Source organism: Hemitrygon akajei, chromosome 12 (assembly GCF_048418815.1).
Source record: "Hemitrygon akajei chromosome 12, sHemAka1.3, whole genome shotgun sequence".
NCBI lineage: Eukaryota > Metazoa > Chordata > Chondrichthyes > Myliobatiformes > Dasyatidae > Hemitrygon > Hemitrygon akajei.
In genome coordinates, this window is record NC_133135.1 from 78216472 (window position 1) to 78360650 (window position 144179).

The 144179-nt window shown below is 43.2% G+C and overlaps 1 protein-coding gene across 1 annotated transcript; it reads left to right on the forward strand.

Moving 5' to 3' along the window:
- Nucleotides 1–37743: 37743 nt before the first annotated feature.
- LOC140737242 (flavin-containing monooxygenase 5-like) lies at nucleotides 37744–103634 on the forward strand. The gene is made up of 9 exons (XM_073063557.1): nucleotides 37744–39334; nucleotides 74671–74808; nucleotides 77536–77724; nucleotides 80116–80281; nucleotides 82318–82460; nucleotides 92370–92557; nucleotides 97104–97456; nucleotides 98349–98421; nucleotides 101613–103634. Exons 1-9 carry the CDS (start codon nucleotides 39026–39028, stop codon nucleotides 101959–101961), a joined length of 1908 nt encoding a protein of 635 aa, XP_072919658.1. The 5' UTR covers nucleotides 37744–39025; the 3' UTR covers nucleotides 101962–103634.
- The last annotated feature ends 40545 nt before the right edge of the window (nucleotides 103635–144179 follow it).

Below are 144179 nucleotides of genomic sequence, written 5' to 3' on the forward strand. Positions count from 1 at the left end.
AGGAGCAACATCTCATATTCCATCTGGGTAGCCTCCCACCCGATGGCATAAACTTTGACTTGACTAACTTCCGGTAATTTTCCCCCATCCCCTTCCACCTTCTTACATTCTGCACTCTGGTTCCCCTCTTACCTCTTCTCTGCACCTCACTTGCCTGTCACCTTCCTGGTGCCTCATCTCCTTCCGTTTCTCCCATAGTCCACTCTCCCTCCCTATCAGATTCCTTCTTCTTCAGCTCCCACCCATTCCACCTATCATCTCCCAGCTTCTCACTTCATTCCCTCCCCTCTCCCCCACCCACCTGGCCTCACCTTCTTGCTTTTACACCTTCCTCACCCCAAGTTTCTAATTCTGGCTTCTTCTCCCTTCCACTCCAGTCCTGCCAAAGGGTCTCGACCTGAATCGTCAACTGTCTTTTCTTATACTCAGGCCATTGTGCCAAAAACTCTGTCAGCCAGTGACACCACTTCCAAGGAATTATGGATCTGTATTCCAGATCCCTCTGTTCTACCACACTCCAGTGCCTTACCGCTCACTATATAAATCCTACCCTAGTCTGTCTTCCTAAAGTGCAACACCTCGTAATTGTCTGCATTAAATTCTGTCTGACATTTTTAGCTCACTTTTTCCAGCTGGTCCGAATCCTGCTGCAAGCTTTGATAGCCTTCCTTGCTGTCCACTATGCCCCCATTCTTGATGTTTTCCTCAAATTTGCTGATGTTTACCGCATTTTAATATGACAAACTACAATGGACCTAGCACTAATTCCTGTGGTACACCACTAGTCACAGGCCCAAAGTCAGAGTGGCAACTGTCTACCACCACTCTCTGGCTTCTCACACAAAGCCCGAGTTGAACCCAGTTTACAACTTCGTCCTGAATGCCAAGTGACTGAGCCCTCTGGACCAGCCTCCCATGCAGGACTTAGTCAAAAGAGTACAAGGAGACAGCTGTGATGTCATGAAGAAGGCCAAGCAACAAGTTAAATAGAAAATGTGCCACAGAAAGCAGGAAGAGAACAACAAATTAATAACCTTTTTAAACATTTTACAAAGTTCTAAATCAAAACTTGAACTTAGAGGAATGATTAAGTTGCAAGCTAAAATACCATAATTAAACAATTTTTAAAATTACGATTTTAAAAAATGCTTGACATTTTGAAATATTTCTCTGAAGGATTTATAAAATACATTCATTGAACTAGTACTTTGGGGAAACAAATATTGTTATTTATGGCTTTGAATGCCATTTAAAAAACTCTGATCTCACAATACAAGGTATAACATTTTAGATATTTTACAACCACACTAGTTTGTAAATATGATTATGTCACATCAGAGGTAGTAATCTTGAGAAAAAGCAATGAGTCACTGAAAACAGCTTTGGGTTTTCACTAATAGAATGTATTTACACAGATATCCTGGCTTTACTCTGAGTTGATAATATTGCTGTGGTTATACATTGCAAATTCCATGATAATACATGTAGATCTTGGACAGGGTTGGAATTGTCCATTATGTGCCATGTCGTATGACATGGGTGGGTGATCATGGTCTTTCCAGGACCATGATTGTTCTTGGCAAATTTTTCTACAGAAGTGGTTTGGCATTGCCTTCTTCTGGGCAGTGTCTTTACAAGACAAGTGAAGCCAGCGATTATCAATAGTCTTCAGAGATTGTCTACCAAAATATTGTATCAGGCTCTCACTTAGACTTTCCAAGAATAAGAACTCATATCCAGCTAGTGCCTCTAATACAGGGAAATGTTTTAAGGTAGCATGCAGCAATATAATGAGACAAATTCTGACACAATATCTGGGAAGTAGATTCTATGTAGCGTAACTAAACGTTTGGTAGAAGAAATAGGTTTCATTCACTGGAGGGACCTAAATTAACTTTAGCAACACACGCACATTGAGTTCTTTTTTTTATCCTTTTCTTTCTTTAATTGGGTTCTTTCGAGTTTCTTGCTTTGTGGCTACCTGTGAACAAGCACATCTCAAGGCTGTATAATATATACATTCTCTGATAACAGAAAAGAGCTTTGACCGGTGGCCAATCCAGACACTGGAAGTTTAGAGAGGAAGGGTCGTCAATCAGGTCCACTGCCCGAAGATGAAAGGCAGCAGCGGGTCAATCCAGTGAAAAAGAGCTTTGACCAACGAGCAATCGGTGACTGGGATTAATTAGCAAGAGCAAATTAAAGGTAGGCAGCAGCAGGCACAGTGGCCATTGTCACAGCAGCTGTCATCGGAGTGAACATAGTCAGAGAGGTGATCCTGAAGCTTCAGTCCTTCTGCAAAGTGAGGCTTCAATCAGAGAAAGCGAAGGAAGGAAAAGCTCAATTTTTTTTGTTCTCTTCTTCATATCTGTTCAGCTAGGACAGTAGTGACAACAGGCAGGGTAGTGGAATGCTCCTCTTATGGGATATAGGAAGGCAGGAAGACCTCCACTGTCCCTGATGACTACAACTGCGAGAAGTGCATCCAGCTACAGATTCTGACAAACAGCGTTAAGGAGTTGGAGCTGCAACTGGATGAACTCCAGGTCATTCGGGAGGCTGAGCGGTTGATAGATAGGACACAGTCAGGTAGTTACAGCCAAGATGCAGGAAACTAGGTGACAGTCAAGAAGGGAAAAAGGGTTAAGGAGTCAGTGCAGAGTACCCCTGTGGCCATCCCCCACATCAACAGGTATATCACTTTGGAAACTGTCGGGGTGGGGAGGGGGAGATGACCTAACAGAGGACAATCACAGTGGTCAACTCTCTGGCACTGAGACTGTCTCTGTGACTCAGAAGGGAAGTGGGGGGGAAATAAAGAGGCACGCTGTGGTGATAGGGATTCATTAGTCAGGGGAACGAATAGGAAGTTCTGTGGATGAGAACAAGATTCGCAGATGGTATGTTGCCTCCTGGGTGCCAGGGTCCGGGATATCTTGGATCGAGTCCTCAGCATTCTTAAATGGGAGGGTGACAGCCAGAAGTTGTAGTCCACGTAGATACCAATGACATGGGTAGGACAAGTGATGGGGTTCTGCATAGAGAGGTCAGGGAGTTAGAAACATAGAAAACCTGCAGCACAATACAAGCCCTTCAGCCCACAATGCTGTGCCGAACATGTATTTACTTAGAAATTACCTCGGGTTACCCATAGCCCTCTATTTTTCTAAGCTCCATGTACCTATCCAGGAGTCTCTTAAAAGACCCTATCGTACCCGCCTCCACCACCATCACCGGCAGCCCATTCCACGCACTCACCACTCTCTGCGTAAAAAATTTACCCCTGACATCTCCTCTGTACCTACTTCCAAGCACCTTAAAACTGTGCCCTCTCATGTTAGCCATATACACGAGTTGGCATGCTAAGTAAAGGGCAGGACATCCAGAGTTGTGATCTCAGGATTACTACCCATGTCACTTGCTGGTGAGGCCGGAACGAGGAAGATTATACAGCTTAAGACGTGGCTAAGGAGCTGGTGTTGGAGGGAGGGCATAAGATTTTCAGATCATTGGGCTCTCTTCCAGGGAAGTTGGGACATGTACAGAAGGGACAGCTTGCACCTGAACTGGAGGGGAGACTAATTTCCTGGCACGAATGTTTGTTTGTGCCGCAGGGTGGGGTTTAAACTGGAGTTGCAGGGGAATGGAAAGCAGAATGGCAGAACAGTTGGTGGAGAGATTGTGGAGGTAGATGTTGGTAAGACCTCGGACAAAATGAGGAATCAAAAAGGTGAGCATTGTACAACTAGTGTCCTGAGCTGCGTAGATTTCAGTGCAGGAAGTATCGTAGGAAAGGTGGATAATAGTGCTGAAGATGAGGTAGCTGGTTTACAAACAGTGGCAAAGTGTAGTGAGAACAGACCGTTGATAGGGCAAAACTGCAGTCAACAGGATGAGATGCGACATGAAAGGCGGACATGATGTTGTAGGCATCATGGAATCATGGCTGAAAGAAGATTATAGCTGGGAGCTTAACGTCCAAGGATACATATTGTATCGAAAGGACAGGCAGGAAGGCAAAGGAGGCGGTTTTGCTCTGTTGGTTAAAAATAATATCAAATCATTAGAAAGAGGTGACATAGGGCTGAAAGATATTGAATCATTGTGGAAGGAGCTAAGGGACTGCAAGGGTAAAAAGACCCTGATGGGAGTTGTATACAGATCGCCAAATAGTAATAAGGATATGGCCTACAAATTACGATGGGAGATAGAAAATGCATTCAAAAGGGCAGTGTCACAATAGTCATGGGGATCCATATGCAGGTAAATTGGGAATATCAAGTTGGTAATGGATTCCAGGAGGAACTCTGCCCGACCTGCTGAATTCATCCAGCTTTTTTGTACCTCTTGATTTGACCGCAGCATCTGCAGTTCACTTTGCGTTTACTAATCTGGGTTGGAAGTTGTGCAATGAACCAGAATTGATTGGCAAACTTAAGGTAAAAGAACCTTTTGGGGAAAGTGATCATAATATGATCGAATTCTCCCTGAAATATGAGAAGGAGAAGCTAAAGTCAGATGCATCAGTATTATCAGTATTACAGTAGAGTAAAGGGAATCACAGAGGCATGAGAGAGGAGTTGACCAGAATTGATTGGAAAAGAACACTGGCAGGGATGATGGCAGAGCAGCAATGGCTGGAATTTCTGAAAACAATTTGGAAGACACAGGATATAAACATCCCAGAAGGAAGAAGGATTCTAAAGGAAAGATGACACAACCCTGGCTAACAAAAGAAGTCAAAGCCAACCTAAAAGCCAATGAGAGGGCATATAATAGAGCAAAAATTAGTGGGAAGTTAGAGGATTGGGAAGTTCTTAAAAACCAACAGAAGGCAACTAAAAAAGTCATTAAGAAGTTAAAGATGGAATAAGAAAGTAAAAGTAAGCTAGCCAATAACTTTAAAGAAGATACCAGAAGCTTTTTCAGATACATAGAGTGTAAAAGAGAGGCAAGAGTGGATATCGGACTGATGGAAAACAATGCTGGAGGGGTAGTAATGGGGGACAACAAAATAGTGGATGAACCGAATAAGTATTTTGCATTAGTCTTCACTGTGGAAGACACTAGCAGTATGGTTTAGGTTCCAGGTGTCAGGGGTCAGGAAGCGTAAGAAGTTACCATTACTATAGAGAAGGTTCTTGGGAAACTGAAAAGTCTGAAGGTAGGTAAGTCACCTGGACCAGATAGTGCACATCCTAGAGTTCTGAAAGGGGTGGCTGAAGAGATCATAGAGGCATTAGTAATGATCTTTTAAAGATCAGTAGTTTCTGAAATGGTTCCAGAAGACTGGAAAATTGCAAATGTCACACTACTCTTCAAGAAGGGAGAAAGGCAGATGAAAGGAAACTAGGCCAGTTAGTCTGACCTCAGTGGTTGAGAAGATGTTGGAGTCGATTATTAAGAATGTGGTCTCAGGGTACTTGGAGACACTTGATAAAATAGTCTGTAAAAAAAATAGGCTGTAGTCAGCATGATTTCCTCAAGCGAAAATCTTGCCTGACAAATCTGTTGGAATTCTTTGAAGAAATAAAAAGCAGGACGGAAGAGAATCGGTTGATGTTGTGTACTTGGATTTTCAGAAGGCCTTTGACAAGGTGCCACACATGAGGCTGCCTAATAAGCTACGAGCCCATGGTTTTCCAGGGAAGATTCTAGCATGTATAGAGCAGTGGCTGAACGGCAGGAGACAAAGAGCGAGAATAAAGGGAGCCTTTTCCAGCTGACTGCCGGTGACGAGCAGTGTTCCACAGGGGTCTGTGTTGAAACCAATTCTTTTTACACTATATGTCAATGATTTCGATGACAGAATTGATGGCTTTGTAGCTAGGTTTGCAGAAGATATGAAGATAGGTGGAGGGGCAGGTAGTTTTGAGGACATAAAGAGACTACAGAAGGACTTCGACAGATTAGGAGAATGGGTAAAGAAGTGGCAAATAGAATACAGTGTCAGGAAGTGAATGCTCATGCACTTTGGTAGAAGAAATAAAAGGGCTGACTATTTTCTAAATGGAGAGAAAATATAGAAAACTGAGGTGCAAGAGGTCTTGGGATTCCTTGTGCAAGATTCCCTAAAGGTTAATTTGCAGGTTGAGTCTCTGATAAGGAAGGCAAATGTGATATTAGCATTCATTTTAAGAGAATTAGAATATAAAAGCAAGGATGTAATGTTGAGGCTTTATAAAGCACTGGTGAGGCCTCACTTGGAGTATTGTGAGCAGTCTTGGGCCACTCTTCTTAGAAAGGATGTGCTGAAACTGGAGAGAGTTCGAAGGAGGTTCACAAAAATTATTCCAGAATTGAACAGCTTGTCATAGGAAGAGTGTTTGATGGCTCTGGGTCTGTATTCACTAGAATTCAGAAGAATGAGGGGTGACCTCATTGAAACCTATCAAATGGTGAAAGGCCTTGATAGAGTGGATGTGAAGAGGATGTTTCCTATGGTGGGAGAGTCTGAGACCAGAGGGCACAACCTCAGAATAGAGGAGTGTCCTTTTAGAATGGAGATGAGGAGAAATTTCTTTAGCCAAAGAGTAGAGACACTGAGGAATTCTTTGCCATAGGCAGCTGTGGAGGCTGAGTCTTTATGTATATTTAAGGCAGAGGTTGATAGATTCTTAATTGGTCAGGGCATGAAGGGATACAGGGAGAAGGCAGGAGATTGGGGTTGAGAGGAAAATTTGATCAGTCATGATTAAATAGTGGAACAGACTTGATGGGCCAAATGCCCTCACGCTTCTCCTATATCTTATGGCTTTCTGCTCTAAATGAATCTTGAATCTTGAAAATACTGGTGCAACTCACCAGGTCAGGCAGCATCTATGGAAATGAATAAACAGTTGACATTTTGGGCCAAGGCCCTTCCTCAGGAGTCCTCAGCACTTAGGATTTCCAGCTTCTGTAGACTTCCCCTTGTTTTTAAATTGTTGTTAAATGCTGTAGACCTTCCCTTGTTAGGTTACCTCAACATTCTTGTGGGCTTGAGTCCCAGCAGCTTTTAACAACTTCAGAAATGAATTTAAATAAACTTAATTTAATAAAAATGTAAAAAGTAACAAAACATTCAATCTTTCATCTGAACTGAGTTGGTGGCATTTTCACTTCACTCACAGGGTTGCCGGTTCAAATTTCACAAGATGCGGCCCTTTTGCAGCTGCTGGAGTTGTCGCCTGACAGGTCCAGTGATCACGTCCAATCCTGACTTTTGGGGACTGCCAATGTGGAGCTTGTATTATTTCCCTGTGACAGCTTTGGTTTCCACTGGTGGCTCTGGTGTGCTCCCAAAGGCTTGCAGACCACAGGGTTAATTGGCCACTGTAATTTGCCCCTAATGCACAGAATCTGCAGCAAGTTCATGGGAATGTGGGGAAGTAACACGGGATTAGTGTAGGATTAATTGAAATAAATACAGATTCGTTGTGGTGAAGGGTCTGTTTCTGAGCTGTACGGTTCAGTGAAAATGTGAACATGTAAGTCCCATTCCCCATCCCCTTTTCCCTCACTCACCTTAAATCCTTGCCTGCCCATTACCACCCGCTGGTGCTTCCCCACCCCCCCTGCTTTTTTTCTATGGTCTTCTGTCCACTTCCATCCGACTCCTCCTTCTCCAGTCCTGTATCTCTTTAACCAAACAACTTCCCAGCTCTTTACTTCATCCCTACCCCTCCCAGTTTCCCCTATCACCTTGTGTTTCTCTCTCTCCTCCCCCTACATTTCAAATCTGCTACTCAGCTTTTCCCTCCAGTCCTGCGGAAGGGTTTCGGGCTGAAACATCAACTGCACTTTTCTCCATAGATGCTGCCTGGCCTGCTGAGTTCCTCCAGCATTTTGTGTGTATTGGTCCGACCCTCTCACTTGTTTCTATCCTCTGTCTTAATATTTTTCTCAGTCAGAATACCTCCCTGTGCACTCTTAATTCACATGAGCTTTGTCCCAAGCACATAACTTAAATATATAGTCATCATGTTTTGCAGTAGAACATGTTTCTTACTGTCAACACGAGTGAATCTGCAGATGCTGGAAATAAATAAAAACACAAAATGCTGGCAGAACTCAGCAGGCCAGACAGCATCTATGAGAGGAGACAGTGACGACGTTTCGGGCCGAAACCCTTCATCAGGAGGTTTCTTACTGTTATCCGTTCTCAGCTCCGCTCAGATTCTATAAGTCATGTATACACTAGGGACAATTTATGATGTTATCAGCCAGGAACACCAGAGCAAATGAAGTACTGAATTTACGTAGATCCAGAAAGGGCAGCAGAGAAACGGACAGGGAAAGAATGTGGTCAGATGTGCTTCAGAAAATAGAAGAATGGGAGATCAGGGAGGAGGAATTGCTGGTAAAGAAAGAAAGAAAGAACAAGTCTAAAAAAAGTCCGAACTTATTATCAATAAAACTTGAAGGCTATAGGGCAGGGGTTCCCAACCTGGGGCCTTCTGACCTCTTGCTTAATGACATAAACAAGGTTGCAAGCTCCTCCTGTAGAGAAAGGCTGGGCAGGTTAAAGGCCCAAGTTACATGAAAAGGTTGTGCAGGGTAGGATATTATTCCTTGGATCATAAGAGATTGTGGGGCAACGTTATAGAAATGGTTAAAAATTATGCACAGAGTCATTTTCCATGGGTTGAAACCTTACACCCTTAAAGCTAGAGGGCTTATGTTTATGGTGAGAGGGGAAAGATTTAGAAGGACCTTTTTTGTCTGTACAACTACATATCAGAAAATAAAGGCAGGCACTCAGAGGTGAAGTTAACTTGTATATTCACTTTGCAGAGAGAGCAACAAATCAATGCGCATGGGTAAGATATCAGTCAATAATTAGTGCTAAGGGAGTCATTCCATTAAAAGATATAGATCTGTTTGTTACACTTCCTCCCCCTTTAGATCTATATGTAACAATTTCCCTTTTACAGACCATGTTCAAATAAATATGCTTTCACAATAACAGTGTTGATCTGATTTTTTTTTAAAATAACAGTCCATAACTAAAATTCTCTATACGAAAGAGTCAGTCTTTTGGGTGGCGCTCTGTTTCTTTCAGGATAGTGCATCTGGACCTGTGGAGCGGCATCAGGTGTCAAAGGCAACATTCTCAGTTGTTGGTGTCACATCACTATCTGTGATGTGGTCATCACTGAGAGGCAAGTCTAGTGGCTGTAATGTGTCCATCTTGTTGGATGCAGTCGACTCGGGTGTGTTCTTCGACGGAGCATCCAGTAGCTGGTCCACATGACATCTCCATGTATGATCTCCAACATCCATTGTGTACATCAGTGATCCGGTTCTTAAAGCTATCCTACTGGGTGTCCACTTGTCTTCTTTGTAGTTACACACTAGGACTTCCTGTCCAATCTCGAAGCTCCTTGCTGATTCTCTTGGCAACTGGCTGAACTGCATATTCTGCACTTCCCTCCGTAGATCTGGTTTCAGGAGGTCTATGCAAGATCTCAGATTCCTGCTTATGAACAATATTGCAGATGTTTGATGTCGTCGCATGAAGAGTTTTGATAGACAAAAATAAGTTGTAGAGAAATGTCCTCCTTGTCCATACCTTTAATGGACTTCTAGAAGGTTTGAACAAACCTTTCAGCTAATCCATTTGTTGCTGGGTGGTGAGGAGCTGACTTGAAATGTTTGGTGCCATTTTTCTTCATGATTAGTCTGAACTTTTCTGTCGTGTATTGTGGTCCGTTGTCACTCATAATTTGTTCAGTTAAGCCATTTCTGGAGAAGATAGTCCTCAGAGCAGAAATAGTCTTTTCTGATATGGTTGACTTCTTTGGCATGACCTCCAGCCACTTCGAATGAGTATCCACAGCAATCAGAAACATGGACTCAATGAATGGCCCAGCAAAGTCAATATGTACATTTTGCCATGGTGATGACAGTCACTCCTGCGGGTGTAACGGTGCCTGTTGGAGTGCATTTTTAAATTTGTGGCATCCCAACTGGCTTTTTGGCCAAGTCTTCAATCTGTCTGTCTATTCCTGACCACCGCACATTGCTCTAGGCAAGACCCTTCATCTTGACTGTACCCAAGTGTCCTTCATGCAGGCTCTCTAACGTTCTGGTGCAGTTTAGAGGGAACCACGACACGAGATCCACACATCTTTGACATGCAGATAATTGGTCTCATCTCACTGAGTACTCTGGAAACGTAGGATTACCATGAGCTGGCCATTCTTGCGTGGTGATGTCATAGACTTTTGACAATGTAGGGTCATTCCTTGTTTCTCTTTGTCTTTCAGAATTTGTTATCAGCAGCTAGTCCACCATTGCTGTGTGGAACACCTCTGCTGGGTCAACAGTGGAAGATATGCCAAGCTTTCAGTATTGCTGTGTTGTTTGGTACCCTTGAACTCTATGTCATAAGAGTGGACTTCAAGGAATAGTGCAACCAGGTAGCAGACATCATTGGGATTCCCCTTCTGGGATTGAAAATGACACAAGCGGCTGGTGGTCTGTCACTAGAGTAAACTTTTGTCTGTAGTGAAACTTCTTTGCTCACCATACTAGACTAAGGGCCTCACGGTTGATCTATGCATACTTGCATTCTATGCTTGTATGTGATCTTGAAGCAAGTGCAATGGGACATTTAGATCCATCTCTCACAGTATGTGACAAAAAGGTAGCAGTGCCATAAGGGGGCGCATTGCACGCCAGTCTGATGGGCAGAGATGGGTCATAATAGGTGACCAGTTCATCTGATGTCATTAGTCTCTTTGTTACCATGAATGCTCTTTCACATCTTTTTGATCTCTCCCACTTTGCTCCTGTCTGCAACAGGGCATTCAATGGGTGCAGCACTGTAGCAAGATTTGGGAGAAGCCTGTGGTCGCAATTTACAAGACCGACGTATGACCCAAGTTGTCACACAGTTTCCAGTTTGGGTGCTTCAGTCTTCTCTTGTGACATTTGTAGGCCATGCTTGAAAAATGACATGTCCACAATATGAGGTTTCATTCTTGAAAAGCTCACATTTGTCTCTCTTTGCACACAGACCACACTCACTCAGCCTGGTAAGCACTTTACCAAGGTTCAGGAGGTGCTCGTCATCATTCTTGCCAATCATATTAATGTCCTCAAGAGATATCTTGTTCCTGGGATACCTTGGAGCTCTTGGTCCATTGCTCTTGGCTAAAATGCTGGAGATGATTTGACGCCCAAGATGAGATGATTATACTGGAACAGACCCTTCTGAGTGTTGATTGTGAGGCACTTCCTGCTTGGCTCCTCTGTCTCTATTTGCAGCTAGGCTTGTGACATCGACCTTTGAAAACCTCTCCCTGCCTACCAAATGCCTTCAATTTGTGGCAGGGGGTATTTTACAGGGCACAGCACAGGGCTGATGCTTTCTTTGAAGTGCCTGCATATGTGAACAGCTTCGACCTTCACTTTCTTGATCACCAGGACAATTGGCATGGACCAATCGCCCCACTCAACCTTGGAGAGACTGCAAGCTGCCTCCAATCTGAAGTTCAGCATCCACTTTAGGAACTAATGCGCAAGACCATGGGCGCACTTTGTGGAATCTCGGCATTGCCGCCTCATCCTGTTCAGTTCTGGCCTTTATGCCTTTACATTTACCATTCCCCTTCTCAAACACCCACTCATTAGCATTAAGCAGCTGTGACAGTCTCTGGTTAGTGCTACCATTTGGGTTGCAGTTGCCTGTTGATGACACATTGAGAGCTTTGATTGTGTACCTGTCTAGTTGGATTTTTCTCAACCACTCACATCCAAAAAGTGCTGGCCCTCCACTTCTCAACACATAAAGCTCTAAATGCAGTGTTTTGCCTCCACATGTCATACTCACTTTCAGTTTGCCTTTGGGAGGCACATTTATGCCCGTGTAGGTCTTTCGCATGTAGGTCTTTTCTAATGGAAGCTTAAAAACAGTCTGTTGTAATCAGCCTCTGAAATTACAGAGGAAGCTGACCCTGTCTCCGGCTCCATTTTCAGTTTTACACCAGACACATTATTGTCATCCATATGATTTCGTGATCTGCTACAGTAATGCTATGCAATTCTAGGCATGACAGCTCACCTTTGTCAGAGTCTCTATTGTCTGATTCAGTTTCACGTTCAGTCACTTTATGCATTTGTTTGGTTTTGTGTTTGAAACTTTTCAGTGTGGTTTTTCTCTTTCGTTGTGCTTTTTGTCAGACTTGTACACTCTCTCTATGTGGCTTTGTCTGCGATACTTTCTGCAAACTTTTTCTTTGAACAACAGTCATTTACATAATGGAGAATCTACCACATCAATAACAGTTTTGGCCCTTTGCACCATTCAGGAAATTTTGTGCATTTCACATTCCAAATTCTTTAATTCTGATACATTCATTGCTGCTGTCTCAATTGATATTGCAATTGTCAATGCCCATTCCAAGGTTAGGTCTCTTTCTGACAGTGCTTTGACTATACAGGCCTGCCCCTTAATTCATCAGAAAGCCAATCTCCGAAGTCAGAGTACTGAGAAAATTAGCACATTAGAAAATTCTGCCATGTACAGTATTCAGAAATGCTTTCATCCTTTGACTGTTTCCTTTTGTGAAACCTAACTCTCTCAGCTATTATTAGCAGTTTTGTGCTCAAGTGATTTTGTAAAATTTCAACAATTTCATCAAACATCTTGCTTGCTGGCTTTCCAGGTTGTTACTAGGTTGAATAAGAGATTATACTAAGCTAAGAAGTGTAGAGGCTTTCTTCACCTTATCCACACCATCAACATTACAATATAGTTCAACCCTCTAGTGCATTTGGTGATATTCGCTGACATTCAGGTTCGTACTCGTCGCCAATTTGTTGTGACTGTATCACTACGTATCAAAATAAAATTAAGGCATGCAGTAGGAGGTGGTTAACTTTTATATTTACCTTGCAGAGAGAGCAACAAATCAAAGCACATGGATGTCAGTCAATAATTAGTGCTAAGGCGGGTTATTGTGCTAAAAGAAGTAGATCTGTACACTACAGACCTGAAGGGGAACATTGTCTTCACATAAAGTGTGAAGAATACATGAAACAAGCTGCCAGTGAAAGTGGTTGAGGCAGATACAGTAACAAGATTTTTAAAAACATATGGGCAGGTATACTGATAAGAGAGCTGGGGGTGGGGTATGAGCTAAATACAGGTGTCCCCCCCGCCTTTAGAAAGGTAGAGCGTTCCTATGAAACCTTTCTTAAGCCGAAATGGCGTAAAGCAAAGAACCATTAATTTATATGGGAAAAATTTTCGTAAAAGCGAAAATCCGCTTTGTAATGTGAAAACAGGTTACCAATGTAGGTCTTTTGTAAAAGTGAAGTGGCGTAAAGTGAACATTTGTAAAGCGGGGACAACTGTATAGGCTAATGGAATTGGCTTAAATGGTCATCTTTGTTGGTATGGACCAGCTGGGCCAAGCAGCCTACTTCCATGTTGAACTACTCTATAACCATTTAGGTTCTGCAGTGTAAAAGATTACACAAATTGAGGTTAGCCCGCGGACAAAATTTTAAATGTAAATTGGAAGAGAAACTGTTTTCATGTAAAAATCAACAAAAATAACCGTATCAGGCAGTAGCTCAATACAAATGATGAGCAGATTGGAAAGCGGGCTGGGTAGCATTTGGAAAGGTCAGTCTTTTCCTTTTATTTCAAAAGCAGATAATTAATTCAACAAGAAGAAGGGAAGTTGAATCAGGTGACAGAATTATTGCACAGCATCAGCACAATCCCATTTCATTCTCTCCACGTCCCTATGAACTCCACCCACTGATTCAGCCTCACACACACACACACACACACCAGAGAATATACCTGTAATGTATTGTGTGAGTATTCGTAGGTCAGAGTGCATATGGGGGTAAGAAAAATGGAAGTCTGTTGAATAAACGGTTGTTCAATCTACAGCGGTGTCCGAGTCACATCAATACTACATGGTGTCAGAAGAAATCGTGGAAAAAAAGGAAGAGAAGACACGTAGAAGATGTCACAGTTACAGCCACCGTCAAGTTTAAGCCTACAAGGTAATCTTGCTGAGAACTGGAAAATACGGATCCAGCAGTTTGAGCTGTTTTACACCGCTAGCGGCGTAGCTGAAAAGACGGAGAAAGTGCAATGTGCTACGTTTCTGCAGTGGTGGGGGGCAGAGGCGATAAGGTTTGCAACACGTTTGTCTTCCAAGATGATGAGCAAGATAAAATTGAAATGTTGAAGAAAAAGTTTCAAGATTACTGCGAACCGAGAAAAAACCTACCGTACATCCGACACATTTTTCACAAGGGCTCAAGGACCAACAGAGACCATAGATGCCTATGTAACAGATTTGAAGAACAAGGAAAAAGACTGAGTTTGGAAAACTGCATGATTCTTTAATACGTGACAGGATTGTATGCGGCATACGAGATGATCAAGTGGGAGGCAGGCTATTGAGAGAGGCGGATCTTACATTAGAGAAGGCAATTAATGTTTGCCGTGCCAGCGAGATCACGTCAAGTCAAGTTAAAGTACTCAATGAAGAGATTGAAGTGCACAAAATAAATACTGAAAACTGACAAGAGTCGGACAAAACCAGCTCCATAGGATGACCGAAAGGAAGTTAACTGCAACAGATGTGGTTATAAACATGGATACAGAAAATGTCCAGCCTTTGGTCAGACATGCAAGTTATGCCAGAAAAGAAATCACTTTTCAAAGATGTGCAATTCGCAGGAGCACGCAAGGAAAATGCATGCTGTGGAACAGAGTGAGGGCAACAGTGACATGTTCATTGGCACAGTTGAGGTGGAACAGGAGGTATGCATAAAGAATATTGACAATGCAGAGATGGAGAATGAAGATGATTGGACTCAAGATCTGATAATAAACAGGAGGAATGTGACATTTAAGCTTGACACTGGGGCAAAGTGCAATGTAATGTCAGCAGAAACATTCAACTCACTGGACATCAGGAAGACAGAAAATTCACCTGCAAGCTTGTTGCATATTTAGGCCACATGATGGCGCCATTGGGAAAGAAAGCACTCACCTGTGTGTACAAAGGACAAAAACACAAGATAGAGTTTGAGATAATACAGCAACATGTTCCAGCAATACTGGGCAAAGCAACATGCACAAAGCTAGGCCTCTTGCATTTGTTCAGAGCCCTGGTGAGACCACACCTGCAGTATTGTGTACAGTTTTGGTCTCCAGGGTTAAGGAAGGACATCCTGGCTGTAGAGGAAGTGCAGCGTAGATTCACGAGGTTAATTCCTGGGATGTCTGGACTGTCTTACGCAGAGAGGTTAGAGAGACTGGGCTTGTACACGCTGGAATTAAGGAGATTGAGAGGGGATCTGATTGAAACATATAAGATTATTAAGGGATTGGACAAGATAGAGGCAGGAAATATGTTCCAGATGCTGGGAGAGTCCAGTACCAGAGGGCATGGTTTGAGAATAAGGGGTAGGTCATTTAGGACAGAGTTAAGGAAAAACTTCTTCTCCCAGAGAGTTGTGGGGGTCTGGAATGCACTACCTTGGAAGGTAGTGGAGACCAATTCTCTGGATGCTTTCAAGAAGGAGCTAGATAGGTATCTTATGGATAGGGGAATCAAGGGATATGGGGACAAGGCAGGAACCGGGTATTGATAGTAGATGATCAGCCATGATCTCAAAATGGCGGTGCAGGCTCGAAGGGCCGAATGGTCTACTTCTGCACCTATTGTCTATTGTCTATTGTCTATTGGTGAAGCGAATCTATGGTGTTGAGAAAGAAAATTACATTCTCAAAGACTTTGCTGACTTGTTTTCTGGATTAGGATGTTTACCAGGGAAACACCATATCCAGATTGATCCAACTGTTGCACCAGTCGTACATGCTCCGAGAAAGATTCCAGTAGCTCTCAGGGATCGAGTAGTGGACGAGCTACACAGAATGGAACAGATGAGAGTCATAACGAGACAAATAGAACCGACTGACTGGGTGAATAGTATAGTGACAGTGGTCACAGAAAAAAATGATGAGGATTTGCATGGATCCACAAGATCTCAACCAAGCCATCAAAAGAGAGCACTATCCGCTGCTCACGGTTGAAGAGGTTGTCTCCCGCATGCCTAATGCGAAACACTTTTCAGTATTGGATGCAAATCAAGGTTTCTGGCAGATCAAGCTGGATGAAGAAAGTTCCAAATTATGCACTTTCAACACACCCATAGGGAGATATCGTTTCCTGCGTCTACCCTTTAGGATTCCTTCTGCATCAGAGGTATTCCAGAGGTCCGTGGCACAAACGGTTGAAGGCCTGGACGGAGTGGTCAATATCATTGATGATTTGCTGATATGGGGTGACACAATTGAGGAACATGATCAGAGATTGAGGAAGCTTCTGGAGAGAGCACGTGAGTACAACCTAATCTGAACAAAAGTAAATGTAGGATCAGAACTACAGAGATCAAATACATAGGTTATGTACTCAGCGCTGATGGGCTAAAACCAGATAATGAAAAGGTCAGGGCTGTGGTACAGCTACCACCACCTGAAGACAAGCAAGGACTTTTGAGGTTCATGGGCATGATACAGTATCTTGCCAAGTTCATTCCCAACTTATCAGAGGTCAGTGCTCCACTTCGAAAGCTACTAGAGAGCAACACTGAATGGCATTGGGAAGACGAACAAAAGAAAAGTTTTGACACATTGAAGCAGTTGGTTACCAATGCACCAGCACTCAAGTTCTATGATGTCAATAAACTGGTGACAATGTCTGTGGATGCCAGTTCGGAGGGAATAGGAGCTGTTATACTGCAGGATGGGAGGCCTGTGGCGTATGGATCACGAGCACTCACAGACTGTCAACGCCGATATGCTCAAATCGAGAAGGAATTACTTGCCATAGTTTATGGGTGTGAGAAGTTCCACCAATATGTGAATGGCAAAGAAATCCAGGTTGAAAGTGATCACAAACCACTTGAGAGCATCTTCAAAAAGCCACTTCATCAAGCTCCTATGAGGCTGCAAAGGATGCTTCTCAGGCTACAAAGGTACACTCTCACAGTTACCTATAAGCCAGGAAAAGAACTGCACATCGCTGATGCTTTGAGCCGTGCTTACCTCAAAGAGCAAAAGGAAGAGTTGCTAGGAAGAGAGCTGGAGGTCAACTGGGTTACACCTCAGCTACCCATCTCTGAGGAGAAGTTAAACATGTTCAGGAAAGCGACTGCGGATGATCCTGAAATGCAAATGCTAAAAAACAGTACAATGAATGGATGGCCAACAGAGAGAAAAGATGTTCCAAAGGAAATGCAGAAATACTGGACATTTAAAATAAAGAGGAAATCAGCTATGCATCAGGACTAATGTTCAAAACGGCAAAACTCATCGTACCAAACCAAATGAATTGGGAAATGCTCAACAGAATTCATGAGTCACCCCTGGGGATAGTGAAATGTAAAGAAAGAGCAAGGGACATTCTGTATTGGCCGGGTATGTCAACTCAGATAGAGGACATTGTGTCTCAGTGTGCTGTTTGTAATGAAAACAAAAACAGCAATCCAAGAGAGCCTCTGCTTCCCCACCCACTACCAGGAAAACCATGGGAGAAGCTTGGCACAGATCTCTTTCAATGGTGCAGAATATCTGCTTTGTGTGGTCTACTATTCAAAATATCCGGAGATCACCAAGTTAAGTGACATGTCCAGTCAAGGTGTCATTACCGCAATGAAGTTGACATTCGCAAGACTTGGTATTCCAGATATTGTCATTAGTGACAATGGTCCACAATATGCCAGTGGTTAGTTTAGAGGGTTCTCAGAAAGCTGGGAATTTCAACATGTTACTTCCCATCCTGGGCACGCTCAGTGTAATGGACAAGCAGAGAGAACTGTACAAACTGTGAAGAACATGCTCAAGAAGGCACAAAGCAGCAACGGTGACCCGTACATTGCTCTGCTTGAATACCGCAACACACCGATTGAGGGTGTGGGGTTCTCTCCTGCACAGCTGTTGATGGGATGTCGTCTGAAGTCCAAGCTGCCAACAGCCACAACTCTACTGACTCCTGAAAGTAATGCTCAAGGTCATGACAAGCAAATAAAGCAAAAGAGCTACTATAACAGACATACAAGACAGTTGCCAGATCTGCATACAGGTGAAAATGTCAGAATACAGAGAGGGGACACTTGGCAACCAGCTGTGGTTGTGAACAGACATCAGCAACCAAGATCCTTCATAGTTTGCACGCCAGATGGAAGAGTCTACAGGAGGAACATGAAGCATCTACAGAAGACAGGCGAGAGGGAGTTTCCACGTACAGATGCACAGGACATTTCCACAGATACAGACATGGAAACAAACGACACCAAGAGTGATGCAGACCGCAAAGACGCAGAGGTCACTCAAGAGACTGACACTGATGAAGGACAAGCATAGTCACAGTTGTGTTACACACGGTCTGGGAGACAAGTCAAACTTCCAGCTGGATACAGAGACTAGTTCACACAGTCTCACACAGTTTGAGGCAAAGTCACACATGCTATAAGTTCCAAGGTGTGAAATAAAAGGTTTATTAGTTTATGTTAGTAAAAGAAAATACACTGCTGTTAGTATTGTAAGATACAATGTCGAATACAGTATAGACAATAGACAATAGACAATAGGTGCAGAAGTAGACCATTCGGCCCTTCGAGCCTGCACCACCATTTTGAGATCATGGCTGATCATCTACTATCAATACCCGGTTCCTGCCTTGTCCCCATATCCCTTGATTCCCCTATCCGTAAGATACCTATCTAGCTCCTTCTTGAAAGCTAATTAAAAGTTATTTTTTTTTTAGTTTATGTTATGTCTATTGCAATGTAAGAAAGGCATTGGTTTGGTAATTCAGTGTTGTAAAAAATATCTTGAGAAGGAGGATGTAATGTATTGTGTGGATTGTGTGAGTATTCGTAGGTCAGAGTGCGTATGATGTTAAGACGGGGGGAGGGAAGGAATAAGAAAAATGGAAGTCCGTTGAATAAGCGTCGTGGTTCAGTCTACAGCGGTGTCCGAGTCACATCAATACCACAATTGGGGGTTGCTCCATGACAGCGGGAAGATGTACAAGTAAACACACACAGCGCTCAGGCACAGATCGTACCCGACCGGAACTTTACACACTGCACCAGTGTTATTGAGACTGGCTGGCAGCCGAGGTTGTGAACTGTGACTGAACGGGTGAGTAAGGCCGCCACACAGAATGATAATTTTAAACGCAAACAACACGCAAAATTTTGGAGGAACTCAGCAGGCCAGGAACATCTATGGAAAAAAGTTTTGGCCCGTCAGTATTCCTCTAGCATTTTGAGTGCGTTGCTCGGATTTGTGGTTAAAACAAACTTGTTGCTCGAGTGCGACCGCCGACAACACGGGCATGACAGCACAGGGGAGGAGCAGTTTTGTAAGGCTTTCTCTTTGCGTTTAGACGCAAAAATACCTGTCAGCACTACAAAAGGTCTACTTTGATCTACTTCGCGAAAAACATTTTAATCAATATAATCCTGAGCACGTAAGTGAACGGAATGTTCTGCCAACACAAACACTTCCGGAATAATTTGTTCACTGCAGTGACCTGACCCACACTGAGTTTGTGATGCAATCTGGTAACTTCCGCTACCGGGATACAGTAAGTCATATGAACAAGTTTGTAAATACTTTCCCCCTTAATCAAGTATGAGAATAGAAAGCCAGCAGGGCTTATTCGCTAATTACTACAGTTGTTCCCTGCGTATGCTTCGACTATCATTTTAGTCTGATCTTTTAAAAAAAAGTTAGAGTTGTTAAATAATTGTAAATCTGAATATTATTAGGTAAGCATCTTTCAGAATTACTTAACAATTCACAGAAACAAATATAGTACACTATTATACCATTTTCAGAAAAAAACACAATTAAGTTCTGTACTTTTCAGTTAGATCCATATATGTCAGTAAAATCCCCGATTACAAGAGAAAGGTCTGGGATAAAACTGCCTAATTGGGCATTAGTTGATGGAGAAATGTTGGTCAGGATGTGAAATGAACCCATGGACCATGCTCCATCCTTGGTCTGGGATCTGAAATTTAACGGTTGTCGAGTATGACCAACACAGCCAAACTTCCACTTCTGGGATAAAGTACAACTTCTGTGAAAAAGTGTGCAAATACTTCTGGCATATTCAGATCACAACATGCTTGTTCACCTCGTTCATTTCCAAATTGCAAACTCCAAATGGAGTGCAGATCCCTCAGTCACTCGTAACACCTCAGACAACTGGCTATCTCTGAAGGGATTTATTCAATGAATGTTAAATATTAGAATACAAGATTAGAGTTGTCTGAACAGTTAAAATGTGAATAATACGCTAGGTGTGTTTCATTCAAGGCACTTGAGCTCTTTCAAAGTGTAGTGAATAACATAATTAGTTACAGTTCGTTTGAAACGATTGGATGCGAAACAATCTCGATTGTTATTTGGCTTGGCAACAGAAGCCGAGCTGAACTCCTCGTTGGACTTCTGACTAATAGAGAATTAGATAAACAGCACAGAGCGCCACCAGTACAGGCAAGAATTTCAGCAGGATTGGCCAAGAGGCATTTTGCTGACTACTAGGAACCACGCGTGTTTTAGTGGGCTTGATGGTGCGGTGCCACTGTGTCAAGATGGTTTCCTGGGCTTTTGGCCATTTTCCAGGTCCCATCAATCGAAACTGGAAAGGTGTGCAGGGGCCAAGGAAAACTTGAAATGCCAGCTGTGGATCAGTGAGGAGGAGGTGCCTGATGTTGGGTTTTACACCAATCAGCTCAGCTATCTCATCCATGTATGGTATGAAATCAACTTGAATGGTGTGCCTTTGGGAGCTGACATACCTTTTGCATGGAAAGAGAAACAGAAGGGAATTTATTTATTTAGAGATCAGTACGGTAACCGGCCCTTCCAGCCCAATGACCCCGCACCACACAATTAACCAGAGGAAACCAGAGTCCTCGGAGGAAACCCACATGGTCAAAGGAAGAACACAGAAACTCCTTATAGGCAGTGGCAGGAATTGAACCTGGGTCACTGGTGCTACTTGCAATAGACCTAGAACACCATGTTAGGGATCTGGAGCAGCAGCCCTTGGGCTTGTACAGGAGAGTGCGGAGATAATCGATCGGAGTGACAGGGAAGTAGTCACCCCGAAGTTGCAGGAGGCGAGTAGCTGGGTGACTGTCAGGAGAAATGGAAAAGTGAATAGGCAGTCAGCGCAGGGCACCCCTGTGGCCGTTCCCCTCAATGATAAGTATATTGTTTTGGATATTGTCGTGGGGATGACCTCCCAGGGAAATGCCACAGAGATTGGATTACTGGCACTGAGCATGGGTCCGTGCTGCAGAAGGGAATGAGGGAGAAGAGGGGAGCGGTAGTGATAGGGGTCACAATAGTCATGGGAACAGACATGAGATTCTATGGACATGAATGGTACACCAAATGGTATGACGCCTCCCAGGTGCCGGGGTCAGGGACGTCTCAGATCACGTCCACAGCATTTTGGAGAGGGAGGGGGAGCAGCCAGGTGTCTTGGTACATATTGGTACCAATGACATAGGAAGGAGAAGCAATGAGGTCCTGAAAAGAGAATTTAGAAAACTAGGTAGAAAGCCGAGAAGCAGGACCTCCTGGGTTGTAATTTCTAGATTGCTGACTCAGCCACGCACCAGTGAGGGTAGAAACAGGATAATTTGGCAAATTACTGCATGGCTGAGAAGCTGGTGCAGGGGGCAGGGTTTCAGGTTCTTGGATCATTGGATCTCTTCTGGGGGAGCTCTGACCTGTTCAAAAGTGACGGGTTGCACCTGAACCTGAGGGGAACCGATATTCTCGCGGGCAGGTTTGTTAGAGTTGTTTGGGAGGGATTAGACTAACCTGGCAGGAGGTGGGAACCAGAGTGAAGGGATTCGGGATAGAACAAATGATAATAAAGCAGTCAGTCAGGAAGGGCAGGTGGATGATAAGTCATAAGGGTGTGTATCAGTGTATTAGGGATGCAGAATCAACAAAAGCAGCAAATACAGTTTTCAAAGTGTTATTAGAAATATGGTGGATGATCTTGTTACACTTTTACAGATTGTCAAGTATGATGTTCTAGCCATCACTGAATCATGGCTGAAGGATGGTTGTAGTTGAGAGCTGAATGTCCAAGGTTACACATTATATCGGAGGGATAGGAAGGTAGGCAGAGGGGGTGGTGTGGCTCTACTGGTAAAGAATGGCATCAAATCAGTAGAAAGATGTGACATAGGATCGGAAGATGTTGAATCCTTGTGGGATGAGTTCATTAACTTCAAGGGTAAAAGGTCCCTGATGGCAGTTATTTTTAGGCCTCCCAACAGTAGCTGGGATGTGGACCACAGATTACAACGGGAGAAAGAAAAGGTGTGTCAAAAGGGCAATGTTATGATAGCCATGGGAGATTTCAAAATGCAGGTCGATTGGGAAAATAAGGTTGAAAATGGATCTTTAGAGAGTGAGCTTGTTGAATGCCTATGAGATGGCTTTTTAGAGCAGTTTGTTATTGAGGCCATTAGAGAATCAGCTATACTGGATCAGGTGTTATATAATGAACCGGTGGTGATTAGAGAGCTTAAGGTAAAAGAACCATTAGGAGGCAGTGATCACAATATGATTGAGTTCAGCTTGAAATTTGATGGCGAGAATGTAAAGTCTGACGTAGCAAAATTTCAGTGGAGTAAAGGAAATTACAGTGGTATGAGAGAGAAGCTGGCAAAGTAGATTGGAAGTAGCTGCTACAGGGATGTCAGCAGAGCAGCAATGGTGTGAGTTTCTGTGAAAAGTGAGGAAGGTGCAGGACATGTGTATTCCAAAAGTGAAGAAATACTCAAATGGCGAAGTAGTACAACTGTGGCCGACAAGGGAAGTCAAAGCTAATGTAAAAGCAAAAGAGAGGGCATACAACAAAGCAAAAATTAGTGGGAAGATAGAGGATTGGGAAGCTTTTAAACCCCTATAGAGAGCAGCTATAAGAATCATTAGGAAGATAAAGTTGAAATATGAAAGCAAGCTAACAAACAGTATCAAAGTGGATAGTGAAGCTTTTTCAAGTATGTAAAAAAAACTACAAGAGCTGGGAGTGGATGTAGGTCCACTAGAAAATGAGGCCAGAGAAATCATAACAGGGGCCAAGGAGATGACAGATGAACTAAATGAGTATTTTACATCAGTCTTCACTGTGGAAGACACTAGCTGGTGCCAGATGTTGAAGGGTATGAGGGAAGAGAAGAGAGTGCAGTTACTATTACAAGGGAGAAGGTACTCAAAAAGCTGAAAGACCTAAGGGTACATAAGTTACCCAGACTAGATGATCTGCACCCTAGGGTTCTGAAAGAGGTAGCGGTAGAGATTATGGAGACATTAGAATTGATCTTTCAAAAAAAAAATCATTGTGCTCTGGCATGGTGCCAGAGGACTGGAAAATTGCAAATGTCACTCCACTCTAAAGGAGCAAGGCAGCAGAAAGGAAATTATAGACCAGTTAGCATGACCTTGGTGGTTGGGAAGATGTTGGTGTCAGTTGTAAAGGATGAGGTTATGGAATACTTGGTGACACAGGACAAGATAGGAAAAGCCAGCCTGGTTTCCTAAGGAAATATCTTGCCTGATGAATCTGTTGGAATTCTTTGAAGAGATTACAAGTAGGATAGATGAAGGGATGCAGTAGATGTTGTATATTTGGTCTTTCATAAAGCCTTTGACAAGGTGCCATACATGAGGCTGCTAACCAAGTTAGGAGACCATGGTATGACAGGAAAGTTTCTTTCTTTCTTTCTTTTTTCAATCTTTTTATTGATTTTTTAAAAAGTGTGTATACAAACAGGAGGAGAATATCTGGTATCTATGTCAATAGCAGTACATACAGAAGTTAAAATAAACAATATCAGAATCACACAGTGTTGATCTACAAAGTATGAATTTGATATAGAATGTATAACTCCTCTTATCAATTTATGAAGAAAGGAAGGACTATTAGAAATTTTTGTATAAAAGAAAAGAGAAGGAAAAAAACCCACTATTCTAAACAGAAAAAAGGACTGGGCAGTCCATCCCGAGAGAAAAATCAAGAGGAGAGAGACTCTGATCAAATCCAAGTTTCTGAAAAAATAGCTGGAAGAGAATCAGTACAAAAATCAGATCATATGAAAATATTAAATAAAAGATCGCCAGATTTCTTCAAATTTAAAGAATGTATCCAATGTCCGACTTATTTTCTCTAGACTTAAACAGGACATGATAGAGGAAAGCCAATAAAAGGCAGTAGGAGGGTTAGGGTCCTTCCATTTAAGTAAAATGGCTTTCCTAGCCAATAAGTTTGAAAAGGCTATGATCCACTGAGCGGAAGCAGGAATATATCCTGCTTCCGATGGAATAATCCCAAAAACAGCTGTAAATAAGTTTGGTTGTAAATCCAGATCCAGCATTTTAGATAAGGTTTTAAAAACATCTTTCCAAAAATTCTCCAACTTTATGCAAGACCAAAACATACGAGTTAAAGTGGCCACCTGAGTATTACATCTATCACAAATAGGATCTCAATTTTAAATCAGGCTTTTTAAATTTGGAAAACCAAAGGTATAATAACTTTTTTGGATTTGTTTATAGGGGATTGTTTAATGTCTTTTACTCAGCTAGCGGATAAATTTGATTTATCCAATGTACAGTTTTTTAGATATTTACAAATTAGGAATTTTTTTTTTACGTACTTTGCTTCCAAATTATCTCTCTGCTTATCCGTCTAATATAATAGATATCCTCTTCCAGGTTAAACCACTCCAAAAAGGATCAATAGCTACAATTTATAAATGGTTATTGAATTTACGAATGTTATCTAATGATAAAATTAAAGTTGTCTGGGAATTGGAATTTCAAGAGTTACCTTCAGATAATCAATGGAGTAAAATTTTTCATCCGGTAAGTACTGCATCTATTTGTGCCCATCAATCCTTGATACAGTTCAGGGTAGTGCATTGGGTACATATGTCAAAGGATAAATTAACCCATATTTTTCCCAATATTAATGCCATTTGTGATAGATGTAATACTCAGGTGGACGGGAAAGTTACTGGTATGGTTAGAGCATTGGCTGATTGGTGGGAGGCAGCAAGTGGGAATAAAAGGATGCTTTACTGGTTGGTTACCAGTGACTAGTGGTGTTCCGCAGAGGTTGGTGTTGGGACCACTTCTTTCTATGTTATATATCAATGATTTAGATGATGTCATAGATGGCTTTGTTGCCTTATCTGCAGATGATACAAACATTGGTGGAGGGGCAGGTAGTGTTGAGGAAACAGGTAGGCTGCAGAAGGACTTAGACAGATTAGGAGAATGGGCAAGAAAGTGGCAAATGAAATACAATGTTGGAAAATGCATGGTCATGTGCTTTAGTAGTAGAAGTAAATGTGGGAACTATTTTCTAAATGGGGAGAAAGTCCAAAAATCTGAGATGCAGAGGGACTTGGGAGACCTTGTGCAGAACACCCTAAAGGTTAACTTGCAGGTCGAGTCAGTGGTGAGGAAGGTAACTGCAGTGTTAGCATTCATTTCAAGAGGTCGAGAATACAAGAGCAGGGATGTGATGTTGAGGCTTTATAAGGCACTGGTGAGGCCTCACCTTGAGTATTGTGAACAGTTTTGGTCTCGTAAGAAAAGATATGCTGGCATTGGAGAGGATTCAGAGGAGGTTCACAAAGATGATTCTGGAATGAAAGGGTTATTGTACGAGGGATGCTTGATAGCTCTGGGTCTGTAGTTCTGGAATTTAGAAGGATGAGGGAGATCTCATGGATACTTTTCAAATGTTGAAATGCCTGGACAGTGTAGATGTGGAAAGGATGTTTCCCATGGCGGGGGAGTCTTGGACAAGAGGGCACAGCCTCAGGAGAGAGGGGCATCCATTTAAAACAGATGTGGAGAAATTTCTTTAGCTAAAGGGTGGTGAATTTGTGGAATTTATTACCACAGGCAGCTGTGGAGCCTCGGTCGTTGGGTGTATTTAAGGCAGAACTTGATGGGTTCTGGATTGAACAGGACATCAAAGGTTACGGGGAGAAGGCGGAGGAGGGAGAGAAAAGGATTAGCCTTGATTGAATGGTGGAGCAAATTCAATGTGCCAAATGGCCTAATTCTGCTCCTATATCTTATGGTCTAATATATTGCAGATGTTTATAGCCAGAAAAACAGAAAAGTACTGAAAATCGTCAACAATTTAAGCATCAACTGTGGAGAGAAACTTGATTACTGTTAGCAACTGATAAAAGGTGTTGGTGTTGGCCCCAACACCAACTGTACTTCTTCCTATAGATACTGCCTGGCCTGCTGCATTCCACCAGCATTTTGTGTGTGTTGCTTGAATTTTCAGCATCTGCAGATTTCCTCATGTTTTCATCAGAACTTCTTTAGTTCTTATGAAAGGTCACTGATCTGAAGGAAGACACCTTGGTTAGCATGGACAAGTTGGGCCAAATGGTGTGTGTGTGTGTGTGTGTGTGTGTGTGTGTGTGTGTGTGTGTGTGTGTGTGTGTGTGTGTGTGTGTGTGTGTGTGTGTGTGTGTGTGTGTGTATTATATAGAGGAGCTTCCATTAGTCTTGATAGACCATTGATTTGCACCTTGGAAAGTTGCCTGGTTGGCTTGGAAAACTAAGGGTTTATTAAGATTTTCCGATTTATTTTGGGACAACTGTTTTATGTCTTTTGAGCAATTATCTAATAAATATAATTTGCCTAGATTTCATTTTTTTAGATACTTACAGGTTAGGCATTTTTTAAGTATGGTACTTCCTACGTTTCCAAATTTTGTGTTTTCAGATATTTTGGAGAGTTTGTTTGAATTAAACCCTTCTCAAAAAGGGCTTATATCAAAACTTTATAATATAATTATGAAGATACGTTCAGTGCCCTTTGATAAGACCAAAAATGATTGGGAAAGAGAGCTCAATCTTATTATTCCTATTGAGAATTGGGATAGAATTCTTCAATTAGTTAATACATCATCTATATGTGCCAAACATTCATTAATACAATTCAAGGTTGTACATAGGGCCCATATGTCCAAGGATAAATTAGCTCATTTTTATTCTTATATAAACCCTATTTGTGACAGATGTCAATTAGAAATCGCGTCTTTAACTCATATGTTTTGGTCATGTCCACTTTTGAAAAAATATTGGAAAGATATTTTTGATATTATCTCTGCGGTACTGAACATCGATTTACAACCCCATCCTATTACCGCAATTTTTGGTTTACCGATGATGGACTCACTCCATTTATCTCCTTCCGCCTGTCGAATGATTGCTTTTCTCACTTTGATGGCTAGAAGATCTATTTTGTTGAATTGGAAGGAAATTAATCCTCCCACGGTATTTCATTGGCTTTCTCAAACTATGTTATGTCTAAATTTAGAAAAAATTAGAAGTGCTGTATTTGATACTTCTATTAAATTTGCAAAGATATGGAGACCATTTATTCAATATTTTCATATGATGTAATATGGCCCTGTGCCAAGCCTATTTGTTTTTTCAGCTTTAATCGTATGTATGTTGAGAGGATCGGAGTTGACGACATTGATGTTTATGTATTCTTGTGAGATACTATAAACAGCCCTTTTTTTTCTCTTTTTTTTAGTTTTTTTTTTCTTTTTTTGCTTCCTTTTTTTCCCTTAGATACTAGATTAGTAGGTTAGTCAACTTTGCATATTTTTTTTTCTTTTTTTATATTATATATTATGAAATATCTAGATTTACCTTGTTCATATATATATACTATATGGTTCATGTTTCGGGAAAACTTACTTATACTGTATTCATTGCTTATGTATTCCTTCATGTGTAATGGGAATTTGTATGTTTGTAATCCCTTTATTAATATATTAATTGTATTTTGTTCATAATATTATTAATACTAATAAAAAGATTGAAAAAGGAAAGTTGCCTGGGCAAAGTTGTTCATTTTAATGGAAGACCGGCAGTTGCCCAAGCTGCAAGTCTCCCCTCTCCACGCCACTGATGTTGTCCAAGGGAAGGGCATTAGGACCCATACAGCTTGGTACCGGTGTTGTCGCAGAGCAATGTGTGGTTAAGTGCCTTGCTCAAGGACGCAACATGCAGCCTCAGCTAAGGCTCGAACTAGCGACCTTCAGATCACTAGACGAATGCCTTAACCACTTGGCCACATGCCCACACACACACACACACACACACACACACACACATACATATATATGTATATATACACACACATGCACACATACATGCACACATACACACACACATACATATATGTGCGCGTGTGTTGTGATGGAAATGAGAAAGGTTCTTTGAGTCTCAAGGCAAGAGCTCTGGACACACAGTTTTAACAATAAGGAGTTTACTTACAAGGGGAGAAAAAGCTTGGGAACAACACAAGCAGCTACAGTATTCGTACAAACGCGCTTAGAATAGAGGAGCGTGGGAAAAGTCGGGTCTGCAGTACAATACACGGGAAAACGGTGTGGGAACGGAGTACAGGTACACATACAAGCAGGGGAAAAGTAACTACAATACTTGCCCCCCCTTTGGCTATGGGCAAGCACGGTTCTTTGCTAAAGGGACAACAATAAACGCTCCCACAACCCTATTCAATGCACACCTTACCTGGAGTGAAGCAGGGTGGTCCCTCGAGGATGGCAAAAGAGACCGAGCCAAGCACATGTAGCACCCTTTATTGGTCAGGGGGCCAACGGTTTGGTGCTAGACAGGTTAATCCAATTAACAATGAATCCAAACAGCCTTTTGGTTTAATCTGTACTTGCGTAACATTTCTTTTATATAATATTAAGTTCAATTTTAAACATGGATGTTAATAAAATTAATATAATATCTTGGAATTGGAATGGTGTCAATCACCCCATTAAGCATAAAAAGATTTTTAATAACTTAAAAACACTTAATGCAGATATTATTTTTGCGCAAGAAAATCATATACGAAAACAGGATGAGGACAGGTTTTTCCGATTTTGGAAAGGCCCTCTGTTCCACTTGCTGTCTAATTGTAAGATCAGAGGTTTTTCTATATTTCTTAGCCCCAAAATCCCTTTTGTACACTTTAATACTACTACCGATTCGATTGGAAGATATTTAATTGTTACTGGTTTATTATGTGAGCAAAAGGTAGCTCTGGTGTGTGTATACGCACCTAATGTAGATAATTCTGATTTTTTTAAGAAACTTTTTTCTGAGTTACCGAATCTGAACTTTATTATGTTATAATTATATTATATAATATATATAATATATAATATATATTATAATATATTATATTATATATATTATATTATATATATTATATATTATATATATAATATATATATAATATATTATATATATATTATATATAATATATATATATATATAATATATTATATATAATATATAATATTATAATATATTATATATATTATATATATAATATAATATAACTATATTATAACATTATCAACCCATAAGTTGATCATGGGTGGTGACTTTAATTATTGTTTAAATCCGGCGATTGACAGGTCATCAACCAATCCATCGCTTCCTAAAAAAAAGCGGCAGCTTGTATTAACTCTTTTTTATTAGAATATGGCCCGGTCGATATTTGGAGATATAAACACCCCAATGATAAAGATATCTCTTTTTTCTCACACATTCATCATAAGTATTCTCGAATTGATTACTTTTTTTTAGATACACGTCTGTTAAACTCCGTTGTTGAATGTGTGTATGACATCATTGTGCTCTCAAATCATGCGCCTTTAAAGTTAAACCTTAAGCTTTCGGATAGATTTTTGAAAATGTCACAGTGGAGACTGAATCCTGTATTGTTACAGGATTCAGTTTTTGTTAATTTTATTAAGGAGCAAATTTCTATATTTTTTGAATTTAATACAACTGAAGGAATGTCAAATCTGGTTATATGGGACACATTGAAATCTTTTCTTAGTGGACAGATAACCTCATATTCAGCAGCTTTGAGAAAGAAAACTAAAGCGGAATTGTCAGTGCTTATTAATAAAATTAAACAGATAGATAAAGCGTATTCAGTTAAACCTACTGAGGACCTTTATAAAGAAAGGGTCGAACTTCAATCACAGTATGATTTGCTTCTGACCTTTCCCATTGAACAGCAAATTTTTAAATCTAAAAGTTTATTTTTTATACATGGGGAAAAATCTGCTAAGCTTTTGGCGGGTCAGTTAAAGGCTGGGATGGTCAGAAGACAGATCTTAAAAATTCGTTGACCAGATAGAACAGAAACTTTAGATCCTTATGAAATTAATAATATATTTATGGACTTCTAATCTTTATAACTCTGAATTCTCTGATAGCACTATTATTATGAATAGATTTTTGCAAAGGTTAAACATACCTCAAATTTCGATTCAAGATGTTGATATGTTAGATGCACCTATTAAACAAGAGGAGATAGCCAAGGCTATATCCTCTATGCAATTAGGTAAAGCTCTGGGACATGATGGTTATATGGTAGAATTTTACAAGACTTTTCATGAAATGCTTATACCACATCTTCATCAAACGTTTACCGATTCTACATCCTCTGGGAACCTTCCTAAAACTTTTTATGAGGCACTAATTTCATTGATTCCAAAAAAAGGAAAAGACCCACTGGAATGTGTATCCTACAGACCTATTTCTTTATTGAATGTAGATTTTAAAATCCTTTCTAAGATCCTAGCAAATAGGCTTGAGAATATCATACCTAATGTTATCTCAAATGATCGAACAGGATTTATCAAAAATAGGTACTCATATTTTAATATTTGAAGATTGTTAAATATTATTTATTCCCCCTCAGCCAAAGAATCTGAATGTATTGTATTTGGATGTTGAGAAAGCCTTTGATAGGGTGGAGTGGCCTTATCTATTTCAGGTTTTGAAGAGGTTTAATTTTGGTCCGGGATTTATTTCCTGGATTAAATTGATTTATCAGGCCCCGGTAGCTGCGGTTATAACTAATAATCAAAAGTCTCCTTATTTTAGATTATATAGAGGTACCCATCAGGGTTGTCCCCTTAGTCCTTTATTATTTAATTTGGCTTTAGAACCACTTGCTATTGCTCTTAGGGATTCTAATTCTGTGCAGGGGATAAGAGAGGGGATAAATTACATAAGGTTTCGTTACACGCGAATGATTTATTAGTTTACATTTCAAATCCTAGGAAATCTATTCCTTTTATGTTATCTATATTTACAGAATTTGGTATTTTTTCTGGATATAAACTTAATTTACATAAAAGTGAATTATTTCCTATTAATAATTATTCTGATTATTATGATCAAATACCTTTTAATATTGCCCAAAACCATTTCACTTATCTTGGTATCAAAATTACTAAAAATTTTAAAGACCTATATAGGTATAGTTTCTCCCCTTTAGTTGAATATACTCAGCAGACACTTTCTAAATGGTCGCCTATGTCGATGTCATTGATAGGTCGAATAAATGCTATAAAAATGGTTATTCTACCGAAATTTTTATATATATTTCAAGCAGTTCCCTCTTTTGTTCCAAAAACATTTTTTCATAAAATAGATTCTCTGATTTTGTCTTATGTTTGGAATAATAAAAGCTCTAGAGTGAATAAACTTTTATCGCAAAAACCAAAAAAAGATGGAGGACTGGTCTTACCAAACTTTAGATTTTATTATTGGGCAATTAGTATTTGTTATATTACTTATTGGATTTATGATATAGATGACCAAGATCACCCTTCATGGTTACAGTTGGAGGAAAATTCAGTAATGGGGTTTTCATTAGCTTCTTTATTAGGAGCTCCCCTTCCATTTTCACTCTCCGGAATAGGTAGACAAGCTCTGAACCGTATTGTTAAACATACTTTAAAAATTTGGTTTCAGTTTCGTAGATTTTTTGAATTAAATGATTTTCTACTTTCTAGTAATATTTATTCTAATTTCTTTTTTAAACCATCAACTTTAGATAAGGCTTTTTAACATGGAAAATTAAGGGAATAAAAACTTTTTTAGATTTGTTTTTACAGGACTGTTTAATGTCCTTTTCGCAGTAAATGGATAAATATGACATCTCTAATACACATTTTTTCAGATACTTACAGGTTAGGGATTTTTTACGTGATTTTTTTTACCGAATTACCCCTTGGCCTGCTCTTTAAATTTGGCTTATGCTATTTTTCAGCTTAAACCTTTTCAAAAATGATTAATAGCTATCATTTATAAACAGTTAATGAGTGCTCGCATGACGCCTAATGATAGGGTTCAATGCATCTGGGAAATAGAACTTCAACATTCACTTTCAGATAATCAATGGAGTAAAATTTATTATCTAGTCAATATTTCATCTATCTGTGCATACCATACTTTAATTCAGTTTAAGATAGTACACAGGGCCTATATGTCCAAAGATAAATTGGCACATATTTTTCCTAATATAAACCCTATTTGTGACAGATGTAACACAGAAGTGGCTACTCTAACTCATATGTTTTGGTCATGTGTAAACTTAAATAATTTTTGGAGGGATGTGTTTGGAATATTATCTAAAGTTTTAGATGTGGATGTTCAACCCAATTCACTTACAGCAATTTTTGGGATTATTCCAGAGGAAGCAAGCAAAGGGTCTGCTTCCACTCAACATGTGATAGCCTTTTCAACTTTACTGGCTAGGAGAGCTATCTTGCTATACTGGAAAGATTCTAAGCTGCCTACTGTTTTAATTGGATCTCCTCCGTTATGTCATGTCTAAGCTTGGAGAAAATTAGAAGCCAGACATTTGATACATCTTTTACTTCTGGTGACCCTTTATTCATTATTTTCACATGATTTAATTTATTTTTATTTATTTATTTTTCTTTATTCTCTGGGGAAAATCCTTATCCGTGAAGGTTCGGAGATGACTGGAAGGATGTTTTTTCTCTTTCTCTTTTTTCTAATTTTATCCTCAATTGGACTGCTCAATCTTTCTTTTCCTTTTTTTTTTGTTTTAGTTTAGTTAGTGGTGTTTTTCTTTCCTTTATCAAATAAAATTTCCAATCTTTTTTTATGATTGTTAAGAGTTGTAGTTTTTTTCGACTATATTGTATATATAACAGCGTAACATTTTACCTATCTGATTTTGACAATATATACTTTGTTTTTTTATTGCTGTTTATATGTTTTTTGTATTATCTGTTTGCTAAACTTCTCCTCTGATTTGTATATTCTTTATTGGAAAATCAATAAAAAGATTGAAAAATGAAATGACAGGTTGGAAGTGTGCTCACTGCGGAGCCTGCACCAGCATTCCCTGGGTCTACTCAGTGGCTGTGGGATAACTCTGAGGGTGGGGACTCGAGTGGAGGTCAAATTGTAGGAAGGGAAATACCAATTCCTGAAGCACCCACCCCATCGGGGATCAAGGGAAGAGACGTTGTGTAGTGGGGAGGAGAGTGGTGGGGGACTGCCAGCAGAGCCCCCCCAAACAGATATACCAAAACCAGCAGGAGCAAACAGTCTGTAAACAATTCATCCGATGTCATCCAGCAGGATCGGCGTGAGTAGCAGCGCATCATCGGCGTGTGCTGGGGTTCAGAAGCAGATCCAGCAGTCCGATCTGTTGGTGTTGCTGGCGAACTCGTAAGCGACCCTGAGGAAGGTGTTGGCAGCTGTCACGAAGCCGACCATCGCAGCGGCCAGGAGGGATGACTGGAGTCGCACCTTTGTCCTGTGGGGGCAGGAGGAAACTCATTCCCGTCTGGTTAAATGCTGGGCATGTATACAGGATAAATCGGATTTACCTGGAATGGCAACCCAGCGGGTGTCCCCTGGGCCGCGCGCAACAATTTCTCCCTTCTTGGGGGGACCCGGTGGCTGTCTTATCCATACTCTACCCGAGTCCTCGGTCTCGGGGGGTTCAGTGGTTTCCAAGTCAGGCGATGGGGAGTGTGCCAGATGGCGGGACAATGGGGACCCCCCTTGGCCAGTTGGCCATGTGTTTAATTGGTCAACGGCCTGCTGAAGGACACTTAGCCACCCCTGCAGAGTGCAAGAGGGTGTCAGTGCGAATTTTTTCCTTGATTTGGCCATTCATTCTTTCAATTAAGCCCGATGCCTGGGGGTGGTGGGGTATGTGGAACAGCCACGCGATCCCCGCCTCAGCCGCCCAGGTCTGGGCTTTGGTCCCAGCGAAATGTGAGCCCGAATCGGATTGTACCTCCCATGGGACCCCATGGATAGAGGAGAGGTGCTGCAATCCTCTGATGGTGCCATTCTGGTCGGCCCTCTCACAGGGCATCACCACCAGGACACCCGAGTATGTGTCCACCATCGTGAGGACATACTGCTTCTTATTCTGTCGTGGGAGCGGTCCAATATAGTCGATTTGCCATACCCGACCCGCTCCCGTGCCGCGACGGATATGGCCTGGTAGCCCTGTGGCTTGACCTGCTGGCCGATGGGGCAGTTAGCTACAGAGGTTTTGCATTGGTTGAGTGTCAAGGCGACACCGAATTGTTCAGCCCAGCGCCGGGTGTGCCCACGCAGCTAGTGCCCTGGGGTCTGTGTGCCCACGCAGCTCGTGCCCTGGGGTCTGTGTGCCCACGCAGCTAGTGCCCTGGGGTCTGTGTGCCCACGCAGCTAGTGCCCTGGGGTCGGTGTGCCCACACAGCTAGTGCACTGGGGTCTGTGTGCCCACGCAGCTCGTGCCCTGGGGTCTGTGTGCCCACGCAGCTCGTGCCCTGGGGTCTGTGTGCCCACGCAGCTAGTGCACTGGGGTCTGTGTGCCCACGCAGCTAGTGCCCTGGGGTCTGTGTCAGAGCTGGAAGTGGTGCCAGATGATATTTGGGCAGCCTGGTCCACAGCGGCGTTAAATGTTGCCTCTTCGTTATCTTTTCAGGTATGAGCATCCACATGGTGCACAGAAATTTTTCTGTGGGTAGCCTGGTCCCAAATGAAATGCCAGTGGTGCTGTCCCCAGAGAGGATGCCCGTGTATTCCCCACCCCATGTCTTGCCACCGGGCCATCCACACCGCAATGCCGTTAGCTACTGCCCAGGAGTCAGTATAGATGTGGACTGGTCCAGTAGTGTTTTGGAGGGTGAGGGCTACTGGGTGCCAGCTCAGCAAGTTGACTGGAAGCCCCCTCCCCCTCTGTGGTCAAAATTTTGCCCATGGCGGTGAGAATATGAAGAGGGTAAGGGGTACGTGTAGAAGGGGTGGGCGAGGGGTAAGTGTAGCAAACTATGTAGACAGGACCAGGGAGAGGATACGTCATTGGGGAAGTGTAGGAGGACAAGGCAAGAGCTCTGGACACACAGTTTTAACAATAAGGAGTTTACTTACAAGGGGAGAAAAAGCTTGGGAACAACACAAGCAGCTACAGTATTCGTACAAACGTGCTTAGAATAGAGGAGCGAGGGAAAAGTCGGGTCTGCAGTACAATACACGGGAAAACGGTGTGGGAACGGAGTACAGGTACACATACAAGCAGGGGAAAAGTAACTACAATACTTGCCCCCCCTTTGGCTATGGGCAAGCACGGCTCTTTGCTAGAGGGACAACAATAAACGCTCCCACAACCCTATTCAATACACACCTTACCTGGAGTGAAGCAGGGTGGTCCCTCGAGGATGGCAAAAGAGACCGAGCCAAGCACATGTAGCACCCTTTATAGGTCAGGGGGCCAACGGTTTGGTGCTAGACAGGTTAATCCAATTAAGGTGGCCAGTGGTTAAGTGTGCATTGAGTAGTTGGGAGGGGCGAAATGTTGACTGGCAAGTGGTGTGACCTCCGACCAGGTGAGGGCAGTGCTGTCACGGGACAGGCACAGCTCTCTGGTTACAGCGCGCACACACGCACGCACGCATGCACACCCACCCACCCCTGTCCCGGCCTAGGCCCTGAATCAGATAACCACCAGGTGAGCCGTTGGGCCGAAGCATTTCACCTGCAGAAATTGGCCTGAAATTAATGCTTTGCTAGAGAAAGGGCAAGTGCATCTGGACAGTGAAAACAAGAAGGAGAAACTAATGTCAGACACAAGCACCCGAAAGCAGTGAATCAAATGTTGATTCACTTTTATTTTTGCTGTCCCAATGTTCTGAGTTACAGAGGTAACCTTTTGAGTGCCACGTAGGCACATCATTGCATGAAGGGGTCAAAGGAAAGCAGACTATACTGTTGCATTTACAGGGACAGCACAGTTAGGCAAATAAAGTGTAAGGATTACAATAAGGTAGTTTAGGTGTGATGATATTGGGTTTGCTGCCCGTGAAATTCTGAACTCGAAGATCTGAAGCCTTATACAATATAGCTAGCTACAGGTATGCTCACTAAAGAGATGTTATACTGTAGCCACCTACATTTCAAAGGCTTGATCATTCCCCTGTTGCAGCTCCATGGCATGTTTAGCTGCCAAAACCCACTCTTTAAGCATAGGGATTCCCCTTCCTCCCACTAAGGAGAATGCACTTCCAGCTGTTTAAGTAATTTAAATACAGTTCATTTATTTTTAGTGATACGTTTTTAAATTTAGGTAAATCTCTTAAAACATTTAAAACTCACAGAGGACTTGCATGCAGGTCGGTGACCAGTGGTGTGCCTCAGGGATCTGTTCTGGGACCCTTACCTTTCGTGATTTTTATAAATGACCTGGATGAGGAAGTGGAGGGATGGGTTAGTAAATTTGCTGATGACACAAAGGTTGGAGGTGTTGTGGATGGTGGGGAGGGCTGTCAGAGGTTACAGCGGGACATCGATAGGATGCAAAACTGGGCTGAGAAGTGGCAGGTGGAGTTCAACCCAGATAAGTGTGAGGTGGTTCATTTTGGTAGGTCAAATATGATGGCAGAATATAGTATTAATTGTAAGACTCTTGGTAGTGTAGAAGATCAGAGGGATCTTAGAGCCTTAGGATGCTAACGCTCCATAGGACGCTCAAAGCAGCTGCGCAGGTTGACTCTGTGGTTAAGAAGGTGTACGGTGTATTGGCCTTCATCAATCGTGGAATTGAATTTAGCAGCCGAGAGGTAATGTTGCAGCTATATAGGACCCTGATTGGATCCCACTTGGAGTACTGTGCTCAGTTCTGGTCGCATCACTAGAGGAAGGAAGTGGAACCATAGAAAGGGTGCAGAGGAGATTTACCAGTATGTTGCCTTATGAGAATAGGTTGAGTGTACTTGGCCTTTTCTCCTTGGAGCGACAGAGGATGAGAGGTGACCCGAAAGAGGTGTATAAGATGATGAGAGGCATTAATCGTGTGAATAGTCAGAGGCTTTTTCCCAGGGCTGAAATGGTTGCCACAAGAGGACACAGGTTTAAGGTGCTGGGGAGTAGGTACAGAGGAGATGTCAGGGGTAAGTTTTTTACGCAGTGTGGTGAGTGCGTGGAATGGGCTGCTGGCAACGGTGGTGGAGTTGGATACGTTAGGGTCTTTTAGGAGACTTTTGGATAGGTACATGGAGCTTAGAAAAATAGAGGGCTATGGGTAAGCCTAATAATTTCTAAGGTAGGGACATGTTCGGCACAACTTTGTGGGCCAAAGGGCTTGTATTGTGCTGTAGGTTTTTTATGTTTCTATTGTTATGTGTGAAGCCAAGCAGAGCTGCAGAATGGATGCTGCTAATAAGAGAGAGATAAGGGAGAGCCATTCAAAATGCTAATGAGAGAGAGATAATGAGAGAGAGAGAGAGAGAGAGAGAGAGAGAGAGAGAGAGAGAGAGAGAGAGAGAGAGAGAGAGAGAGAGAGAGAGAGAGAGAGAGAGAGAGAGAGAGAGAGACACTTAATTCAGTATTTTGGCGTCTGCACTGATACTGCCACGGACATTTGCTTTGAACCTGAACTGTTCGTTAACACTCCTGCTGAGACAACATGAAATAGTGAAGTTTGATGGACAGGTGATATCCCATCAGGGGTGGATAAAATAGCGAGTTTGCTAAGACACAGGCAGACACGCCACGAGACCCTGGAGAGAGCATTGTGCCCCCACAAGTTGGTGGGAGTTTGGAGGTCCGATTCGTGGGAATCGGCCAGAGGCTCACAGGTTGTAAAGGTACAACCGGTGGGGACCTGTTGTGTGTCCACCCTTGGCTGGGTGACAGGTTCACCATGGAAGAATGGTCGCATCTGGAACAGAGGGGTCACAGTCGGTGACCACAATGGGACAAGAAGACAACGGAAGGTTTGCCTGAAATTTCAGCTGTATCTCTCACTCTCTTTCTCTCTCCAACGGTGCCACAACAACTACCTCGAACTACACTAAACTGAACTGAACTCTGCTTCACCTGAAGACTGATCATTTACCCCTGGACTTCGATAGAGCTTGGCTGATTCCTATTCCCATATTTCTGTCTATATGTGTATGTTATCATTGCTAACCGGTTACATTTATATCCTTGCATTTAGTGTACTGTATTACTTAATTTACTAATAAACTTCATTAGTTTCTAGTAATTACAGACTCCAACGAGTGTTCCATCTCGGCTGGTTTGACAACCCAGTTATGGGGTACGTAACATAAGTGGGGGCTCTGTCCGGGATTTTGAATGCCAAAATTGGGACTGGGTGAATTGATTGGGTTAAATTCCCGTATCTGATTTGGTCATGGGAAAAAACCCCAAAAAAAGACAAAAAGGACAAACAGCAGAAATGGAGATTGAGGAATTTCTAAAGATACCAACCTTGGAGGCATTAGAGGATGCAAAGAAATCAGACTTGGTGAATGTTGCAAAACGGTTGAATCTTTGAAAGGGAAGCAGGCAATGAGGAGATCGGAGATACAAAGAACCATCGCTGAGTATTTTGTATCTAAGGATGTGTTTCCTGGAGGTGGTGTCTGAGAGCAAACCTGGTGAGGCTGCGATTCAGCTGCAGATGGAAAAATTAAGGCTCGAGCATGAGTTACGAGTAAAGGAGCTAGAAAGGGAGGAAAGAGAAAAGCAGCTAGAAAGGGAGGAGAGAGAGAGAGGGAGCGAGAAAGGGAGTTTGAGCTGGAGAAGTGAAAGATAATGCGAGAGGGGGGCCGAATGCCGGACCAAGGTGGAGGGTTCAAGGCGACCCAGGAGGTTAAGTTGGTTCCCCCATTTGAGGAGCCCGATGTTGATCGGTACTTTCTACATTTCGAAAATGTCGCTGTAAGTCAGGACTGGCCGAGGGTTAAGTGGGCTGTTTTACTCCAGAGTGTGCTTAAGGGGAAGGCTCAGCAGGCTTACTCAGCGTTGTCAGCAGAAGATGCAAAGAAGTATGATATGGTAAAAGAGGCTACACTCAGGATCTATCAGTTGGTCCCGGAGGCATACCGGCAAAGGTTCCGGAAGGTGAGGAAGCAGTGGGACCGCACGTATTTACAGTTTGCCTGTGAGATGCAAATGTATTGTGAGTGTTGGTGCGCCTCGAAAGGGGTCACTGGGGATTATAACAAACTGCTACAGCTACTGCTGATTGAGCAGTTTAAAGTTTGAGTCCCTGATGGTATGCGGACCTATCTAGATGAGAAAGATGCAGAAACCTTCGCCGCGACTGCTAAGTTAGCAGATGAGTACGCGTTAACACACAAAGCAAAGTTTACCTCGAGTAAGAGCTACCAGAAGGGTAGTAGAGAGGGCAGAGAAAGTAAGCTGGGGACCAGTGAGAAGGGTAAGGAAGACAGGAAACAGTCTGGCAGGAGGTCTCCTAGTTTTGTGTGCTTTAATTGCGGGAAAGCCGGTCATATTGCGTCTAGGTGCTTTGCTCTGAAGAAGGAGACAGGGAAAGGAAAGGTGACCGTACGCTGTGTTAAGCCGATTGAAATGCCGTTAAAAGAGGAGGAGCTAAACCGAGTTCAGGAGGGATGTGAGAAATTCCTTTCAACCGGGTTGGTATCTGTGAAGGACGGGTCACCCCCAGTGCCAGTAAGAATCTGGAGAGACACTGGGGCTTTTCAGTCCATAATCCTAAGCAGAGTGTTGGAATTCAATAGCGAGACAGATACTGGTGACGTGAACATGATAGAAGGGGTTGGAAAAGGGACCGAGGCCGTACCATTACATAAAGTATTTGTGACGTGTGCTTTGGTTTCCGGACCAGTCACAATAGGGGTACGGCCTGCACTCCCGATACCCGATGTAAATGTCTTGCTCGGGAACGACCTGGCAAGTGGGGATGTGTACCCAGCAGTGAAGCTGACTAGCAAGCCTGCCAGGACTGAGGACCCGCCCATAGTTTCTGAAGTTAATCCCGCCTGCGCAGTAACTTGAAGCCTGGCCAGAAAAGCAGCAGAGACAGGCGCCAGTTTAAATGAGTCCTGCGTTGATTTAGCTGAGACGTTTTTACCAGCCCTGTACCAAGAGGGGTTAGAGGGTGGTAAAACGGAGAATAGTGGAGCTAAGGAAATTAAGAGAGACGAGGCAAATTTAGGGTTGTCAAGGAATGAGATTTTGAGCCCTGCCCATAAGCTACCCCTAGGTGGACATTTTGGAGTGAGGAAGGAATTTATGGAGGCACGGAGCCAAGATGAGAAACAGATGTGGCAGCTAGAAGGTCCGGGGTTGGACACATGATCTATCTAGCTTGACAGAGCTGTTTGCAGTTGAAGAATTTAAGTGTGTTCCCAATGATGTGAGGGCAGTCCTAGATAAAAAGGATGCCGCTACCTTGAGGGAGTCTGCTGGGTTAGCAGACGAGGTTGTCTTAACCTGCAAGGTTGAGTTTACTCCGGAGGGGAGTTGCCCAGAGAGTACCTGGGAAGATCAGGGAAACTTGGAATTTGAAAGGGGGACTGGGATTGAAAGCCTAGGAGAGGCAGATGTGTGTGTGTGTGTGCCCAAAGAGTACCTGGGAGGATCAGGGCAACTTGGAATTTGAAGGGGGACTGGGATTGAAAGCCTAGGAGAGGCAAATGTGTGTGTGTGTGCCCAGAGAGTACCTGGGAGGATCAGGGGAACTTGGAATTTGAAAGGGGGACTGGGATTGAAAGCCTAGGAGAGGCAGATGTGTGTGTGTGTGCCCAGAGAGTACCTGGGAGGATCAGGGGAACTTGGAATTTGAAAAGGGGACTGGTATTGAAAGCCTAGGAGAGGCAGATGTCCCGTTGGCCTGTGTGCAGGTTGAGGAAGTACCTGTGGATGCACAGGGTACTGAACCTAGTGTTGAAGCTCAGGAAAAGTCTGAGGGGTCTGACTTAGTTGAAAAGGAATGCAGTCCTTTTGGGTCAGATGAACTTGGTTCAGTGAAGAAAGGGTTAACCCTGGCACCAGTAGAAAGTGAGGATTCTGTCACTTGTGTTAAAAGTTAGTGATGAGATGAAAGCTGGTGAGATGGATATTATTGAAGATATTGAGGGAAAAAGTGTTACTGGACTTCTGAATAAAATAAATTTAAAGTCGGGTTTGTTTCCAGGACTGTTGATCAGAGTGAAGGGACCGTTAACTAAACAATGGTTTGTTAACAAGATGCCTGCTAGTCAATTACAGTTTATTTTTTAAAATAAAGATAAACGACGTGGTGATGTTGTTCAAGTATGTGATTTGGAGAGGAAAAACATGAAGAGTTGTTTTGACCCAGAGAGACCATCTGCTAGTGTCATTAAGGAAACTAATCAAATTTAAAGACCCTGAAGATAAAATTAATAACTTGCTTGAAATTAATGAGTTGTTTGAAAGTTCAGCAAATGGGCTTAGTCTGGACAACATTGGTGATAAGCTAACACCTGTGAAGGGGGTCTCTGAAAGCCGTAACCAAGCTGATAAGCCAGCTGACCACGCAAGGGTTAAATGTTCTGTTTCAGAGTGGGAAAAAGGCCAAGAGTGAGCAAACATCATTTTTGGAATAACAGGATCTGATTTTGCAGGAATTTGACTTTTTTTTGTTTGTAACAAATCATGTGAAAGATAAAAGCATCATGGAAGATTGACTGTTTGAATTGGGTTTAAAAGTAAACTGGAGATTAGAGTTTGCATACACTTCTGTAATGTACCACATTATAATCACACATGTATTGGTTCACACTTTGTAATATACACCTAAGCTGAGAATTAACTCCACTGTAGGAAAAGAATTAGTCACTTATTCGGGTGTTACAACATTTTGAGGTTTATATTTGTCCGGCACGGAAGCCACTGATAGTTTACACGGATCACAATCCATTAGTGTTTTTGACCACCATGAAGGATAAAAACAAACGCTTGTTAAGTTGGAGTCTGATATTACAGGAATTTGATATAAAGATAAAACACGTAAGAGGAAATGAAAATGTCATTGCTGATTGTCTATCCAGGTGTTAAATTTAAAGCTCTCTGTATTAGCCAAATAGCTGATGACTACCTGTATATTAGAGTGTTTTTTGTAATGTGCATTCATGTCCCTAATTTTTACCCCCTGGATAAATTCTTTTAAGGGTGGGGATGTTATGTGTGAAGCCAAGCAGAGCTGCAGAACGGATGCTGCTAATAAGAGAGAGATAAGGGAGAGCCATTCAAAATGCTAATGATAGAGAGATAACGAGAGAGAGACACTTAATTCAGTATTTTGGCGTCTGCACTGATACTGCCACGGACATTTGCTTTGAACCTGAACTGTTCGTTAACACTCCTGTTGAGACAACATGAAATAGTGAAGTTTGATGGACAGGTGATACCCCATCAGGGGTGGATAAAATAGCAGGTTTGCTAAGACACAGGCAGACACGCCACGAGACCCTGGAGAGAGCATTGTGCCCCCACAAGTTGGTGGGAGTTTGGAGGACCGATTCGCGGGAATCAGCCAGAGGCTCGCAGGGTGTAAAGGTATGACCAGTGGGAACCTGTTGTGTGTCCACCCTTGGCTGGGTGATGGGTTCACCATGGAAGAATGGTCGCATCTGGAACGGAGGAGTCACAGTCGGTGACCACAATGGGACAAGAAGACAACGGAAGGTTTGCCTGAAATTTCAGCTGTATCCCTCACTCTCTTTCTCTCTCCAATGGTACCACAACAACTACCTCGAACTACACTAAACTGAACTGAACTCTGCTTCACCTGAAGACTGATCATTTACCCCTGGACTTCGATAGAGCTTGGCTGATTCCTATTCCCATATTTCTGTGTATATGTGTATGTTATCATTGCTAACCTGTTATATTTATATCCTTGCATTTAGTGTACTGTATTACTTAATTTACTAATAAACATTACTAGTTTCTAGTAATTACAGACTCCAACGAGTGTTCCATTTCTGCTGGTTTGACAACCTAGTTATGGGGTACGTAATACTATCTTATAAAAGATTTCCACATCACAAACATAGAGGATTTCTAAACCACAGATACAATTCCTTTAAGCTAAAAAGACATACCAAATTGCTGAAGAAAGAGTCGCCTGAATCAGAAATAGAAGGCAAAGAAATGGATTCTAGTCACCTCCTCTTTCTTTCATTCTTCTTGTTGTACTGTAAACATTCCTAACAAGCCTGACTGCTCTCTAACATCTATACTGTTTCTCTGCCACTTGGTAACTTCACACCAAAGCTTCTGGTGACAGAGACCCCAAACACCTACAATTAACGCTGTGAGGACTTACACCGAGTTCACAAATCTCCCAACTATTGATAGATCAGTTATTTCATGTGCTAAGTGATAGTATCAGTCTGGTCTGCAAGCTCCCTTGAACTAAATAAGTTGGACAGTGTTGTCTGGTTTGATACAGGCCAATTAACATAACCCCATTGTCTTACATTATGACATCATGACTATTATGTCATTCACTCTGTGGTTTCAGTAGGGACTTTAATGGGCTAGAGGGGTGAGGTGAAGGAAAGCGTAACAATAATATTGAAAGATTAAATAAGTTAGTTGGTAAGTAAAATATTGAAATAGAAGATGTGGTTTTGAGTTCAGAGTCAACAGTCAAAAAGTACCACTTGAGTGGGCAGAAGAAATTGCCCTAACTAACAGTAAACAGAGGACCATAGTAAATGTTTGTTGATCAGACCCAAGGAAGGTGAATATTGGCATTCACATGATACTGGACCATTGATTTTCCCCCCGCCTCCATCTATATTAATTACCTGACCTGGAGGTGCAAGCAAACATTTTTAAATTTGCAGATTACACAATACTTGCCAATAGTGTGAAAGTAAAATGAATATTGTTCATAAACACAAGTGATTCTGCAGATGCTGGAAATCCAGAACAACACAATGTAAAAAATGCTAAAAGATTTCAGCAGGTCCGGCAGCATCTACGGAGAGAAATAAAGAGTGAACATTTTGGAACAACGGCCTTCATCAGGACTGGAAAGGAAGAGGTAGAAGTGAGCACAGGAAGGTGGGTGGAGGGGATGGAGTACAAGCTGGATGGTGACAGATGAGGGGGATGAAGTGAGAAGCTGGGCGGTGATAGGTAGAAAGCAAAGGGGTGAAGGAGAAATAATCTGTTAGGAGAATGGACCTTGCGAGAAAGAGGAGGGCGTACCAGAGAGAGGTGACTGCCAGGTGAGGAGTAAAGATGGGGTAAGAGGGAGCCACAATGAGGAATGGAAAAGGGAGAGAGGTGGGATAGATATTACAGGAAGCTGGAGAAATCAATTTCATGCTGTCAGGTTGGAGGTTACCCAAATGGAATATGAGGTGTGCGATCTCAACCTGAGAGCGGCCTCGTTATGGCAGCAGTGGAGGGCATATGGACCATGGATGTGAATGGAATAAACACGGTTGTCCACCAGGAAATCCTTGTTGCTACACATTTCAGATATAGGCATCGTGGCTCCTAATGAATGGATAAGACCAATGATGGCTAGAGTTGGCTTCTCCAGATGAGGTGGAAAGGCATTCTTAAAAAGAAGGGCATGGTTTCTGTTAACTTTGATGACAAATAAAATTCAGAAATGGGAAAGCAAAACTGTATCCTGTTGCAAAAATAACAGCATCAATATCTTCCACAGTGTCATCTTCAAAGATGGCTGCTGATTCAGTGAACTGCTTCACATTAGGTTAAGCAAGAACGCGTCCAGATAAAATGCAATTTGGCAAATTGTCATTAGCTGTTGGATGTTGGCTGTATAAACTGAAAAAAGAGATAACGTCCACTCTCCATTGACTTGAGAATATTAATATTTCAGAATTAACAGATGATTGATGAAATAAACCATTTTACAAAGCACTCTCATACAGCACTGGAGAATAAACATATTGGCAGTGAGTGCAAAGTCAAATGCAGCATTGATCTGGTGAAGGAGAAAAACTAAATAAAAACATTTCAATTGATAACTATGTACACGAGATCATATCAGTGTTTGATAAAGAAAATGCATTGCAGTTCTGTTTAATCATTTGATTGGAATCAAAATGAGAGATGGTGCTTGAATGCACAGCAGTGAATTAGACAGGGAAGAGAAATAATATCTTGGGTGCCCATGGCACAGAAAAGAAGTACAGTACATTCTGGTTAATTGGGACACATCAGGACCAGGACATTTTGACCCTATTAAGCATCTGCCCCAGTTAGCTGAAGTTTCATGGAAAGAATTAAAACATGTAAAACAAACTTCCATTTTATTGAGTAACAAATTATAATTTAATTGAAATACAGAACAAACTGGAACACTAGCAACACTACTACAGTACTATAAAACTTAATAATTCATCAAATGTACCCTGCCCTGCCCTGTTCTTCTGATTAATGAACAAAATCAACACAGATGCCTAATGTAGATAATGGTCTGTTTCATACAATGCTAGTGACAACTGCATCCTCCAAATCTTCATTTTTATTGTAACGTTCAAGATGATTGTCAATATCATCAAATTGTTTGTAGTTGCAGTTGTGGAATCTTTTAAGTTTCACCCACAGCCATTTCTAGCACCTTCAGGCCTGAATGCTTGAAATTGCAGAGAGCAAAATGGTTCTGAATTGTCTTACTGCTTATATCAGTGACAAAAACCGCTGCTTTTTGGACACAAACACACGCAATTGACACAATTGAAAAACTGTTCACCCTAAGCATGGTGTAGTTTCTAGTGGCCACACAAGTGCACGGGCCTGACGCGAGATAGAAGCAGTTCCACGTCCGTCTCCTGCCCCAACTAAGCAGCTTAAAGTCCCAAATCAACAAGGAGAATCCCAGCTATTTTCCAATTACGTTTTGTTCTTTAAGAGTTGTCTCAAATAAGTGGCTGCCCTGAATAACCAATTAATCAGAATCCACTGCATACGACAGAGTACTGATTAGATTGGTCATGACTCAATGTTCCAGTGATCCTTGGTTCCTGAGGACAATTCAGCATCTGGATCAGGCTTCCCCAGCCTGGAGCAAAGTTGCACCAGTGAATGGAGACATTTAGTATAGAATAATAAGTAATAGAGGCAAATGTCGGAATGAACTGGTTGCAGATAAATTGCATACGGTTTTAAGGTTATATCAGCGCATGGTTAAAAATAAAAGCTTATCATTATAACAAACAGCAAATACATGTTCCAAACTCAAATAGTGCAGATGCCAAAAACTCTGAAATAAAATAGAAAAAGCTTACCACTCAGACAGCATATGTGTAGAAATAGAATTAACCTTTCAAGTCAGTGACTGGTCATCAGTTCATGGGAGTTCCTTCTGATGGAGATATTCAGTTCAGGGGAGCACAACTTAGAATAAGCATTAGACCATTAAGAAGAAAAGTTAGATGGCACTTCTTCACCCAGAGAATTGTACAAGAGCTGAACAATCTCCAGCAAAATGGAGGAAAAGATGGATTGATATTGACTGACAGTTGGCTAGAAAAAGAATATAAATGTAGATAGAGCTGATTTGAAATACTGTTGTATCTCACCATTCAGAGAGCCTGGATGATATTGTGGGTTCTAACAACAATGTCTGTTTTATTTGCAACTCTCTCACATTTGTTAAATACTGAACAATTCCTGAAGGCTTCACATGAGAATCATCAGATTGAGTCACATTCAAATGGGACACTTGACCAAAAGAACATGAGGTTTCTTTTTTTTTTGTAATTTATTTTTTTAATTGAAGTTCATCAAACAAATATTTCCATAAGATGTATTTCAGACATTGTACATATTTATCATATTATCATATATATCACAAAATCTCCACAAAGTATTTATCTGAGCTATACACTTATAGAAAAGAGTGGAAAGAAAAAACAAGCAAAAGGAAAGAACTATGTACAAGTAGGGAGTGATCTTTTTTTTACAACAGATTCATTGATTTGTGAGAATAAAATCAGGCCTATGAGACATTATGTAGTTAAACCATTTTTCCCAGTAGGAATCAAATTGTTCCAGCTTATGATTAACAGATGCTGTTATCTTCTCCCTTTTGTAAATGTCCATTGTAAATTCCATCCGTGTATTTAAAGTTGGGCTCTCCTGTTATAACCATTTCCTAGTAAGAGTCTTTTTACCAGCCACCGACAGTATATTCATTAAATATTTATCTCTTTTCAACCATTCTTGAGGTATATATCCAAAATATATGGTCTTACTCTCCAAGGGTATTTCACATTTAAAGATGTCTTGTAGGGCATTGTGTATCCCCCTCCAATAGTTTTTGATAACAGGGCAGTCCCAAAAAATATGATAATGATTTGCATTTTGATTTCCACAATTTCTCCAGCAAACAGGGAAGTTACCATCATAATGGGATTTCTGAGAGGGTGTAATAAAATATCTTATCAAGTTTTTCCATCCAAACTCCCTCCATTTCTGTGAATTGGTACACTTCCACTGATATCTCCATATTGTTGTCCATTCTTCCTCAGATATAATTATCCCTCCTTCCTTCTCCCATTTTGTTTTAATGTATGAAGTCGAATGTGTTTTAAGATTTGACAACCCCTTATACCTGCTTGAAATGATTCTACTACCATTATCTGAATTATATGCTTTTCTAAAGAGCTCTATCAAGCATGTATTTGCCTTGGTTACATTTTAAGCGTCTTATTAACATATTGTCGCATCTGTAAATACCGATAAAAATCTTGTTTTTTCTAATAAGTGTTTCTCTTAAAGCATTTCAAATCTGAACAGTGTTCCTTCTTTCATTATGTTGTAAAGAACTGTTATTCCTTTAGCTGTCCAGTCCTTAAATCTAGCATCCAATTTATTTGGTGTAAAATCAGAGTCATATGCACACCATTTAAGAATTGCAATATCTCCCTCTAGATTATATTCTTTTATAGTAGTTTTCCATATTTTAAGAGTCAATTTCACCCATGGGTTATCATAGTATTTATGTACCTTTGCAGGTTGGTATCAGCCAAAATTGCTTGTATGGGGATGGGAAGTACCCGCTCCTCAATGTTTTTCCATTGAGCGTCATATGATGGGTTGCACCAACATATCACCGCTCTCAACTGTGCTGCAAAATAATAATCTCTAAGAGAAGGCAAGCCCCATCCCCCCGTTTCCTTTGCTAATTACAAAGTTTTGAGACGAACTCTAGGCCTTTTACCCTGCCAAATATACCTTGATAGCATCTTGTTCCATTCATTGAATTGATTTTGATTAATCTCTATTGGTAGGGTCTGAAAGAGATATAACAGTCTGGGCAGTATATTCATTTTAATAGACTCAATCCTTAAACTGAGACTGAAAAAAGGAATCAGGCTCCACCTTGCCACATCTTCCTTAACTTTTTTATATAAAGGCTGATAATATGCCCAAATATTTGAAAGACTCTGTGTGCCATGCCCAGGGGTATCGACTTTCAATTTCTCTTGGTGGGCTATAGTAATATGAAAGTAATTGGGTTTTATCTATGTTGATCTTGTATCCTGATAATTGACCATATTGTTCAAAGGATTACATCAATTTAGGTAGGAGTATGTTGGTTGCCCTAGATAGATCAAAATGTCATCCGCGTAACAAGCCAATTTATGCTCTGTCCCTGATATCTTCATTTTGTTTGATGTATTGAGCTAATGGTTCCAGATATAACGCAAAGAGTAGTGGTGACCATGCACAACCCTGTCTCATGCCCCTTTCTAGGGTAAGACTATTTGATAAATATCCATTGATTTTAATCCTAGCAGTAGGATTGTCATATAGTGTCTGTATAGTTTTAATAATTGTGTCTTGGAAACCAAATCTATGTAAAACTCTGCTGTATAGTTTTAATAATTGTGTCTTGGAAACCAAATCTATGTAAAACTCTGTAAAGAAAATTCCAATTAACCAAATCAAATGCTTTTTCAGCATCCACGCTTACCACTATTGCTTCAATTTTATTTTTTTGTATATGATCCATAATGTGAAGTGTCCTTCGTATATTGTCTTGAGTCTGGCGTTGTCATATAAAACCTGTCTGATCATTACGTATCAGCATGTGTAGAAACTCCTCTAATCATTTGGCCATGATGGAGGTAAATAACCTATAATCTACATTAAGAACGGATATTGGTCTAAATGACCCACATTCCATTTTATCCTTGCCTTCTTTTGGTATAGCTGAGATTATCGCTTCCTTCCAACTGGGTGGCATTTGTGCCTTTTTTAGAGCCCAGTTCAGTGTGGGGAGTAAAACAGGAATTAACTCATTTTTAAATTCTTTGTACCACTCTGCCGTATACCCATCTGATCCTGGTGACTTGCTTAATTTAAGCCTACTAATTGCAGCTTTTAATTCAACTTCAGTTATGTCAGCAGTCATCCTTCTATTTTGTTCTTCGCTTAAAGTGGGTAACTCTAGGGAATTCAAGAAGGTGTTAATTTGGGTTATGCTTCCCCCTGGAACTTTGGAATATAGCGTTTTGTAAAACACTTCAAAAGCTTCTTGAATTTCACTTAGCTTATTTTTTATCATTTTCATTCTTGGGTCCCTAATTCTATGAATTGTATTTTCTGCTATCTTTTTTTTCAGTTTCCATGCCAGTATTTTCATAGATTTCAATCCACTTTCATAATGTCTCTGTTTCAGAAACATTAAGTTTTTCCTGATTTCTTGCGTAGCCAAATTATTTATTTCATTCCTAATTCTTTTAATTTCCCTTAATGTATCCTGTGCCAAATTCAATTTGTGTTTTTTCTCTAGTTCCTTCAGCCTATTTTGTAATTCCTCTGATGTTTTATTCCTTATTTTTTTCTTATATGAAGATATCGCTATAATTTTCCCTCTTAAGACCGCCTTCAGAGTATCCCATAAAATGGGAGGTGAGACCTCTCCATTATCATTAAAATTCTAAGTAGAGACCAATTTCTTTTTTAATTTGTTCCTTAAAGTACAGATCATTGAGTAGACTTGAATTTAGTTTCCAAATAGTATTATTTGGTAGTAGGTCAAAATCAACAGATAAATATATAGGTGCATTGTCACTTACGTCTATTGTCCCAATTCCACAGGTGTTTATTTTGTCTTTGTCTTTTCCAAATGTTATGAAATAGTCTATTCTTGTATATACAGAATGTGGAGCAGAATAATGAGTGTAATCCCTTCTGTCAGGGAAAAGGTCCCTCCATATATCAACATCCTCAAAAAGTGTATTAACTTTCTTATGTAAAGATTTTGTTTCATAGGTTTTTCTATTGGAAGAGTCTAAGTTTGGTTGTAATTGTAAATTTGAGTCTCCCCCACATATCAGGAGACCTTCTGTTTCCATTACCATAATATCAGTAATTTTCTGAAAGAAACCAATATCACTTCCCAGGGGTGCGTATATATTCAATAGAGTAACTGAATTGCCGTCTATATTCCCCCTTACCAGAATATATCTGCCTTCTTTATCTCCCATTTCGAATATTTTTTCAAAATTTAGCTTACTTGAGATAAGAATGCAACTCCTCTCCTATGTCCTGATTTATATGAGGAGAAAAACAGATTAGTGAAGCCCATTCTCTTTAGTTTTTTATGTTCATTATCACTTAAATGAGTTTCCTCTAAATATACTACATGGGCTTGTTCTTTTTTCATTTTGGATAAAATTCTCTTACGTTTGATTGGATTTAATAGTCCATTTACATTAAAAGAAATGAATTTTACCTTGTCCTTAGCCATCTTTATTTATCTGTCAATGTATCATTGAAATTAGAAAAAAATTTAATCAATCTACACCCTGAACAAATAAGAACCAAGAAACTCAAATAATAACAAAAATGGCAACGAACATGTGATTCCAAGGCTGAGGTCTCTAGTAAATGACCCTGTGTTGAGCTAGAGGAAATGTCTAGCTGTGGGGGATAACCCCTCCTATTTGTGAGAAGAGGGCCCCTATTTCAGTATTCATAAAAGTCAGTGAACAAATCCATTACACAGAAAAGATTTCCCTGTGTACTGCTATATATACATATATATATATATATATATATATATATATATATATATATATATATATGCACACAGAACGTGAGGTTTCAAGGAACAGATTAAAAGAATACAAAGATGAACTCGCACAGCAAATTTAGCCCCATGGACAGGACATCATCTAGCATTACACACCAAGTTACAAACCATAATTTCCATGATCAAATTGACTGTTTAAGGATCTCTGAATTAGGGAAGCAGTTACAGGTGAAACAAATGGGTTACAAATGTGGTGGGTGTATCTCATGTCAGCAGGGTATCCTCTTTCAGCCTCACAATTAATTACCCAGGCACCCTGTCTTGTACTCAGGAACACCTGCAAGATGTTTGAAGAAATCAAGAATAGTAAGTTTTAATATTTGCTGTTGGGACAAACGCCAAAAGACACTATCAAAAAAGCATTTATTTTTCCCTCCAGAGAAAGCTATGTGCTTTTGATTCTGGAGGATGATGGGGAAGAAGATCAATTGCATTAGGGGTTTCCACTTCTAATCAATAGTCTAAGACAAGAGAATCTGCAGATGCTGGAAATCCGAGCAACACGCACAAAATGCTGGAGGAACACCAAAAGATGCTGTCAAAATTGTATTTATTTTTCTCTCAAGAGCAACAGTTATGTGTTTACAAATCTGGATGGTGAGGGGTAAGGATACCAATTGCAATAGGATTTTTCACTCAAAATGCTGGTGGAACACAGCAGGCCAGGCAGCATCTATAGGGAGAAGCACTGTTGACGTTTTGGCCCGAGTCCCTTCGTCAGGACTAACTGAAAGGAAAGATAGTAAGAGATTTGAAAGTAGAAGGGGGAGGGGGAAATGTGAAATTATAGGAGAAGTGGGGTGAAGCTGAGAGCCGGAAAGGTGATTGGCAAAAGTGATACAGAGCTGGAGAAGGGAAAGGATCATGGGACGGGAGGCCTAGGGAGAAAGAAAGGGGGAGGGGAGCACCAGAGGGAGATGGAGGATGGGCAGAGAGAGGAAAAAAGAGGATGGGGGAAAAACTAAAAATATCAGGGATGGGGTAAGAAGGGGAGGGGCATTAATGGAAGTTAGAGAAGTCAATGTTCATGCCATCAGGTTGGAGGCTACCCAGCCGGTATATAAGGTGTTGTTCCTCTGCTTGAATCTCCAGCATCTGCAGATTTCCTCGTGTAGGATTTTTCACTTCTAATTAATAGCAGCTTCTCCAGCTGAAATCATATATAAATATCAGGTAGGGAAATTATTGGTCCTTAAATTGCAGAAGGAAGGCTTTACGGAGAAGATATTTAAATATGACATAAATTAATAAAGGGGGTATATAAACATGCCGTGTACATACATCTACTGATGCCTCGACACATCTTCAATGATGTTCCTATCTTGTGGCCCTCTCTGCCGCATCGGTGGCACTGCGGATGGCTCTCCTCTTCCTCTCTCCCTCGATGCTCAAATTGCTGAAGGCTCTGACTAAGGAACAGGCTGCGAATCCCCTACAACCAACATCCACTGGGAGACACCTCGCTCTCCATCCAGCCTGCTGGCGGTTGCTGACCAGTCCTGCGTACTTGGAGAGCTTCCTTTCAAAGGCCTCTTCCAAGCGATCTTCCCGTCGGACTGTCAGCTCCAGCAGCACCACTTGCTTGGTAGACTCCGACACAAGGACAATGTCTGGTCACAGGGTGGTGGCTGCGATATGGTTGGGAAACTTCAGCTGCCGCTCACCCACTCAACTCCTGTGCTGATGGCTTCAGCGATGGTCTTCAGGACCTGATCATGCCTCCATCGGTACCGTCCCTCACCAAGTGCCCTTGTGCAGCTGCTGAGGATGTGCTCCAGGGTTCCTCGCTTGGAACACAGTGGGCACGCAGATGACTCTGCTTTGCCCCATGTGTGCAGGTTTGATGCGCTTGGAAGCACATTGTACACTGCCTGGATGAGAAATTGGATGCAGTGTGGCTCGGCTTTCCAAAGCTCAGCCCAGGTCACTTTCCTCTCAACCGCATTCTCCCATCTTGTCCAAGCTCCCTGTTGCTTCATTCCGACCGCCATGCAGGTTCTCGTCTCCTCCACTGCTGCTCTCACCTCCTCCTGAACTAGGCGGCGCATTTCCTTCCCTCTGATGGTGTCCATTTGGGGAGTTTGAAAGGATCCTAGCCCAGCTTGGCCCCGTGTGACCACTCCCACCAGCCTCCTGTGACGCAGCCTTTCCTCTGCTTCCTGAACAGCTTCCTCTGACCTCCACTTCCTACCGGTCCTCACTTGGATCCCTGCTCGAGTCTCCTTCGGATCACTTGACTCCCTGTACTGTACCACTTCTCTGGCTCTTGTTACCTTGAATTCCTCCTCCGAGGATTTGAAGGGCAGTTGCAGTTTGTTGTGGTGTCCATAGTTTGTTGTGTTTGTTGATGCTGCTCAGGCTCTTTGGCGGACCCGGCCATCCCCTGAGGTGGTTGCTAACCCTCCTCTCTAAGGTTTCGATCGTCGTGATTGGAACTGCATAGACGAGGAGGGGCCACAGGATTCTGGGAAGAATGCCATGCTGATACACCCAGGCTTTGAACTTCCCAGGTAGGCCAGACTTGTTCAGATTTCAGCCAGCCATCCAACTCTGTGCGGGTCGCCTGAATGGATGTTGTGTCCCTTAAAGAGCTGTCAAAAATCTTACCTAAGCTCCTGACGGGCTTTTCTGTGATGGTTGGGATGGCTGTGCCTGCGATGCTGAACCGGAACTTGTTCTCCACCTTCCCTCTCCTCAGCACCATAGATCTTGATTTGGCTGGTTTGAAACGCATCCGGGCCCACTCCACCAGCTTTTCGAGCCCCTGCAGAATCCACCGGCAGCCTGGGACTGATTCTGTGGAGACTGTGAGGTCATCCATGAATGCCCTGATGGGTGGTTGCCGTTGAGCGGAATCCATTCTGGGCCCTCTGCACTCTGTTTCAGCTGACTTAGTGAGCATGTTCATGGCTAGGGAGAACAGTGCCAGCTCGATGTAATTGCTCCTGAAGAGACTCTCGTCCTGAAGTTGCTGTAATAATCAACGATAAGGTCTCTGATTCTGCTGGAACTTGGTGTTTGGTTCCAGTTCCTCCGTCTCCGCCGCATCTGCTCCCAGGATGAGGCTTTCCATTCCAGGACATGTCAAATGTCCTCTTTCTTTAAGAATCGTGGTTTCCCTTCTGCCGTCATCAATGATGCCCTCACCCGCATCTCCTCCATTTCCCGCACTTCGACCCTCACCCCATCCTCCCGTCACCACAACAGGGACAGGGTTCCCCTTGTCCTCACCTACCACCCCACCAGCCTCCGGATCCAACACATTATCCTCCGCAACTTCCGCCACCTTCAACAGGACCCCACCACCAAGCACATCTTTCCCTCCCTACCCCCCTCAGCTTTTCGCAGGGATCGTTCCCTCCGCGACTGCCTGTTCCACACGTCCCTCCCCACAGATCTCCCACCTGGTACTTATCCCTGAAAGCGCAAGTACTACACCTGTCCCTACACCTCCTCTCTTACCACCATTCAGGGCCCCAAACAGTCCTTCCAGGTGAGGCAATACTTCACTTGTGAGTCTGTTGGGGTTATCTATTGCATCCGGTTCTCCCGGTGTGGCCTCTACATCGGCGAGACCCGACGCAGATTGGGGGACCGCTTCATCGGGCACCTCTGCTCCATCCACCACAACAGACAAGATCTCCCGGTTGCCACCCACTTCAACTCTGCCTCTCATTCCCATCTAGATATGTCCATACATGGCCTCCTCTACTGCCATGATGACGCCAAACTCAGGTCGGAGGAGCAACACCTCATATACCATCTGGGTAGTCTCCAGCCCCTTGGTATGAACATTGAATTCTCCAACTTCCGGTAATTCCCTCCCTCTCCCTTCCCTCATTCCAGTTTCACTCTGCCTCCTCTTCTGGCTGCCTATCACCTCTCTCATGATTCTGCCTTCTTCTACTACCCATAGTGCTTTCCCATTACATTCCTTCTTCACCTCTCCGGCCTATCCCCTCCCTGCTTCCCCACCCCTTGATCTTTCCTCCGATTGGTTTATCACCTGCACCTTCCCCTCCCCCCACCTTCTTTATAGGGCCCCTGCTCCCTCCTTCTTCAGTCCTGACGAAGGGTCTCGGCCCGAAACGTTGACTGCTCCTTTCAACGGATGCTGCCCGACCTGCTGAGTTCATCCAGCTTGTTTGTACGTGTTGATTTGATGACAGCATCTGCAGAGTACTTTCTGATGTTTGGTCAGTGTGAGCTGCACCAGCTTGTGCATTTGCCAGGTCGAGCCACAGCACTGACAGGTTGCCCTTGTTCTCTCTGGCCTCCCTGATGAGCTGTGTCACCACACCGGTGTGCTCCAGACAGCCCGGCATCCCTGAAATGCCACCCTTCTGGACTGATGTTCTTTGCTGGGTAGGTGCACAGCCGATTGGAAATGGCGCTGAAGAAGATATTTGCCTCGACGCACAGCAGGGAAATGATGTGGAACTGGTAAATCCACCAACGAATTCAGAAGAAATTCCTTTATCCAACTTCTTGCTATAATGTGTAATGTGTTACTGTTGGAACAGGTGAGACAAATTACATGAGCCACATTGGGAGGAAGAAAAGGATTTATTGATAGGGATAAATGTGGAATTTCAAGAAGGATTGTGTAGCGGATATTAAGACCATAAGACACAGGAGCACAATTAGACAATTCAGTGCATCTTGGCTGATTTATTAGCCCTCTCAACCCCAGTCTCCTGCCTTCTCCCCATTACTTTTGACAGCCTTACTAATCAAGGACCTATCAACCTTTGCTTTAAATATATCCAATTACTTGGCTTCCACAGCTGTCTGCAACAATGAATTCCACAGTTTCACCACCTTCATGCTAGAGAAATTCCACCTCATCTGTTTTCTAAATGGACTTGAGGCTGTGCTCTCTGTTTCTAGAATCCCCCACTAGTGGAAACATTCTTTCACTGTCCACTCTATCTGGGCCTTTCAATATTCAATGAGTTCCCTCCTCATTCTTTTAAACTCCAGTGAGTACAGGCCCAGAGCTATCAAATGCTTCTCATGTCTTAACCCTATCATTCTCAAAAACCTCCTCCAGACCCTCTCTAATGCCAATTTAGAAAATATTTTATGGCTTTATTTCTTCTACCATACCTCATGACCATACACTTCCCTACACTGTATTCCATCTGCCAGTTTTTTGCCCATTCTCCTAATATGTCCAAGCGCTTCTGCAGACTTCCTATTTCTAAAACACTGCCCCCCACACCTGCCGTCTATTTGTATCTTCTGCAAACTTGGCCACAAAGCCATAATGCCATCATCCAGATCATTGACATATATCATGAAAGGAAGCAGACTCAACACCAATCCCTGCAGAACATCACTAGTCACCATCAAACAACCAGAAAAGCCCCCTTAATTCCCACTCCTTGCCTCCTGCCAGCCTGCCAATCTTCCATCCTTTTTGGCAATTGTCCTGATTTTCAGCCTTGGGTGAGGCATTTTGTCAAAGGCCTTCTGAAAACCCAACTAAAGAACATCCATTGACTCTCCCTTGTCTCTCCTGCCTGTTATTTCCTCAAAGGATTCCAACAGATTTGTCAAGCAGGATTTTCCTTAAGCAAGCGATGCTGTCTTAAGCCTATTTTATCATGTGCATCAAAGTACCCCAAAACTTCATCCTTAATAATGGACTCCAACATCATCTCAACCACTGAAGTCAGGTGAACTGACCTAAAATTTCCTGCCGATTCCTCCCTCCCTCTCTTCTTAAAGAGTGGAGTGACATTTGAAATTTTACAGAACCATTCCATTATGGGGAATTAATGCCTCTATAATCTCTTCAGCTACTTCTTTCAGAATGCCAGGGTATAGTCCATCTGATCTAAGTGACGTATCTACTTTTTCAGCACCTTCTTCTTAGTAATAATGACTGCACTCAGTTCTGCTTCCTGACACTGTTGAATTTCTGACATACTGCTGATCTTCCAAAGTTTAATGCAAAATACTTATTAAGCTTATCCACCATTTCTTTGTTCCTTATTACTACCTCACTAACACCATCTTCCAGCAGTTTGATATCCACTCTTGCCTCTCTTGTACTCTTCATAAACTTTTGGTATCCTCTTTTATATAATTGGCTAGCCAGGAAATGAGCTGAGGCTAGAACCAAAAACAGAGCTGTGGAGACAATTAAGTGGTGAGTTATAACTTTAGTAATAAACTGCAAAATAACAATCCAAGATGGGCCAGAAAACAAGAGGGAACAGACATTAAATACAACAAGATAAACAAAAAACTAAAAGCAACTTGTTGAGACTGGCTGGTTTGTGAAGTGTGGAGGTGATGTTATACAGTCGGCCCTCCTTATCTGCAGGGGATTGGTTGCGGGACCCCCCCCCCCGTGGATACCAAATAACGCGGATGCTTGAGTCCCTTATTTAACCTGTCTCAGTGCGGTGGTCTTTAGGACCCAGCGGTGCCGCTCTGAATCCACAGTGTTTCTGTTCACGAAAGTAATCACGATCACGATTGAAAATAAAGTTGGAGGAATAAAGCGATCAGAAAGAGGTGAAACGCCATCGGTCATTGGATACGCGTTAGACTACAGTCGGTCAACGATCGGAACAATTTTAATGGAGCATGTGAAAGGCTCTGCCCGGATGAAAGCTACAATTATTACTAAGCAATGCAGTGGTTTAATTATTGAAATACATACGTTTCTTAAGTGTTTTATATGCATAGAAAGGTAAAATATATACTATATAGTAAGACAAACGTTTGACTAACTGACGCTAAATAATACCGGATGCACCTGTTCCAACTTCAAATCCGACTTAAAGACGGACTCAGGAACGGTACTCATTCATAACCCGGGGACTGCTTGTACTTTAAAATCATCTCTGTTTACTTATAATACCAAATACAATGTAAATGCTATGTAAATAGTTGTTATACTGTATTGTTTAGGGAATAATGACAAGACAAAATAGTCTGTACACGCTGAAACAACGAGTGCTTGAGATAGAACTTCCGGGTTTTCCCGATCCGCGGTTGGTTGAATTCGCGCATGCGGAACCTTCGGATAAGGAGGGCCGACTGTATAGTGTAAATAAGTGCTTACTGTGATTCTGGGGAAATGATATTGTTAGCTCCAATCGGCATGAGATGGAATAGTCTAGTTCACTGACCAGAGCCAAATAAATGACAGGAAATGTTCAGAATTTAGAGAACATGCTAGTTTCTATAAAATTATGTGATTTTACTTGGAGTATACATATACCAACTTATGGGCAGTGCAGTGAAGTAAAGCACTGTATGGGTATAATACTGGTCTAACCCATCTTATGCTGAAAGGTCTTGGCCCAAAATGTCAACTGTACTGTTTTCTGTAGATGCTGCCTGGCCTGCTGAATTCTTCCAGCATTTTGGGTGTGTTACCTGGATTTCCAGCATCTGCAGGTTTTCTCTTGTTTGTCTGACCCAGTGTCTTCTCTCTGCTTGCCCGCCACCAACCCTTCTTTCAACCTCTGCCATATATATTGTTCATTTACCAGCCTCATTTTCTTTCTTTCCTTTCTCACATCATGTCTTGGCCAGATTTGACTGAATCCAGATTGATCTTAAGACAGAGAAACAGGCCTTGTTGACCCACAATGCCCATTTGGTATTTGTTGATTTTTTCCCATAGCCAGCTTATAACATGTATGTAACCAAGAGCTCCAACTTTAGAATTACTTTGAAGAAAATACATCCTTTCATTGTTCACTGCATAGAGTCCTTTCTCTCTATCTGCATATTACTGTTCAACCATAATGGTCTCCAGTATTATGGTAATAAGGAATATTATTGTCCAGTTTTTGCTGCCGTGGTCAACCACTCGATAAAGTATATTTACGAGGAGACTGTGAGGTATTGCAGCCTATGTGTGACAAACAGTATTAGTCCCTGTGTGAGTAACCTTTTCATCATTCAGTTTGTAAAAGGGCTACCTGGCTTTGAGTCCGCTGTGCTGCAAACATAACAATTCTAGATATGCCACAAACATGAGGAAATCCAAAGCAACACCACACACACACAAAAAAAATTCTCGATGTGCTGTAGGTTGGAAAGGTATGTTTATGTATGTTAACGGTTAACAGTTGGAATCTGGATTAATTAGGACACTGGGAAAGGGACAATCAGCACCACAGTTTTCGACAGTTCTGAATACAACAAATCTAGAGCATTTTCTACAGAGAAGTCTAGCAAGCAGGCATCTGAAAAAGTTTCACCACTGAGAATATAGTGGAGCTATTTGGAAAAGAGATTTTGCAGGTCTTTGACTCCACCTATTCATACTTGGCACAGAGTATGTAGTTTATATATTATAAAACATTATTTCTCTGATCTCAGACTTTACCCAGCACATGGGGCCAGAGTATTTTATAAGATTATTTCCCAATGGGGAGAAAACACAAGTCCTGAACTTTCAAATTGTTTTGTATCAACATTGCCTGGTGATAGTTGTTGGGGGAATTTGGACTTTGTAATTTAATATAAGAATTAGCAGCTGACACAAGCTTGTGTGCACAATGAGACACCATGCTGCCATTGGGTCACACAGCATGGATACAGACTGCTCAGCTCTCCAAAGCTCAACCTACAATCTTATATTATTCTCTTCACATTCCCACCAACTCCCCTCAGATTCTACATAGAATAGTGAAGAGTACAGCTCAGGAACAGGCCCTGTGGCCCACACTGTTGTAATTCAAGTAGATTAGTAATCAAATGGGCAACCTAACTAATCCCCTCTGCCACCCGATGCGGATATGGCCCAAGTGGCGAGTGAGAGACACTGAAGCAGGTCGATAGTTCACAGACTTTAACGCGAACAGTGTTAAAGGGAAAAGAAAATAATAAATGCTGGGCCAACAGGGCCATTAACTAAAGCTCTCAAATGGAAAACGAAGCCTACACTGTGGCTGAAAAGAACAACTAAGATTAAAATGAATACCGCTAGTCTTCAGAGTCAGTTAACTCGACAGTCCAATTGCTCAGGCAAGGTAGACTACAAGTGGGCAGCGAAGCATTGCTGTGCCCAAGACTCGACAAATACTACAACAAAATGAATGTAGTTAAATATTACCACAATTAAATAACAATTAGCTGTCGCATGCATGTTCACGAGCGCAATTGCCGGATCCGTGGTTGTGACATCTCTGCCTACACAATGCCACATGCTTCCATGTTCCTCACATTCATGTGTCTATAAGTTCAGTAGAAGAATGAGACACTGGCATAAGCTTATGTGCACAATGAGACTTGTGTCCTACAACATCGATAGGGACTGCTCACCTCACCAAAGACATCATCAAGCACCCATTGAGAAAAAATTCTTTACTAATCCCTCTTTATTCTCACTACTTTCCCATCAGATTCTGTCAGTCACCTATAGACTACAGACAACTTATGAGGTTATCAGCCAGGAAAAGCACAGCAAATGAATTTGTATGGGTCAGAACAGAGAAATGGACAGGGGAAGAATGTGGCCAGGTGTGCTGCAGGAAAATAGAACAATGGGAGATAAAGAAGGGGAAAGTACTAGTTAGAGATTAAACAAGTTTGTTTTCCAAAAAAAAAGTCCAAACTTTTGAATCGCTAAAACTTGAAGACTATAGAGAGAGGTTGGGCAGGCTAGGGTTTTATTCCTTGGGACATTGGGAACTGCGGGGTGACCTTGATGGAATGTTTAAAAGTAAACACGGATTCTCTTTCCAGTGGTTTGGGAATCAAAACCTAGAGGGCATAGGTTTAAGGCAACATTATCTTCACATAGAATATGGCCAATATATAGAATGAGCTGCCAGGCGGAGTGATTAAGGCAGGTACATTTTTAAAAATGGACAAGTACACAGATAAAATTTTAGAAGGAAATGAACCAAATACGAGCCAATGGGACTGGCTTATATTGACATCTTAGTTAGTATTGTTAGGTACCCCGTAACTGGGTGTCTAACCAGCAGATAAAGAAGAATTCGTTGGAGTCTAGTGGTACGATACTAAAGGTGTTTATTAATAAAAATAAGCAAAACCATATCAATAATGCAAATATGCATATAAAACCAGTTAGCAGTAATAAACCTAAAAGTGTAGGAATAATAATAATCAATAATAAACAAGCTCTATCGATGTCTAGGGGTAAATGAATTGTCATAGAAAAGTATAAAGTTCAGTTCAGTTCATGAGTGCTGATGTAGTTATGGTTGTTGTATTGTAATCGGAGAGAGAGAGAGAGAGAGAGAGAGAGATGTAACAGCTACAGTCAGGCAAACCTTCCTTTGCTTTCTTAATCCGTCGTATCGGTGTGGTCATTCAGTTATGACCTCTCCGTCCTTCTACTAGACCGTTCTTCTGTGGTGGACTCGTCCCTCTGGCATGAGTGGACACACACACACAAGTCCCCACCGGCCCTGCTTTTACACTGATTGCCTTAATGACCGACCTCCTGGTTCGGTCTCCGAAGCCCCTTCTTTCTTGTGGGTTCCAACACTCAATCAGTGTCCACTGGTGTGTCTGGAGGGTGTCTCTCCAGACCTGTCTTTTATCCCTACTCATGGAGACTCAGCTATCCATCACTCCTGAATGACTGTGTCCATCAAATAAGGCCATTCCTTCAGTCCACTGAGGAATGTTTATGAGCAAACTATTGTCCTTGCAGCGAAACAGTAAATAATTCAAAAAGGAGTCACAATACGGTTAATCAGCAATTTCCCCCTCTCTCCTATCTGTCGCCGATGTTCTTGCTTGTTTTTCCGTCTCTCTTTCTCATGGTCAGCATAGCAACAGTAATAGTTCGTGTTTCTCAGGAGGGGAATGGTTAACTCTGTACCCCATTGTCCATCAGGTCTGTTCATCACTCATAACAGTATGGATGAGTTTAGCTAAAGGATTTGTTTCCATGCTGTGCATCCATTATACAAGATTGAGAATTAACCCGAGGACTGAATTTCAAATATAAGTGAGCTGGAAGAGAAACTGTCTTTTTCTTTGAAAACGGTCAACAAAAATAACCGTGTCAGTTAGTAACTCAACCCCAAATTAATGACGAGTCGATCGGAAAACGAGCTGGGTAGTTTTGGAAAGACCAGTCTTTTTATTTTTAATTTAATAATAAGAAGGCAAATGGGTGGGCGACTGAGTTTTTGCACAACAGTGGCATAATCCTACTTTATTCTCCCCACTTTCCTTTCAATCACCTATCTCACATACACACCAATAAATGCACCAATCCAGGCGCACATGCGATCTACCTACTTCAAAAAGTGAACGTACTGTAAAGCCGTACAGATCGGATCGATGTCACTGCCTCTCGAAGGCGGCACTTTCAATCCCGCGCCCCTATTTAAGCGAACAGTGCTCGGGCTGGAAGCAGACTTCCACTGGACGTTGTGAATTGTGGTTGAACAGGTGAGTAGTGCACACAGAATAGGGAAGTTAAACAGAACCTGTTCCTCGAATGCGACTGCTATTTCCTTTTGTTAACCCTGCTCATTTTTCTCTATCTCGACGACGTCAAAACTTTCTCCCTTTTTTCGTTTATTTCGGGGTACTAGACAAGGCTGTCCTCTTAGTCCATTATTATTTGATATTGCTTTAGAACCCTTGGCAATTGCTATTAGAGAATCACGGAACATTTTTGGCATTAATCGTGGGGCAGATACACATAAGCTATCATTATATGCAGATGATTTATTATTATTTATTTCTGATCCTGAGAAATCCATTCCCGCAGTTATATCATTGTTGGCTCAATTTAGTAATTTTTCCAGGTATAAATTAAATCTTAATAAGAGTGAATTGTTTCCTTTAAATAGACAGGTTCCAATTTATGGAAATTTACCTTTTAAATTAGTTAGGGATTAAAATCACAAAAAACTATAAGGACTTATTTAAGGTTATTTTTTATCCCTAATTGATCAGATTAAATGTTTGTTTACTAAATGGTCACCAGTATCTTTATCTCTGATAGGTCGGTTTAATGCTATTAAGATGGTTATTTTACCCAAGTTTTTATATATATTTCAAGCGGTACCAATTTTTATTCCAAAATCTTTTTTTGCTAATGTTGATTCAAAAATTTCCTCATATATATGGCAGAACAAAAATCCTAGATTAGGTAAAAAATATTTACAGAAGGCAAGGAAGGAAGGTGGATTGGCATTGCCTAATTTTAGATTTTATTATTGGGCAGTTAATATCCGATATTTGATATGTTGGTTAAAGGATTGGGATTTATCTTTTAGCCCTCATTGGGTGAACCTGGAAATTAAATCTGTACAAGGATTTTCATTGGGTTCTATTTTAGGGTCTTCTCTTCCCTTTGCTCTTTCTAAATTGCAGAAACGAATTGACAATCCGATAGGTAAACATACTTTACGTATATGGTTTCAATTTCGGAAATTTTTTGGGTTGACTCAGTTTGTTTTAAATATTCCTATTGTATCCAATTGCTTTTTTTATCCTTCTATTATAGACCAAGCTTATTCGGCTTGGAAGACTAAAGGATTACTACGATTTTCCGATTTATTTTTGGATAATTGTTTTATGTCTTTTGAACAATTATCTAATAAATATAATTTGCCTAGATTTCATTTTTTTTTAGATATTTACAGATTAGGAATTTCTTAAATACTGTACTTCCTACCTTTCCAAATCTTGTGGCTTCAGGTATTTTGGAGAATTTGTTTGAACTAAATCCTTCTCAGAAAGGGCTAATATCAAAACTCTACAATATAATTATGAAGATATGTTCAGAGCCCTTCTATAAGATTAAAAATAATTGGGAAAGAGAACTTAACCTTACTATCCCTATTGAGAATTGGGATAAAATTCTTCAATTAGTTAATTCATCATCTATATGTGCTAAACATTCATTAATACAGTTTAAGGTTGTGCATAGGGCTCATATGTCCAAGGATAAATTGGCTCATTTTTATTCTTATATAAATCCTATTTGTGACAGATGTCATTCTGAGATAGCGTCTTTAACTCATATGTTCTGGTCTTGTCCGCTTTTGAAAAAATATTGGAAAGACATTTTTGATATTATTTCCACAGTATTGAACATTGATTTACAACCTCATCCTATTACTGCAATTTTTGGTTTACCAATGATGGACTCAGGCCATTTATCCTCTTCTGCTTGTCGAATGATTGCATTTCTTACATTAATGGCTAGAAGATCTATTTTGTTGAATTGGAAAGAAATTAATCCTCCTACCGTATTTCATTGGTTTTCTCAAACTATGTTATGTCTAAATTTAGAAAAAATTAGAAGTGTTGTATTTGATACTTCTATTAAATTTGAAAAGATATGGAGTCCATTTATTCAATATTTTCATATGATCTAATATGACCCTGTTCCAAGCCTATTTGTTTTTCCAGTTTTGATTTTACATATGTTGAGAGGATCGGAGTTGACGACACTGATGATTTTGTATTTTTGTTAGATATTACAAACAGCCCTTTTTTTCATTTTTTCTTTTTCCCTTTTTTCATTTTTCATTTTTTCCTTATTAGTTATTAGATTGTTAGATTAGTTTTTCTAGCATATTTTTTTTCTTTTTCTCTTTTCTGTTTTTTTAAATATATATTATGATATACCTAGTTTTGCTTTGTTTATATGTTACTTGTATCGTCCATGATTTGGGAAGACTCATTTATATTGTAACTATTGCTTATGTATTCTTTCATGTTCAGTTGAAATGTGTATGTTTGTAATCCCATTATCTATGTATCAATCTTATTATGTTGATATTATTATTATTATTATATAATAATAATAATAATAATAATAATAATAAAAAGATTGAAAAGATTACGTCAAAACTCCCGGGAAAAATATAGTTTGAAATAATCATAACCACGGGGCTTCTTCCTCCTGCCCGGATTTTGGAGAAATGTCACCTGCCCGTGTGAGGTTCAGATCAGCCGTTCAGAGAGGTCAGGTCGTGAGCTGTTGTTCCACCAGGAGCGGAAACTCGGCAACCTGCTACTGTCTCCTATTGACAAGTGATTCAAGTCAAGGTCCGAGGCAGACCGGCCCTAATCAGGTCAGACTCCCGATGTCCAGAGGAGACCACATTGGACCAAAACCCCCACACCCGCCCGGGGCTGACCCATCCAAATCTTGGCCATCAGATAGGATCAGCCATGTGGACAGGAAAGACTCGGAGAGATGTGGGCTAAATACAGATCAAGGAAATTAGCTCAGGATGTCAAGAAGGCATCACGGTTGGCCCGAGCAACTTCGGCAGAAGGGACTGTTAGGACGTTATTTGATTCTAGGATCAGACACAGATCAGACTGGCTACCGAATGGGGCTGAACCAGTCCAGACCGTGTCCACCTACTGGGACCGGACAAACTCTGGTCACTGCCTGTCATTCGGTCAGTGTTGGGATTGGACTTGCACTCTTCACAGCAAGCGATCCAACTGCAGAAACTGGCCTGAGATTAAAGCTTTGCAAGAGAATGAGGAAGTGAAACTGGACAGTGAAAACAAGAAGGAGAAAGTGGTATCTGCCACAAAACTCCTGAAAGTAGTAAATCAAAATCTCGGCCTGAAACGTCGACAGCGCTTCTCCCTATAGATGCTGCCTGGCCACCAGCATTTTGTGTGGATAGTTTTATTACTGTCACGTGTACTGAGACAGCGATAAACCGCTGTGAGGGACGCCGACAGAGGTCGTGATAGTTACAGAGAGACCTCTCTCTCTCTCTCTCTCTCTCTCTCTGTCTCTCTGTCTCTCTGTCTCTCTCTCTCTCTCTCTCTCACTCTCTCTCTCTGTCTCTCTGTCTCTCTCTCTGTCTCTCTCTCTCTCTCTCCCTCCCTCCCTCTCTCCCTCCCCCTCCCAATGATATGTATATAAATATACATATCATTGCTAACCTACTTTATATGTATATTTCCATTTTTCATACTGTATTGCTTAGTTTACTAATAAACACATTCAGTTACAGTACCACCAGACTCCAATGTATCATTCCATTTCTGCTGGTTTGTTAACTCAGTTACGGGGTACGTAACAACAGTGATTACAAGTATTGATCATATATTCAATTTTTAAAAAAATACCAATTACTTTCTTTATCCTTGGAATCTTATCATTAGCAAAACAAATCAAAGATGATATAATGTGATCACCTAACTGACGAAGAGTGGAGGTAAGGCCTTTTATTTAGAACTGTTGGTGTCACAAAATCAGTTCCATCAAGCTCTGTTCTATATTCGTGTCCTGCAATGATGCTTTTTTGCTTTTGACGGAGGCACGGTGACATCGATTTCCAAGGCTATGTCACGTCACTCAGGAAATATGAGCAGACATTTTCAAATGTCCTGTGCATCCAATGAGGTTTCCAGGTTTGGGTCACATGGGATCACCGCATACTCTTTTCATCTTTCCCATGGCTGAGAGCTTCAATCGGGTCATCTTGGGGTTGTCTGTTGGTGAACACACCAGGATAGCTTGATCATTGTAACACCACACCAAACTGGGTGGTCTGTAAAGTGATACCATCTTCAACTTGGCTCCTTCGCCATGGGTTACACTAACCCGCAACCTCACCCGGTTTCCTCTGATTTCAAGCCTGATTGCCTCTCCCTTTCTCACCCCAACTGTCAAACTGCAGAAAAACAATAGAAGAGGGATTAATTACCTGGTCCCTCAAGCCTGCCTGCCAGATCAGTTAATATTGTCATGGCTGATCTCAGCTTAACTCTGCCAGGCCAGTTCCATGGTGCTTCAATTCCCCAGCTCTCCACAAATCCACTCTGCAATTTGCTGCCAGTCCTGACTTTATTGCACCCTTTAAACTCTGGAATCCTCATCCTTCTTGTCACCAAAACATCTACCAATCCTAATACCCATCCTCCACTGACCACATCCTCCAATTATTATTAAAATTCCTTGATTCCCTGCGGCAGTTTACCAGCCAGTGAAGGGATGGGTCAGGTGGATGATTTTCCTCCTGTACCAAATGTATGCTCAGTGGCCATTTTCTTAGCTACCTCCTGCACCTAATAAAGTGGCCTCTGAGTGTATGTCCGTGGTCTTCTGCTGGTCCATCCACTTCAAGGTTTGGCATGTTGTCTATTCAGGGATGCTCTGCACACCACTGCTGTAATCCAGGTTTATTTGAGTTGCTGTCGACCTTCTGTCAGCTTGAACCAGTCTGACCATTCTCCTCTGCCTCTCTCATTAACACGATATTTTCACCCACATCTGCTCACTGGATGTTTTTTTTTTTGATTTTTACACTATTCTCGGTAAACGCTAGAGACTGTTATGTGTCAAATTCCCAGGAAATCAGCAATTTCTGAGATACTCAAACCACCCCATCTGGCACCAACAGCCACCCCACCGTCAAAGTCACTTAGATCACATTTCTGATGTTTGATGTGAGCAACTGAACCTTTTGACCATGTCTGCATGCTTTTATGCTTCGAGTTGCTGTCACATGATAGGCTGATTAGGTATTGGTGTTAACGAGCAGGTGCACAATCGTGCCTAATGAGATGACCACTGAGTGTATCTTCAGCAACTAGAAGAGTGCATTAGCTGCAGGTTGTGCTGTTCAACACCATGACCAAACTACTTTGTGCACATCACAGCTGGTGGTACAGTGACTCAATGCAAGTTATTGCATTGCAGCAGAGTGGGGTAATTATTATAATCTAGCTGCCTACCTGTCAGAAAATGTCCTTGGTGGTAAAGCATTTAACCATTTCAACTCCACCCACTACATATGGACATAATGTGGGGGAATAGACAGGCTGAGTGGGTATCAAGATTTTACACAGAGCAAGAGGATGCATTTAATATTGTGGGATTTGGGCATTCACTGACAGTGGATACAGAAGTTTTTGATTATCGTCCGTCATGTAATGGCATCAGCCGATAACTCAGCAGTTTAGCTGGATACAATCTCTCAGAGATAATGAACAAAACGAGCTAAAACAATTGCACTAAAACAATTTTCCCTTCTAGGGAAAACTGTGAGGAATTAAATAGTTTCACACAAGCAGGACTCTTCATTGCACTTTGATGCATATGACAATTAACAAACCTGATGGTCACCTCCATTCTGACCAGCAAGCCACTTTCTTTTCCTATAACTAGGATGAATTGTTTGATTGCACAAAAGAACCACATATTACAGTTGGCAGTTGATGCTTTGGGCCAAGACCACAGCATCTGCAGAATTCCTCATGTTGATTCAGTGATTTAGTGTAGTTTTCTTAAGAAGTGAGCTTTCCTTTGAGAGAACTGGGAGCCTACTCTCACACACCTATTAAATTTCATACCTAGTGTTGCCCTGACACCAAAATGGTTCTAAAGTGCCTGGTAAAGCAAGTAAAGTAAAATTTCTTGATTAAGTGGAGGTTGAATCCTAAATTTATTTACCCAGGCCACAATGGAGACTTTCTGCCAGTAAACCACATTGCTGTGCTCAGCTGCATGTGGCAAAGGTAATGTCGCAGTAGTTATGGGGGATTTCAACATGCAGGTGAACTGGGAGAATCAGGTTGGTGCTGGACCCCAGGATAGGGAGTTTGTAGAGTGCCTATGGGATGCATTCTTGGAACAGCTTGTACGAGAGCCGACCAGGGACAAGGCTATTCTGGATTTAGTGTTATGTAATGAACAGGATTTGATAAGCGATCTTGAAGTAAAGGAGCCATTAGGAGGTAGTGACCATAATATGATAAGTTTTTATCTGCAATTTGAGAAGGATAAGGGCAGATCGGAGGTGTTAGTGTTGCAGTTGAACAAAGGAGACTTTGGAGTGTTACGAACCCCGTAACTGGGTCACTTACCAGCAAAGATAGAGATGTCCGTTGAAGTCTGATGATACTATTTTTAACAGTATTTATTAGTAAAAATACACAAAAATAATATCAATGCAAATATACAGATAATATATGTCGTCAATACTAAATCTAAAAGTGCGGGTATAATAATAATCAATAAGAAATAAGCTCTATCGTTGTCTAGGGGACAATGTATTGTCCGATGGAAATATATAGTTTGTTCAGCTCATGCAGGCTGCAGCCGTTGGGGACCGCTGTGTTGCAATTGTTGGAGAGAGAGAGAGAGAGAGAGAGTGTGAGAGAGAGAGAGAGAGAGAGAGAGAGAGTGAGAGAGAGAGAGAGAGAGAGAGAGAGAGAGTGTGTGTGTGTGTGTGAGAGAGAGAGAGAGAGAGAGAGAGAGAGATATCATGGGAACATTTACCCATACGGGTTTTTCCAACCTTTATGATTTCGATCCGTCAGGTGTCTCGTTGTCGTGGCCATTCAATTGTGGCCTCTCCTTTAGCTAAACCGTTCTTCCGTGGTGAGCCTGCCACCCAGGCAAGGGAGGATGCACACGAGCCCCCACCGGCTTTCGCTATAAAACGCTGTCACGGGATCTCTAGCGTTTCTCCTGGTGCGTCTAAAGGGGTTGTTCCCCAGACCCCTCTTTTATCCTTACTCACGGGGTCTCAGATGTCAATCAGGTTGGGATGATGCAATCCCTCAACCAGACTACTCTGGTTGTCCCCTGAGGGGTTTCAATGAATAGTACGGTACTCAATACACAATTCCTTCTCCAAGAGACAATGGCATTTTATCAGTGGTTCCGTTCCGCCGATGTCAGGACACATTCCAAACCTTGTGTATTCTGGATGTCTCTCTCTCATTTCCTGGGTCCCAGACCCAAAATAATAGCGATCTTGCGATTCTCAAAAAGGAGGGGGCGACTTTGTACCCTTCGGCCCCTCAGAGTTGCTTCACATTCGTAACAGGAGCCATGAGGGAGGAGCTGGCCAAAGTTAACTGGACAGATATCCTAGCAGAAAAGACAGTGGAATAGCAATGGCAGGTATTCGTGGGAATAATGCACAAGGTGCAAAATCAGTTCATCTCCCGGAGAAGGAAGGATTCAAAGAGGGGAAAGGGGCCACAGTGGTTGACAAAGGAAGTCAGACATTGCATAGCATTAAAAAAAAGAAAATATGACAGAGCTGAGGTGAGTGGGAGGACAGCTGATTGGGAAATTTTTAAGGAACAACAGAACTTAACTAAAAAGGCAATACGGGGACAAAAAATGAGGTACGAACGCAAGCGAACCAGGAATATAAAGGAGGATAGCAAAAGCTTGTTTAGGTATGTGAAGAGATAGTTAAGAACAATGTTGGGCCCTTGAAGAATGAATTGGGTGACATTGTTATGGGAAACAGAGAAATGGCAGAAGAATTTAATGAGTACTTTAGATCTGTCTTCACTAGGGAAGACACAAGCAATCTCCCAGATGTATGGATGGGCCAAGGACATAGGATAACAGAGGAAATGAAATAGATTGACATTAGCAAGGAAACGGTGATGAGTAGACTGATGGGACTGAAGGCTGACAAATCCCCAGGTGCAGATAGTCTGTACCCTAGGGTACTAAAGGAGGTGGCCCTGGAAATTGCGGATGCATTGGTAATCATTTTCCAATGTTCCTTAGATTCAGGATCAGTTCCTGAGGATTGGAGAATGGCTAATGTTATCCCACTTTTTAAGAAAGGAGGGAGGGATAAAACAGAGAACTATTGTCCTGTCAGCCTAACATCAGTAGTGGGGAAGATGCTAGAGTCCATTATTAAAGATGAAATAGTGGCATATCTAGATAGCAGTGATAGGATTGGGCCAAGCCAGCATGGATTTACCAAGGGTAAATCATGCTTGACTAATCTATTGGAGTTTTTCGAGGATGTAACCAGGAAGTTAGACAAGGGAGATCCAGTGGATGTAGTGTACCTCGATTTTCAGAAGGCATTTGATAAGGTCCCACATAGGAGACTGGTGGGTAAAATCAGAGCTCATGGCATTGGGGGGAAGATATTGACATGGATAGAAAACTGGTTGACAGATAGAAAGCAAAGGGTAACGGTGAATGGGTGTTTCTCGGAATGGCAGGTGGTGACTAGTGGGGTGCCACAGGGCTCGGTATTGGGACCACAGCTGTTTACGATTTACGTCAATGATTTAGATGAAGGCATTGAGAATAACATCAGCAAGTTTGCTGATGATGCTAAGCTGGGTGACAGTGTGACATGGGATGAGGATGTTAGGAGAATTCAGGGTGACTTGGATAGGCTGGGTGAGTGGGCAGATACTTGGCAGATGACATTTAATGTGAATAAGTGTAAGGTTATCCACTTTGGGAGTAAGAACAGGAAGGCAGATTATTATCTGAATGGTATAGAGTTGGGTAAGGGAGAAATACAAAGAGATCTAGGAGTCCTTGTTCATCAGTCACTGAAGGTGAATGAGCAAGTGCAGCAGGCAGTGAAGAAGGCTAATGGAATGTTGGCCTTTATTACAAAGGAAATTGAGTACAAGAGCAAGGAAATCCTTTTGCATTTGTACAGGGCCCTGGTGAGTCCACACCTGGAGTATTTTGTACAGTTTTGGTCTCCAGGGTTAAGGAAGGACATCCTGGCTGTAGAGGAAGTGCAGCATAGATTCACAAGGTTAATTCCTGGGATGTCTGGACTGTCTTACGCAGAGAGGTTAGAGAGACTGGGCTTGTACATGCTGGAATTAAGGAGATTGAGAGGGGATCTGATTGCAACATATAAGATTATTAAGGGATTGGTCAAGATAGAGGCAGGAAATATGTTCCAGATGCTGGGAGAGTCCAGTACCAGAGGGCATGGTTTGAGAATAAGGGGTAGGTCATTTAGGACAGAGTTAAGGAAAAACTTCTTCTCCCAGAGAGTTGTGGGGGTTTGGAATGCACTGCCTCAGAAGGCAGTGGAGGCCAATTCTCTGGATCCTTTCAAGAAGGAGCTAGATAGGTATCTTATGGATAGGGGAATCAAGGGATATGGGGACAAGACAGGAACCGGGTATTGATAGTAGATGATCAGCCATGATCTCAAAATGGCGGTGCAGGCTCAAAGGGCCGAATGGTCTTCTTCTGCACCTATTGTCTATTGTCTAAATGTCCATCTTCATCAGTAGAAAATGATGTCAGCCATGCAGATATTTGCTTTTACTAAAGAAATGTAACATCAGAATCAGGTTTATTATCACCAGCGTGTGACGTGAAATTTGTTAACTTAGCAGCAGCAGTTCAATGCTATTCATAATATAGCAGAGAAAGAAAAAATAATAATAAATAAAATAAAACAGAATAATAGATAAACAAGTAAATCAATTACATTTATTGAATAGATATTACAAAATGTGCAAAAACAGAAATGCTGTATATTAAAAAAAGTGAGATTGTGTCCAAAGCTTCAATGTCCATTTAGGAATCGGATGGCAGAGGGGAAGAAACTGTTCCTGAATCACTGAGTGTGTGCCTTCAAGCTTCCTTATCTCCTGCCTGATGGTAACAGTGAGAAAAGGGCATGACCTGGGTGCTGGAGGTCCTTAATAATTTTCGCTGACTTTCTCAGGCACCGCTCCCTAAAGATGTCCTGGGTACTTTGTAGGCTAGTGTCCAAGATGGAGCTGACTAGATTTACAACCTCCTGCAGCTTCTTTCAGTCCTGGGTAGTAGCCCCTCCATACCAGACAGTGATGAAGCCTGTCAGAATGATCTCCACGGTACAACTATGGAAGTTTTTGAATGTATTTGTTGACATGCCAAATCTCCTCAAACTCCTAATAAAGTATAGCTGCTGTTTTGCTTTCTTTATGACTATTCCAATATGTTGGGACCAGGTTAGATCCTCAGAGATCTTGACACCCAGGAACTTGAAGCTGCTCACCCTCTCCCCTTCTGATCCCTCTATGAGGATTGGTATGTGTTCCTTCATCTTACCCTTCCGGAAGTGCACAATCAGCTCTTTTCGTCTTACTAATGTTGAGTGCCAGGTTGTTGCTGCGGCACCATTCCACTAGTTGGCATATCTCACTCTTGTACACCCTCTCGTCACCACCTGTGCTTCTACCAACAATGGCTGTATCATCAGCAAATTTGTAGATGGTATTTGAGCTATGCCTAGCCACACAGTCATGTGTATACGGAGAGTAGAGCAGTGGGCTAAGCACAGTCCCCTGAGGTGCGCCAGTGATGATCATCAGCACGGAGGATATGTTATCACCAATCCACACAGATTGTGGTCTTCCAGTTAGGAAGTCGAGGATCCAATTGCAGAGGGAGGTGCAGAGGCCCAAGTTCTGCAACTTCTCAATCAGGATTGTGGGAATGATGGTATTAAATGCTGAGCTATAGTCGATGAACAGCATCCTGACGTAGGTGTTTTTGTTGTCCAGGTGGTCTAAAGCTGTGTGGGGAGTCATTGAGATTGCGTCTGCCATTGACCTATTGTGGCAATAGGCAAATTGTAATGGGTCCAGGTCCTTGCTGAGGCAGGTGTTCAGTCTAGTCATGACCAACCTCTCAAAGCATTTCATCACTGTTGATGTGTGTGCTACCGGATGATAGTCATTAAGGCAGGTCATATTATAGCTTTGATGCCTTCACTTTGGAATATGTTTCGTTTCACTGAATGATCAGCTGTTGCTTAGAATATTATTGTGTTTCCAGTTTATGACCCCAATGATACTTGAGCACCAATAAATTAAACACTGGAAGAACTCAGCTCATCAAACAGCATCTATGGGGATGGACAGTTAATGTTCCAGTAAATAACTGGAGGAATGGGATTGCTCCAGGTTGGCATAGAGACAAGCCCTTTGGCCCATCAATTCTTTACTGGCCATCAGCCATCCACTGTCATTAATCCTATATTAATCTTAGTTTTTTCTCCCCATATTCTCATTAACACCAACCACCCCTCAGATTCTACACATCATGTTTGCACTGTGGATAATTACCATCATCAATTAACCTCCTAACATGCTGCTTCTGCGAGGAAACGTGTGTTGTTGGATCACACTGGGAATCCAGAATGGGTGCAGATTCAAGGAAACTCAGACATAAAGTCAGGTTTAACATTATGGAAATAGAATCTCACAGTTAATATTGCACATTTATTGTCAATGAATAGAGCAAAAAAAAATGATGGCTGGATTTTATTTTTGTGTGAAGGGCTTTGTTTAAAACAGCATGTTAAACAAGCGTTTAGAATAAGAACAGAAAAAATAATTTAAACTTTTTTTCGGGTATGGGGAAAGGTCAAGATTGCATGCACTGCTGGATCTAGTAGTTGAAGAAAAAGTTAGTTCACAACTCATCAACCATTAACAGAGTTCATGCAGTGCTGTATAATGGTGTGGTTGCACTGTATAATATAGCTGTAAATTTATAATTGGATGATTATCTGGGGAACATGATAAATATGGTTTCCAGATCTATTCTTACTTTGTAAAATGAAGTCAAGCTACTGGCTGTTTCCTTTGTTAGGTGAAGATGGCCAAGCGAGTCGCTATCATTGGGGCTGGAGCCAGTGGGCTAGCATGTATAAAATGCTGTTTGGATGAAGGCTTGGAGCCTGTATGCTTTGAAAAAAGCAATGACATTGGAGGGCTCTGGAACTTCCGGGTATGTTTGGGTGTTTTATTATATTTTTTAGTGTTTCAATGCCAGCCCTTGCCAATAAAAAGAGAAAATACTCAGCAGATCAGACAGCATATGTGAAAAGAAAAACGGATAATGTTTCAGGCCTGGGAGCCCTAATCCATTATGGAGTTATTGTAAGATCATGAACCCCTAGACCACCAAAGGTCCAAAGGTTCATTTATTATCAAAGCATGTATCCATATAAACTCTGAAATTTGCATTTCTCTGGATTGCCATGATAAAAAAGAAAGAACGTTAAAGTCATTCAAAGAGAAACATCAAACCCACACTCCACCCCGTACAAAAAAGAGCAGCTTCTCAATCATCATCCCCCCCAAAACCCCCTTTCCTCTCGCATAACAGAACGGAAAAGGAACAGGTGATTTAAAAAATACAGAAAAGTATAAAATCTATAAGGCTAAAAAGTTCATAGTCCATAAACACAACAGTCCAATCCATAAATGCAGGACCACCATACCACCGACATTCATCAAAAGAGAGGGACACCACACGAGGCAGAGAGGCCTACCCGCCTACCACAGCCAGCCACACAGTGATCGGCCGCTTACAGATTCTTTTTCCAGCAGCAATCGAAAGGCAAGCAGTTGATGCTAAAACTCATGCTCACCTTTTTCAAACATGGTCTCGAAGTTTCTTGGCATCGAAGCCGTCCGAGTAGGCGCCCGCTTCCCGGAATCTCTCGGAGCCAGTAAAGCACTGAATCACTCAAATGATCTCCAAACTGTAAATCGCAGGCTCCAACAGTTTTCAAATTGGTTTGGATTGGCCATGGGTTTGAATTTTTAACTTTATATCAGAGTAATTCTCAAAATTGACTCCCCACTTCTCTATCCAGCTCTCACAATGAAGCTTCATTGTGAAGAGGGAATACAACTCCAGGACTGTGTAACACTGTCACGTGTCAGAGGTACAATTGTGATAATGATCCAAAACTATGGAATTCTCATTGTTTGGGTTTGACAATTTAGGATGTATATTTACATTGAGGGGTCCAATAGCATTCCATTCAGAATGGGGCTGAGAACCTCGATCATGCACTGGGAGTACAAGGAGGACTTATGGTATGCAGGCAGTAGGAAGAGAGCATCATCTCACAACATGCCCATCTGCTCTCCCCTTAGTCACCTCATCCCAGTCTGTCTGAGGTTCCCATGTTTAGCTACCTACAGTATCAATGGATGTAAACTTTGCTTGATTCTGAGATTCTGCTCAGTAATAAGAAAGTGACATTGTTAATCTAGGGGTCCACAGCACTGAGTTACAGAGATATGGCATAGAAGCAGGCTTCGAGTCAATGGTGACCATCAATCATCCGTTCATCGAATCCCATCTTTTATTCTCCCCACCTTCTCATCAACTCCACTCAGATTCTACCATTTGCTACAAACAAGGGACACTTTGTGATGGCTAAGGAACCTCACAGCCTTTGTGATGTGAGAGTAAATGAGCACCGAGAGGAACCCCATGCAGTCACAGGAAGAAGATGCAAACTCTACACAAACAGTGTCTGAGGTCAGAATTGAACTGGGTCTCCAGTGCTATCAGGCAATGGCCCTGTTAACTGTGCTACAATGCTCCTCTGCGCACTGAAGTGTTTTGCCAAAGTACTTCACAAGTCATACACTCCTGTACTTACATTAAAAGTATTAGAAATATATAATTGTAGAGGCAAAACTGGAATGTTTAAGTCAAGCCGCGTTCTCTTCTTGTTGTGAATTCAGAGTCAGAAATTAAACTGGGGAACATGAACATTATCAAGATCTTCCCTCCACCTTCCTTGAAATTGGAATTTCCAATTGTTGTGTTTATGTAACCCACAAAGAACTAGCAAAATTTAAGCTGATGCGATCAAACAGTAAGGAAAAAATGATAGATGCTTGCCCTTACAAAAGAAAGAGTAATTGAAGTTGGATAAATGTCTTTTGATGTTCTGTCCATTTATTTCTCAAATAACAGCATTCATTCTTTCTGCTGTGAAATGTCCATTAAAGTACTGGACAATACTGCTTGTTGTATGATCAATGAGCAGATTTTTATGTGCTGGACAGTTTCAATCTGTTTATGGTACACTACAGGACTGTACTGAAGACCAACAACTAAGTGTAACAAAAACGAGAAAATCTGCAGATAATGGAAATCCAAAGCAACACACAGAAAATGCTGGAAGAACTCAGCACGTCAGGAAGCATCTATGGAAAAGAGTATAGTCAACATGACTGGATGAAGGGTCTCGGCCCATAACGTTCGCTGCTTACTCTTTTCCTTAGATGCTGCCTGGCCTGCTGAGTTCCTCCAGCATTTTGTGTGTGTAACTAAGTGTAACAACTGGTTTTGCCTGCGGGAATCTGTCAGCAATTTTGACACCTGTGTTCAGATTTTCCAACAGTTTGCAGGTTAACTAAAGCCAAGCAAAATCCAAGCCATGCTGTGATTATAGGTCACACCATGAACAGTCAGATTATTGTGGCTCAGAGAAATTAGACTATTGCTTGCTGTTCCTTTGTGATGGAAGTACAATAAAAATATGCAAATAAATCCTTCATTCTCAAAATGAAATAACTTGTTGGTGACTTTACTGTAGTACAAAAAGTTATGAACATTTTGGAGGACTGTTTTGAAGATGGAGAAAAATGCATGAACAGTTTTACAATAATTTCCTAATAAATGTATTCTATTAATTTTATTCAGGAAGAGGTGACAGATGGGAGAGCTAGCATCTACAAGTCACTGATCATCAATACCTCCAAAGACATGATGGCCTACAGTGATTTTCCAGTTCATGAAGATTATCCAAACTATATGCATCACTCAAAGATTATGGAGTATTTCCGCCTTTATGCTGCACATTTCAATCTGTTGAAGTACATACGATTTGCGGTAATATTTAGATCTGTTTTCTAAAAGTGTTATAGATTGTATCAAATTGGAACTTATTCTGCATGGGATCAGTTGTAAAATTGCCTATCCTGTAAGCGGAAATCCATGAGTGATTGATGTCTCTATGAAGGGTTATTTGGGTACAGCTGGCTCCAGTGTGTCTAAATCAGCCTGTGTCACTGAAGCAGTGGTGATGCAGCAGAGTAAATTCCAATTGGATCTTCGCTTATGGTTTAAAGCTACAACAACTTCCCCTGTGAACTGAATCCTCCACAGGTACTGCTTCTCAGCTAGATGCAAGTAGCAATGATCCCCTGTTTCTGTGTTGTGCTCCTCAGTGACTCTATTACCCAGTGACTCTGTTTGATGCCATCTATATCCTCTCAACCCCAGATCCATTGTTAGTCTGTCTCCATTCCTCCTGTAGTCCACAACCAGCTCCTTTGTTTTTGCAAAATTGAGGGAGAGGTTGTTTTCTTGACACCACTATGTTAGAGAGCTGACTTCTTCCCTGTAGGCCACCTAAAGTAATGACACTAAGGTCTATTCTGCACTGTACCTCAATAAGTGAATATATTTCATACAAATTGGTATGCTTACTCACTTCTGAGCATTTCCTGTAGACTATTCGGTATTAATTTGGTTCTGGCTGGTGAACCAGGCTATTCCACCTCATGCAGATTGGAGCTTGCAGTATCAGAATGGGTTCAAATTCAGTTTAGAAATCTGATGGCAGAGGGAAAGAAACTATTCTTGAATCACTGAGTGTGTTCCTTAAGGCTTCTGAACCTCTTTCCCTAAGGAAACAATGGGAAGTGGGCATATCCTGGGTGGTGAGGGTCCTTAAGGATAGATGCTACCTTCCTAAGGCACCACTCCTTGAAGATGTCTTGGACACTATGAATAGGTAGTACACATGATGGTGCCAACTAATCTTACAAGTTTCTGCAACTTACTTAAGTTCTTGTGCATACCAGATGGTGATGCAGCCAGTCAGAATGCTCTTCATGGTACATTTGTAGAAGTTTGAGTTTGCCCAGAATCACAATAAGCACTTATTTACACTATATAACATCACCTCCACACTTCATGCAGGAACAGTTACCTATTACTTTGCATCACTGCCACAACCAGGCTGAACTATTCCAAACACTCCTGGTGAACCCCCATTTTCTCGTCTCTATGAAGTTAAACTAGCCCTTGAGACTATATCTTGCACGATGTCCTACTCACCCAGCATCTTTATTCTTACTGACCTTCACTGGCTCCATGACCTTTTTGTGTTCGCGTCCATTTGTAGCCTTTTCCTTCAGAATGCTGGAGCAGAAAGGCTTGTAAGAATTTTGTTGAAGAAACTGAGTGGAGCCCTGTAGAATGGTTTTCTAGATGATGTAGTAAAATAGGAAGATTCAGCAACTGACACAACGCTAGTAGTACAAATCCAAAGGAGATCACAGAACCAAAGAAAGGCCCTGGAAGGATCTGAGATGAGGTGAGGAGTCTAGAATTCTCCAGCATGCTATAAACCATTTGATGGTGCAAGGACAGGAATAATAAAGTTGAGCCACTATTATTGGATTATTTTTACCACAGTTATTGGTGGATACGCTCTTATTCCTGGGAAGAAATCCAGATGCTCAGCAAGGTACCAGTTGATCAGTTATTGAATTGACTTTATTTCTTACGTCCTTCATATACACGAGGAGTAAAAATCTTTGTGTAATGTCTCCGTCTAAATGTGCAATTTGTAGTAATTTGTAATAAATAGTATGTAGAACAAGACAGCCAGAATAAAATAGAAGTACAATTGTATCAGCATGAATGAATCGGTCTGATGGCCTGGTGGAAGAAGCTGTCCTGGAGCCTGTTGGTCCTGGCTTTTATGCTGCAGTACTGTTTCCCAGATAGTAGCAGCTGGAATGGATTGTGGTTCGGGTGACTCGGGTCGTCAGTGATCCTTCAGGCCCATTTTACACACCTGTCTTTGTAAGTGTCCTGAATAGTGGGAAGTTCATATTCACAGATGGGCTGGGCTGTCTGCACCACTCTCTGCAGAGCCCTGCGATTTAATGTAGGACACAGCCTCAGGATAGAGGGGCCCTTTCAAAACAGAGATGCGGAGAGATTTCTTTAGCCAAAGGATGTTGAATTTGTGGAATTTGTTGCCACATGCAGCTGTGGAGGCCAGGTCATTGGGTGTATTTAAAGCAGAGATTGATAAGTTCTTGATTGGACATGGCATCAAAGTTTACGGAGAGAAGGCCAGGAACCGGGGTTGAGGAGGAGGGAAAAAGAAGAATCAGCCATGATTGAATGGTGGAGTAGACTCGATGGACCAGATGGCCTAATTCTGCTCCTATGTCTTATGGTCTGTTTTGGTTCTTGCTTTAGACCAGTGTCTCCAGTATTACACAGCAGGCAGATTTCTCCACCACCGGACAATGGGATGTAGTGACAAGCGACACTGAGGGAAATTTGGAAACAACTACCTTTGATGCTATTTTGGTCTGTGTCGGTCATCACGCTGATCCTTATTTACCTCTGGATACATTTCCTGGTGAGTAAAATGAGTATATTCATCAGTTAAAGCATAGATTGAGGGGTGGGAGATGGATTTTTCTCAGCCTTCGCTGAAAGTAGAAATGTTGCTGGGCTTTCTTGGCTATGGAGCTGGTGTTGAGGGACTAGGTGAGATTCTCCGCCGGTGAACACCAAGAAATTTGTTGCTCTTAATGATCTCTACTGAGAAGCCGTCGATGTTCAGCGTGGAGTGGTTACTCCGTGCTCTCCTGAAGTCAACAACCATCTCTTTTGTTCACGTTCAGAGACAGGTTGTTGGCCCTGCACCAGTCCGTTAGCCACTGCACCTCCTCTCTGTAAGCTGAAAACACTTTATCTACAGTGTAAGACATTAATAAGAAGGATTTCCATTTGCAGTGTTTCATGAAGCAACCTCTGTATACCAAATACTATAAATATATTTTTGTTTACAATTTTTTACATCTACCCTGCTGTGAATCTATGGTCAGCGATGTCACCCAAAAAGCAAAGTGATAATGACCAAGCCTTCTGAAAAATTCAGTAGATCCAGCATTTGGAGACAAGTAGTGAAGTAGCTTGCTGGGTCCTTGGTGAAAGATAGAGAGCCGATAGAATGAGTAGTTTCCAAGGTGGTGAGAACAAAGAACTGTGATCCCTCTGGGATGAGAGATGACACCACTATTGACATTTTATACTAAACAATACGATACTTCAGAATCAATGATAATTTAAAAATTTGTAGACCATATATGAATGCTCAACTTGGATAATGACCATGACTTTCTTGTAATTTGGTGAATATGGAATGGATGTGTAATTGGAAAATTGTTCTAAAAATAGACAACTGCGAAGTATTACATTTAGTAGGAAAAAATAGGAAGCCATATTTTACCTGGAAAGAAAGGAGTCTAAATGAAGAAGTAGATCAAAGAGTTCTTAAAGAGCAAATATTTATATCCCTAAATGTTTTCATCAAGCAAAAATGTGCATACTCCATATTTCATTTAGTAAAACAAAGGTATTATCTGTTTGTTTTCTCTGTTTGACTACCCAGAAAGTTGAAGCAATTTTCCAGCATTGCATAGGTCATAATCACAGGTAATGATCCCTGGATTTGTTTTGCCAACAGTTCCTAGAAATTAGCTCCTGCTTTCTGTGAGTCAATAAGCCTTGAGCATTAATCATGCCAGCAATTCCAAAAGTTGCATGTTTAGAAAAGGGAAGCATTGTGCACTGCTCCAACACTTGTGATTTGTGAAAGTAGCCCTGGATTCTGCTATTTCCCCTTTCCTAGCCACCCAACCAACCACCTCCCACCCACTCGCTGAACATTGGTCCTATACTTTAGTTGTACATGTTCTCTGTTATCTCCATTTGACATGGAGCTTTGGAAGCTCTGGGAAATTTCAATTATTTTCTGAACTCAATTAAAATAATGCCTTTCATTATTTAAACTCTCACATTAGCAAAAAAATTCATAATGTAATTATCTGAAAGTATGAATAAAGGAGCAATTCTTCAATGTGTGCTATTTTTGGTACTCTTTGATTTAAAAGAATGACTATCGGCCTAATGGTTCATTGAAAGGGTTTTGAAAATTAAAGAATATTTTAAGAGGTAGGAAAGATAAAACATCATTATAGGAGGAAAACATTTGGCCTGTATAACACCTTTGATAGAAATGTGAAAGGGGAAAGAACGGTAATTTTGAAGTAGGGTTGGGGAGCATGGACATATTTAACATGGCTAAAAAATACTGATGGGTTTTGTGATTATTGAGTCCCCAGGTTCAGTCTACAACTGGTATATTGAAGCTGATTAGTTGTAGAAATTGAGCAGGAAATATTAAGGCAGACGGAAAAGAGAACAGACAATAAACCAGCCAGAGACTTAGGGTAAATAATAACTCTGTGCTGAAATTTCAATGATGCTTTAACTTTTCATGAAACTTATTTAGCTTACTGTGTTATGTATACTGACCATAATTACAGAGTTGTATTGTATACTCACCAAGCAAAATGCTCTAACATTGACTGTCTTAATTTTCCCCAGGCATAGAAAAGTTCAAGGGTCAACACATGCATAGTAAAGAGTATAAAGATCCCCAAAAATTCGAAGGAAAAAGAGTGGTAGTAGTTGGAATTGGAAACTCTGGGGTTGACCTTTCAGTTGAAATCAGTCAACTTGCGAAACAGGTGAGGAGAACACAGACCACAGAATGTAAATCGCTTTTTAAATACTGTGTGCGTGAAAGGAAACTTCCATCTGTCTGTATCTGCCTGGCAGGTGCCGTTCCAAGCCTCATCTATTATATGATGTTACAAAAACTCCTTCTCTTCACCACCCTTTGCATCAGCACTTTCCAATCAAGTGACACAAATCTGATGTGACAATGGATACAACAAATGAGGATACGGGAATGTCCACTAGTCCACTAGTCACTTCAGCATGTTCTCCCTTACAATAAGACAAGGGCTGATCTATGTCTGTTTCATCCATATGTTTCCTTCTATGCTCCAGTAGATTAAGATCCAGTCAAGTTTCAGGTTTAAGATTCAGTAAGCATTTACTGCAGTTCTCTGATGATCATTGACTGGAAGAAGCCTTCTCTCTTTAATGGCCTAATTAGACATTCCCCACCAGCAAAAGCAGTTTCCCTCTCCTGTCCAATTACCTTAAAAGCAATAGACATAAATAAAATCATCTTTGAATTTTGAATAAATGGCCAAGTTTACATTCTCTCCTTGTGTAACACCCTGGAAAAGGTTTCACTGCTAATGCAATAGTCTTTCTATAGAAGCAGTGTTTGGGTTATAGTAGAGGTAACAGGTGCTCTGGAATGTGACCTGGGTCTTTTGTTTGGCGGGAGATAAACACAGAAGATACTGGAGAAAGCCAGTCGTAGGATAAGACCTGGTGGCGGACTGTGATTCAATGGAGCCAGGCACCGAGATCGACTGAGAATTGGTGAATATGAATTTTGACATGATGGGAAGAGTTGAACTCCAACTTGTCCATATTTGTCCTTTGGAAGGACAAACCAAGGTAGAACATACAAGGTAAATGGTAGGACACTGAGGAGTGCAGTAGAACAGAGGGATCTGGGAATACAGATATATAATTCCCTAAAAGTGGCGTCACAGGTTGATAGGGTCGTAAAGAGAGCTTTTGGTACATTGGCCTTTATAAATCAAGGTATTGAGTATAAGAGTTGGAATGTTATGGTGAGGTTGTATAAGATATTGGTGAAGCTGAATTTGGTCACCTAATTTCAGGAAGGATATTAATAAGGTTGAAAGAGTGCAGAGAAGGTTTACAAGGATGTTGCCGGGACTTGAGAAACTGAGTTACAGAGAAAGGTTGAATAGGTTAGGACTTTATTCCCTGGAGCGTAGAATAATGAGGTGAGATTTGATAGAAGTATATAAAATTATGATGGGTATAGATAGAGTGAATGCAAGCAGGCTTTTTCCACTGAGGCAAGGGGAGAAAAAAACCAGATGACATGGGTTAAGGGTGAAGGGGGAGAAGTTTAAAGGGAACATTGTGGGGGGGCTTCTTCATACAGAGAGTGGTGGGAGTGTGGAATGAGCTGCCAGATGAAGTGGTAAATGCAGGCTCAGTTTTAACATTTAAGAAAAACTTGGACAGGTACATGGATGAGAGGAGTATGGAGGGATATGGGCCAGGTGCAGGTCAGTGGGACTAGGCAGAAGAATGGTTCGGCACAGCCAAGAAGGGCCGAAGGGCCTGTTTCTGTGCTGCAACGTTCTATGGTTCTATTTGACGGTCCAATTATAATGGGCCCTTTTAGTTCTTTTTTCTTTCTTTTCTTTACTAACCCTTAAGTTAAGATTCATAAAATAATTCCTTTAATCATATGCAGTGCGCTGTCTATTGTTTCTTGGCACAGAATTGTAACAGGGTAGCAAATTACACGGCATCCACACAAACCGGGGTTTGGGGTGGGAGAGCTGTCTCAATTTCATACAGGCAAGGAAACTAGTGGGGTTTCAATTGTGGGGGTATTATCCCAGATTGATTCTGTTGGATGCTGTGTGATTGCCCTGAGCGTTGATCCAGTGGGTTGTGTGTTTAAGCCTGTGTTAAACTATTGTCTGGTAAAGTGATAAAGATACGTGGTTATGGATACTGCAGGGGTCGGCGTATAGTCTCATGAGATGGAATAGCTACGGATTTGTCTAAGATAGAGGCGGTGACCACATGCACTCATTCCTTGGGTTCTGTGGGTACTATCAGAGGTTTGTGAAGGACTGCTCTAAAGAGGGTCACCCTTTAAATCAGCTTCTGTGTGGTTACAGTCCCTTGGGGAAGAAAGGAAAGAGAACAAAAGGGGGGGATGGTAAAGACTATATTAGCCCTTCAGAGCCTTTCAAAGCAAGATGGGATGCGAAATGTAAAGAGGTTTTTCAGTTGCTGAAGGAGCTGCTGATGAAAGCGCCTGTGCTGGTATTTGCAGACCTCCGGTTGCCGTAAGTATTGCATACAGTTGCCAGCAGACAGGGCTTAGGGGTGTTCTGTTTCAGGATCAGGGCATGGGGTTGAAACTTGTGCTTTCATCAGGCGAAGTCTGTCACCCTCTGAGCAAAACTACCCCACGCACAAATTAAAATGGGCTGTGGTGGATAAGCTGTGACTATCTCTATGGTGCCAAGTTTGAGGTGAGGACGGACAACAACCCATTAACTCATATCCTGACCTCGGCAAAAATGGATTCCACAGGCCATCGGTGGTTGGCGGCGTAGTCTGCCTATGATTTCAGCCTGGAGTACCGGCCGGGAAGCTGGAACATTGATGCCGATGCGTTGTCCTAACGGGCAAATGAAGGGCTGGACAGGGACAGAGAGTGAGAGAGCGTTCCTGCCCCTGAAGTCAAAGCCAGTTTCCCATCATGGGAAAGGCAGAGGAAAGTCAGGTAGGTCATTTGGGAGCTTTTGATGGTACCATTCCACAAGCTCATTGCAGCCTGACTGCTCTGAAGACAAGGCAATTGTCAGAATTGTGTCCCGGGGAAGTGGCCGCTGCTCAGCACGATGACCCTTGCATTGGTATTGTTTGGTCAGCGGTTGCAAAAGGGGTCCTGGCCCAAGCGGGCAAGATGAAACACGCTGTGGTATCTCTACTACTGAGAGAGTGGTCCAGATGGGACTTGTGGAACCAGATCCTATACCAGGTCACATTGCCTCCAGACCATCCTCGGTGTTCCCAGTTGGTTCTGCCTGAGAAGTATCGGAGGATTGTGTTGAAGTCACTTCATGATGATTCCAGTCATTTGGGGGTTGACAAGACCTATGGATTGCTCAGAGATTGGTTCTACTGGCCCTGAATGAAGCCGGAGTCAAAGAGTGCTGCAAGTCTTGCATTTGATGTATACGGAGGAAGACACTGCCTAGGAGGGCCACTCCGTTATCCCACTTGCAGAGTGCGGGGCCACTTGTTCTGGTGTGTATGGATTTCCTATCAACGATGCCAGCACCAGATATACGCAAGCTTCCTTGCCAACGATCAGAAGGTGTCTACCGTGGCCAATGTGTTATGGGAGAAGTACTTCATTTACTATGGCATCCTTGGGTGGATACATAGTGATCAGGGATGGAATTTCAAGAGTAGGCTCATACATGAGTCACTGAGCATGCTTGGAGTTGAAAAGTTGAAGAATACGCTTTATCACCCACAGGGTGGTCCCCAGCCCAAGAGGTTCAATTGGACCTTGCTAGACATGCTCGGAACCTTAGATATCTGTAAAAAGAACAAGTGCAGCCAACATATTGGACATCTGCTCGACTGATACAACTATACTCAGAATGAAGCTACCAGGTACCATATTAACTGATGTTTGGGTACGAAGCGAGGTTGCCCATTGACCTCTGTTTTGGGACTGGCAGGGAAGATCTACAGCAGAAGATTTATCTGAATTATGTGGCTGATATGAGAAAGGAGCTGCAAAAGGCTTATGAACTAGCTGAAGTTTTGGCTAGCAAGCAGAATCAAGGAAATAAGAGGAGGTAAGATCAAAAGGTTAGGTTCTCCCACCTAATGCTTGGAGAGTGAGTCCTCGTAAAGAATTTGGAGCATCCACACAAACTGGGGTTTGGGGTGAGAGAGCCGTCACAGTCTCATGGGTTTGGCAGGACCGGAGTGTGTCTTCCCTAGACTTACACAGCCAAGGAAACTAGCAGGATTCACTTGTAATCCAATCCAAAGAACAGTAACTTTCTGATGAAACAGTATCACAGTTACCAGGACTGAAGGGCTTGGGCAATAAGGAGAGACTGGATAGTCTAGGATTTTCTCTCTGAAGTGTAGTGAGATTATAGAGGGTATATAAGGCAGTGAATCCAGAACTTCGCACCAAACTCGTTGACCAAATGGAACAAGCTTTCAAAGCAAATACAGCCACAACCATGGAGGAGAGGTGGCAATTCATTTGCGACACTATCTATAACACCGCCATGTCATCCCTCGGGAGGAAAGAGAGGAAACACCAAGATTGGTTTGAATCTCACCTGTCTGAGATGGAACCTGTCATCAATGCCAAGAGAGAAGCTCTGATCAACTACAAAAGAGACTCGTCAGAAAAGAATCTCACTGCACTGAGACTCGTCAGAAAAGAATCTCACTGCACTGAGAACGGCAAGAAACAACGTTCAAAGGACAGCTAGACGCTGCTCTATCGACTACTGGCAGAACCTGTGCCAGAACATCCAGACCTGTGCCGACAGTGGCAACGTGCAAGGCATGTATGAGGGGATGAAGAAAGCCTCGGGCCCACTGCTAGCAAGATCGCTCCGCTGAAGCCCAAGGACAGTGAAGTCATCAAAGACCGTGCCAGGCAGATGGAGAGGTGGGCCGAGCACTACCAGAACCTGTGCTCCACTGAGAACATGGTCACTGAGTCAACCCTGCCCTACCTGTCATGAAAGAACTGGACCTACCCCCAACAGAGGAAGAACTCAGCAAGGCCATCGACTCACTTGCTCACGGCAGGGCACCAGGCAAAGACAGCATTCCTGCAGAAGTGATCCAGTGCGGGAAACCAGTGCTCCTAAGCCATCTTCACGAGCTGGGAGGAGGAATCAGTTCCCCAAGACATGCGAGATGCAAACATCATCACATTGTTCAAGAGTAAGGGAGACCGCAACGACTGTCTTAATTACAGAGGCATATTCCTGCTCAACACCAATGGCAAGGCGTTTGCCCGAGTGGTTCTGCAGCGACTGCAGACACGTCTACCCTAAGTCCCAGTGTGGCTTCAGAGTAGAGAGATTCACCATCGACATGGTCTTCTTACTCAGGCAGCTTCTGGAGAAGAGCCGGGAACAGAGGCAGCCCTTGTACGTTGCCTTTATCAATCTGACCAAGGCTTTCGAGCTGGTTAACAGCAGAGGCCTCTTCGCACTCCTGAAGAAGATTGGATGCCCATCAAAGCTGCTGAATCTCAGCGTCTCTTTCCATGACGGCATACAGGGGACAGTACAATTCAATGGATCATCCTCAAGAGCCCTTGCCCATCCAAAGCGGAGTGAAGCAGGGTTACATCCTTGCCCGACGCTCTTTGGGATCTTCTGTTGTACGCTTTTAGGACATCTGATGATGGAACCATCACTAGGTCTGACAGCAAGCTCTTCACCCTTGCACACCTCAAGACCAAAGTGCGTCAGGTCCTTATCCGGGAGATACTCTTTGCTGATGATGCCGCAGAAGGACCTCTTTACTCCTATACTCAATTCCTCTTGTTATAAAAGCTAGCATGCCATTAGCTTTCTTCACTGCCTGCTGTACCTGCATGCTTGCTTTCATTGACTGATGTACAAGAACACCTAGACCTCGTTGTACTTCCCCTTTTCCTAACTTGACTCCATTTAGATTGTAATCTGCCTTCCTGTTCTTGCCACCATTGTCTTGCTGGAAAATATGTCTTCTCCCAAGTCACAGTTCTCTTGCAGACTGCATCAGGTTTTCCTCCAGGATTTCCCTGTTCTTTGCAGCATCATTTTACCCTTTACCTTCACACACCTCCCAGGGCTTACTGCAGTGAAGTATCCCCATAGCATGATGCCTACCATGCTTCATGGTAGGGATGGTGTATTTTTGATGACGTTGAGTGTTTGGCTTAAGCCAAACGTAGTGTTTAGTCTGACAGCCAAAACACCCAATTTTGATTTCATCAGACCATAGAACAGGCATGGGCAAACTACGGCCCGCGGGCCATATGCGGCCCGTTAAGCTTTTTAATCCGGCCCGCAGAACTTGATGAAATTATATTAATAAACCTTGTTAACACCTCAGATCCATCCTGAGAATCGCCACAACAAAACTAAATCCAGACTTTGATGCGCTGGCTAAAAAGGGAGACCAACAACACTGTTCCCACTGAAACTAAAAATAAGTTTCTTCATTGTGTTATGTAAAAAATGCATTTGAAAATATTTTTTTCAATAAGCCTTACATGTTACATGTCATTTCTGTTAAGTGATGGACATGAGTAGTGCGCAGGTGCACGTACGTTCTCAAAATAAAAAATGCGCTCCAGATCAAATAACGCGCTCCGCATACTGGCGCGCTGTCACTGTTCTGTCAGTGACACTGGTCATTGTGGAGTTTTGGCACAGGGGACAATTGAATAAGAAGGAGCAGGACAAGTAGACCTGCATCTCCTACCGTTTTTGAAATAAAGACAGTCAGGAGGAGAGTGATGATGATAATATCTTGAAGGATAACAGAATTTTCAGTGCTTTAAAATAATAACTGTTACTATTAAAAAAGCTGTATTTTATTCATTTAATTTTCAGTGTTTTAAAAGTCATTTCAATAAATAGCTAAATACCATGGGACTTCAAAGACAGATATTTTGTTGTAATGCATTTGTTCATTTTCAATTGAAATTAAAGCACATGTTTTCTACATATCCCATGATATTTTATTTTCTCTTATGAGGTGTATTACCAAAACACTCCGTCCATCTGCTCCTGGTCTGGCCCCCCTGTCAAATTTTAGAACCCTTTGTGGCCCACAAGTCAAAAAGTTTGCCCACCCCTGCCATAGAATGTTCTTCCAGTTGACTTCCAAGTCTCCCACATGCCTTCTGGCAAATTCTGGCCGAGATTTCATGTGAATTTTTTTCAACAGTGGCTTTCTCTTTGCCACTCGCCCATAAAGCTGGTTCAGGTGAAGCACCCAGGTAACAGTTGTTGTATACGCAGTCTCTCCCATCTCAGCCACTTTAGCTTGTAGCTCCTCCAGATGTTGTCATAGGTCTCTTTGTGGCCTTCCTCGCTAGTCCCCTCTTGCACAGTCACTCAGTTTTTGAGGATGGCCTGCTCTAGGCAGATTTACAGCTGTTCATATTCTTTCCATTACTTGATGATTGACTTAACTGTACTCCAAGGGATATTCAATGACTTGGAAATTTTCCTGCATCCATCTCCTGAGTTGTGCTTTTCAATAATCTTTTCATGGAGTTGCTTGGAGTGATCTTTTGTCTTTATGGTGTAGTTTTTGCCAGGATACTGACTCACCAGCAGTTGGACCTTCCAGATACAGGTGTATTTTTATTACAATCAATTGAAACACCTTGACTGCACACAGATCTCCAAAAACAGATCTCCATTTAACTAATTATGTGACTTCTAAAACCAATTGTCTACACCAGTGATTATTTGGTGTATCATATTAAAGGTGGGAGGTGAATAATTATGCCATCAATTATTTTGTGTTTTATATTTGTAATTAATTTAGGTCACTTTGTAGAGATTTGTATTCGCTTTGACACGAAAGAGTCTTTTTCTGTTGATCAGTGTCAAAAATAGCCAAATTAAATCCATTGTGAGTCAGTGTTGTAAAACAATAAAATATGAAAATTTCCCAGGGGGTGAATTTTTTTTATAGGTATTGTGTATCACAGCACTGTACAATGTCCAGAAAGACATCTCGCATGCAAAATGGCAATTCTAGACCAAATTTGAGTCACTAAAGGACACTCGACAGCTGTGGCAGGGCTTGAATGCTATTCCCTCCTACAAAGTAAGACCCAGTGACATAGGTGACAGCAAGGCTTCACTCTCAGATGAGCTCAATGCCTTTTACGCTCGCTTTGACCTTCAAAACATGGTGACACCTTCACAAACTCACACAGCCCCCAACGATCCTGTGATTTCAGTCTCTGAGGCTGACGGGAGAGCATCCTTCAGGAGAATGAACCCAGATAAAGCATCCAGACCATATGGTGTACCTGGTCGTGTACTAAAGGCCTGTGCTGATTAACTGGCTGGAACGTTGTCCAGTATCCTTAACCTCCTCCTTTGGCAGTCTGAGGTATCCATCTGCTTCAAGCAAGCTTCAGTTATACCAGTGCCTCAGAAGAACGTGTTAACCTGCCTCAATGGCTATTGTCCAGTAGTACTTACATCCACAGTGATAGTGTTTTGAGAGGATGGTGATGAAACATATCAACTCCTGCCTGAGAAGCGGCTTGGACCCACTTCACTTTGCCTACTGTCACAGTAGGTCCAAAGCAGATGCCATCTCATTGGTTCTTCACTCTACCCTGGAACATCTGGACAGCAAAGATGCATTTATCAGAGTGCTCTTCATTGACCACAGTTTGGCATTCAATACTATCATCCTCTTATATCTAATCAATGTTTCAAGACCCAGCCCAAATACCTCCTTGTGCAACTGCATCTTCAATTTCCTCACTTATAGAACCCAATCATTTCGAGTTAGCAACATCTCCTCCACAATCTCCATCAGCACAGGTGCACCATAAGGCTGTGTACTTAGCCCCCTTCTCTACGCACTTTATACTTTTGACTGTGAGGCTAAGTACAGCTCAATGTTTGCTGGTGACACCAGTCACTGGCCAAATAAAGGCGGTGAGGAATCAGCATACAGGAGGGAGATTGAAAATCTGGCTGAATGGTTCCACAACAACAACCTCTTACTCAATGTCAGCAAGACCAAGGAACTGATTATTGACTTGAGCAGTAGGAAACCAGAGGTCTATGAGCCAGTCCTCATCGATGGATCAGAGGTGGAGCAGGTCAACAACTTCAAATTTCTCGTTGTTATCATTTCAGAGGATCTGTCCTAGGCCCTATAAGTAAGGGCAATTACAAAAAAAGCGTGACAGCACCTCTACTTCCTTAGGATTTTGTGAAGAATTGGCATGCCATCAATAGATGTGTGCTGGAGAGTACATTGCCTGCCTACTTCACAGCCTGGTATGGAAACACCAATACCCTTGAATTGGAATGAGCTATCAGAGAAAGTGGTAGAGGTTGGTACAACATTGAAAAGACACTTAGATGGAAAACCATCTAAGTTTCCATCTTAGAAATCTGAGACACTGATCAACAGAAAAAGACTCTTTCGTGTCAAAGCGAATACAAATCTCTACAAAGTGACCTAAATTAATTACAAATATAAAACACAAAATAATTGATGGCATAATTATTCACCCCCTGCCTTTAATATGATACACCAAATAATCACTGGTGTAGACAATTGGTTTTAGAAATCTTCTCAGATTTATCATCTCCCCCATTGCTCCTCCTCCTTCCCTTTCTCCAATGGTCCACTCTCCTCTTCTATCAGAATCCTTCTCCAGCCCTTTACCACCCACCTGGCTTCAGCCATCATCTTCCAGCTAGCCTCCTTCCCCTCGGCCCACCTTTGTATTCTGGCATCGTCCCCCTTCCATTTCAGTCCTGAAGAAGGGTCTCGGCCTGAAAAGTTGACTGTTTATTCATTTCCACTGATGCTGCCTGATCTGCTGAGTTCCTCCAGCATTGTGTGTGTGTTGCTCTGGATTTCCAGCATCTATATGATCTCCTGTGTTTACACGGTAATGTTTCCTTTGGCACTTTAAGGACTGTGTTGTTTTAGCTGAACAAGCCGCTATAAATTAGAAGTGAAAAATCCTATTGCAATTGCTCTCCTTACCCCTCATCATTCAGATTTAGAAATGCATAACTGTTGCCCTTGAGAGAAAATTAAATGCAATTTCGATCGTGTCTTTAGGTGTTTGTCCCAGCAGCAAATATTAAAACTGACCATCCTTGACTTCTTCAAATGTCTTGCAGGTGTTCCTGAGTACAAGAAGGGGTGCCTGGGTAATTAATCGTGTGGCTGAAAGCGGATATCCTGCAGACTTGATCTTTACCCGTCGCGTTAATGGCCTATTAATTTCATTTCTACCTGAGCTGCTAATTCGACGATCCATAAGCAGTCCATTTGATCATGGAAATTATGGTTTGCAACCTAGCCACAGGTCTGTAATATAGAAACAAAGTAACATAGAAAATAGGTGCAGGAGTAGGCCATTCGGCCCTTTGAGCCTGCACCGCCATTCAGTATGATCATGGCTGATCATCCAACTCAGAACCCTGTACCTGCCTTTTCTCCATACCCCCAATCCCCTTAGCCACAAGGGTCATATCTAACTCCCTTTTAAATATAGCCAATGAACTGGCCTCAACTGTTTTCTGTGGCAGAGAATTCCACAGATTCACCACTCTCTGTGTGAAGAAGTTTCTCCTCATCTTGGTCCTAAAAGGCTTCCCCTTTATCCTTAAACTGTGACCCCTTCTTCTGGACTTCCCCAACATCGGGAACAATCTTCCTGCATCTAGCCTGTCCAATCCCTTTAGAATTTTATACGTTTCAATAAGATCCCCCCTCAATCTTCTAAATTCCAGCGAGTATAAGCCCAGTTGATCCAGTCTTTCTTCATATGGAAGTCCTGCCATCCCAGGAATCAATCTGGTGAACCTCCTTTGTACTCCCTCTATGGCAAGAATGTCTTTCCTCAGATTAGGGAACCAAAGCTGCACATAATACTCCAGGTGCGGTCTCACCAAGGCCTTGTACATACCATTCGCCTTTTTCACTGCCTGCTGTACCTGCATGCCCACTTTCAATGACTGGTGTACAATGACACCCAGGTCTCGTTGCACCTCCCCTTTTCCTAATCGGCCACCATTCAGATAATAATCTGTTTTCCTTTTCATGCCACCAAAGTGGATAACCTCACATTTATCCACATTAAATTGCATCTGCCATGAATTTGCCCACTCACCTAACCTATCCAAGTCACCCTGCATCCTCTTAGCATCCTCCTCACAGCTAAAACTGCCACCCAGCTTCGTGTCATCCGTAAACTTGGAAATACTGCATTTAATTCCCTCGTCTAAATCATTAATATATATTGTAAACAACTGGGGTCCCAGCACTGAGTCACTAGTCACTCGACACGAGTCACCAGTCAATAGTCACTGCTTGCCATTCTGAAAAGGTCCCGTTTATTCCCACTCTTTGTTTCCTGTCTTCCAACCAATTCTCTATCCACATCAATACCATATGCTTTAAGTTTGCACACTAATCTCCTGTGTTGGACTTTGTCAAAAGCCTTTTGAAAATCTAAATATACCACATCCACTGGCTCTCCCCTATCCACTCTACTAGTTACATCCTCAAAAAATTCTATAAGATTCATCAGACATGATTTTCCTTTCACAAATCCATGCTGACTTTGTCCGATGATTTCACCTCTTTCCAAATGTGCTGTTATCACATCTTTGATAACCGATTCTACCATTTTCCCCACCACCGATGTCAGGCTAACTGGTCTATAATTCCCCGGTTTCTCTCTCCCTTTTTTAAAAAGTGGGGTTACATTAGCCACCCTCCAATCCTCAGGAACTAATCCAGAATCTAAGGAGTTTTGAAAAATTATCACTAATGCATCCACTATTTCTTGGGCTACTTCCTTAAGCACTCTGGGATGCAGACCATCTGGCCCTGGGGATTTATCTGCCTTTAATCCCTTCAATTTACCTAACACCGCTTCCCTACTAACATGTATTTCCCTCAGTTCCTCCATCTCACTAGACCTTCAGTCCCCTACTATTTCCGGAAGATTAGTTACGTCCTCCGTAGTGAAGACAGAACCAAAGTAATTATTCAGTTGATCTCCCATGTCCTTGTTCCCCATGATCAATTTACCTGTTTCTGACTGTAAGGGACCTACATTTGTCTTAACCAATCTTTTTCTTTTTACATATCTATAAAAGCTTTTACAGTCAGTTTTTATGTTCCCTGCCAGCTTTCTCTCATAATGTTATTTCCCTTTCCTAACTAAGCCCTTTGTCCTCCTCTGCTGGACTCTGAATTTTTTCAATTCCTCAGCTGTGCTGCTTTTTCTGGCTAATTTGTATGTTTCTTCTTTGGACTTGATACTATCCCTAATTTCCCTTGTCAGCCATGGGTGCACTACCTTCCCTGGTTTATTCTTTTGCCAAACTGGGATGAACAATTGTTGTAGTTCATCCATGCGATCTTTAAATGCTTGCCATTGCATATCCACTGTCAACCCTTTAAGTATCATTTGCCAGTCTATCTTAGCTAATTCACGTCTCATACCTTCAAAGTTACCCTTCTTTAAGTTCAGAACCTTTGTTTCTGAATTAACTATGTCACTCTCCATCTTAATGAAGAATTCCACCATATTATGGTCACTCTTACCCAAGGGGCCTCACACGACAAGATTCCTAACTAACCCTTCCTCATTGCTCAATACCCAATCTAGAATGGCTGCTCTGTAGTTGGTTCCTCAACATGTTGGTTCAGAAAACCATCCCGCATACATTCCAAGAAATCCCCTTCCTCAGCACCCTTACCAATTTGGTTCACCCAAACTATATGTAGATTGAAGTCACCCATTATAACTGCATGTAATACCAGCATCCTGTCTGGAATGCAAATTGATCTTAGTCTTCTTTTAATTTGCTCTTTGAAACTTTGCTTTCTTTTGGCCACGTGTCCCATTTGAACGTGCCTAGATCTCACATTTTATATGTGAAGCCTTTGGGAATGATTTAGTATTTAACAAATGCTAGAGAATTGAAAATAAAATAGACAATGTAGGATGTACTCAAAGTATCAGCCAGACTTTGTGAAGGGAGAGAAACAACAGTTTTTCAAGTCAGCTCTATATACTTTTCTAGCCAACTGTCAGTCAATCTTTTCCTTAATTTTGTAGATATTTTAACCCTTGTACTCTGGGTGAAGATGTGTCTCCTAACTTTTCTCCTTAATGATTTCATGTTTATTTTAAGTTGTGTTCCCTTGAACTGGTTATCTCCAGCAGAAGAAATTCCCATGAACTGATGACTAGTCATTGACCTGAAAGGTTAACTCTATTTTTAACAATGAGTTGACAGAATCCTAAACACATTTATCTGTGACGCAGCTCATTCTGACATTTGCCTTCTTCATTAGTTATTACTCTACACCAGAGGTGTCGAACTCAATTGCACATGGGGCCAAAACTCAAAGCACACTTTAGGTCGTGGGCCGAACAGGATAAACATTTATTGAACACACTAAAACTAAACATTTTTTGAACATAAATATGAATAAAAACAGACAGGAATATTATTCCAGAAAAAATAAACTAAAACTTTAAATAACTTAAATATTTTGCTCTCTATAAAAATATCTCCTGTCAGTATTATACAAGTTAGAAATATGAGCATGCTGCAAAAAAACCCTGAAAATATAAATAAAATTTGTGCTTTTCAGCAAAAGTTAAAACAACAACAAATCAAAACACTCAGTTTTCTTTGCTCTTATGCCGTTTTGTCAGAGCTGGATGCTTGGCATCTTTTCTTGGCAATAAGTTCGTTTAGGTTTGGTGTAAGGTTCTGTGTTGTGGAGATTCTCAGGATGGACTGCAGGTGTTCATCAGTGAGACAACTCCTGTGTGATGTTTTGTTAATCTTCATCACTGAGAAAAGCTTCTCACACAGATATGTGCTACCAAACATGCACAAGGTTTGAGCCGCATGTAGACGGAGCTGAGGCATTGCTTCAGGAATGGAGCAAATAAACTGTACAGGCCCTACAGTGTCGTACTTTGCCTTTAGTGTCCCATTACACTGCAGCTCTATCAGCTCCATCTGAATCTGTACAGGTGCAGTTTCCACGTCGACGGCAAATGGGTTGCGAAGCAGCTCGAAATTAATTTTTTGTGCTTCGAAGTCACCAAAGCGCCGTGCGAACTCAGTGCAAAGAATAGCATTGTATACAGCAACAGACGCTTGACGCGGGAATGTTCCCGGGTAGCCTATCGGCAGCTGTTGCGCTGCATTTTGGGATCTGTAGTTTGTGTGTTATCAGCGCTTCATATCGCCGGGTCATTAATAATTAAAATAATAGATCTATCTAAAATGATCTCGCGGGCCGGATATAATTGTACGCCGGGCCGGATATGGCCTGCGGGCCTTGTGTTTGACACCTATGCTCTACACCATTCATTAGGGCAACTTTGTTCCATGCTGGGAAGACTGACCCTGATCCTGAATTGTCTTCAAGAACCAAGGATCAATGGAACATTGAGTGATGACCAATCCAATCAATACTCTGACATATACTTATTTTCTATGCCATAGGCACCCAGGCCACTTTTTCCTCTTCCCCATATAAATCACTGCTGTGCATTTAAGTGTCATATTTCATTTTGATTCTGATCAGCTAGTTAAACAGAATCTCAACTCATTTCTTTATTGGTCAAACACTCATGTGACTTTATGTACATAGTTACCAATGTAAATGTTTTTATTCAGTTAGGGCTATCTTTTACCAGATAAATGCCGCAGTTGAGTTTTGCACTCATTGCCGAAATAATTATTCTCTATTGCTTTATGAAAGTGCTTTGTAAGAGTGTACAATCTAATTATTTCATCAATCAACTGAATTAATTCTTAAATATTAATGCTCTCAAACTGATGGAGATGGGATTTTATCTTTCTTTTCAGTTTTTTCAGCCAACATCCAACAATTAATGACGATTTGCCAAATCGCATTTTATCTGGACGTGTTCTTGTGAAACCTAACGTGAAGCAGTTAACTGAATCAGCAGCCATCTTTGAAGATGACACCATGGAAGATATTGATACTATTATTTTTGCAACAGGATACAGTTTTGCTTTCCCATTTCTGAATGAGTCTGTCATCAAAGTTACCAGAAACCATGCCCTTCTTTATAAGAATGTCTTTCCACCTCAGCTGGAGCAGCCGACTCTAGCCATCATTGGCCTTGTCCAGCCATTGGGAGCCATTATGCCAGTATCTGAAATGCAGGCTCGTTGGGCCACAAGGGTTTTTAAAGGTATGCAGGCAGTGCAGACCTTTCTGAAAAAAGTGATAACCTGCACTGTGTGAATTTTCCATTGATAACGTAGCTTGGTTGTTGACATGATATAATTTTGGGGATTTCTTATTGATAATCTGCCGCTCCTCAGATGGCCTCTTAAATTATTAGATGTGGTTGCTATGAGAACTATGAAACTATCATCTTAAAAGATTATTTATCAGCTCTCTGGGAGAAATTATTTCTCCCTTTGTTTGGGGAGATTGCATGTGAAAAAAGTGTTACATTGTTGAGAAGGCAAGGAAAAATGAAGTAAACAAAGAGAATAAATATTAATACAGTAACTACCAGGGATTTAATCAAGGATTCTGGTCTAAACCGTTCACCACCTTGGCCATGACAATACCTAGTTGACTTTTATATGATTTACTTCAAGTAATTTAAATATGTTCAATTATTATTAAATTTGTGATTTCTGTTTTTTCTTTGCTCAAAATTATTGATTATTTTGTAATATTTTAATAATTCATGGGTGGTTAAATACATTCACAGACACCCAAGGTGAAATTGGAATTGGTTTATTATTGTCAGTTGTACGAAGGTACAGAGGAATGGCCATCTTACATACTGTTTGCACGGACCAGATCATTGCACAGTGCTTTGAGCTTGTACAAGGCAGTTCAGTGATGATGGTCCTGTAGCCTTGTGGTGGCTGCAAGAGAACGGGAGTGACAAGAGGTGCAGTAGGACCTCATTGGCTGCCAAAGCCATTCTGTCAGCAGCTAGCCACTTGTGGAACTCAAGACTACTCTGTATATTTAGGGCAACAAATCCCTAATAAATTTAGCTCTGTACCATATTTAAGTCATTCACTGAAGTAAACCCCATTCTCTTAATCTGTTTCTTTTAGGGTTGGTGAAACTACCTTCTGTTAACAACATGACGGCAGACATTTTCGAGAAGAAGGAAAATATGGCCAAAAGGTATTACACAACAAAGAGTTATACACAATTGACTGCAGAGAAATGGGCTATGGTCGGCCCTCCTTGTCTGCAGGTTCTGCATCTGTGGATTTAACCAACCGCGGAGCGGGAAAACCCAGAAGTTCTCTCTCCAGCACTCATTGTTTGAGCATGTACAGACTATTTTTTTTGTCATTTTCCCTAAACAATACAGTATAACAACTATTTACATACATTTACATTGTATTAAGTATTATAAGTAATCTAGAGATGATTTAAAAGTACAGGCAGTCCCCGGGTTATGAACGAGTTCTGTTCCTGAGACCATCTTTAAGTCGGATTTGAAGTCGGGACAGGTACATCCGGTATTATGTAGCCTCAGTCAGTAAAACGTTTGTTTGTCTTAGTGTATAGTATATATTTTACCTTTCTATGCATATAAAACTCTTAAGAAACATATGTATTTCAATAATTAAACCACTGTGTTGCTTAGTAATAATTGTAGCTTTCATCGGGGCAGGGCCTTTCAAATGCTCCATTAAAATTGTTCCAATCATTGACCAACTGTAGTCTAACGCTTTTCCAATGACTGATGCCGTTTCACCTCTTTCCGATCGCTCTATTACTTCCACTTTATTTTCAATCGTGATCGTGATTATTTTCATGAATGGAAACCCTGCAGATTCAGAGCTCTGCCGCTGGGTCCTAAAGACCACTGCACTAATACAGGTTAAATAAAGTCCTGTGTTCCGCTGGGTCCTAAAGGCCACCGCATTCAGACAGGTTAAATAAGGGACTTCAGCATCTGCATTTTTTGATATCTGTGGGGGGTCCCGGAACCAATCCCCCGTGGATGAGGAGGGCCAACTGTATTTCATTTAGCAGAAATACCAGTGGCATATATTTTTCATCCATAGGGTGGTCAGTATATTGGATTGAACTGCCAAAGGAAGTGGTTAAGGCAGGTACATTGACAACATTCAAGAGGCTTTAGAACAGGTACATGGATAAGAATGGTTTAGAGAAATACGGGATAAATGCAGGCAAATGGGACACACTCAGATAATCATGTTAGTCAGCATGAACCAGTTGGGCTGAAGGGCCTCGCTCTGAGACAATATAGCTTTACAACCCTTTTATAATATTCTTCATTTTCATTGAATCATTGAATAGTTACAGAAAAGGGCCATTTGGCCTACTGTGTCCATGCTAGTTCTCTATCAGAGCTACTCTTTATTCTAATTGGAACAGCTTCCCACTATCCACTCTGTCTCAAACCCTTGTCATTTTATGATCTTTTATTATATTTTTATGCATCTTACCCCTTCTCATCTCCTCACCTGCCTGTCACTTTCCTCCCTTTCTCTCATGGTTCACTCTCCTCTCCTACCAGATTCCTCCTCCTTTAGTTCTTTATCTTTTCTACCTATCATCTCCTAACTTCTCACTTCAACCCACCTACCTCCCTCCTTACCTGGCTTCACCTATCTCCTTCCAGTTGTACTCCTTCACTTCCCCCGACCTACTTATTCTGTCTTCTTATCCCTCCCTATCCAATTCGGATTAAGGTTCTTGGCTCTAAACATCAACTCTTTATTCCTCTCCATGGATGCAGCCTGACCTGCTGAATTCTTCCAGTATTATTTTTTCACAAATTAATTTTTCTGAATTTCCAGCATCTGCAAAATCTCTTGTTTATGATCACTATTCACTGGCATTTCACACTAATGGCCATTATTGTTTCATCTGCAAATTTAACTCTCATTGCTTGTACCCACGAGTCTAGTTAATAATATACTTAGAGCCAGCGGTAAACTGTACAAATTCCAAATGCCAGTATTCTCCTTCCTCAGATCTCATAAACAAGCTTTTACTACAGCCATTTGGTTAGAGTCAATATTACAACTTTCTTTGTGTCTCTTCAAGTGGTACTTTTTGATTGTTGACTCTGAACCTAAGGCTTTTTTTCCCCAACACCTTCTTTAAACCAACTAAACTCCTTAATTTTCATTTATTTTAATTAAGTTTTCCTTCGTCTTAACCTTCTAGCCCACCTGAATTCCCTACTAAAACCACAGTGTTCGGGATATAATAGACACTGCATTCAATCCCATTGTTTTGGACAAATCCAAAATAATAATAATAAGTACCTATTAATCTCAGATGGGAAATTATTTCATTACAGCAGCAACATTTGGAAACACCCTTAGAAGTGTGCAGAGTTAACTGATAATAAAGTACAGAATGAATTAATTTAGAAGGATTTAAATGAGGACGAGACCTATATAGATTCTCAAGTGCTCCGTCTGCATTTAATAGTAATTTTTTTAAAAATGAGACGGCAAATTTATTGTAAAAAAGCTATGGAAGAGAGACTATTTATATCAGATAAATAGTGAATATACAGTTTTAAAATGGTAATTAACTTGTACTTCAGGGCCTGGCCTATTTATTACCCACCTGTTCCAACTCTTTTTGTGTATTTTGTTATATTACAGATGAGATCTCAATGTAAATCAATACTCCATGTGTGACCTATGGGACTAGCACTGTTTATATAATCCAAAATGTTCTCCATGGGAGTTCATATAATAATGTGAGTTGGCTGCTGGTAGTGAGTGATTAATTTGTTGGGCCTGTTGATGAATGCATTGTTTAGTGTGCGAGCTTCGCCACTCAGCAAATGCAATAGTGAGTGTCATCCTGAGGCACTCGACAAAGTTAATTCCTCATTTGCTCATGCAGCAAGGGTGCTTTTTGCATTGACTACTGACGAGAGTTGATCTTGTAAATTCAAGGCCAAGTCAGTTTTGATTTGTAAAATAGAAAGTACTTGAAATACTCAGAAGGCTAAGCAAAATCTAGAGATTCCTAGAGTAATACAGCTCACAAACATGCACTTTAGCCCAATTGGTCCATACTGATCACACCACCCCTCCATGTACATATCTAAATGTTTCCCAAGTGTTGCAATTGAACCCGTTATAGAAGGAAACTTCTCGCTCATCAAGTTGGGGAAGTTTCATACAAAACAAAGAAGTTCTGATGAAAGGATGCTAACAGGAATGCAGTTACTCTCCACAGTTGCTGTTAAACTGTTGATGATTTTCACTATTTTTCTATTATTGGATTATAGACAGCTAGATTGTATTGCCTTTGGTTTATGCTGCAAGTCTTTTTAAATTCCCTTCTGTTTCTCTTTCCATGCAAAGATACGTCAGCTCCCAAAGGCACACCATTCAAGTTGATTTCATACCCTACATGGATGAGATAGCTGAGCTGATCGGTGTAAAACCCAACATCAGGCACCTCCTCCTCACTGATCCACAGCTGGCATTTCAAGTTTTCCTTGGCCCCTGCACACCTTTCCAGTTTCGATTGATGGGACCTGGAAAATGGCCAAAAGCCCGGGAAACCATCTTGACACAGTGGCACCGCACCATCAAGCCCACTAAAACACGCGTGGTTCGTAGTAGTCAGCAAAATGCCTCTTGGCCAATCCTGCTGAAATTCTTGCCTGTACTGGTGGTGCTCTGTGCTGTTTATCTAATTCTCTATTAGTCAGAAGTCCAACGAGGAGTTCAGCTCGGCTTCTGTTGCCAAGCCAAATAACAATGGAGATTGTTTCGCATCCAATCATTTCAAACGAACTGTAACTAATTATGTTATTGACTACACTTTGAAAGAGCTCAAGTGCCTTGAATGAAACACACCTAGCGTATTATTCACATTTTAACTGTTCAGCCAACTCTAATCTTGTATTCTAATATTTAACATTCATTGAATAAATCCCTTCAGAGATAGCCAGTTGTCTGAGGTGTTACGAGTGACTGAGGGATCTGCAATCCATTTGGAGTTTGAAATTTGGAAATAAACGAGGTGAACAAGCATGTTGTGATCTGAATATGCCAGAAGTATTTGCACACTTTTTCACAGAAGTTGTTCTTTATCCCAGAAGTGGAAGTTTGGCTGTGTTGGTCATACTCGACAACTGTTAAATTTCAGATCCCAGACCAAGGATGGAGCATGGTCCATGGGTTCATTTCACATCCTGACCAACATTTCTCCATCAACTAATGCCCAATTAGGCAGTTTTATCCCAGACCTTTCTCTTGTAATCTGGGATTTTACTGACATATATGGATCCCACTGAAAAGTACAGAACTTAATTGTATATTTTACTGAAAAATGGTGTAATAGTGTGCTATATGTATTTCTGTGAATTGTTAAACTAATTCTAAATGATGTTCACCTAATAATATTTATTTTTACAAATATTTTTAAAACTCTAACTTGATTTTTCAAAAATTAGACTAAATTGATAGTTGAAGCATATGCAGTCTACAATTGAGCTATAACCATAGTAATTAGTACATAAACATTGCTAGCTTTCTATTCTCATACTTGACTCTGGGAAAAGTATTTACAAACTTGTTCACTGAGGTTGTACTTCATCCCGGTAGCAGGAGTTATCAGATTGTATCACAAACTCTCAGCTTGGTTGAGTTTGCTGCACTCGCCATACTGAAGAATTCTTTCAGGGAGTGATTCAAGACGTAACTGTTGACCCAGTAAGGTCCACAGAGGAAGACGAATTTAGTAAACAAGGATTGTGATAGGGAGATATTAATAATTTGAAAATACACAAAGAATTGGAACATAACAATAACTTGTAAATGTACTTGTTATAAGCACTAAGATATAGTCTATAGTTTTTTAAGACCATAATATAAGTGAGATCAAATCTTTTGCACTTCTTGTTCTGATATGTTTATTTTTGTTTCCAAATATGATCCTTTGCAAATTATATCAATTTTTAGTATAAATCATTTAATATTATTAATTTGAGTATTCTTAACAACTTCTTCTTGCCAAATTGTTTGATTGCAGGAAATTCTCTTTCACTTACGTGCTCTGGATTATAAGGATTAAATGAGTTCTTTTTTGCTGAGTCTTCTTGAAATAAACTGATACCAAAACAATATAGTGCCAATGTGATGAATATTCTCTTCCCAGTACTCAAGAGGCTTATTGCTAAACTCTGCTTTCTTGCACAGCTTTCTTTCTCTGCTTCAGACAATTTGTTCATCTGTAATTTGTTGGTGTTCTTCTAGTTTGACAGAATTGTTCCTGTGTTTGAAAATCCTTTGTAATTTGTAAACCTCTAATAAATTAAAAATCCTCTATGAATGTGGGTTAAGAATGATATTTAAATATGTAACATTAAAAATAAAATAACTGTTTAAACTACGCTGTTACCGAGAATATTCTTGTTTTTGGTAGGCAGGGGCCACCCACTACTCCAGCAGTGGGTATTGGCAGCTAAATTCTCACTGCAGAGGTTAGACAGGGAAGTAGTTGGTCCTTGAAGAATAGGTGGATACAGTATTACCTCCCTATAGTGAGGATTACCCCTTTATCTTTATTGGCTAGGGCTTAAAATTTTCATTTGAATTGAGAGCTTTGTGCACAAGGATCCCAAAACCATCACACCTACAGATGTTACACTACATCAAAGGTGCTATCTAAATGCAGAAAAAAATCTTACAAAATTGGCCCAACCCTCCCCATTTTTCCTGTGTAGGAGTTGCAATTTTACAAGTCACGCTCATGACTGTGATTATGAGAATGAAGGTTAAGGTGTATCTCATTGTTCAGGGAAGCTGGCTAGGTGCCATTGATATTATCTAAAATAAGACTCCTCATGTCTAGCCCATATATTTACACATTTTGCATGCTGAAAGAGCTGTCCAAATTATCACACTCCATAGTCATTTTACTGACTGTGATCTACAGTATTCCTTTCAAACCAAGTCTTTCTAGTAAGTTGCTAATGAATATGCTTTTCCTACACCTTCGAGGCTTCATACTATTCTCATAGTTCTTTTTGAGAAATTACAGGCAGGTACAGTGGTGAAGACCATGTGGTGTTAGACCTCCTTGACATCTGTCCCATTCTGTTCTAAGTTCTGTCAACAAAACTGGTGAAAACAGTGCATACTCTGGCCATCCCAGATGCCAAGGGCCACCTGTTAATGGCTGGGAAGATGTAGGGGTGAGAAATAGGCTTAGTAGGCAGTCAAAGTTGCACACACAGAATCCAGAAAGTTGCCTGCTGAGCTGGAATCCACCAGAGCCTCCTGAGTGCGTAGAATCATCGGAGTGTGGAGGAAGACAGATAGAGTGAGCTGGAACTAGGGGACAGGGGTATCTTACCAGATAGCAGGTCCTTGTCTCTACCTGGTGGTGCCATTTCCCAGATGTAGTGAGCATTTGATGCATTTTTCCACAGTAAACACACAAGTTGTTTCTTTGCTGGTGCTCACACTCTTGGGGTTAAGGGAACTCTTTCTAATTAGATGGGTTCTGGGGGCATTGCTGATGAGGGTCCTGCAGCTTGACTTTGTTCAGGGAATGGAATTGCAGATCTGGCTGGTGATCTGGAGGGTCATTCCTTAAGACACTTGTCAATATGGAGGGCCGGAGTGATGAGGCATTAGAGGTCGGAGAGCATCTCCCGGGTAGACAGCTCATCTTTCAAGTGCTCCAAGAGTCCGTGATAGTAATGAGCCACAGCATGTCTGTTTTCTAGCTGCACTTGTCGTGGTTTCTCGTGCCCCACAAACGACCAGGAGACGCAGAAGATTCTTCAAGAAGTATTAAACTTTAATTTGCAAATCAAAGCTGAGACAGTCATTGAGCTAGTCGCTGATTGCCCACCGATCCTTGTACATAGCATTTTTTATAGCAATCTCCTGGTTTAATTGCATTAGCATATCCAATCGGTCTATAGTTGCGTATCACAAGTACATCCGCCACTATTGTTTCTACCCATTGACTTAATCATGTTCTAATCTACATCTCTTAGCTACCTCTCATTAACACACCATTGTCTTCTACATTCTTAAGATTTCATTCTCCTACTAAATTGGGTACATGCATAGCAAATAGCAAGTTTCAAAGCTGACTACATAGTTTTGGTTACACAGCAAACAATTTCAACTTTTATACTCCAATACACTCTGCCATGAAGATCCTGAATTCCACAGTGTAATCCAATGCAGAGTTTGAGCCTCAATGCAGGCAAAGTATCTGATCCACTTCCCAACTGGTTGAAAACGTGGTGCATCTGAGCAGTGAATTCCTCATTGATCAATGCTTTCCTGCACCTTCTAGATCATGTTCTCACATTGATGAACAACTTCCTTCGGGCAAGCAAACTCTGCTGGGCCAATTATTGGCTCATTCAGCCTCTCAGGGAATGTAGAGAAGGCTTGACCCAAAAGCAGAGCAGCAGAGATGATTTAGCAGTAAGTGATAACTTTAATAATAAACTCCAAAGTATCAATAATGTGGGGCCACAAAACGAGAGAGAGCAGATACTGAACATGACTGGACAACAAGGTACCTGAAGGTCAGGTGCAATTAATTGAGGCTGGCTGGTTCAATGGGTGAACAAGGACTGTGGTTGAGAGTTGGGTTTAAATAGGCTGCAGGTGATGAGATGGAAACGAATGGCCGTTGACTCATTAGTTGGGTGGAGACTGGGAGGTGCCTGCCTGTGCAGGCCTGACATCATAAAGGCTCAGTAGTGCATCCTTGCTTTTATATTCAAGTTCTCTTGAAATAAATGCTAGCATTGCATTTGCCTTCCTTACCACCAACTCAACCTGCAAGTTAACTTGCAAGAATATGCACAAGGACTCCCAAGTCCTTTGCACTTCTGATTTCCGAATTTGTTCCCTGTTTGGAACATCATCCACACCTTTACTCCTTCTACCGATGTGGATGACCATACACTTCCTGACACTGTATTCCATCTGCCACCTCTTTGTCCATTCTCCTAATATGTTCAAGTCTTTTTCAAAGTACCTGCTACCTCAACATTGCTTGCCCCTCTGCCTATATTTGTATCATTCACAAACTTGACCAAAAAGCGTCAATTCTATCATCCAGATCATTAACATATAAAGTGAAATTTAACGGACCCAACACCAACCATTGTGGAACAGCTCTAGACACCAACAACCAATCATAAAAGGCCCAGTTTATTCTCACTCTTTGCCTCCTACCAGTCAGGCAATGCTAGTATCTTTCCCGGGCTCTCATATAGCAGCTTCGTGTGTGGCACTTTGTTAAAGGCCTTCTGAAAATCTAAGCAAATAACTTCCACTAATTCTCCTTTGTCTATCCTGCCTGTTATTTCCTCAAAGAACTGCAACAAATTTGTCAGGCCTTCCCCTTAAGGAAACCATGTTGACTTGGGCCTATTTTATCAGAAGCCTTGAAGTACCCTGAAACCTCATCATTAGTATTGGACTCTAACATCTGGCCTATAAATTCCTGTCTTTTGCTTCCATCCTTTCTTAAAGAGTGGAAAGACATTTGCAAATTTTCAGTCCTATGGAACCATTCCAGAATCTAGTGATTCGTGAAAGCTCACTAATAATGCCTGCACAATCACTTCAGCTACCTCTTTCAGATCCCTGGGGTTTAGTCCATCTGGTCCAAGTGAGTTATCTATCTTCAGACCTTTCAGCATTCCAAGCACGTTCTCCTTAGTAAGAGCAACTACACTCACTTCTGCTCCCGAATACTCTCGAAGTTCTAACGTGCTGGTGGTGTCTGCCACAGTGAAGACTAATGCTAAATGCCTATACAGTTCATCCATCCTTTCCTTGTACCCTATTACTACCTTTCCAATTTCATTTGTCAACAGTTCAATGTCCAGTCGTGCCTCTCTTACTCTTTACATATATGAAAATCCTTTTGGAATCCTCTTTTATATGATTGGCTAGCTTACCTTCATATTTCATGTTGCCACTCGTGTTTAATCTCACTTGAAGAAGCTAGCCTTTGACATTGCACCTGTTCTTTAATTCTGATAGATTTAAGTGGTGCTGAGGTTTTCGTCTCTGAAACAGGGCAGATGCACAACCTTCTGAGGTGTGTATGCTATTATGACTAACATTTCACAAATATGGAATGGTTAAGGTGTTTGTGTAAAAGAAATGGTTAAGGTGCATTTCCTACTCTACTAATCAATTACTGTTGATCTCCACTTTGAGGCTGCACGGGTGAAAAAAGAGGAGCTGTATGAATAGAAGAGGTGGGAAGGAATACACTGAGACTGGTTGAAACAATGTCGAAGGGGGCTAGTGTACAGCAGAAATGTTGGCATTTTTGAACTGTTTCTGAATTATACATTTTATGTTAAAAGGCCTTATAAATAGAGTATAAAACAACTTTATGAATAGTTGGACAGGTTTGCTTTTGAACTATATAAAATAATTGTGACATTTTTATTTATTTGATGACCATGTCAATCAGTTAAATTGAAATACAAAATTCAAATAATGTCCTAGTATTGGAAAATGTTATTAAGTAAAGGTGCTGGGGAGGTTCTTGATTGTCTTTGATTTTAAGGTTTAATGTAAGTTATTATTGGCAAAATTTATTCTGAAGAGTAAAAGTAGAAATAAAACATAGGGAACAATTGGGATTTAGATTTTATCCAATAAAATTTGATTTACAAATCTGGAAGGACTTGACTTCATGTCTATTTATTTCACAAAGTAGGCCATTCAGTCCTTTGAGCCAGTGCTGTCTCTAGGTTCTGATTCCAATCTCCCCACTTATCTTTAACCTATTCTCACTTGCATGCCCATCACTCTGCCTGTTCTCCATCTCCCTCTGGTGCTCCCCTCCCCCTTTCTTTCTCCCAAGGCCTCCCGTCCCATGATCCTTTCCCTTCTCCAGCTCTGTATCACTTTTGCCAATCACCGTTCCAGCTCTTAGCTTCATCCCACCCCCTCCGGTCTTCTCCTATCATTTCGGATTTCCCCCTCCCCCTCCTACTTTCAAACCTCTTACTATCTTTGATTTCAGTTAGTCCTGACGAAGGGTCTCGGCCCGAAACATCGACACTGCTTCTCCCTATAGATGCTGCCTGGCCTGCTGCATTCCACCAGCATTTTGTGTGTGTTGCTTGAATTTCCAGCATCTGCAGATTTCCTCATGTTTGCTTTTTAAATGTTGAAAGGCCTTAATAGAGTGGAAGTGGAGAGGATGTTTCTTTTTGTGGGGTCTCTAGAACCAAATGGCACAGCCTGAGAATAGAGGGACTTCCATTTAGAATGGAGATGAGGGATTTCTTTAGCCAGAGAGAGGTGAATCTGTGGAATTCAGTGCCACAAGCAGCTGTGCAGGCTAAATCATTGCATGTACTCAAGGTGAAGGCTTATAGGTTCTTGATTGGTGAGGGCATGAAAGATTACGGGGAGAAGGCAGAACAAAGGAGTTGAGGGAAATTGATCAGCCATGATGAAATGGCAGAGCAGACTCGATGGGCTGAATGGCCTAATTCTGCTCCTATGTCTGATGCACCATCAATAACTCTCGAAGACTGGAGGCATAAGATAGGCTTTTATTAGCTGCAAACATGACCAGGACATCTTGGAGACTGAGGGAGGAGCAGTGCCTCCAATTGCCTTTATACAGGGGTCTGTGGGAGGAGCCACAGGAGCAGTCAGCAGAGGGGCCTGTCCAGACAGGTATACACATAGTTTACCACATTCACCTCCCCCCCTTTGTTTTAAAAGAGAGTCCCCACGGGCGAAGTTTCTCACAAGTATATTTACAGGTTAAGTCTATCAGGTGGCCGAGTCTGTTGCTGTGATCTACGTAGCACCGGTGGCGATTGCACCGGAGACAGTGGTTGTGCTGACTCCGGCCTGACTTGAGGCGCCAGCCCGTTAGGCGTCAGTAATCCCTCATGCGTGTGCCTGGCGCCCGGTATGGGAGTGTCGTGAGGAGTCTGCGTAGGGCTTGGTGTGCGCGTGGGCCTCGGCTGAGAGGGGAGTGTGCACGGGGTCTCGTGGGTATATATATATATACATCGGTGGGTACGGGGTTCATAGTCACCGTGGAGTGTTCGGGGTAGGGGTCTGGTGCTCCTGCAGGCGCCAGGTCGCGGACGGAGACCGTGTCCTCCCACCCATCAGGTAAGACCACGTAGGCGTACTGGGGGTTCGCATGTAGTAGGTGAACCCTCTCGACCATCGGGGAGTATTTATTGCTCCTCACATGTTTCCGGAGCAGCACTGGCCCTGGGGACATCAGCCAGGCTGGTAGGGTGGTCCCAGTGGCAGACTTACTGGGAAAAGAAAAGAGTCGCTCATGAGGGGTGGCATTGGTGGACATGCATAACAGGGAGCGGATGGAGTGGAGTGCCTCGGGGAGGACCTCCTGCCAGCGAGAGACCGGCAGTCCCTTTGACCTAAGGGCTAAGAGTGTGGTCTTCCACACTGTGGCATTCTCCCTCTCCACCTGTCCATTCCCCCCGGGAATTATATCTCGTGGTCCTACTAGTAGCAATGCCCCTAGCCAGCAGGTACTGGCACAGCTCGTCACTCATAAAGGAGGACCCTCTATCACTGTGGATATAGCAGGGATATCCGAACAGAGTGAAGAGCTGGCGCAGGGCTTTTATGATGTACGTGGCAGTGGTATCGGGGCAGGGGATGGCAAAGGGGAACCACGAGTACTCGTCGATGACGTTGAGAAAGTAGACATTGCGGTCGGTGGAGGGAAGGAGGCCCTTAAAGTCGACACTCAGTTGCTCAAAGGGGCGGGTGGCCTTGATAAGTTGCGCCTTTTCAGGACGGTAGAAGTGCGGTTTGCACTCAGCGCAGACTTGACAGTCCCTGGTCATCGTCCTGATTTCCTCAAGGGAGTACGGCAGGTTCTGGGCTTTCACGAAATGGTAGAGTCGGGTGACCCCCAGGTGGCAAAGATCTGCTTAGAGGGCGTATAGCCGGTCGAGCTGCGCGCTGGCACATGCTCCCCGTGATAGGGCATCAGGGGGCTCATTGAGCCTTCCAGGCCGGTACAGGATGTCATAGTTGTAGGTGGGGAGTTCTATTCTCCACCGCAAAATTTTATCATTTTTGATTTTGCCCCGCTGTTGGTTGCTGAACATGAACTCAACTGAGCGCTGGTCGGTCAGCAAGGTGAACCTTTTGCCGGTGAGATAGAGCCTCCAGTGCCTAATAGCTCCCACTATGGCCTGGGCTTCTTTCTCCACCGTGGAGTGCCGAATTTCAGGGCCCTGAGGGGTATGAGAGAAGAATGCTACTGGCCTTCCTGCCTGATTGAGGGTAGCAGCCAATGCGAAATCAGAGGCATCACTCTCTACTTGGAAGGGAATGGTCTCGTCCACCGCATGCATCGTTGCTTTGGCAATGTCCCTTTAATGCGGCTGAAGGCCGCGCGGGCCTCGGCTGAGAGTGGAAATGCGGTGAACTTGACCGGGGGGTGGGCCTTGTCTGCGTAGTGAGGGACCCATTGGGCGTAATAGGAAAAGAAGCCCAGGCACTGTTTGAGGGCTCTGCGGGTGGTGGGGAGAGGGAATTCCAATAGGGGGCACATACGGTCGGGGTCAGGGCCAATGACCCCGTTCTCCACGACATATCCAAGGATAGCAAGTCAGGTGGTTCCAAACACACACTTGTCTCTATTATAGGTGAGGTTAAGAGCTTTGGTCGCTTGGAAAATTCATTGGAGGTTGGTGTCGTGATCCTGCCAATTGTGACGCAGATGGTGATGTTATCCAAATATGGGAATGTGGCCTTCAGTTAGCACTGGTCCACCATCCGGTCCATTTCCCTCTGGAAAACAGAGACACCATTCGTGACACCGAAGGGGATGCACAGGAAGTGATAGAGCCTGCCGCCCGCCTCGAAGGCGGTGTAGGGGCGGTCCTCCGGGCGGATGGGGAGCCGATGGTAAGCGGATTTCAGGTCTATGGTGGAGTACACCTTGTAGTGAGCTATCTGATTGACCATATCCGCGATGCGAGGTAGGTGGTATGCGTCAAGCTGCGTGAACCTATTGATGGTCTGGCTATAGTCCACGACCATCCTATTTTTCTGCGCGGTCCGAACAACGACCACCTGGGCCCTCCAAGGACTTGTGCTTAGCTCAATGATCCTCTCCCTGAGCAGCCGCTGCACCTCCGACTGAATGAAGGCCCTGTCCCCCGCGCTGTACCTCCTGCTTTTAGTTGCCACAGGTTTACAGTCGGGGGTCAGGTTGGCTAACAGCGGTGGGGGAGGGATCTTGAGGGTGGAGAGGCTGCAAGTGGTGTCAGTAGCGCAGCTGTCAGCATGGTGCTGGGTGGGATAGATAGATAGATACTTTATTCATCCCCATGGGGAAATTCAACTTTTTTTCCAATGTCCCATACACTTGTTGTAGCAAAACTAATTACATACAATACTTAACTCAGTAAAAAATATGATATGCATCTAAATCACTATCTCAAAAAGCATTAATAATAGCTTTTAAAAAGTTCTTAAGTCCTGGCGGTAGAATTGTAAAGCCTAATGGCATTGGGGAGTATTGACCTCTTCATCCTGTCTGAGGAGCATTGCATCGATAGTAACCTGTCGCTGAAACTGCTTCTCTGTCTCTGGATGGTGCTATGTAGAGGATGTTCAGAGTTATCCATAATTGACCGTAGCCTACTCAGCGCCCTTCGCTCAGCTACCGATGTTAAACTCTCCAGTACTTTGCCCACGACAGAGCCCGCCTTCCTTACCAGCTTATTAAGACGTGAGGCGTCCCTCTTCTTAATGCTTCCTCCCCAACACGCCACCACAAAGAAGAGGGCGCTCTCCACAACTGACCTATAGAACATCTTCAGCATCTCACTACAGACATTGAATGACGCCAACCTTCTTAGGAAGTACAGTCGACTCTGTGCCTTCCTGCACAAGGCATCTGTGTTGGCAGTCCAGTCTAGCTTCTCGTCTAACTGTACTCCCAGATACTTGTAGGTCTTAACCTGCTCCACACATTCTCCATTAATGATCACTGGCTCCATATGAGGCCTAGATCTCCTAGATCTCCTAGATGTGTGGTTCGGTGTGTGTGTGTGGTCAGTAGTGGGGTATATGACGAAGCTCCACAAAACTGAGGATTCCTGACAGTGAGTGGTGGGAGGGGCCCGTCATGCTGCATTGTCACACTTTCAAGGTGGCTCTGGAAGTCGAGCCCCAATAGCACAGGCACACACAGTTGAGGCATGACCAGTAACGCAAAGTCCCGATATTCTGTGCCCTGCACCATCAATGTCGCTACACAACCCACCCGGATGTCTGTGGAATGCGATCCAGAAGCCATGGTGACCCTCTGGCTTACCGGCTGTGTCACGAGTCCGCAGCATTGCACCGTGTCCGGGTCAATAAAACTCTCAGTGCTGCCCGTGTCAAACAGGCAGCTGGTCCTGTGCCCCTCCACCAGGATGTCCGTCATTGACCTTGTAAGCCAGTGTGGGGCACTTTGGTCGAGGGTTACGGAGGCCAGAGTTGAATCGCCGTCTTGGTGCCCGGTAAGCACCCGTTGGTCGGAGGCGGGGCGAGGTGACGCCGACAAAGATGGCCACCCCCATGCCTCGCACAAGGCGGGCAGGCAAGATGGCGGCGACCATGATGGTGACCCCCATGCCTCACACGCGGCGCTGCTCGACCCTGCTCGTGGTTTGGACTTACAGGCCTTGGCGAAGTGGCCCTTCTTTCCGCAGCTGGAGCAGGTAGCTTTTCAGGCCGGGCAGCGATTTCGGGGGTGCTTTTTGAGTCCGCAGAAGTAACACTGCGCGGACTTGCGACTGGCAGCAGCTGTGGTCAATTCGCCGGAGGGTTGCCGGGAGTTCATGGAGGGTTGCGGGGAGTTCACGGACTCGCGAGTGGCAGCAGCTGTGGTCGATTCACCGGAGGGTTGCGGGGAGTTCACGGACTCACGAGTGGCAGCAGCTGTGGTCGATTCGCCGGAGGGTTGGGGGGAGTTCATGGAGGGTTGCGGGGAGTTCACGGACTCACGAGTGGCAGCAGCTGTGGTCGATTCGCCGGAGGGTTGGGGGGAGTTCATGGAGGGTTGCGGGGAGTTCACGGACTCGCAAGTGGCAGCAGCTGTGGTCGATTCGCCGGAGGGTTGGGGGGAGTTCATGGAGGGTTGCGGGGAGTTCACGGACTCGCGAGTGGCAGCAGCTGTGGTCGATTCGCCGGAGGGTTGCGGGGAGTTCATGGAGGATTGCGGGGAGTTCACGGACTCGCGAGTGGCAGCAGCTGTGGTCGATTCGCCGGTAGGTGGCGGGATCTGCAACGTCCACGGGGCCGGCGGGAGATTGCGCGGCTGGACAGTGTCAGCGTTGTGCAGAGCAGCCTCCAGTGTGTCGGCCAGCACGATCGCCGACTGTAAAGTAAGATTGGCGCTTTCCAGCATCCGCTGGCGTACGTACACTGACCTGATCCCCGTAACGAAGGCGTCTCGTACCAGGAGCTCCACATGCTGTTCCGCTGTCAGTCCCCTGCAGTCACAGGCCCGCACAAGTGTCTGTAGGGCCCAGACAAACTCAGCGCTCGACTCTCTGACCCACTGCCACCGTGTCGCTAAGCGATGTCTTGCGTAGACTGTGTTCACCGGCCGCAGGTACTGTCTTTTGAGGGTGTCCAGTGCCCCTTGGAAGGTCGGCAGGTCTCTGATAAGGGAGTATATCCGCGGACTGACCCTGGAAAGCAGAACTTTGTGCATGATGGCAGGCTCAGTCACGGGAATCTATTCGCAGTATGATTGGAAGCATGCAAGCCAGACTTTAAAGGCAATAGCTGCTTCGGGAGATTGTGGATCAATGTCAAACCAGTCCGGTCGTAAAATGCTCTCCATGGTTTAAAATTGCAGCTAATAAAATTGATGCACCATCAATAACTCTCGGAGACGGGAGGCAAAAGATAGGCTTTTATTAGCTGCAAACGTGACCACGACATTTCGAAGACTGAGGGAGGAGCAGTGCCTCCAATCGCCTTTATCCAGGGGTCTGTGGGAGGAGCCACAGGAGCAGTCAGCAGAGGGGCGTGTCCAGACAGGTATTCACATAGTTTACCACAATGTCTTATGGTCTTTTCTCCCCTTATGGCTATTTTGTTGCTTTCTATTGGTTTTTAAAAGCATCCCAATTGTCTCACACCCCACTTTGACTTCCTTTGTCAGCAATGGTTGCCTCATCCTTCCATTAGAATACTTCTTCTTTGCAATGAACCAATCCTGATTCCAAATTACTCACAGAAACCAGAGCCATTGCAGTTCCACGGTCATCCCTGCTAGCATCCTCCTCCAAAAAACTGGCTGGCTACTCTCTCATGCCTCTGTAGTCTCCTTCGCTGAACTGTGATCTAATTTAGATCTCCCTTTCAAAGTTCAAAATATATTCATTATTGAAGTATGTGTAAGTCATACAACCTTGAGATTTGTCTCCTTACAAGCAGCCACAAAACAAGAAATCTGAAAAAACCCAAGTTTAAAAAGACCAACAAGCACCCAAAATGCAGAAAGACACAAATTGTGCAACCAATAAAAGCAAGCAACGCCTTTGAGAACGAAAATGAATCCGTAGACACGAAGCCAGCGGACATGAAACCCAGAGCAGGCCCACAGCCTCAGCCTCAGTAGAGAGTGGAGTAAATTTCATGCAGCAGCAAGCAGAACCAGCCTGACCCTAGCCTCCAGTCCCAACACTCTGCCTTTTTAAACCATCTGGTCTGGCACTTAGATCATCCAAACATCAGGTTGTTCCCCACGCTAGGACCCAGGCCCCGTTGACTCCGGAGAGTGGTAGATATGTGGAATGCTCTGCCCCAGAAGGCAGTGGAGGCCAAGTCTCTGGATGCCTTCAAGAGAGAGTTAGTTAGAGCTCTTATAGATAGCGGGGTCGAGGGATATGGGGAGAGGGCCGGAACGGGTATTGATTGTGTATGATACGTGGCTGAGAGGATGGTGCAGGAGGGAGGGCTTCAGGTTTTTAGATAATTGGGCTTTGTTCCAGGGAAGGTGGGATCCATTCCGAAGGGACGGTTTACACCTGAACTGGAGTGGTACTAACATTCTTGCAGGGAAGTTTGCTAGTGCTTCTTGGGGGGGGTTAAACTAAATTTGCAGGGGGCGGGGATCCAGAATGTGAGAGAGGATAGTGAGAGGAAGAATAAAGGACAGGTGTGGACTACACGGTTCCGGAATATTAAGTGTGTAGTAGAGGAAGGTGGGGCGGAACAAGTGATAAGGAGGACTCATGTACAGAGGGATGGTCTGATGGAACATGGAGTTAAATGTGTTGAAAGAATGAGAAAATTTAGGAAGGACAACAAAATTCTAGGGGCGTATAGCCCGATGAGAGTTCGGGGAGCTGGGTTAAGCACGATAGGCAGAGATTCAAACAGAGAGAGGAGAAATGGGCTAAAAATTCTATATCTGAATGCACGAAGTGTCAGAAATAAGGTGGATGAGCTTGAAGCCCAGGTGCGAATGGGTAACTATGATGTTGTTGGGATAACGGAGACATGGCTGCAGGGAGATCAGACCTGGGAAATGAATGTACAAGGGTATACATGCTATCATAGGGACAGAAATGTGGGCAGAGGGGGTGGGGTGGCCCTGTTGGTGAGGAATGAGATTCAGTCCTTTGCAAGGGGGGACATAGGGTCAGGAGAAGTAGAGTCTGTGTGGATAGAACTGAGGAACAGTAAGGGCAAAAGGACCCAAATGGATGTTGTCTACAGGCCTCCAAACAGTAGCATGGATATTGGGTGCAAGTTGAATAGGGAGTTAACATTGGCATGTGGCAAAGGTAATGTTGCAGTAGTTATGGGGGATTTCAACATGCAGGTGAACTGGGAGAATCAGGTTGGTGCTGGACCACAGGATAGGGAGTTTGTAGAGTGCCTACAGGATGCATTCTTGGAACAGCTTGTACGAGAGCCGACCAGGGACAAGACTATTCTGGATTTAGTGTTATGTAATGAACAGGATTTGATAAGCGATCTCACAGTAAAGGAGCCATTAGGAGGTAGTGATCACAACATGATAAGTTTTTATCTGCAATTTGAGAAGGATAAGGGCAGCTCAGAGGTGTCAGTGTTGCAGATGAACAGGGGAAACTATGGAGCCGTAAGGGAGGAGCTGGCCAAAGTTGACTGGAAGGATAGCCTAGCAGAAAAGACAGTGGAACAGCAATGGCAGGTATTCTTGGGAATAATGCACAAGGTGCAAAATCAGTTCATCCCCCAGAGAAGGAAGGATTCAAAGGGGGGAAAGAGGCCACAGTGGTTGACAAAGGAAGTCAGAGACTGCATAGCATTAAAAAAAGGAAATATGACAGAGCTAAGGTGAGTGGGAGGACAGATGATTGGGAAGTTATTAAGGAACAACAGAACTTAACTAAAAAGACAATACGGGGAGAAAAAATGAGGTACGAACGCAAGCTAGCCAGGAATATAAAGGAAGATAGCAAAAGCTTTGTTAGGTATGTGAAGAGAAAGAAGATAGTTAAGTACAATGTTGGGCCCTTGAAGAATGAATTAGGTGAAATTGTTATGGGAAACAGAGAAATGGCAGAAGAATTTAATGAGTACTTTAGATCTGTTTTCACTAAGGAAGACACAAGCAATCTCCCAGATGTATGGATGGGCCAAGGACATAGGGTAACAGAGGAAATGAAACAGATTGACATTCGGAAGGAAACGGTGATGAGAAGACTGATGGGACTGAAGGCTGACAAATCCCCAGGTGCAGATGGTCTGCACCCTAGGGTACTAAAGGAGGTGGCCCTGGAAATTGCGGATGCATTGGTAATCATTTTCCAATGTTCCCTAGATTCAGGATCAGTTCCTGAGGATTGGAGAATGGCTAATGTTATCCCACTTTTTACAAAAGGAGGGAGGGAGAAAACAGAGAACTATCGACCTGTCAGCCTGACATCGGTGGTGGGAAAGATGCTAGAGTCCATTATTAAGGATGAAATAGTGGCATATCTAGATAGCAGTGATAGGATTGGGCTGAGCCAGCATGGATTTACCAAGGGTAAATCATGCTTGACTAATCTTTTGGAGTTTTTCGAGGATGTAACCAGGAAGTTAGACAAGGGAGATCCAGTGGATATAGTGTACCTCGATTTCCAGAAGGCATTTGATAAGGTCCCACATAGAAGATTGGTGGGTAAAATCAAAGTTCAGGGCATCGGGGGGAAGGCATTGACATGGATAGAAAACTGTTTGGCAGATAGAAAGCAAAGGGTAGCGGTGAATGGGTGTTTCTCGGAATGGCAGGTGGTGACTAGTGGGGTGCCACAGGGCTCGGTATTGGGACCACAGCTGTTTACCATTTACGTTAACGATTTGGATGAAGGCATAGAAAATAACTTCAGCAAATTTGCTGATGATTCTAAGCTGGGTGGCAGTGTGACATGTGATGAGGATGTTAGGAGAATTCAGGGTGACTTGGATAGGCTGGGTCAGTGGGCAGATACTTGGCAGGGCGTTTAATGTAAATAAGTGTGAGGTTATCCACTTTGGGAGTAAGAACAGGAAGGCAGATTATTATCTGAATGGTGTAGAGTTGGGTAAGGGAGAAATACAAAGAGATCTAGGAGTCCTTGTTCATCAGTCACTGAAGGTGAATGAGCAAGTGCAGCAGGCAGTGAAGAAGGCTAATGGAATGTTTGCCTTTATTACAAAGGGAATTGAGTACAAGAGCAAGGAAATCCTCTGGCATTTGTACAGAGCCCTGGTGAGACCACACCTGGAGTATTGTGTACAGTTTTGGTCTCCAGGGTTAAGGAAGGACATCCTGGCTGTAGAAAAAGTGCAGCGTAGATTCACAAGGTTAATTCCTGGGATGTCTGGACTGTCTTACGCAGAGAGGTTAGAGAGACTGGGCTTGTACACGTTGGAATTAAGGAGATTGAGAGGGGATCTGATTGAAACATATAAGATTATTAAGGGATTGGACAAGATAGAGGCAGGAAATATGTTCCAGATGCTGGGAGAGTCCAGTACCAGAGGGCATGGTTTGAGAATAAGGGGTAGGTCATTTAGGACAGAGTTAAGGAAAAACTTCTTCTCCCAGAGAGTTGTGGGGGTCTGGAATGCACTGCCTCGGAACGTAGTGGAGGCCAATTCTCTGGATGCTTTCAAGAAGGAGCTAGATAGGTATCTTATGGATAGGGGAATCAAGGGATATGGGGACAAGGCAGGAACCGGGTATTGGTAGTAATTGATCAGCCATGATCTCAAAATGGTGGTGCAGGCTCGAAGGACCGAATGGCCTACTTCTGCACCTATTGTCTATTGTCTATTGTCTCCACATTCTGGCCCATCCCCGACCTTTCCAAATCGGCCCAGCGCTTAAATCAATCAGACCTCGCTCTCGATTTAGGTGGAAGTGCTCCGAAACTCCTCTGCTTCAAGTTTTTCTCCGCTCCACTTGCTCCAACTCTGGCTTGAACATGTCTCCACCTCACTCCAATCACTTCTCCTCTACCTCGCTTTGACTTTGCATTACACCTCGACCCTGGAGTCAGCTTCACCTTTGTTCAGCTTTTCGTTATTTGCGGTGTGGTGATTGCATATTACACTTTTCCACAGAAAAGTGTTATTAATAAAGCATTTAATTGCATTTCTTGCTTTATGAACTGCCAGTAAGCTGTCGCCCATCTTCAGCCGGGCCATCTTAAACCGGAAGTTTAAGATAAATTCTGCAGGGTGAATTCTATCATAATATGATCACTACCTCTGAAGGATTCTCTATTCAAATCTGGTTCACTACACAGCATCCAGTCAAGAATTGCCATTCCCTTAGTGGGCTCAACCACAAGCTGCTCTAAAAAGCCATCTCATAGGCATTATACAAATTCCTTCTTGCAATCCAGTTCCAGCCTGTTTTTCCACATCTACTTGCATATTGAAATCCACTATGACTATCATAACATTGTCCTTTTTTAAATGTCTTTTCTGTCTTCCTTATTAATTTGTACCCCACAACCTGGCTACTGTTGGGAATATAACTCCCAACAGGGTCTTCTTACCCTTGCAGTTTCTTTAACTCTACCCACAGGGATTCTACATCCTCTGATCCGATGTCACCTCTTTCTAAGGATTTGATTTCATTGTTAGCAATAAAGCCACCACAGCCACTCTTCCCGCTTGCCTGTCCTTTTGGTCTGCTGTGTATCTTGGGGTGTTAAGCTCACAGCAGTGATCTTCTTGCATTGATGACCATACACTTTCCTACACTGTATTCCATCTGCCACTGCTCTTGTAAAAACAACTTCCAGTTTCTGAAGCCAAATGTAGAAACCAGGGCAATGAACCAAGAGAATGTGGCTTGATGTAACATCTTGAAGTACACTTCTGTGTTGATTCATTATTGAGAAAGGAATAACCAGGTCCTTTGGCTTAACATGGGCCACCTTCCAAACTATGGTATGTAGGAATTTTTTTAGAATTCAATAATAAGAACAAAAGATGTATGTGCAGAATTAGGACATTCAGCCGAGCAAAGTCTGCTCTGCTCTGCCATTTTCATCATGGCTGATCCATTTTCTCTCTCTAATCCATTTTCCTGCCTTCTCCCCATCACCTCTCACACACTGGCTAATGAAGAACCTGTCTATCTCTGCCTTAAATACACCCAATGATTTGGCCTCCACAGCCACCTGTGGCAACGAATTCCACAGATTCACCACTCTCTGGCTAAAGAAATTCCTCCTCATCTCCATTCTAAATGGAATCTCCCTCTATTCTGAGGCTGTGCCCCCTCTATTCTGAGGTTGTACCTTCTCTCTGATCCTATACAGCCGATAGAAAATGTCCTCTTCATATCCACTCTATCTAGACCTTTCAACTTTTGATATGCTTCAATGAGATTACTCCCCTCAACCCCCACCCCCCCCAACCACCCTTCTAAACTCCAATGAGTACATGACAAGAGCCATCAAATACTCTCATACAATAACCCTTTCATTCCTGGAATCGATCTAGTGATCCTCCTCTGAACCCTCACCAATGTTAGCACACCTTTTCTTAGATAAGGGGCCCAAAACTACTCGTGTCACTCCAAGTGAGGCCTCACCGGTGCCTTATAAAGTCTTAGCATTACATCCTTGTTTTTTTTTTATTCTAGTCCTCTTGAAATGAACGCTAACATTGTATTTGCCTTCCTCACCACTAACTCAGTCTGCAAGTTAACCTCTAGGAAATCCTGCACGAAGACTCCCAAGTCATTTTGCACCTCAGGTTTTTGAATTTTCTCCATGTTTGGAAAACAGTCTACACTTTTATTCATTCTACCAAAGTGCATAATCATCCACTCCTGACACTGTATTCCATCTGCTACTTCTTTGCCCATTCTCCTGATCTAAGTCTCCCTGCTTCTTAATCACTACCTGCCTCTCCACCAATCTTCATATCATCCACAAATGGCCACAAAGTCATCAGTTCCATAATCCAAGTTATTAACATATAATGTAAAAAGGAGTGATCCAAACCCCTACCCCTGCAGTACACCACAAGCTAAATAGAAAAAGTTCCCTTTATTCCAAAGCTATGCCTCCTGCCAATCAGCCACTGCTCTATCCAAGCTAGTATCCTTCCTCTCATACCACGGGCTCATGTCTTGTTAAGTAGCTTCATGTGTCAAAGGCCATCTGAAAATCGAAGTACACCAATTCTCCTTTGTCAATCCTGCTTGTTATTTCCTCAAATTCCAACAGATTTGTGAGGCAAAATTTTCCCTTAAGGAAATAATGCTGACTTTAGCCTATTTCAAGTATCCTGAGATCTCATCTTTAACAATTGAATCCAACATCTTCCCAAACACTGAGGTCAGGCTAATTGGCCTATAATTTCCTTTCTCCCTTCTCGGAGTGAGATTTGCAATTTTCATGTCCTCTTGAACCATGCCGCCAGAATCTATTGATTCTTGAAAGATCATTACTAATGCTTCCATGATCTCTTCAGCTACCTCTTTCAGAACCCTGACTGTAGTCCATCTGGTCCAGGTAACTCAACTACCTTCACACCTTTCAGCTTCCCAAGCACCTTTTCCCCAGTAATAGCAACTGCCAACACTCTCGAACTTCCGACATATTGCTAGTGTCTTCGACAGTGAAGACTGATGCAATAAGTATTTTGCAGTGCATCAGACCTTTCCTTGTCCTCTACTACTACTTTTACAGCATCATTTTCCAGTGGTCTGATAACTATTAAAAAAGCTGTTGTTAGAGCTGCCTTGTCGCCTGCTCTGAAGGCGGAGTCGCGGGACCCCAGCAGCGCACGCACCTCTGCGGTCATCCATGGCTTCTGGTTAGCGCGTATAGTGATGGCCTTGGACAGAGTAACATCATCCACGCACTTGCTGATGTAGCTGGTCACGGATGCCGTGTACTCCTCTAAGTTGTTAGAGTCGCCATCGGTTGCAGCCTCCCTGAACATGTGCCAGTCAGTGTGCTCAAAGCAGTCTTGAAGAGCAGAGATGGCTCCTGCTGGCCAGGTTTTCACCTGCTTCTGAACTGGTCTGGAGAGCCTGACGAGCGATCTGTATGCTGGGATTAGCATAACAGAGATGTGGTCTGAGTATCCGAAGTAGGGGTGGGACTCTGCCTCTGTAAACCAGGATCAACATGTTCTCCCCCCTCGTTGCAAAGTCCACATACTGATGGAATAGATTTTACATTATGTAAGACAGTGATAATAAGCCTGATTCTGATTTTGTTTTACAATCACATCTTAGTACATACCAAATAGGAATCAAACATGACTGATGGAAAATTTATCTCTGTCCTTTTATGCTGTTTGTCAGAAGTGTACTCGTGAAATACCCAGTTCTGACAAAGAATCCCAGAGCTGACAAATTAACTGTTTCTCATTCCACAGATGTTGCCTGAGCTGCTGAGACTTTCTGACACTTTTTTGTCATTATTCTAGATTTCTAGAAATCCCATTTCTAATTTTGATAAAGGTTATTGTTCAGATAAATCCTTTTACAAGATCATTAATATTGGTTTATTACTGCCACAAGTTGCGTGTTGGGTCGAGATACGTCTCTACCAAAGGAGGTGTCAGGCACTCCTTCCTTCCACTACTCTGCAGGTCACCCTTGGGCAAGGTGTAGCACCTGCTTAGCCCCCCGATCAGGGCCATGTGAAGCTATGGGAGCAGGTGATGGATGGTTATATGAGAAGCTGGTGCATATCACAAGTGCTGATGCCAGGCAATCGCTGAAGAATGTTAATAATGGTAGGGGTCACCTGTCTTGTATAAACACTGCCCAGAATACAATAGCACACCACTTCTGTAGAAAAGTTTTCCAAGAACAACCACGGTCATGGAAAGATCATGATCTCGCACATCATAGACATGGCACATAACAAACGATCTGTCACATGTGTGAAGATACAATGAGTTGCTTTTGTTGTGCATACCACCCAGGTGGACTATGCCATACGCAATTACATCAAGGTGATTTTTTAAAAAAGTGAATGCATAATATATAATGGTGTTGCAGTTACAAAGAATGTGCAGTGCAGCTAGGATTGCAGAAAGTTAGCATGGAGGAACTCTAGTGGTTGCATCATTTAGTGTCTTCAAGGCTGCAATTAATTTTATTGATCAATGGGAAATGAAGGATAATGAGATTCAAACAGTAAAATGGGAGCTGAGGCCAAAGGTCAGATTAGTCTTTGCAAGTGCTGTACTCAATTGGCAGATTAAATGTTGGTCCTTATTGTGGGGTGATGCACCATCAATAACTCTAGGAGACTGAAAGTGAACGATAGGCTTTTATTAACAGTGAAAAGGGAGCATGACATGTCGAAGACTAAGGGAGGAGCAGTGCCCCAATCGCCTTTATACAGGGGTCTGTGGGAGGAGTCACAGAAGCAGTCAGCAGAGGGGCATGTCCAGACAGATATACATAGTTTACCACATGGGGTAAATAGAAAATAAGAGTAGGCTGTTTTGCCTAACCATTATGAACTTAAATGTGGCCACAACTGGAGTACTACATGTACTAACTTAGAGGCAGTGCAGTTAAATAAAGTTTTGTATAGGTGTAAGATCAGTCTGACCCAATGCCTTCTCTCTGCTTGCCTGTCCCCCAGCCCATCTCTCCACCTCTTTCATGTACATTGTTTGCCTCTCTCCATGTACCCATCTCATTTTCTCTCTTTTTCATTTCTCAAATCACAACTTAGCCAGATCCAACTGAACCCAACTGGTTCGTAAGGTTATACCCACAACCCAATTTGAGTCAGAAACATATAGTTTAATTCCTTCATTTGTATAGCCAGGCTCTGTAGTGAAGGTTAATGAAGACTCCTGCCGTGAGGTTACGATATGAAGAAACAGTGAGTGATATGGACCAAAACATTCTGAAGTTTTAGAGATTGAGAGTCTTGTTGAAACATGGAAAATTTTAAAAGTTCTTGACAGGATAGGTGCTGTAAGAATGTTTCTCCTAGTCCAAAGTCTAGAACAATAGGGTAGAGTCTCAGGAAAAAGATTGTTCACCACTCAAGACTAAGATGAAGGGAAATTTATTCTCCTCAAATAATGAATCTTCAGAATTTTCCACTCAGAGTACTGTAGAGGTTGGCTCAAACTGTGTTTTCAAAGCTGCATTTAATTTTATTGATTAACAGGAAAATCAAGGATACTGAGATTCAAAGAGTAAAATGGGAGCTGAGGCCAAAGGTCAGATCGGTTCCTGTCCTCTGTAAGGTGCTTATATGTCCTCCCAATGAAATGCATGGATTTTCTCCAGGTGCTGCAGTTTCTTCCCACAGTCCAAAGACCAGGTTAATTGGTCATTGTGAATTGCTCTGTGATTAGGCTTGGGGTAAACTGAGGGTTGTTGGGAGATGCGGCTGGAGATGCCTGTTATGCACTGTATTTCTAGATAAATAAATAAATAAAATTAAAACTCAAGGTCTGTGCATAAGAACCATACAAACATGGCAAAGCAAACCAGAAGTCTACTGGCTCTGCTAATATAAGTTATAGGTGCTGTTGCCTCCCACACATTTTTCCCCCAATGTTTACTGTATCACTTGTGCAGTTACAAGACGGGAAAACAACCAATGATCAGCTTTCTCCATTTTCATTTGATTGAGGATCTGAGGGTTGATACGAAGTGAGGTCAGCTGAGAAGATCATCGGGGTCTCTCTTCCCACCATTACAGACATTTACAACACATGCCGCATCCGCAAAGCAAACAGCATTACGAAGGACTCCACGCACCCCTCATACAAACTCTTCTCCCTCCTGCCGTCTGGGAAAAGGCACCAAAGCATTCGGGCTCTCACGACCAGACTATGTAACAGTTTCCTCCCCCAAACCATCAGACTCCTCAACACCCAGAGCCTGGACTGACACCAGCTTTCTGCCCTCTACTGTGCCTAATGTCTTGTTTATTATTTATTGTAAGGCCTACACTGTTTTGTGTACTTTATGCAGTCCTGGGTAGGTCTGTAGTCTAGTATAGTTTTTTTTTGTGTTGTTTTAGGTAGTTCAGTGTAGTTTTTCTACTGTTTCATGTAGCACCATGGTCCTGAAAAACCATATCTCGTTTTTACTGTGTACTGTACCAGCAGTTATGGTTGAAATGACAATAAAAAGTGACCTGACTTGATAAATGTTGCCTGGTGATAGCTGTTGGAGGAATTTGGACTTTGGAATTTAATATAAGAATTAGCAGCTAACACAAGCTTATGTGCACAATGAGACACCATGCTGCCATTGGGTCACACAGCATGGATACAGACTGCTCAGCTCTCCAAAGCTCAACCTACAATCTGAGATTATTCTCTTCACATTCCCACCAACTCCCCTCAGATTCTACATAGAATAGTGAAGAGTACAGCTCAGGAACAGGCCCTACAGCCCACAGTGTTGTAATCCAAGTAAATTAGTAATCAAATAGGCAACCTAACAAATCCCCTCTGCCTACACAATGTCCGTATCCTTCCATTTTCCTCACATCCTTGTGCCTATCTAAGTGTCTCTTAAAAGACTCTGTTTCTACCTCTACCACCCCCCCCCCCCCAAGGAAGCACACTCCAGGCACCCACCTCCGTGTAAAAAAATTTATCCCCAAAACCTCCTTTAAAATTGCCCCCTTTGTATTAAATATTTCAACCCATGGAAAAAGACATTGTTTGTCTGCTAAATCTATGCCTCTCATAACCTTATAAACATCTATCAGATCTCCCCTCAGCCTCTGCTGATTCTATTACTGATGTCTACGCTGGGGACAATTTGTGTGTTATCAGCCGGGAAAAACACAGCAAATGTAGTACAGTGCTGAGTTTACATAGATCAGAACAGGCAGCAGAGAAACGGACAGGGGAAGCATGTGGTCAGGCGTGCTCCAGAAAATAGAACAACGGGAGTTAAAGGATGAGAAATTACTAGGTAAGGAAATAGTAATTTATGCAGAGATTCTCATTCCCAGGGTTGGGAAATCAAACCCGAGAGGGCATTGGTTTAAGTGAGAGAGGAAAATTTTAAAAGGGACCTGAAGAGTAAAGTAATTTTCACTTAGAGAGTGGTTAGTTTATAGAATGAGCTGACAGAGGAAGTCATTAAGGCAGATACAGACATAAAATTTACACTGACAATCAAGTTTTAGAGGGAAATGGGCAAATACAGATAAATAAGATTACACATTGTGCTCACCTTTGGTTAGTATAGACCAGTTAGGCCTACTCTAAAACAATTTATATTCTGAAATACACAAAATTATGCATTGAGAGTTAAACATACAAAGTTCAACTTACAGTACATTTCATTATTTGAACTTTTAATTTTCACTGTAGTATTGTTATGACCCCAGCCCCCTCCTTCCTGAGAATCGCAAGATCGCTGTTAATTTGGGTCTTGGACTCAGGAAATGAGAGAGAATCCTCAGAAAGACAACGCAACGGATTTGACCTTTGTTTCTTGGAGACACCTTTGTGGATTGCAACCCTATGCTACGTGCCAGCTAGCAGGGCTACGTGTACACCCTCGGGCAATGTGGGGTGGGGATTGTATCACCCCACCTTGATTGACATCTACAACTCTGCAAGTCAAGATAAAAAGGGGCTGCAGGAGGCAAGCCCCTAGCGACGCACCAGAAGGAGACACCATCGCTCTTCGCTCCCGTGATAACGGGAAGCTATTCGGAAGCCACGTGTAGTTCGTTTCCCCTTGCCTGGGGAACGGGTGGCTGATAACACCGAAAAGGACTTCGAACTGACAACGGGGAACCCACGTTCCCGATTCAACGGTTTGCGTCCAAAAGACTGGCAAGTTTCTTTTCTCACCAAAATCTCTCTCTCTCTCCAACAAGTGAAACCCAGCGGTCCCCAAAAAGCTAAAAGCCTGCATGAACTTGAAAGACTTTTATATTTCCATCGGACAATATTTTTACCCCCAGACAAAACGATAGAGCTACTTCTTATTGATGATTATTACTATACCCGCGCTTTAGATTGAATATTGACGATGTATATTATCTGAATGTTTGTATTAACCTTACTTTTGCGCCCCTTTACAAATAAAAACGTTTAAAAATAGTACCATCAGACTTCAGCGGACCTCTCTTTCTTTGCTGGTAAGTGACCCAGTTACGGGGTTCGTAACAACATTGGGGTTCTCGTCTCAGGATTTGACACCAGATGGGGAGGCCAGTGAATCGGGATTGTAAGTCAAAACTTGGATCTGGAACGCGGGTAGCCAGACGGGAAACCAGCAAAGATGGACGTGGAGGAATTTATGAGAAACCCGACTCTGGGGGCGCTAGAGGCGGCCACCAAATTAGACTTGGTAAATCTGGCGAAGGGGTTAAGCCTCACATAGCTGAGGTCGTCAATGAAAAAGCGGGAAGTGCGAAGGGCCAGAACTCAGTATTACATTGAGAAGAAGGTGTTTACAGCTGAGGATTTGGAAAATATCCCTGAAAGGGTACCAGCGAGTGGGACGGATCAGTTAGAGTTGGAGAAATTAAGGTTGGAGCAGGAAATCAAAGTAAAGCAGCTGGAAGCAGCTGAAAAAGAGAAAGAATGGGAGCAGGCGTTCCAACTAAAGGGGTTAGAGGTGAAACGGGGATTATGAGCTCCAGCTAAAGGGTTAGAGGTGAAACGGGATTATGAGCTCCAGCTAAAGGGGTTAGAGGTGAAAAGGGAGCAGGACCGAGCTGTGAAGCAAAGAGAGCATGACATTCAGTTAAAGCAGCTGAAAAAGAGACGGAGAGAGCCGAGAAAGAAAAGGAAAGAGCCGAGAAGGAGAGAGAGTATGAAGAGGCAGAGAAACAGAGGAAACATGACTTGGAGATGGAGAAGCTAAGGCAAGAGCGAAGAGATCAAGGGCTAGACCGAGCGGAGGGGCTTGATGTTAGTCGGGCGTTGAGGTTAGTACCTCCGTGCGAGGACACGGATGTTGATAGTTATTTCTTGCTTTTTGAGAAGGTGGCAGTGAATCAGAAGTGGCCCAAAGAGCAGTGGGTGGCGTTGTTACAAAGTGTGTTAAAAGGGAAGGCACAACGAGCATATGCGGCGTTGTCCATGGAGGAGGGAGAAGCGGAGAATTATGCCGAAGTAAAGGAGGCCATTCTCCGGATTTACGAATTGGTACCTGAGGCGTATAGACAAAAGTTCAGAAATTTAAGGAAAGGGTGGAATCAAACGTATACCGAACTAGCCCATGAGAAGGGTGTGCTCTTGGACCGTTGGTGCACCGCGGAACAGGTGGACGAGGATTATGAGCGTCTCAGGGAGTTGTTTTTGATTGAGGAATTTAAAGGTTGTGTTCCGGAAGAGATTCGGATGTATTTGAATGAGAGGCCGAATAAGTCCATCTCGGAATTTGCTAGGTTTGCAGATGAATATGCCCTAACCCACAAGACAAAGTTTTCCTCGACAAACAGTTACCCGAGAGATCGTGGGAACGGTAGGGAAAGCCCGCCGGCTAAGGGAGAAACTCAGCAGGGAGCTAGCAGAAAAAGTGAGGATAACAGGCCAGAAACCTGGAGATTTCCTGGTTTGACCTGTTTTAATTGTGGAAAGGTGGGACATATTGCATCAAAATGCCCCGCTCCGAGGGAAGAGCCAGAAAAAGGGAAAGCAGCTATCACTATAGGCTGTATTGCGTCGATCAGAAAATCGACGACAGGGCCCCCGGTAGATGGAGTAAAGGAGGGGCGTGAGACCTTTAGTTCCGAAGGAACCGTGTCTGTGGAGCAGGGAGGCCCACAAATTCCAGTACAGATCTGGAGCGACAGTGGGGCTGAGCTATCATTGATTAGCAGTAAAGTGTTAGAGTTCGGACCTCAGACGGGAGAGATAGCCCTGAGAGGCATAGGAAAATGGACCGAAGTGGTGCCTTTGCATCGGCTCCTTCTAGATTGCGAGTTGGTGTCGGGACCAGTGAACTGGGGTTCCTGCCGGAGTTGCCGGGGGAAGGCGTGGACCTCCTTCTGGGTAACGACCTAGCGGGTGGGAAGATGGGTACAGCCGTGAAGCTGACCACCCAGCCTGCGAGGGTTGAGGCCCCTCCCTCAGACCCTAAGATCTATCCCGCATACGCGGTCACTCGCAGCATGTCGAAAAAGGCAGCTGAGACCGAGAGCAGTTTAAATCTGAGCAGTTTTGATTTGGCCGAGACGTTTCTACCGACTCTGTACCAGCGAGGGTCAGTGGAAGGAAAACCGGAGAGTAGGGAGGGAGGAGAGAGTAAAGGTGGGGGAGGTAGACCTGCCCTTAGCAAGAAGAGAGTTTGTACGGGAACAGGAAGGTGACGAGGAGCTGACAGCCTTGAGGGAGTCGGTTCTTTCTGAGACCGGGGTTGAGGCAGAGCCCGAGGGTTCCTACCTGAAGGAGGGTGTGTTGATGAGGAAATGGAGGCCCCCCGCGGTGCCGGTCGATGAGGACTGGGCGGTGGTACATCAGATAATAGTTCCGAAAGTGTATCGGGACGAAATTTTGAACTTAGCTCATAAGGGACCTTTACGTGGGCATTTGGGAATAACGAAGACAGTGGATCGGGTTCAGAGAGAGTTCTATTGGCCAAACCTGAGAAAAGATATTACTGAGTATTGTAAAAGGTGTCATACATGCCAAGTGGTGGGTAAGCCGAGCCAAGTTATCCCTAAGGCACCCCTCCGACCCATCCCCGCATGCGAGGAGCCGTTCTCCCGAATCATTGTGGATTTTGCGGGACCCTTACCTAAAACTGCGAGTGGGCGGCAGTATATCATCACCCTGATGTGTGCCGCCACACGATTTCCAGAGGCCGTGCCTCTGGGTAATATTAGGACCTCTGTGGTGGTGAAGGCCCTCATTAAATTCTTTACCACAGTGGGGCTGCCTAAGGAGATACAATCGGATCAGGGGAGTACATTCACGTCTAGCGCATTTCGGCAGATGATGACCCAGCTAGGGGTCAAACAAATTCTAGCCTCTGCGTACCACCCGGAATCCCAAGGAGCGTTGGAAAGGTTCCACGGTACACTAAAGACCATGCTTAAAGCTTATTGTCAGGAGAACGTTCGTGACTGGGATGAGGCTTTACCCCTTCTGTTATTTGCCGGAAGAGATACAGTACAGTGCTCACTGGGGTTCAGTCCGTTTGAGCTCGTTTTCGGTCACAGGCCCAGGGGACCTCTAACCCTACTGAAAGTAAAGTGGTCTAGCCCGACCGTTCAAGTCAGTGTGATCGACTATGTTCTGAAATTCCTTGGCAAAAGAAAACCTTAAAGACTCCCAGGACAAAATGAGTCAGTGGTCTAACCCGAGAGCGAGAGAACGAGAGTTTCACGTAGGCGACCAGGTTTTGGTCCTATTCCCGTTAGTTACCCACCCCCTTCAGGAGAGGTTTCAAGGACCATATACAGTGCGGAAGAAAATAGACTCGCTGAATTACGTGATTGAAACCCCCGACCGGCGAAAGCCGACCCAGTTAGTTCACGTGAACATGATGAAAAGGTACCATGAAACCACCCCCGCGGTGGTCGGTGCGGCCATGAAAACCGATGAGGTAGAGGGGGATGGTAAGGAGGGACCAGAGCGGTTTGAAAAGATAGGTATAGTCCCCACCAGATTGGAGAACTCTATCGTATTGGCAAGCCTTGCGGATAAAGTTAGCCACTTAAAGCCTGAACAGCGGGAGCAGGTAATACAACTCATTAACCGGTATGCAGACTTATGTCCAGATATTCCCCGAAGGTATAGTGGGACGAAAACTTGATGTGATAGTTACCTCAACCCAACCTATAAAACAGGCCCCTTATCGGATGAATTCTGAAAAGAGCCAGCTAGTAGAAAAGGAGATTGAACATATGCTAGCTGCTGGGATAATCCGCGAATCCTCTTCCGCGTGGGTTTCCCATTGCGTGGTTGTCTCAAAACCGGACGGTACCATAAGATTCTGTACCGATTACCGGAAGGTCAACGCGGTCACCCAGACAGATGCTTACCCTATCCCCCGGGTGGATGATTGCATTGATCAAGTGGGGAAGGCGAGGTACATCACACAAATTGACTTGTTAAAGGGGTACTGGTGCGTTCATTTAACGGACAGAGCTCGAGAGATTTCAGCCTTTGTCACCCCGTCCGGGTTGTACGAGTGCAACGTTATGCCGTTTGGGATGAAAAATGCACCAGGGACATTTCAGCGGATGATAGACGCTGTGATAAACGGGTTAAGCCACACCAAGGCTTATCTTGACGACGTGGTAATTTGGAATGACACCTGGGGGGAGCACCTGGAGGCTGTAGAAAATCTGTTTACCCAAATGTCGGCAGCCCACCTTACAGTAAACCTCGCAAAGAGTGAATTTGGTCATGCCACGATCACCTATTTGGGGTATGTGGTGGGAGAAGGGCAGTTGGCTCCTGTGCAGGCGAAGGTCCGGGCTATTTCTGAGGTCCCTGTACCCGACAAGAAAAGGGCCCTGAGGAGGTTTTTGGGCATGGTGGGATACTATCGGAAATTCTGTAAAAATTTCGCGGACATTGCGCTCCCCCTTACAAAACTCCTACGGAAAGAGGAAATATTTGAGTGGGGTCATTCTTGTCAGAATGCCTTTGAAAAGTTAAAAGCCATATTGTGCCATCACCCTGTGTTAAAAGCACCCGATTTGTTAGCACCCTTCTCCTTGGCCACGGACGCCAGTGATGAGGCTGCAGGAGCAGTCCGCTTACAGCAAGCAGGGAATGGAGTGGAGCACCCGGTAGCATATTTCTCTCGGAAGTTCAATGTACACCAGAGGAATTACTCTACCGTGGAAAAGGAATTGTTGGCACTTGTGTTGGCGATACAACATTTCGAAGTGTACATTTGTCCAGCACAAAATCCCCTAGTGGTCTATACCGATCACAAGCCGTTGGTATTCCTGGCCAATATGAAAAATAAAAACAGGAGGTTATTGAGCTGGAGTCTGATGCTGCAAGAATTCGATATTAAGATACAGCACATTAAGGGGAGTGATAATGTGCTAGCGGATTGTTTATTTAGATGCTGAATTAAATGTATAACTGTATGGCTCTGTAGTTAAAAGAAAAGGTTTTGGATTGTGTTAGATTCTAAAATCCTGTAAGACTCTGTACCACTCCGTTTTAACCGCTAGTAAAAACGTTTTTTTAAGAGGGGAGGTGTTATGACCTCAGCCCCCTCCTTCCTGCGAATCGCAAGATCGCTATTAATTCGGGTCTTGGACCCAGGAAATGAGAGAGAATCCTCAGAAAGACAACGCAACGGATTTGACCTTTGTTTCTTGGAGACACCTTTGTGGACTGCGACCCTATGCTACGTGCCAGCTAGCAGGGCTACGTGTACACCCTCGGGCAATGTGGGGTGGGGATTGTATCACCCCACCTTGATTGACATCTACAACTCTGCAAGTCAATATAAAAAGGGGCTGCAGGAGGCAGTCCCCTAGCGACGCACCAGAAGCAGAGACACTATCGCTCATCGCTCCCGTGATAACGGGAAGCTATTCGGAAGCCACGTGTGGTTTGTCTCCCCTTGCCTGGGGAACGGGTGGCTGATAACACCGAAAAGGACTTCGAACTGACAACGGGGAACCCACGTTCCCGATTCAACGGTTTGCGTCCAAAAGACTGGCAAGTATCTTTTCTCACCAAAAATCTCTCTCTCTCCAACAAGTGAAACGCAGCGGTCCCCAAAAGGCTAAAAGCCTGCATGAACTCGAGAGACTTTTATATTTCCATCGGACAATATTTTTAACCCCAGACAAAACGATAGAGCTACTTCTTATTGATGATTATTACTATACCCGCGCTTTAGATTGAGTATTGACGATGTATATTATCTGAATGTTTGTATTAACCTTACTTTTGTGCCCCTTTACAAATAAAAACATTTCAAAATAGTACCATCAGACTTCAGCGGACCTCTCTATCTTTGCTGGTAAGTGACCCAGTTACTGGGTTCGTAACAACATTGGGGTTCTCGACTCAGGATTTGACACCAAATTGGGAGGCCAGTGAATCGGGATTGTAAGTCAAAACTTGGATCTGGTACGCGGGTTGCCAGACGGGAAACCAGCAAAGATGGACGTGGAGGAATTTATGAGAAACCCGACTCTGGGGGGTTTAGACTTGGTAAATCTGGCGAAGGGGTTAAGCCTCACAGAGGTGAGGTCGTCAATGAAAAAGCGGGAAGTGCGAAGGGCCAGAACTCAGTATTACATTGAGAAGAAGGTGTTTACAGCTGAGGATTTGGAAAATATCCCTGAAAGGGTACTAGCGAGTGGGACGGATCAGTTAGAGTTGGAGAAATTAAGGATGGAACATGAAATCAAAGTAAAGCAGCTGGAAGCAGCTGAAAAAGAGAAAGAAAGGGAGCAGGCGTTCCAGCTAAAGGGGTTAGAGGTGAAACGGGATTATGAGCTCCAGCTAAAGGGGTTAGAAGTGAAACGGGATTATGAGCTCCAGCTAAAGGGGTTAGAGGTGAAAAGGGAGCAGGACCGAGCTGTGAAGCAAAGAGAGCATGACATTCAGTTAAAGCAGCTGGAAGCAGCTGAAAAAGAGACGGAGAGAGCCGAGAAAGAAAAGAAAAGAGCCGAGAGTGAGAGAGTATGAGGAGGCAGAGAAACAGAGGAAACATGACTTGGAGATGGAGAAGTTAAGACAAGAGCGAAGAGATCAAGGGCTAGACCGAGCCGAGGGGTTTGATGTTAGTCGGGCGTTGAGGTTAGTACCTACGTTCGAGGAGTCGGATGTTGATAGTTATTTCTTGCTTTTTGAAAAGGTGGCAGTGAATCAGAAGTGGCCCAATGAGCAGTGGGTGGCGTTGTTACAAAGTGTGTTAAAAGGGAAGGCACAACGAGCATATGCGGCGTTGTCCATGGAGGAGGGAGAAGCGGAGAATTATGCCGAAGTGAAGGAGGCCATTCTCCGGATTTACGAATTGGTACCTGAGGCGTATAGACAAAAGTTCAGAAATTTAAGGAAAGGGTGGAATCAAACGTATACCGAACTAGCCCATGAGAAGGCTGTGCTCTTGGACCGTTGGTGCACCGCGGAACAGGTGGACGAGGATTATGAGCGTCTCAGGGAGTTATTATTGATTGAGGAATTTAAAGGTTGTGTTCCGGAAGAGATTCGGATGTATTTGAATGAGAGGCCGAATAAGTCCATCTCAGAATTTACTAGGTTCGCAGATGAATATGCCCTAACCCACAAGACAAAGTTTTCCTCGACAAACAGTTACCCGAGAGACCGTGGGAACGGTAGGGAAAGCCCGCCGGCTAAGGGAGAAACTCAGCAGGGAGCTAGCAGAAAAAGTGAGGATAACAGGCCGGAAACCTGGAGATTTCCTGGTTTGACCCGTTTTAATTGTGGAAAGGTGGGACATATTGCATCTAAATGCCCCGCTCCGAGGAAAGAGCCAGAAAAAGGGAAAGCAGCTATCACTATAGGCTGTATTGCGTCGATCAGAAAATCGACGAGAGGTCCCCCGGTAGATGGAGTACAGGAGGGGCGTGAGACCTTTAGTTCCGAAGGAACCGTGTCTGTGGAGGAGGGAGGCCCACAAATTCCAGTACGGATCTGGAGAGACAGTGGGGCTGAGCTATCATTGATTAGCAGTAAAGTGTTAGAGTTCGGACCTCAGACGGGAGAGATAGCCCTGAGAGGCATAGGAAAATGGACCGAAGTGGTGCCTTTGCATCGGCTCCTTCTAGATTGCGAGTTGGTGTCGGGACCAGTGAACTGGGGGTCCTGCCGGAGTTGCCGGGGGAAGGCGTGGACGTCCTTCTGGGTAACGACCTAGCGGGTGGGAAGATGGGTGCAGCCGTGAAGCTGACCACCCAGCCTGCGAGGGTTGAGGCCCCTCCCTCAGACCCTAAGATCTATCCCGCATACGCGGTCACTCGCAGCATGTCGAAAAAGGCAGCTGAGACCGAGAGCAGTTTAATTCTGAGCAGTTTTGATTTGGCCGAGACGTTTCTACCGACTCTGTACCAGCGAGGGTCAGAGGAAGGAAAATCGGAGAGTAGGGAGGGAGGAGAGAGTAAAGGGGGGGGGGGAGGTAGACCTGCCCTTAGCAAGAAGAGAGTTTGTACGGGAACAGGAAGGTGACGAGGAGCTGATAGCCTTGAGAGAGTCGGTTCTTTCTGAGACCGAGGTTGAGGCAGAGCCCGAGGGTTCCTACCTGAAGGAGGGTGTGTTGATGAGGAAATGGAGGCCCCCCGCGGTGCCGGTCGATGAGGACTGGGCGGTGGTACATCAGAGAGTAGTTCCGAAAGTGTATCTGGACGAAATTTTGAACTTAGCTCATAAGGGACCTTTAGGTGGGCATTTGGGAATAACCAAGACAGTGGATCGGGTTCAGAGAGAGTTCTATTGGCCAAACCTGAGAAAAGATATTACTGAGTATTGTAAAAGGTGTCATACATGCCAAGTGGTGGGTAAGCCGAACCAAGTTATCCCTAAGGCACCCCTCCGACCCATCCCCGCATGCGAGGAGCCGTTCTCCCGAATCATTGTGGATTTTGTGGGACCCTTACCTAAAACTGCGAGTGGGCGGCAGTATATCATCCCTGATGTGTGCCGCCACACGATTTCCAGAGGCCGTGCCTCTGGGTAATATTAGGAACTCTGTGGTGGTGAAGGCCCTCATTAAATTCTTTACCACAGTGGGGCTGCCTAAGGAGATACAATCGGATCAGGGGAGTACATTCACGTCTAGCGCATTTCGGCAGATGATGACCCAGCTAGGGGTCAAACAAATTCTAGCCTCTGCGTACCACCCAGAATCCCAAGGAGCGTTGGAAAGGTTCCACGGTACACTAAAGACCATGCTTAAAGCTTATTGTCAGGAGAACGTTCGAGACTGGGATGAGGCTTTACCCCTTCTGTTATTTGCTGTAAGGGATACAGTCCAGTGCTCACTGGGGTTCAGTCCGTTTGAGCTCGTTTTCGGTCACAGGCCCAGGGGACCTCTAACCCTACTGAAAGTAAAGTGGTCTAGCCCGACCGTTCAAGTCAGTGTGATCGACTATGTTCTGAAATTCCTTGGCAAAAGAAAACCTTAAAGACTCCCAGGACAAAATGAGTCAGTGGTCTAACCCGAGAGCGAGAGAACGAGAGTTTCACGTAAGCGACCAGGTTTTGGTCCTATTCCCGTTAGTTACCCACCCCCTTCAGGAGAGGTTTCAAGGACCATATACAGTGCGGAAGAAAATAGACTCGCTGAATTACGTGATTGAAACCCCCGACCGGCGAAAGCCGACCCAGTTAGTTCACGTGAACATGATGAAAAGGTACCATGAAACCACCCCCGCGGTGGTCGGTGCGGCCATGAAAACCGATGAGGTAGAGGGGGATGGTAAGGAGGGACCAGAGCGGTTTGAAAAGATAGGTATAGTCCCCACCAGATTGGAGAACTCTATCGTATTGGCAAGCCTTGCGGATAAAGTTAGCCACTTAAAGCCTGAACAGCGGGAGCAGGTAATACAACTCATTAACCGGTATGCAGACTTATGTCCAGATATTCCCCGAAGGTGTAGTGGGACGAAACTTGATGTGATAGTTACCTCAACCCAACCTATAAAACAGGCCCCTTATCGGATGAATTCTGAAAAGAGCCAGCTAGTAGAAAAGGAGATTGAACATATGCTAGCTGCTGGGATAATCCGCCAATCCTCTTCCGCGTGGGTTTCCCATTGCGTGGTTCTCCCAAAACCGGACGGTACCATAAGATTCTGTACCGATTACCGGAAGGTCAACGCGGTCACCCAGACAGATGCTTACCCTATCCCCTGGGTGGATGATTGCATTGATCAAGTGGGGAAGGCGAGGTACATCACACAAATTGACTTGTTAAAGGGGTACTGGTGCGTTCATTTAACGGACAGAGCTCGAGAGATTTCAGCCTTTGTCACCCCGTCCGGGTTGTACGAGTGCAACGTTATGCCGTTTGGGATGAAAAATGCACCAGGGACATTTCAGCGGATGATAGACGCTGTGATAAACGGGTTAAGCCACACCAAGGCTTATCTTGACGACGTGGTAATTTGGAATGACACCTGGGGGGAGCACCTGGAGGCTGTAGAAAATCTGTTTACCCAAATGTCGGCAGCCCACCTTACAGTAAACCTCGCAAAGAGTGAATTTGGTCATGCCACGATCACCTATTTGGGGTATGTGGTGGGAGAAGGGCAGTTGGCTCCTGTGCAGGCGAAGGTCCGGGCTATTTCTGAGGTCCCTGTACCCGACAAGAAAAGGGCCCTGAGGAGGTTTTTGGGCATGGTGGGATACTATCGGAAATTCTGTAAAAATTTCGCGGACATTGCGCTCCCCCTTACAAAACTCCTACGGAAAGAGGAAATATTTGAGTGGGGTCATTCTTGTCAGAATGCCTTTGAAAAGTTAAAAGCCATATTGTGCCATCACCCTGTGTTAAAAGCACCCGATTTGTTAGCACCCTTCTCCTTGGCCACGGACGCCAGTGATGAGGCTGCAGGAGCAGTCCGCTTACAGCAAGCAGGGAATGGAGTGGAGCACCCGGTAGCATATTTCTCTCGGAAGTTCAATGTACACCAGAGGAATTACTCTACCGTGGAAAAGGAATTGTTGGCACTTGTGTTGGCGATACAACATTTCGAAGTGTACATTTGTCCAGCACAAAATCCCCTAGTGGTCTATACCGATCACAAGCCGTTGGTATTCCTGGCCAATATGAAAAATAAAAACAGGAGGTTATTGAGCTGGAGTCTGATGCTGCAAGAATTCGATATTAAGATACAGCACATTAAGGGGAGTGATAATGTGCTAGCGGATTGTTTATTTAGATGCTGAATTAAATGTATAACTGTATGGCTCTGTAGTTAAAAGAAAAGCTTTTGGATTGTGTTAGATGCTAAAATCCTGTAAGACTCTGTACCACTCCGTTTTAACCGCTAGTAAAAACGTTTTTTTAAGAGGGGAGGTGTTATGACCTCAGCCCCCTCCTTCCTGCGAATCGCAAGATCGCTATTAATTCGGGTCTTGGACCCAGGAAATGAGAGAGAATCCTCAGAAAGACAACGCAACGGATTTGACCTTTGTTTCTTGGAGACACCTTTGTGGACTGCGACCCTATGCTACGTGCCAGCTAGCAGGGCAACGTGTACACCCTCGGGCAATGTGGGGTGGGGATTGTATCACCCCACCTTGATTGACATCTACAACTCTGCAAGTCAAGATAAAAAGGGGCTGCAGGAGGCAGTCCCCTAGCGACGCACCAGAAGCAGAGACACTATCGCTCATCGCTCCCGTGATAACGGGAAGCTATTCGGAAGCCACGTGTGGTTTGTCTCCCCTTGCCTGGGGAACGGGTGGCTGATAACACCGAAAAGGACTTCGAACTGACAACGGGGAACCCACGTTCCCGATTCAACGGTTTGCGTCCAAAAGACTGGCAAGTATCTTTTCTCACCAAAAATCTCTCTCTCTCCAACAAGTGAAACGCAGCGGTCCCCAAAAGGCTAAAAGCCTGCATGAACTCGAGAGACTTTTATATTTCCATCGGACAATATTTTTACCCCCAGACAAAACGATAGAGCTACTTCTTATTGATGATTATTACTATACCCGCGCTTTAGATTGAGTATTGACGATGTATATTATCTGAATGTTTGTATTAACCTTACTTTTGTGCCCCTTTACAAATAAAAACATTTCAAAATAGTACCATCAGACTTCAGCGGACCTCTCTATCTTTGCTGGTAAGTGACCCAGTTACTGGGTTCGTAACAACATTGGGGTTCTCGACTCAGGATTTGACACCAAATTGGGAGGCCAGTGAATCGGGATTGTCAGTCAAAACTTGGATCTGGTACGCGGGTTGCCAGACGGGAAACCAGCAAAGATGGACGTGGAGGAATTTATGAGAAACCCGACTCTGGGGGCGCTAGAGGCGGCCACCAAATTAGACTTTGTAAATCTGGCGAAGGGGTTAAGCCTCACAGAGGTGAGGTCGTCAATGAAAAAGCGGGAAGTGCGAAGGGCCAGAACTCAGTATTACATTGAGAAGAAGGTGTTTACAGCTGAGGATTTGGAAAATATCCCTGAAAGGGTACTAGCGAGTGGGACGGATCAGTTAGAGTTGGAGAAATTAAGGATGGAACATGAAATCAAAGTAAAGCAGCTGGAAGCAGCTGAAAAAGAGAAAGAAAGGGAGCAGGCGTTCCAGCTAAAGTGGTTAGAGGTGAAACGGGATTATGAGCTCCAGCTAAAGGGGTTAGAAGTGAAACGGGATTATGAGCTCCAGCTAAAGGGGTTAGAGGTGAAAAGGGAGCAGGACCGAGCTGTGAAGCAAAGAGAGCATGACATTCAGTTAAAGCAGCTGGAAGCAGCTGAAAAAGAGACGGAGAGAGCCGAGAAAGAAAAGAAAAGAGCCGAGAGGGAGAGAGTATGAGGAGGCAGAGAAACAGAGGAAACATGACTTGGAGATGGAGAAGTTAAGACAAGAGCGAAGAGATCAAGGGCTAGACCGAGCCGAGGGGTTTGATGTTAGTCGGGCGTTGAGGTTAGTACCTACGTTCGAGGAGTCGGATGTTGATAGTTATTTCTTGCTTTTTGAAAAGGTGGCAGTGTATCAGAAGTGGCCCAATGAGCAGTGGGTGGCGTTGTTACAAAGTGTGTTAAAAGTGAAGGCACAACGAGCATATGCGGCGTTGTCCATGGAGGAGGGAGAAGCGGAGAATTATGCCGAAGTGAAGGAGGCCATTCTCCGGATTTACGAATTGGTACCTGAGGCGTATAGACAAAAGTTCAGAAATTTAAGGAAAGGGTGGAATCAAACGTATACCGAACTAGCCCATGAGAAGGCTGTGCTCTTGGACCGTTGGTGCACCGCGGAACAGGTGGACGAGGATTATGAGCGTCTCAGGGAGTTATTATTGATTGAGGAATTTAAAGGTTGTGTTCCGGAAGAGATTCGGATGTATTTGAATGAGAGGCCGAATAAGTCCATCTCAGAATTTGCTAGGTTCGCAGATGAATATGCCCTAACCCACAAGACAAAGTTTTCCTCGACAAACAGTTACCCGAGAGACCGTGGGAACGGTAGGGAAAGCCCGCCGGCTAAGGGAGAAACTCAGCAGGGAGCTAGCAGAAAAAGTGAGGATAACAGGCCGGAAACCTGGAGATTTCCTGGTTTGACCCGTTTTAATTGTGGAAAGGTGGGACATATTGCATCTAAATGCCCCGCTCCGAGGAAAGAGCCAGAAAAAGGGAAAGCAGCTATCACTATAGGCTGTATTGCGTCGATCAGAAAATCGACTACAGGGCCCCCGGTAGATGGAGTACAGGAGGGGCGTGAGACGTTGAGTTCCGAAGGAACTGTGTCTGTGGAGGAGTGAGGCCCACAAATTCCAGTACGGGTCTGGAGAGACAGTGGGGCTGAGCTACCATTGATTAGCAGTAAAGTGTTAGAGTTCGGACCTCAGACGGGAGAGGTAGCCCTGAGAGGCATAGGAAAATGGACCGAAGGGATGCCTTTGCATCGGCTCCTTCTAGATTGCGAGTTGGTGTCGGGACCAGTGGAACTGGGGGTCCTGCGTGAGTTGCCGGGGGAAGGCGTGGACGTCCTTCTGGGTAACGACCTAGCGGGTGGGAAGATGGGTGCAGCCGTGAAGCTGACCACCCAGCCTGCGAGGGTTGAGGCCCCTCACTCAGATCCTAAGATCTATCCCGCATACGCTGTCACTCGCAGCATGTCAAAAAATGCAGCTGAGACCGAGAGCAGTTTAAATCTGAGCAGTTTTGATTTGGCCGAGACGTTTCTACCGACTCTGTACCAGCGAGGGTCAGAGGAAGGAAAACCGGAGAGTAGGGAGGGAGGAGAGAGTAAAGGGGGGGAGGTAGACCTGCACTTAGCAAGAAGAGAGTTTGTACGGGAACAGGAAGGTGACGAGGAGCTGACAGCCTTGAGAGAGTCGGCTCTTTCTGAGACCGAGGTTGAGGCAGAGCCCGAGAGTTCCTACCTGAAGGAGGGTGTGTTGATGAGGAAATGGAGGCCCCCCGCGGTGCCGGTCGATGAGGACTGGGCGGTGGTACATCAGATAATAGTTCCGAAAGTGTATCGGGACGAAATTTTGAACTTAGCTCATAAGGGACCTTTAGGTGGGCATTTGGGAATAACGAAGACAGTGTATCGGGTTCAGAGAGAGTTCTATTGGCCAAACCTGAGAAAAGATATTACTGAGTACTGTAAAAGGTGTCATACATGCCAAGTGATTGGTCAGCCGAACCAAGTTATCCCTAAGGCACCCCTCCGACCCATCCCCGCATGCGAGGAGCCGTTCTCCCGAATCATTGTGGATTTTGTGGGACCCTTACCTAAAACTGCGAGTGGGCGGCAGTATATCATCACCCTGATGTGTGCCGCCACACGATTTCCAGAGGCCGTGCCTCTGGGTAATATTAGGACCTCTGTGGTGGTGAAGGCCCTCATTAAATTCTTTACCACAGTGGGGCTGCCTAAGGAGATACAATCGGATCAGGGGAGTACATTCACGTCTAGCGCATTTCGGCAGATGATGACCCAGCTAGGGGTCAAACAAATTCTAGCCTCTGCGTACCACCCGGAATCCCAAGGAGCGTTGGAAAGGTTCCACACTACACTAAAGACCGTGCTTAAAGCTTATTGTCAGGAGAACTTTCGAGACTGGGATGAGGCTTTACCCCTTATGTTATTTGCCGTAAGTGATACAGTTCAGGGCTCTCTGGGGTTCAGTCCGTTTGAGCTCGTTTTCGGTCACAGGCCCAGGGGGCCTCTAACCCTACTGAGGGTAAAGTGGTCTAGCCCGACCGTTCAAGTCAGTGTGATCGACTATGTTCTGAAATTCCGGGAAAGACTGCATAAACGATGCGCCTTGGCAAAAGAAAACCTTAAAGACTCCCAGGACAAAATGAGTCAGTGGTATAACCCGAGAGCGAGAGAACGAGAGTTTGACGGAGGCGACCAGGTTTTGGTCCTATTCCCGGTAGTTACCCACCCCCTTCAGGCGAGGTTTCAAGGACCATATTCAGTGCGTAAGAAAATTGACTCGCTGAATTACGTGATTGAAACCCCCGACCGGCGAAAGCCGACACAGTTAGTTCACGTGAACATGATGAAAAGGTACCTGCAAACCACCCCCGCGGTGGTCGGTGCGGCCATGAAAACCGATGAGGTAGAGGGGGATGGTAAGGAGGGACCAGAGCGGTTTGAAAAGATAGGTATAGTCCCCACCAGATTGGAGAACTCTATCGTATTGGCAAGCCTTGCGGATAAAGTTAGCCACTTAAAGCCTGAACAGCGGGAGCAGGTAATACAGCTCATTAACCGGCATGCAGACTTATGGCCAGATGTTCCCCGAAGGTGTAGTGGGACGAAACTTGATGTGATAGTTACCTCAACCCAACCTATAAAACAGGCCCCTTATCGGATGAATTCTGAAAAGAGCCAGCTAGTAGAAAAGGAGATTGAACATATGCTAGCTGCTGGGATAATCCGCCAATCCTCTTCCGCGTGGGCTTCTCCTTGCGTGGTTGTCCCAAAACCGGACGGTACCATAAGATTCTGTACCGATTACCGGAAGGTCAACGCGGTCACCCAGACAGATGCTTACCCTATCCCCCGGGTGGATGATTGCATTGATCAAGAGGGGAAGGCGAGGTACATCACAAAAATTGACTTGTTAAAGGGGTACTGGTGCGTTCATTTAACGGACAGGGCTCGAGAGATTTCAGCCTTTGTCACCCCGTCCGGGTTGTACGAGTGCAACGTTATGCCGTTTGGGATGAAAAATGCAACAGGGACATTTCAGCGGATGATAGACGCTGTGATAAAGGGGCTAAGCCACACCAAGGCTTATCTTGACGACGTGGTAATTTGGAATGACACCTGGGGGGAACACCTGGAGGCTGTAGAAAATCTGTTTACCCAAATGTCGGCAGCCCACCTTACAGTAAACCTCGCAAAGAGTGAATTTGGTCATGCCACGATCACGTATTTGGGATATGTGGTGGGAGAAGGGCAGTTGGCTCCTGTGCAGGCGAAGGTCCGGGCTATTTCTGAGGTCCCTGTACCCTACAAGAAAAGGGCCCTGAGGAGGTTTTTGGGCATGGTGGGATACTATCGGAAATTCTGTAAAAATTTCGCGGACATTGCGCTTCCCCTTACAAAACTCCTACGGAAGGAGGAAAAATTTGAGTGGGGTCATTCTTGTCAGAATGCCTTTGAAAAGTTAAAAGCCATATTGTGCCATCACCCTGTGTTAAAAGCACCCGATTTGTTAGCACCCTTCTCCTTGGCCACGGACGCCAGTGATGAAGCTGCAGGAGCAGTCCGCTTACAGCAAGCAGGGAATGGAGTGGAGCACCCGGTAGCATATTTCACTCGGAAGTTCAATGTACACCAGAAAAATTACTCTACCGTGGAAAAGGAATTGTTGGCACTTGTGTTGGCGATACAACATTTCGAAGTGTACATTTGTCCAGCACAAAATCCCCTAGTGGTCTATACCGATCACAAGCCGTTGGTATTCCTGGCCAATATGAAAAATAAAAACAGGAGGTTATTGAGCTGGAGTCTGATGCTGCAAGAATTCGATATTAAGATACTGCACATTAAGGGGAGTGATAATGTGCTAGCGGATTGTTTATTTAGATGCTGAATTAAATGTATAACTGTATGGCTCTTTAGTTAAAAGAAAAGCTTTTGGATTGTGTTAGATTCTAAAATCCTGTAAGACTCTGTACCACTCCGTTTTAACCGCTGGTAAAAACGTTTTTTTAAGAGGGGAGGTGTTATGACCCTAGCCCCCTCCTTCCTGAGAATCGCAAGATCGCTATTAATTCGGGTCTTGGACCCAGGAAATGAGAGAGAATCCTCAGAAAGACAACGCAACGGATTTGACCTTTGTTTCTTGGAGACACCTTTGTGGACTGCGACCCTATGCTACGTGCCAGCTAGCAGGGCTACGTGTACACCCTCGGGCAATGTGGGGTGGGGATTGTATCACCCCACCTTGATTGACATCTACAACTCTGCAAGTCAAGATAAAAAGGGGCTGCAGGAGGCAGTCCCCTAGCGACGCACCAGAAGGAGACACCATCGCTCATCGCTCCCGTGATAACGGGAAGCTATTCGGAAGCCACGTGTGGTTTGTCTCCCCTTGCCTGGGGAACGGGTGGCTGATAACACCGAAAAGGACTTCGAACTGACAACGGGGAACCCACGTTCCCGATTCAACGGTTTGCGTCCAAAAGACTGGCAAGTATCTTTTCTCACCAAAAATCTCGCTCTCTCCAACAAGTGAAACGCAGCGGTCCCCAAAAGGCTAAAAGCCTGCATGAACTCGAGAGACTTTTATATTTCCATCGGACAATATTTTTACCCCCAGACAAAACGATAGAGCT

Excerpts from the sequence above, each read along its gene's own strand:
- LOC140737242 (XM_073063557.1), top strand. The coding sequence starts at position 39,026 with ATGCGAGAGGGGGGCCGAATGCCGGACCAAGGTGGAGGGTTCAAGGCG. Across the intron at positions 77,725-80,115 it reads TGAAGTACATACGATTTGCG|ACCAGTGTCTCCAGTATTAC; the intron begins GTAATATTTAGA and ends TTCTTGCTTTAG. Across the intron at positions 80,282-82,317 it reads ACCTCTGGATACATTTCCTG|GCATAGAAAAGTTCAAGGGT; the intron begins GTGAGTAAAATG and ends AATTTTCCCCAG.